The sequence below is a fragment of the Medicago sativa genome, chromosome 2 (genome assembly GCF_051527215.1).
Source record: "Medicago sativa cultivar Bolivia chromosome 2, Bolivia_mono, whole genome shotgun sequence".
In the NCBI taxonomy this organism is placed as follows: Eukaryota; Viridiplantae; Streptophyta; class Magnoliopsida; order Fabales; family Fabaceae; genus Medicago; species Medicago sativa.
This window is the reverse complement of record NC_140750.1, coordinates 1,721,933-1,824,414: the sequence shown is the minus strand read 5'-3', so window position 1 is coordinate 1,824,414 and position 102,482 is coordinate 1,721,933. Positions and strand designations below refer to the sequence as shown.

The 102,482-nt window shown below is 34.0% G+C and overlaps 7 protein-coding genes and 1 non-coding gene across 9 annotated transcripts; 7 read left to right on the top strand and 1 right to left on the bottom strand.

The window, feature by feature from the left end:
• Positions 1–12,180: 12,180 nt before the first annotated feature.
• On the top strand, positions 12,181–14,985 carry LOC146943491 (actin-101-like). The gene is made up of 5 exons (XM_085741780.1): positions 12,181–12,256; positions 12,742–12,811; positions 12,924–13,317; positions 13,807–14,420; positions 14,540–14,985. Exons 2-5 carry the CDS (start codon positions 12,752–12,754, stop codon positions 14,603–14,605), a joined length of 1,134 nt encoding a protein of 377 aa, XP_085597906.1. The 5' UTR covers positions 12,181–12,256; positions 12,742–12,751; the 3' UTR covers positions 14,606–14,985.
• An 8,300-nt stretch (positions 14,986–23,285) lies between these two features.
• Positions 23,286–26,952, top strand: LOC146943490 (fructose-1,6-bisphosphatase, cytosolic-like). Its single transcript, XM_085741778.1, has 12 exons — positions 23,286–23,551; positions 23,661–23,708; positions 24,505–24,579; positions 24,715–24,776; positions 24,868–24,934; positions 25,039–25,152; positions 25,315–25,401; positions 25,514–25,584; positions 25,694–25,759; positions 25,848–25,934; positions 26,279–26,354; positions 26,617–26,952. The coding sequence occupies exons 1-12, from the start codon at positions 23,393–23,395 to the stop codon at positions 26,731–26,733; spliced, it is 1,029 nt and encodes a 342-aa protein (XP_085597904.1). The 5' UTR covers positions 23,286–23,392; the 3' UTR covers positions 26,734–26,952.
• A 201-nt stretch (positions 26,953–27,153) lies between these two features.
• LOC146943489 (uncharacterized) lies at positions 27,154–29,538 on the top strand. Its single transcript, XM_085741779.1, has 2 exons — positions 27,154–28,965; positions 29,240–29,538. The coding sequence occupies exons 1-2, from the start codon at positions 28,783–28,785 to the stop codon at positions 29,423–29,425; spliced, it is 369 nt and encodes a 122-aa protein (XP_085597905.1). The 5' UTR covers positions 27,154–28,782; the 3' UTR covers positions 29,426–29,538.
• Positions 29,539–34,579: 5,041 nt separating this feature from the next.
• Positions 34,580–36,482, top strand: LOC146943488 (uncharacterized). Of its 2 annotated transcripts, none has more exons than XM_085741748.1 (2): positions 34,580–35,965; positions 36,211–36,482. In XM_085741748.1, the coding sequence occupies exons 1-2, from the start codon at positions 35,038–35,040 to the stop codon at positions 36,234–36,236; spliced, it is 954 nt and encodes a 317-aa protein (XP_085597874.1). In that variant the 5' UTR covers positions 34,580–35,037; the 3' UTR covers positions 36,237–36,482. The 2 variants fall into 2 exon arrangements, with proteins under 2 accessions (XP_085597874.1, XP_085597873.1); XM_085741747.1 differs by having other exon boundaries at positions 36,202–36,482.
• A 2,540-nt stretch (positions 36,483–39,022) lies between these two features.
• On the bottom strand, positions 39,023–39,930 carry LOC146943487 (uncharacterized). Its single transcript, XM_085747711.1, has one exon. The coding sequence runs from the start codon at positions 39,860–39,862 to the stop codon at positions 39,023–39,025; it is 840 nt and encodes a 279-aa protein (XP_085603837.1). The 5' UTR covers positions 39,863–39,930.
• An 8,818-nt stretch (positions 39,931–48,748) lies between these two features.
• Positions 48,749–52,455, top strand: LOC146943486 (WAT1-related protein At1g68170-like). Its single transcript, XM_085741777.1, has 7 exons — positions 48,749–49,074; positions 49,384–49,446; positions 50,003–50,119; positions 50,544–50,793; positions 50,892–51,050; positions 51,467–51,618; positions 51,772–52,455. The coding sequence occupies exons 1-7, from the start codon at positions 48,872–48,874 to the stop codon at positions 52,073–52,075; spliced, it is 1,248 nt and encodes a 415-aa protein (XP_085597903.1). The 5' UTR covers positions 48,749–48,871; the 3' UTR covers positions 52,076–52,455.
• A 9,771-nt stretch (positions 52,456–62,226) lies between these two features.
• On the top strand, positions 62,227–74,300 carry LOC146943485 (WAT1-related protein At1g68170-like). The gene is made up of 7 exons (XM_085741776.1): positions 62,227–62,555; positions 62,894–62,956; positions 65,253–65,369; positions 65,794–66,043; positions 66,142–66,300; positions 66,742–66,893; positions 73,579–74,300. The coding sequence occupies exons 1-7, from the start codon at positions 62,353–62,355 to the stop codon at positions 73,880–73,882; spliced, it is 1,248 nt and encodes a 415-aa protein (XP_085597902.1). The 5' UTR covers positions 62,227–62,352; the 3' UTR covers positions 73,883–74,300.
• A 21,131-nt stretch (positions 74,301–95,431) lies between these two features.
• LOC146943484 (small nucleolar RNA R71) lies at positions 95,432–95,538 on the top strand. The gene has a single exon (XR_015029400.1). It is a non-coding gene; the product is annotated as a small nucleolar RNA R71 (small nucleolar RNA).
• Positions 95,539–102,482: the final 6,944 nt, after the last annotated feature.

Here is a 102,482-nt window from a genome sequence, read left to right as displayed (position 1 = left end):
AACACATATTAAAATTTGGATTGAATCTTATTTCTACAAAATTTGCATGTAAGGCGATGATTGACCACTACGTATAAACACATCTCATTCAATGAGGTACTTTCAATAGAAATTATAAGCATGTCTGTATAATTTTAAGAATTTTTTAATGTTGCTTCTACTCATATTCCTTCTTAGGCTCCCTTTTTTCTTTTACTCATTCTAAGGCTCACTTGAAAATATAAAATATTACTCTTCTATATAACTATATGAACCCTTTTTTGAAGTATATGAACTGAAAATTAATTTCAGTAGTATTATGTAATTTAGTAATAAAATGTTGCAAATGAAGTTTTGCATTTGTATTTTGGTTTTTCTTACCATAAAGTTTAAATAATTTTATTCCATGTGGACTTTCACTTATCACTTGATCATATGAATTGACATATACTAGCATCACACACAAACTAGGAGGAATAATGAAGGGATTATTGGAAAGATCATGAAGGTTGAGTGGCTCAAAATATGAAAGTGAACCATGAATAGAAGAATTCAGCTTTCTCCCTTGAAACATGAGCAAATTAGGCTCTCTGATGTTACCAAATTCTGAAGGGATTGAACCTTACAAAAAGTTTTGTCCTAAAACTTTCAACCTTTAACGGAAAAGTTTAGATAAGTTTCTCGAATTTCAACTAAAAATTAATTTTTTTAGTTTTCCGTAATTTGCACATTTCTCATGAACAAAATATATGCTCTTTTCATGAATTAAGGCTTTGTAATGCTTTGATAAATATTTTAGAAAGATGCATATTTCTAATGTTTGTGCAATATGCTTGCTTCATTTTCACATTTATAAAGGACAAAAATCTCTTAAAAAAATGCGGTTATCTCCCTTTACTCATTTTTCCTTTAGAACAATTTTTTTTACAAAATAAGTTATTGAACCCCATGCCTTAGACCATGCATCACAAATATTTGGATTATGCGACCTTCATTCTCAAATTTACTAAGAATGGTAATATTCCGTAATTTGAACATCTCTCCTTTAAAACAAGTTTTTTAAAAGTACGTATAATTCACATGAAAGGACTCGATACTAAAGTGCAATTAATATCTGCCTTTGCTGTAGATCACGTGAAATGATTTATATACGTTGAAACTGAAAGACAAAATGATATAAATCAAGTAGAGAGGCATTCAACTATCTGTCTGATTCAGAAGTTTGTTTACCTGAAAGGACTGGATACTAAATTGCAGTTAATATCTACCTTTGCTGTAGATCATGTGAAATGATTTATATACGTGGTACTAAATTGCAGTTAATATCTGCCTTTGCTAGGGGTGGCAAAAATACCCATGCCCGCGGGTACCCGTGGGTAAAATCAGTCACGGGCATGGAGCGGGTAGCTAAACGGGTACCCACAGGTATAATAAACGGGTATTTGACTACCCATTATTATATGGACACAGACACGGATTGGATTGTATCCATACCCACGGGTACCCATACCTGATAATAATTTAAGTAAATTACTAATATATCTTTATATATCATATCTTATTACTTAAAGTTGGCACCTTATTGAAGAAAATTTTACCGCCCACCTAAAAACCCTCAATAATAACCTATTTTTATTTTAAATTTTTTTAATTCATCTTATTAAGTTCACCGTTTCCACTTCATTCACATCATAAAACATATAGATTATATAAGAATCATGAATTTTCTATGAATTATGTATGATTTATGAAATTTTGAGTGGATTATGTATGGATGTTTAAAAGTTGAAGTTTTTTGGTAATTAAAAAATGTTATTATTTGTACCAAAAAAGTAAATAAATTCAAAACTCTATGGGTACCCATGGATACCCATGGATACCTCAATACCCACGGGTACCCGTATAGTGGGTACCCACGAGGATTCGGGGAGGGCACAAGTATCATATTTATCCAACGGGGCGGGGACCAGTATCATATTATCCGTACCCATGGGTATCCATTGACATCCCTAGCCTTTGTTGTAGATCATGTGAAAAGATTTATATACGTCTAGCCTTTGTTGTAGATCATGTGAAAAGATTTATATACGTTGAAGCTAAAACACAAAATGATATAAATCAGGTAGAGAGGCTTTCAGCTATCTGTCTGATGCAGAAGTTTGTTCACTTGAAAGAACTGGATACTAAATTGCAGTTAATATCTGCCTTTGCTGTAGATCATGTGAAAGGATTTATATACGTTGAAACTGAAAGTCAAAATGATATAAATCAGGTAGCTTTAGTAATAGGATTTTCATTGGTTTATAGATAGATATCAATTATTACTGGAAAAGTGTTTCTACCGCTGACTAAATATGTTTTCATTTGTTACTCGTGATCAAGCCATTTTGAAGATTTAATTTTGTAATCCGTAATGCAAGAGTACTCTAAATACTGTATTATGGTTTATAATTATCTGTCATTTCGCAATCTATCCTTCCAATATAATATTTTGTCAAATACGTTACTGAACCCCCGTGCGAAGCACGGGTTTGTAACTAGTTTTTAAAAAAAAAAAAAACACAAAATCTATTTTAATTTTTTAAATGAATCAAACGCACCACCCTAGTCTCACAATTTTTTAAGTGGCTCGATTCATTTTCGACAAAAAATAAATAAAATATTAAACAAGTTTTTCATCCATAAAAAATCATCAAATTTTATTTTTTATTCTCGTAAAATTATTATGAATAATCCATCGACGATATCTCTAGCCTTACACCTTGCTCTCACAATCTTTGTCTTATTAAGACCAACATTCCATTTTTTTAGCATTTTAATTTATGTCCCTAATCACGAGCTTTGGTTTTCTTTTTAAGATGTTTGTATCTTCTTACTTAGCCATTGTGTGCTTAGACTTTTCACCTTAAAATCTCTATTGCTTACGAATATCCACCACCTTTCTGAGTTGTCATGTGTCTTCATTTGGTAATTTGCCACAATATATTTGTCATTGGCATCCATCTATGCATATCATCCTCAATTTTTCTTTGTAGTTTTTAACTTCAAATTTCTTCTAGGATGCACCGCAAATGTTGTTATTGTTTCCTTGAAGTCATGTTTTGCAACAAAACAAGTATCTAATTCTCACTTGTAATCTGTAATATTCTTTGACATCTTAAAAATTGGAAAGTCCTTATTCTTTAGTCTAGGTTCTTCATCACTTTCACAAGAGCTCTCAAACTTTTAACGTTCACCTTCACTTTCACCTTGTCCATTGTTGTCCCTCCACAATAGCGTATCCATTGAAAGTAAGACCAAAATACTAGTTACAGTCTATCTTCCAAGTAATGATGATATTGATGATGATTTTTCTAAGTTGATCAACCATATGATTTGGAGGTTGACCATGGAAAACAAAAAAGGAAGGCAAGTAGACTGAGGAAAAGAGCCAAGTGCACAACAAAGTTACTTGAAACATAGGACGGCATATTTAATGAAAGGGAAGATACTGAATATGAAATATTTGCTACGGGATCAAGAAAAGACTGAGGTTTTATATGAATTCTTCAAATTTAATCTATGTTGTTATATTATTTTTAAAATTAAAATATAGTAATCATATGCATTAATTTATCACTCTCTAAAAAACTACTCTTTTAAATTTTTTGAAACATTTCACAATTTTCCCTCATATTTTCCACCCTTCAAAGCATTCCCTTCCCAGACAAAGTCTAAGGCTTTGTTTGGGAGTTTGGAGGGGAGGGGAGGGGAGGGTTTTGGAAAAAAGGAAGGAGCAAGTGGAAGAAATAGAAGACATTAGGAGGGGAGGGCTTTGGAGGTTAATTTTTTACTCAAAATAAAAAATCCCCCTCATCTGGGGGAACTCAACAATTGCATTGGGGGAGGGTTTTGGGGGGTTATGGTCTTATGGAGGGTTTATATGAATTTTTTAAATTCAATCTATGTTGTTATAATATTCTTAAGATTAAAAGTATATTAATCATAAGTATTAATTTATCATTCTCTAAAAAACTGTTCATTCAAAAAATGTGAATTTTTTGTCCATTTCTCTATATATTTCCAACCCACCAAAGTCTTCCCATCCCTTTCCCTCCAAACTCCCAAACAAAGCCTAAGTGTCCCTTTCAACAACAAAAAAAGGTGATATTTATTTTTGACGGAAAAAGAAGTGATACTGTACCCGCACAAGAAAAAAAATAAGGATCATTTCATCATAAAGAAAAAATAATAAAACGGAAGGGTTGGTATTAAAAAAAAAGAAAAAATAAAGATTGCAAAAAAGGAATCCACAGCCGGGAATCGAACCCGGCGGAGAATTCATAATTCATATCATGAGAATTAGCCTAGTGTGCTACTGTGGAAGATGTGATATTCTTTCGCTAATAACTAGTAGTATATACTATGTCTAATTAAGGAAGTTACATTATTTATTTATAGGGTCTTGTTTTTTTTTTTTTTTTGAATCGGCAAATATTATTAAATGTCATCCTGCAAGACGCAAGGAATGAACGAAACAAGATACAAATGGTGCCGCATATAGACGGAACACCATAACCACCTAAAAAAACTCCCCTGGAGATAAACCCTCCTAAACCATCACCACCTAAAACAAACCTTGTAAACACAGTATACACCACCGCTCATTGTCACTATTCACCCACAAAGAACACCCTCAGCAAAAACTCCCTGATCCCTACTCCCAAGCCGAGCCACATTTCGAAGAGCACCTAACCGAAGGATCATGCAGCTATCTCAAACCTCGCGACCTCCGAACCAACGAAAGAGCACAACACAAAGCCCAAAAACCAACAAAATAGCAGGGCACCCCTCGCCCTCGTTGCACCAGAGAAAAACCAAACCAAGTCAAGCAAAGATTGCAGCTAGACCCCGATTCCCGATCTCGAATCCAAATGAACCGGCCCACCGAAAACCAGCACACAATATGAAGACGAAAGATATGGCATGCGAGGCTGAAACAACAAAAAAATCAAAAGGAAAAAATGCTAAACAAAATGGGACAAGCCCCCCTTCAAACACCCTAGACACCTAACCCACCCAAATAAAACAAAAAGAGCTAGCGACGACGAACATCGACCCGTGTAACAAAGGCTGCCTCCAATAAAAACTCCCCAAAAACATAAACACCCTCCTCTAAACCAAGCAACTCCAACCTCCCCCTGAAAAAGCATCCGTCCGCCCAGTGACACGACAACAGATCCGCTACCACCCATCCTAATCACACCAAGGATCACCAACGCAACCTCACATCATTGCTGCCCCCCCCCCCCCCCCCCCCACCACCACCACCAAAACTACCCCGTCAAACCACCTCACCAAGACACAAACGACCGCACGAACATAAATTTAGAGCAAGACGAAACCGGACAACAAAACACGGGCAGGGACGCCGGTTTGAAGCGGAAACACAACCCAAATCGAATTACGGCGACCGTCGGAGGCAAGGAGAGGTACCACCACCACCACACACCACCACAACCACACCACACCGCGGAAAAACAACACACACAACTGAATCACCACCACCACCTTCACGAAGTCCAACAAAACTCGCCCTTGCTTAAAACATCAACTAAACGATGCAAAAAGAAGAGAAGACAAGCTGCATAACAAATCTGACTCGCAACAATCACAAGATAAACATTGCTAAGTTGAACACCGTTAACATAAACAACCGAATCTTGAGATTGTTCATCAGCCTGTTGATCGATGAGTTTTTGAAGAAAAACGTACGACTTCACGCCAGACGAGGATGCGGCCTTTGATGACGAGGAGGAACAGAGCAGAAGCTGCCCAGTCACGGACCAGAACCCAAAAACACCTTCAAAGGTACACTACACCAGCAGATGTTAAAACCTCCACCATCACCTCACAAAAACCTACCAACGGATCCGTGACCAAAACCGCCACCACGAAGCCTCACACCACCAACAAAGAAGGACCGCAAGAGGTGAAGATCTCTTGGTTAACAGGCCAAAAAGGGACAAGAGAGGTGCTTGGATGAAACCGATGTGACAAGATGATGAAACAGTCACAGAGAGGTAGACTTGATGCCAACAGACCCTCACCATCTAGATCTAAAGCAGATCTAAACAGCAGCCAGGAAATACGACGAAACAAGCACAAACCAGCGGTGACAGAACAGAGAAAAAACGGACACAAACAGATTCCAAACAGGGTCTTGTTAATCAGTGCCCGGGGCACTGGTTAAGGAATCCAAAAGTAGAAAAATTGTCTTAAAAATATAAACTGTTACTTTTGACTAAGTAATTATTACACCACTTTTTAATAAAAGGGTTAAATATGTTTTTGGTCCCTATAAATATACCAACTTTTCGTTTTAGTCCCTCTAAAATTTTCCTTCAACGTTTAGTCTCTATAAAATTTTCAATCACTACTTTCGGTCCCTATTTTTAAGTTTATTTCAGTATTTTTTAATGAAATTGTGCAGATATGTGTAGAATAATGTAAAAATATTTTCCAAAAAAAATTAGAATTTTTTAACAAAACATATATTTAATATGAATTTTTAACCATAAAATATATAAAAATTCATATTAAATTCATGTTTTGTTAAAAAATTCTAAATTTTTTTGGGAGAGATTCTTATAATATTATGAATTTTTCCGCAAAATTTTATTCAAAAATATGAATTCTACATATGAGTTTACTTTAAAGGAGGGACCAAAAATGAAGATGAAAAATTTTGGAGGGACTAAAAGTTGAAGAAAAATTTTAGAGGGACTAAAACGAAAAGTTGATATATTTATAGGGACCAAAAACATATTTAACCCTTAATAAAATTTTACCTCTTTTAGCCGGTTAACCAATGCCCCGGGAGCACTGGTTAACATTCTCCTTATTTATTTGAGTAGTGTTAATTTGTGCCCTAAGAGCATCCACAATGGAGACTCTCATCTTTGAGGTCTTAAATGAGTCATACATTGTTGACACATCACTTTTTAACAATTTTTAAATAATAATACCTAATAGGTACTCAACCACTCCAATGGAGACCCTCTAACAAAATGTCTAATTAGGTCCCACCAATATTATTTATTTAATACACTATTTATTTTATACTATTAAAAAAACCATGAAAATTATTATTTTAATAAAAAGGTGATGTGGGCCAATTTAAGAATGAGGTCTTAATTTAGACCTTGCATCTTTTAAGACCCTTAATTTTTTTTTTCCACAATGGGAGTACCTATTAGGTACCAGGTCTTAAATGTTTATGACTCTCCTATTGTGGATGCTCCAAGGGCACAACTTAAGAATCTAAGAATGGAATTAAATAATAAATTTTGTCTTGAAAAGATAAGATTTTAAATTTCTAGAACATTGAATGCACAATTTCCAACAAAATGTTAGTATATCTTTGATTTCTTAACTTGTGCCTTGAGGGCACATGATAACATTTCCCTATTTATACATAACCACTAGTTTTTTATATCTAAAGTAAACCACTTACTTTTTTTATAAGAAACGAAAAGGAAGAACTAAGAACCACAAGGTAGTTTAGGAGTTTGAATCTACTCAATTTATCTATCTTTAATTTATTGTCTATTTACGAGAAATGTACGCAGAAATGAAAGGTTAGTGAGTGTTCTAGACCGGTCACAAGACCATTTACACGGCCGCACATGTACAATAATACGCCGCCTCAAAACTACACACTCAAGAGAGCACGCCAACTTGTCTGCGCCATACCACACAGGAGCACACCTCCTCGCAGGGATCACGCTAAACATGATAGTATGATACCATTTAATCAATTTAAAGGACTAATATGCACATTTTTTTTGTGTTAAGGAACTAATATTAACCTTGAAATAGTAATAAGGGGTCAAATTGGTGTAACATTTGAATTCTGGTGCAACTTTTTTTTTTACTGTATTTTTAATTCATGTTGTTTCATTTGCTTCCATTAAATATTTTGCTCTTAATTTATTTTGATACATGTTTACATCAATTCTAATTCTTTAATTTTTCAAAAACAAAGGTATTAACTAATTCACACAAGTTGTATTTCTAGACTAAAACAGTTCATATTATATTATATAATCTGAATAGTATATTATAACAAAATAGGAGGGTGAAAAAGAAATAGCGTAGAAAATAAATTAGCAAAATGAGGAAAAAAAATAGAAGGAAAAAAATAAAATAAAGGCCCAGGTTGTAGCAACAGTGTGTATATATAGACACTGATCATACACTTTTGTTTCAAACTTGAAACCAGGGTTGCCGTCATAATTCTTTAATATCAATCTCTAAACCTGCAGATGATGATGTTTTTGTATCAGATTCACTGTGATGTGATAAATCCGAGAATATAATATTATAAACTAGAGAATAATATATTATCGAGTTTATCATATTACAGTTAATCTGATATCATGACAGTAAACCTTCCTCGGATACAACATCGTTTTTATTCTTTGCTGATCTAGATGGTACTGGCCACCTCAGTGATGGCTATAAGTCGGACAATGTATGCAACTTTTCAACAGTTTCAAACACGTTCAATGGTCATTTGTTATTTGCAAATCTTCAGAAAATTGCTCGGTTTCTCTTTACCTTCTCTGATCTGAATCACGCATCATTAGTGATTTGCAATTTATGGTTTTAATTGAATATACTCATTTGCGATCTGCGATTCTCAATTTCAGATTCACGTTTCACCATAACATAAGCTAGGATCTCATATTTGCAGATTTGAGGTTGCGATGATTATTTTGGTTACGAATTAGAAATTGTATACTTTCGTGTTCGTTATGGTATAAACTTGCTTTTGAATGTGTTCTCATGTTAACTTGTTTGTTCTGTCTGATGCAATGCAGTAGATTAATTGATTACCAATTTGATTGACCTGGTTGGTGCAATTTCAACTATATTTTCCCATGAATATCTTGTTGTTGGTGCAATTTGAACTGGAAGACTTCATTCAAAATTTGAACTGGTGCAATTTTATTTTGGTACATTCTCCTTCTGTGTTTTCTATGTGCAAGACTTATCATTCTTAATCGCATCATTTGCATTGTGGCAGAGATTAGGATCGGACGTTCGTTCCAGATCAGGTAAAGTGGTCCTACACTGGAAGAATATCAAAATTTCAAGCCTAAGATGGAATAATAATATGAAAGATACAAGCCGAGGCAGGAATAAGCTACTTCCTTATGATTAGTTATTTGTTAGAATTATTAGAAATGAGATTTGAATTAGATGGTGCTGCAATAAATGCATTATGATACTAAGTACTCCTATTCTATATTGGCTCAACTTTGATAGAGCTATATAGAGATTCATTAAAAGAGAAGTCCAGCTTACTAATAAGGATGTATTTTGGTTATCAGAAGTAATTCCTAGCTGCTTATCTGATGTAAGGCAATGCCAAATTGTTGATATGCATTATGAAAGTGATTTTGAGTATGGTTTGAGACTTAATTTGATTCATACTAAATATATATAAATATACTTGATTCATGTTAGGAGAAGATCACACAGTCCAACACCTGGAAGCCTTTCAAAATGAAATGGGAGCCATCAAAACAATACGAGCCTCATGTATAGCTATGCGTTGTACTTGTGCATGAGTTTTGTGTCTCAATTCAAAATTTTCTCTTAGAATAAAGATGAAGAAAATTGATTTTTTTTTTCTTTAATTGGAGTACATTACTTTCAATTCATCAAAGAATAATGCAAAATAAAACTTAAACCTAAATGCCATGTTTTTTTTCTACAATATCCCTCCGTATTTTTTTCCCTGAGTTTATTTTTTTTTTGTCAAATAGCTTGGTGGCTAGATATTCATTTTTAAGAGAATAAGCAGGGTGTCTGGATTTAAACCCCGACCTCTATAAATATTATACAATATTTCTATTAATTGAGCTAAGTTTAGTGGCTAGACTTTCTCTAAGTTTATTTATCTTAAAAATTGTAATAATTTACCCCATTCTTTGTTTTTGCTTTTGAGTGGAACTTGGAAACACATTTTTTTCATTCAACGCTTTTGTTATTCCTTCCACTTTTCACTTTCCTTATTATTTTTCTTTTCGTGCGGTCTTTTTCCACCCCCATTTGTTGAATTTCTTAACACATTAATCCAAATTTTCCAGCTAACATGTGTATGTTTAGTTTCATTTATAAATTGATCAGAATTGATTTTGTAGATGTAAAATTGATTTAGAGAGTTCGATCGTTTGTCGCGTATAATTGATTCTACTTTTAAAATTAGTTTTATTTAAAGTTAGGATTTATAACTTTTGATTTTGATATTTTTTTAGAAACTTTTGATTTTAATATTAATTTTTTACTCGTAAATTTACAACTCAACTCACTTACAAATTATCTTCGATCAAAATTATTTTTATCCAAATCATTTACACATTATCAATTCTATTAAAATCGATTATTTCTTTTGCACCACCAAACACACTTTTAAACTATATTTCAATATTAATATTATATTTTTTGACAAAATTTCAATATTAATATTGAATAATTCCATGGGAGCATTGATTGTTTGTTAGATCAGTTGATAGAGAGGAGGTGGATCCAATAGGGACAGCAACACTTTTGAGAATTGGTCGGCACTAGTAGGGCCCACAAGAACATCATAGCCGTCTATGGTGATGTGGCAACAGATGGAAAGCACCCTCCAAAAGGAATGGACGGCTGAGAATTTCCGTGGATCTCTTAATCGGTCCAAATATTCGGTTTGCTCAGAAGAAAAAAATGTCACAGGTGTTTTCTATCTGCTGTTTGGTTTCATAAAATGAAAACACTTTTTTTAGGGAAAATAAAAACTCTTTTTTTTTTTTTTGACAAAAAAACTCTTTTGAATAGTCACAATAAATACATTCACATATTTTAAAAAGGTAGAAAAAAATAAAATATATGGAAAATGCTAACACTATGGACACTAGTTAAAAAGATTAATATATAAACTTTGCATTGAAAATGAGTGAAAAGTGGAATGTTTAACTTTATAAATGTAAAAAATTTGCTGTTTTTAACTAGTGCTCTCAGGGAATTAGTTAACATGACCCTAATTATATATATTTAAATAATTAAATATATTTTGATGTGTGCCTCAACATAGTGTTTACATTATTATAATCAAACAAATATTTTCTTCGAAAAATAGACATATTTCTAATAAATCTCCATGAAAATTATGATGGTCTATTCAACTAGATGACACAAATCAATATAAATTACTAGTATTATTTTTATCTGAATCTGTTCAAATTAATATACAACCTGAATCAATTCATTCAAATATGTAGTAGTTTTTCCAATATTGAGTTTATGATTCCAAATGTATAAATCCATGAACTCAAAAGTATTTTTAAATTTTTTTGTTAATATCATTTAATAGTTTTATTTGTTGATTTAAAATTTTTTCAATTCAGTTTAGGTGTAGAAAAATTTAAATTGTTGAATTTACTGTAATTGTTAAAATTTTCATGTAAAACAATATCATTTAATTGATTAACCTCTAAAAAAATCATTTAATTATATTTTTTAAAGTGGTGGAGTTAAAAATCCAGAGTTTAAATTCTGACAAAGCAGAAAATACTAATATAACAACTACCATATGTCATTAAAAAAAATACTTAAAGATGTCCCAGTGAGCTTAGCTCAATTGGCAGGGACGTTGCATATTATATGCAGGGGCCAAGGTTCGAATCCCGGACACCCCACTTATTCACCTTTATGAGGTGAATTTCTAGCCACTAGACTACTAGACCAAAAGATATATTTTTTAAAAATTACTATTTCTAAGGGACTCAATCATTCGATCCAAACCAACAAATTCATTATCATATTTAAGTTTGTTCAATTTGACTTGAAAAATATGAGTTTTTAATCAAACTCAAATTAATAAAATTTGATTGGATCAAATAATATTAATATAACAAGCAACTACTTTGTAAAAAAAAAATAAAAGTAACTACTAACATTTTCAGTAATTTTTTTTACCACTCCAATGGTATTTTCCACACTGGTAGTAGGGTGTAATTTTCTTTCCCTTTGTTTTCGGGATAGGGGGTTTATCCGAAAACCAAACGCAATATTCGGCATTGTCCAAATTCATTTGCATTTGAGTTTCATTTGACTCTCATTTACCTCACTCTTCATATATAAACCTTGTTCTCTCTGACACACTTTCCTGTAACACTTCCCACTCCTCGCTCGCTTCTCCACCGTTCTCCGCTGCAAAATCCTAACGCTTTTTCCTTCTAACAAGGTGCGTTTCAATAATCGATTCTTCGATTCGCTTTTTTAATCGTTTACTTGGTCTTTTTTGTTTCTGGATCGGTAAATTCTAGATCGAGATTTTTCTGATTTTAGATGCTGTTACTGATCTAGATCTACTCTGTAGCTGTTAATTTCGAGTGTGTAGATTTGAATATTTTGCTTAATTTTGTTGTAAGCTGCTTTTTGATGCACCTGGATTTGATTTTTTGATTCTTTTTCATTTCGATTTGTAAGCTGCTTAATTTTGTGATTTTGCGATCTGTTGATTTTGTTAATTATGCAGATGATGTTCTTAGTTAACACCTTCATATGCATGTTTCCGATCTGTTAATTTTGTTGAAATTATTTACATTGCATATGCATGAAAATTATGATTTTTTTTTTATATATAATTTCGTGTTTGAAGGAATTATGAAATCACGGTGCGTGCGTAGTAATTGATCTGTTTTTTTGTTCTTTCTGTTGTATGCATAGGTTTTGAAAGATGGCTGATGCTGAAGACATTCAACCTCTTGTCGTTGACAATGGAACTGGAATGGTCAAGGTCAGTAGTGAATATGATCTGCAGAGTTGATTGATTTCTTGCTGTGTGCATGATTGTTGTTGTATACGTTGTTTAATCTGTATTGTTTGTCTTGTACTATGTTTGCTTGCAGGCTGGTTTTGCAGGTGATGATGCTCCTAGGGCCGTGTTCCCCAGTATCATTGGGCGACCTCGTCATACCGGTGTAATGGTTGGGATGGGTCAGAAGGATGCTTATGTAGGTGATGAAGCTCAGTCAAAAAGGGGTATCCTCACATTGAAGTATCCTATAGAGCATGGTATAGTTAGTAACTGGGACGATATGGAAAAGATTTGGCATCACACGTTTTACAATGAGCTTCGTGTTGCTCCAGAAGAACACCCTGTGCTTCTTACCGAGGCTCCACTCAATCCTAAAGCCAATAGAGAAAAGATGACCCAGATTATGTTTGAGACTTTCAATGTGCCTGCAATGTATGTTGCAATCCAGGCCGTCTTATCTCTGTATGCCAGTGGACGTACCACAGGTTTGTTTTTGTTGATGATTTTAGTTTTACTATTTTGTGATCATGTATCTTCAATTGGATTAGTTCACTTAATTTATTGTGTAATAATGCTGTGAGTTGGCTAAGTTCAAATCTGAATGAAATGTTGCAATCTTCAACTTTAGATGTACATGTCTTTAAACTTCGGTTAACTGGTTATAACCTGAAATTTTATATGCAGTTTGATTAAAATGTTGCTATCTTCAACTTGTACATGTCTTGAAACTTTGGTTAGCTGGTTGCAACTTGAAATTCTATATGCGGATCTGATAAAATGTTGCAATCTTCAATTAAGCATGCACAAACAATTCTATATGTATTGGTTTTGTTTCTGCATGCTTAATTGAATTATATTCACCTTGCATAATAACAAATGTACAAGGATGATAATACATGGAATTTTATAATGATTTCTTAGGACTAGCTTGTAACGCTATTTCCTTCATGGTTTGAATTGTTTGTTCTACGTAGGTATTGTGCTTGATTCTGGTGATGGTGTGAGTCACACAGTGCCCATATATGAAGGGTATGCTCTTCCCCATGCAATTCTTCGTTTGGATCTTGCTGGGCGTGATTTAACAGAGTACTTGGTGAAAATTCTCACTGAGAGAGGATACTCCTTCAGTACCTCAGCTGAGAAGGAAATTGTCCGTGATGTCAAAGAGAAACTAGCATATGTGGCCCTTGATTTTGAACAAGAAATGGAGACTACCAAGAGCAGCTCTGCCGTGGAGAAGAGCTACGAGTTGCCTGATGGACAGGTCATAACAATAGGTTCCGAGAGATTCCGTTGCCCCGAAGTACTCTTCCAGCCTTCTCTAATTGGTATGGAAGCTACTGGAATTCATGAAACTACATACAACTCCATCATGAAGTGTGATGTTGATATTAGGAAGGATCTATATGGAAATATTGTGCTTAGTGGAGGTTCTACTATGTTTCCTGGAATTGCTGACCGTATGAGCAAGGAAATCAGTGCTCTTGCTCCAAGTAGCATGAAAATCAAGGTGGTTGCACCTCCTGAGAGGAAGTACAGTGTCTGGATTGGTGGGTCTATCTTGGCATCACTCAGTACCTTTCAACAGGTATGAACTCACGCTTTCTCAATTGTTTTTCCAATTTTTTTTTTCTTTTCCAATTGTCATAATGGAATGGACCATTTTATGGGATTCATGGGGTGATTTCTTTGTTTAATTCTATGCAGATGTGGATCTCCAAGGGTGAATATGATGAATCTGGGCCAGCTATTGTTCACCGAAAGTGCTTCTGAGTTGGGTCAAGTTCCAATGAGTTGTGATCAAATTCTCAGTCTTGTGCCATATTTCAGTCAAGTTTGGTTGACTTATTATTTGATGCTGTGGGTTTTTAATAGAAATATATCTAGTTTAACGAATGGATTTGTAAGTTGAATATGCTATATGTTTCTTCTTTAGGTCCTTGGAAGCCAGACTATTTTTATGCAATTGGCGGGATGGTATTGAACTTTGTAGGTTCTGTTTGGTTTGATTTTCTTTTATTTGTTTTTCATGCTGGTCATGAATTTAGGTGCCTCTAGTTAGGAGGAGGGTGAGTTTCAGCATATCTATTTCTCCCAGACAGGGAATTTTGAGTCATTTTGTTTATATTTATTTTATGCTTAGTTGGTTTTCAGGTTTGCTGTGCAATTTCAGTTTTTTTGTATGATTAATCCTTAATCTATATTTGTATGAGGTGATGGGCCTATAGGGTTTGTTTGATTTGCTAAAATGTAAAATCAAGATTTGAACAAAATTTTAGTTGCATCATGTTATTATGAAATTATTAATAGTATTCTCTATGTTATTTTTCAATTGTGTTTAAAACATAAAATAGGATAACAATATATATTATAGTAGTAAATTAATTAGTAAAGGCCAAAAAAACTTATTGCCTTATATCTTCACTGTTTTGGCCTTTTAACTTTCAAAATGTTACTAGGTTTTTCAATTTTTTACAAAAAGCAGACGTGTTTTTTTTTTCTTTCATAAATATCACCCTCTTCCTATTTATTTTTTTAAAAGATAGTTTTGAATTAAACAAAATCTAAAATATATTAAGAATCTTTAGAATATTCATCATAATTGTAACCAAAAAAAGAAAAGAATATTCATCAATAACTTATTGAAATTTATGATGTGAATTGGATATTATTAGGGGCAACTCTAAAGACTAATCACACAAGGTGCAATGAACCGCGATCATGAGCAAAACTCTTTCTCTAAAGATTTAACTATTTAGTGTAAAACGTTAAAAGTATTTACAATTTAACTATTCTTTATTCAATTTATATAAGGGAGATAGACACTTTTGACCAAACTTTATTTTGTTTTTGATTAGATGTCAAAACCGTTAGGAAAATGTGAATATTGGTTGCATTTTTTTTTTTTTTTGGAACTTTCAGAGGTTGTTATGTGAGTGAATTGTTTCACACTGAGGTATGAATCATTTCACTTTGATGTAAGGTGTGAATTATCACACTGAAGTGAATCGTTTCACTCTTCTATTTTATAAAAAATATGTTAAAAAATAAGTTTGAATCATTTCACTCGTTGGTGTGAATTGTTACACTACTTATTTCTCTCCTTTTTAACAACTTTATTCACTTTTTTCCTTCCAAAAACTATATTTGGAGCATAAAACTATGTTTCTAAACACACGATTTTCACATTCTCTTCTCACATAAACTCATCTTTTACATTTTAAAGACTCTTAGCATTGGTTGTGAACTTCAAAATTCTGAGAGTTACTTAGATAGAGAAATATGTACGTTAGAATCTGATTTTTTAGGGTAAAAAAACTCAAAACCACCTGCTTAATGAAAAAAAATGGAAGAAATATGTTAGATGAAAAAAATATATCCAGGAATATCCTATGACTTATATTTTGTGGCATTATTTAAGGAGTTTTAAATTATAACTAGGAAGTGATAGATACTCCATCCGTTTCAAAATACATGTCCAATTTTTGCAATGTGCACTATTCACTTGACTTACTTTGACCATACTTTTTAACTAATGTATAAATACAAATAGGATAATGTTAACCAGTGCCCCCGGGGCATTGGTTAAGCAACCAAAATTGGTAAGCTTTTATAAAAAGGTAGTGTATTTATTACTTCATTAAAAGTAAAAAGTTACATTTCCAAGACAAAATTTCTATTTAAAGTTTGCTTAACTAGTGCCCGGGGAACTGGTTAACAAGACCCATACAAATATTAGCATGTAAGATGTTGTTTCATTTGTCTCGACAAATATTTTCAAAATATTAAATTTTTATAATTTTTTACTTTAGATAATTAAAGATATTAACGGTCAAAATTGTGCATTGGCATATGTGAAGTGGTTGACTTGAACATGTATTTTGAAACGGATGGAGTATTAACTAACTAAAACTTATCTAAGAAATTATGCACGACAAAGTGTATTTATTTTATGTGTACGGTTGTAATGATTTTGAGGTGGCATTTAGGGTGGGTGAGGGAAAGAATTTAAATTATTTGGTGTGTTTGTTTCATGGATTGTAAATGTATTAGACTATACACATTTCACACTATACTTATTTCACATAGTTCTAAGTTACACTTTAGGGGTTCGCTCAATGATTTTTTTTCTTTTGAAGAAGGGGGTTAGCTCAATGATAAAAACTTAACTTTTAGGGGTTCGCTCAATGATTTTTTTTCTTTTGAAGAAGGGGGTTAGCTCAATGATAAAAACTTAACTTTGTAACATAAATGTTCATCATTTCAAATACTCTAAAAGATTGTTGGTGCAATTTGAATTCATTAAATATTTTTCTTCAACAAATATTATTGTTATTATTATCTTTATAAAAACAGAAAAACATGGATTTACGTTGCCTACTAAAAAGATAAAAATATTACATGCGATCTAAGCTCCCAAGCAAATTAGTTTCATAATCAATCAAAAGGATTGCTTTCATGTTTAATATTTTCATTTTCACTTGAACTAATAAAAATAAGTGCATCTAAAAAAAACTAATAAATACAAGAGAATATTTACCGTCTTCTTGTAAAATATTTGAAAACAAATCTAACATTTTGAAAAAAATTTAAAAATGCCAAAATTTTGTTTTGATTATTTTTTAAAATGCATTCTTCCTAACTTGCTTTCCACCTTCTCATTATCACATGTATTCGGTCCATAAGACTTCCATCTCCTTCATATAACCTTTTAAAATTCACAATATTTTTTATGCAAAAATTGTCTTTCATGCGGCAGAATGAAAGTGAACTAATCATAAATTTTAGAGAGTTGTACGACTTTTTGTACGGTTCCAAGCCAATAACACACACTCTTGAAAGAAAAATAAAATCCTATCTTGTTTTTTTTTGACGTTCTATATATATATATATATATATATATATATATATATATATATATATATATATATATATATATATATATATATATATATATATATATGAGCAATCTATGTAATAAACTCAAATAAAACCAAGCACTTATTGGTGAAATATCTACTAATCCACCTACATTAGTTAACACCCGATACTCAAGTATACTATTATGATGATTATTATAATATTCACAACATGTTCACGGAAGTTTATTAATAGGGTAAAGGAGCCAGCCTAAGTATATTAGTTTTTTTTACCAAATAAATTATAAAAGAAAGATGACAATGAGTGTTAGCAATATACTCTCTGTCACACATATTTCGGCACACTATTTTTTTATTGATTAAAATTTATATAGATTTTACCAAAATTTATGTTATGATTCAAATATAAGCAAAGTCAAGTCATTAAAGTGGAATCAGCAATTGGTTAGAGAAAAGGGACATGTGTCACTTGATCCAACAATTAAGCGATAATATTCTCTTAACCTTCTATAAAATGGAGCAATGGTTAACAAGAAGGGCATGAAGAAAATTGATGAAAGTCTCTACTTCCTTCCTTTAGCATTCTTCGGAATGATTTCTTCTTCTTAGGCTTGTTCTTATATCTATGTTACTTCAAGAATTTTCCTTTTAACAAATTGTTCTCATTATCCATACTTGTATTCTCAATCAATTGTTCTTTGTACTCATCATTTCTGCTAATGAAAATGGTTTGAGATTCATTATTTTACTTGTGCTAAGTTCTGATGATTACAATTTATTCGTATGAATTTCAATCAATGAAAAAAAAAGTTTGATTGTGTGTGTTAAAGATTGTGTTATAAGACAAAACTTTTTATCATGAAAAGTTCACTAAAAAACCTAAATCATGTAAAATCTTGTTTAGAGAATAATCTATCGATATATACCACTGAACTTTTTGTAAGTTGTAAAAGATATTGGTTGAATACCACTAGATATATCATAAATATATTGTTTGTTCTATTACCATAAGACCTATTCAGATTTAATAATTTTTTTTTATAGAATACCACAAGACTTTACTCTCATAAAAATATCCTTTGAAATCTTTTACTATTCTAATCCAATACACCTCTAAGACATTAATATTAACAAACTTCCATGAACACATTGAGAATATTATAGTTTATGTGTTTGAATATGAAGATGAATATTTTTTTTCAACTAGTTTAATAGTTAAAATTTTACGTGAATTGAAGTGTGAATAATCTAGGTTGATTAGTAGACATTTCACCGATAAATACTATCTTATTATATAATGTAATTTATATTACTGAGTTTATATAACTCTGATATTGAAGATAGGATTATTCTCTTTCAAAAGTGTGTCATTGGCTTGGAACCGTACGAAAAGTCGTACTAATCTATGATTACTTCACTTTCATTGTGATAGCACGAAAGACAAACTTTATAATTTTTTTCAGGGACAGATTTTATAATTAAAAAAGCCGTGTGTATTGGATTTTAAAATTTACGTAAGATTGTGATAGATTATAATATTTTTCGAGAAAAGTCTGTAATTTGAGTTTCAGTAGAACTTTTTTTTCTTCTTCTAAGGTAACAGTATTAACATCACAAAAAGGCTCCCGCAGTATAATCTCTTCCCTTGAATCTATTTTTAAAAGATTTTTTTTGGGGGGTGGTGAGGATCATAGGAAAATAGCTTGGATTAATTGGGACTTTGTTTGTGTCTCGAAGGAGGATGGAGGGTTGGGGGTTAGGAGATTAGGAGAGTTTAATATGGCGTTGTTGGGGAAATGGTGTTGGAGGATGCTGACTGATAAGGAGGGTTTGTGGTACCGTGTTTTGAAGGCCCATTATGGGGAGGTAGGGGGCCGTGATTATATGTGGTGGAGGTCTCTATGTCGAGTCAGAGGGGGAGTAGGTGAGGGACTGGGCAGTTGGTTTGACAACAATGTCCGTCGGGTGGTGGGTGATGGTAAGACAACCTTGTTTTGGTTTGATCATTGGGTTAGGGAAACACCTTTGCGATTTAAATTTCCTAGGCTCTTTGATTTAGCCATTAATAAGGAATGTACGGTGGAGGAGATGGAGGGGTTAGGTTGGGAGGCGGGTGGTAGGGCGTGGTCGTGGAGACGACGTTTGTTAGCCTGGGAGGAGGAAAGTGTGAGGGAGTGCTCCGAAGTGTTACATAACATTGTTTTGCAGGTTGATGTTACTGATTCTTGGAGATGGTATCTAGATCCAGTTCATGGGTATTCGGTGCGGGATTCCTACCGCTTTCTCACAAATTCAGGTGGACAGATGGATAGGAGTCTTGTTGATGATGTCTGACATCGGAATATACCTGTGAAAGTGTCAGTGTTCGTGTGGCGTCTCTTGCGTAACCGGCTACCTTCAAAAGACAATCTGATGCGGCGGAATATTATTCAAGCAACTGATATGGCTTGCGTCAATGGGTGTGGAGTCGCCGAATCAGCTACACATATATTTATAGATTGCGATTTGGCCTCCTCTTTGTGGTCTCTTGTCTGGAATTGGTTTGGGATCACGGTGGTTGCTCCTTGTCAGTTACGTGATCATTGCATTCAGGTTTCTTTCATGGCAAGGATGCCGCGTGGTACGCACTTGTTCTTTAAGGTCATATGGTTTGCTGTTGTTTGAGTAATTTGGAAGGAACGTAATAATCGTATCTTCAAAAATAGGATGGTTACTTCTTTGGTCCTTGTTGAGAAAGTAAAGCTTCTCTCTTTTTTGTGGTTGAAAGCTAAACATACATGCTTTTGTTATTGTTATCATGATTGGTGGAGACATCCGCTTCCTTGTATGGGTGTCCACTAATTCTTGTCTGTTTTGCTTGTACTTTTGTTGGCTCTTTGTGTCTGTAAACTTTGATCGGTGGTGCTTTGTGCACTCCTTGTGCATGGAGCTTCCCCGTTGTTGATTTTATATATATAGCATTTTGATTTCTCCAAAAAAAACATCACAAAAAATGTTTAATAGACATCCTAATTAAATCGACACATCTATATAACAATAATCAGTTGCATGCATACTCATTACAATATATTAAAAACCTTTTTAGATTCATCAAGTGGTGTTGTCTTGAACTTTGGAGTGTGCTTTTCTCAATGTTTTAGATTCGTTTATTTTTAATGTCAATTTCGATGAGTTAGTTAATCTTCTTCAAAAAATAATAATAATTCTTACATGAACCCTTACCTAAGAGATCATTCTTACACCAACCAATTAAAATCAAACTTCTCATTAAAATAATAAAAATAATTAATATCATAATTTTTTCTCATTATTTTTAATATTTCTCTCTCCTTTTTCCACTTTCTTTAACCAACAAAAACCACCCACCACCACTTATGTTTCCATTTCCTTAATTAATATCACTTTTTTTTTAAAGTTAATAACATGTGTCATATTTTTATTGGTTGCGTGTAAGAATAATCTCTTAGGTAAGAGTTCATGGAATAATATCTCAAATCATAAAAGTACAAAAGAACATAAATTGAATCTAAACAATAAGTCAATAGAAGTGTCAACACAAGTAGATCCTAAAATGAACACTAATCAAAGGTTTACAAACGATGATTGGAGCGACCGTCAACACGAAGAATGGAAAACAACTCTTTCAAACCAAACAATCCAACGTCAAACAAATGGAAGAATGACGAGGATATCAAACCACTTTTCAATAAATGCACATGAAAAAGACAATTTTAGTATTATAATAATTTTTTAATAGATTTGAGTGTAATCGGTCATTTTAAGGTGTTATTCAGAAAAATCTATAAATAATTGTTCGTAATAAATAAAGGGTTAATTATGTTTTTGGTCCCTACAAAATTGCAACCTTGTAAGTTTAGTCCTTACTTAATTTTAATAGCATTTTTAATCCCTACGAAAAAAAATTTACTTATAATTTTAGTCCCTGCTAAAATAAATTTTGTTTAATTATCCTTAAACTCTTAAATTTTTTAACGATTCTTTTTATACAAGTTTAGAACACTATGAACGGTTCATTTACTAAAATCTAGAATTTTTTAACATGAAATAAATTAAATATGAATTTTTTAAAACGACAAAAGTTTAAGATATAAGTAACAAAAATATGGACGTAGAAATCAAATTTTTGCGATATTTTTTTCCGAGGACCTTTTAATAACGTTCTTAACACGCCTGTAAAAAATTGTTGAAAAACTTACGAGTTTAAGCATAAATTAAACAAATTTGGATTGAGTAAGGACTAATATTGAGTACAGAAATTTTTTGTAGGGATTAAAAATGCTATTAAAATTAAGTAAGGACTAAACTTACAAGGTCGCCATTTTGTAGGGACCAAAAACATAATTAACCCATAAATAAAAGACTGCATAAAAAAATAGGCTTAATTAAACTTTTGGCCCCCTAAGTTTCCCAAAGTTGTCATTTTGGTCCCCTAAAAAAAAAAACTCTTTCCAAGCCCCTAAGTTTACTTTCTGTTGCAATTTTAGCCCATCATGACAATTTTAGCCCCCTAAGTTTACTTTCCAGGCCCCCTAATTTCGAGTCAAAAAGTAAACTTAGGGGGCTAAAATTGCCATGAGGGGTTAAAATTGCAACAGAAAGTAAACTTAGGAGGCTTTGAAAGAGTTGTTTTTTTTATGGGGCCAAAATCACAACTTTGGGAAACTTAGGGGGCCAAAAGTGTAATTAAGCCAAAAAAATAATAAAAAGATAGAAAAACCATTTAATAATTTCAATACATAGTTAATGTAAAAAATACTCATATCTTTTATATTTAGTATGTATTCATTTATTTAGACATTAAAAAAAGTATTTATTTAGAAGTTACTCTTACGATTTGATAACGATATACTTTTTTTAATTATATGTTTAGTAACAATTTTATAGTCAAGACTTTTTCTTCTTGTTCTTCAAAAAAGGCTTTTTCTTCTTGTATATATACATATTATCAAATTATAACAATCATCTCTCAATCAATGAAAGTGATTTCTAAACAAATACGAACACATGCTAAATAATCTTAAACATATTTTTGGTCCCTTATCTTTAATTTGAGGTTCATATTGCTCCTCTAACAAAAAAAGTGCTTATTGATCTTATAATTTTGATTAAATGGTAGTAAGTTAGTCATTTACATTTTATTTTGTTAGTTAAAATCAACATTTGTGATACATGACACTGTGATTGAGTGCCCACATCAGAGTATGTGTAAACTTACTAAATATAAAATAAAAGATATTTACAAACTCTAATAATAATGTATTGCAATATCTTTTAATGAATTTAAAACTGAGTTCCGAAAAAAATTAATAAACAATTGAAAGATTAACAATCCAAAGATTTAATTATACAAAATAAATAGTGCAATCACATAAAAAAAAAAAAAGAAAAGGTGTAAATAGTGTAGGATAGACGTAATGAGATGAATTGATCCATAATAACAGGTCATGATCTATGTGGTGTTCCTATCTCAGTCGTTGACAATGCTTTTTTATATTGATCCATTAGGAAACGCACAAGCTTATAAATATTCATCTTTATACTCATTCATATTCATATTCTCAACCCAATTCACTATCTCTATTCTTATAAAATACATTTCTTTGAATTAATTTGTACACTTTGTTGATAATCCCAGAAGAACTAAATCACAAGAAAAAATATGGATCACCAAGCAGATGCTAACAGAACTGATTTGATGACAATAACTAGGTTTGTTCTGAATGAGCAATCAAAGTATGCTGAATCACGTGGAGATTTCACCATTCTCATCAATCACATTGTTCTTGGCTGCAAATTTGTTTGTTCTTCTGTTAACAAGGTACACACACACACTCTCATGTCATTCATTTTGATTAGTGAAAATTCACAATTACTTTTGTTTTTTATTTTTACCATTGATTGAATGTTTCAGTTTTTTTTACTGACAGGCTGGATTGGCAAAAATCCTAGGACTTGCTGGAGACACCAATGTTCAAGTGAGTTTTGTTTTTTATAATATTTTCCTTTAATTTATAATGTTACGTGTTCATGTTAATATGTGACTTTGTCACACCATCTAAATCTTTTTTGTGTGATAGCGACACCATCTAAATCTGAAATAATACTATGACAAAAAAAACATTATTTATTTAATATGAGTTTAATGGACATACAATAAACCATTTTTACATCAACATCCAACGAGATACCACACTACTTCCATATCATAGTAGTAATTTCTAACTATCCTTATAAAAATGAATTAGAGTGGATGTTAGTGTAAAATAGTTTTACACTAACATTGCATATCCTTTAAATCCATTTAATATTGTATTTTCAACTGTAAATTTTTTGTTTATGATAATTGAGCAAATACTTCCAAAACATGTGCGGACACACCAATTAGCTTTAAATTCGATTTGCCTCCACCGGTTTATGCAAACTTGATGTAATAGAGATAAGGAAAAGAGTGAATTCCCTTTAAAATACTTGAATTCCTTGAATTTAATTACACACTCACTTAGATGAGAGTTTAGTGATTAAAGTTTCATCAATTACACCTGTGCATTAGAGAAAGAAAAAAAAAATTTTGAAATGGTTTTCGCATAACTTTGGATCATGAAAGTATGAATTTCATATTGTTTTTCATCCCTTTAAGTGTCTCTATTTCCATAGAAACTTATAATACTTGGTGAAATTGAGAAATACTCATCAAATAACATTTCACAAAGTTTCAAGAGGTTGATATAAGTATATGTAACATCCCTATTTTTCTATTCACCACTATTTAAGGGGGAGGAGCAAAAGAAATTGGATGTGATTTCTAATGAAGTATTTGTGAAGGCCTTAATCAGCAGCGGACGCACAGTAAGTCTATACACTCGAGTTTGCTTTATTTTGTTCTTTTTGTTGGTATACGTTTAAGTTTGATTAATTCATATGCATTTTATTTGGCATTGTTTTGTTCCTGATTTAGTAAAATGCAATTTTTTGCTTTGGCAGTGCCTTCTTGTTTCAGAAGAGGTTGACGATGCTATCATTGTGCCCCCAGCACAGCGTGGCAAGTCAGTTCCAAAATATTCTATATTTATCAAATCACACATGATCATATTAATATTCATGTGACATTAACAAATTTTCTTTTTGATTTTGAAGATACATAGTTGTGTTTGATCCTTTGGATGGTTCCTCAAACATTGATTGTGGAGTTTCAATAGGAACTGTAAGAATTTTTCTTTTTTATTTTATCCCAAGCTTGATTGCTATATTTTAAATCATCAAAACAGAAATCATACTAAAATCTAGCATTTTCACTATTGCATATAGATCTTTGGTATTTACACAGTGAAAGATACAACTGAAGTTAGCGTTGAAGATGCATTGCAACCTGGGAGCAGTTTGGTAGCAGCTGGTTACTGCATGTATGGAAGCTCTTGCACGGTAAAACTAGCACCGATTATGCTAATAGAATGTTATGAAGTTTTTCTTTTAACTATTTGATATTTACATTTCACAATTTGCTTTCATTTTTATTATGAAATTGAAATATTTTTCATGTCATAAATACCTGATTCTGATCGAATAAATTGCACGGATTTGCAGTTTGTGCTTAGCACAGGAAATGGAGTGAATGGTTTTACACTTGATCCTTCCCTTGGAGAGTTCATATTGACTCACCCAAACATCAAGGTACATGCATTATGTTGCAGCTAAATTGGTAAATAAATTAACATATAGTTATTAGGTTTTTACTTAGGCAATTCTGAATTTTATTTTCTGTAACGTGCGTGTTACTTCATAGATACCAAAGAAAGGAAAGATTTATTCTGTGAATGAGGGAAACGCCAAAAACTGGGATGAACCAACGGCCAAGTAAGTTTTGGAAATTCTGTTCTCGAGTACTATTTGAAACCTGATTCTTGAGTTAACATGAAACAATTGAGCTAATTTTCAAATGAATCTTTCGAACTTTGTTTCGTAGATACGTAGAAAATTGCAAGTTTCCACAAGACAGTTCACCACCAAAGTCTCTTAGGTATATTGGCAGGTATATGATTCTGAACTTTATGTAGTTTGATCTTGGTTTTCCTTCAAGTTTCTTCATTTTATTTGCTAACGAAAAATGCACAATACAGTATGGTAGCTGATGTCCATAGAACATTGCTATATGGTGGTATATTCATGTACCCTGCTGATAAGAAAAGCCCAAATGGAAAGCTAAGGTAAGACTGTGATATACTTTGGTGTGTCTATTTGTAATTAACATTTGATCTAGCATCCTTAGGTCTTAGGAGAGTTAGTAAAATGATTCTCCGATAGAAAAGGAATCTGAATTCTCCCAAGACCTAAGGACATTTTAAAATCGGACATTTCCTTGCCGACTCAGGAGTTAGGCCCATAGCAGGTTCGAGAACCTAAATTATTGGGATATGTAGTCCCGTTTGCAATACTCCATACATAGATGAGAACTTGGCGAATTCTTATCTGTTTTAATTGACCGAGTTGTGTTATATGATATGTTTAAACTAATAACTTATGGATATGAAATTTGACTGTAAATTATCAGGGTTCTGTATGAAGTTTTTCCAATGTCATATTTGATGGAGCAAGCAGGAGGTCAAGCTTTCACAGGAAAACAAAGGGTATTACACTTTTTCTTTGCACTATTAGTTTATATTGCTACAAAACTCTTTAGTTGCAACAATTCAATTTGTTACTCTCTCATGCATCTCTGCATCTTCAATATGGTATACTGTATCTAAGTTTAAATAAACACGAATCATACATTTTTTTTATACTATCATGAATCATACTTTATACCTTATATCAGTTATTTAATCGTTGAATTGGTCATTTGATACTACATCTGATGGATCTCATGTTCATACGATAATTTTTTTGCAGGCACTTGACTTGGTTCCTAAGAAAATACATGATCGATCGCCAATATTCCTTGGAAGCTACGATGAAATTGAGCATATAAAAGAGCTTTATGCAGAATCCAAAGAAAATGGTGCATGAAAATCAACTCAATTTCTGTTTCTTTTAATTGCTTAGGTTCCAATTCTTGGCGTTTCTATCTTTTGACAATTAGTAGGGGAGGAATGCTATATGGTACGAAGTGTCACGAATTTAGAATCATCATCATCTCAGGGTGGATGAAGATTCATAGCCTTTTGTATAAATAACATTTGTACTATCAATCATTTCAAAAATATCAATCGTTTCTCTTGTTTTAAATGACAAGCTTGGGTTACTCACTACATCAAAAAATACTTTTAGCCACAACTATTATACATTTGAGCAAAAATATAAATAGATATTGAAGTAATTGTGAAGCTAAGTATCATTGCATACAATAAACACATCAAACTTCATGTTTAATATTAAAAGCATCGACGAGCCATTGGGAAGCGACGAATTGAGGTTGTTCCAGTAGTGAGGTTTCTCGACGCCGATGAGTTTGCCCCCGGGCAGAAGAATCGTCTTGTAGAGACAAAACTTGACAATGTGTCAACTTCCCCGCAGTGCAAAGTAGTAAGTTATCTCAGTGTTTGAGTTTATTGCATAAATCAGATGAGCTTGTTGCTGATGGTGAATATATAACTTACAACAAGGAAAACTAATAACATAGATAAGCTAGCTAAAGTGCGGTAAATTTAGTGGTTGAATTAAACGATAAATATAAATTGATACAAAAAGTATAAATTATTAAACTCGTTGTTATATATAGGGTTTTCTTGAGTACATACGATCTTTATCAAATAACTTTACTTTTACTTGGGTCGTATGAACTTATACGCCGTAAGCTAAGTTAGTGGTTTAATCTTATCAAACATATCCTTAATATATTGGGCACATCCACACACACATATGTTGATGGTTGAAAAATTTGAAAATAAAAGACAAAAATTAAAACGGAAAAGGTTAAACAGTCAGTAGTGTTAACCAATTGTTGACGACAATGGAGCAACCTGTTCAGTTAGCTTTTTAGGATCTTATTTGACACAAAGCGGTTCCTTTGAAGGTCCCTCTCTTTGCTTGACGTCTTCTTCGTAACCGGCTTCCAACTAAGGATAATTTGGTAAGGCATAACATCCTTCAACCTCGACTCTCAGCTTTGCGTGAGCGGTTGTGGGATGGTGGAAATGGTTGATAATTTGTTCTTGGATTGTAATTACTCTGGAGTATTTGGTATATTATTCGGCATTGGATTGACATTACCATGGTTGATCCATCTCAACTATTGGACCACTTTCAATTTGGTCAGATTGGTGGATCTTGCAACAGTTTATGCTCATTTTCATATGTCATTTGGTTTTCGTAAGTTTGAGTGATTTGAAAAGAAAGAAATATTAAAATCTTCAAAAATAAGGATTAATGTTTGGTGCTACTCTTGTTTTTTATAATCATATGTGGCGGCTTAATCCACCGTGTTTCGGTTTCGGCATTGTGACTTCTGTAAATTGTAAGTGTGCAGTCCTGTCACTCTTCGTGTTGGGTCAAAAAAAGGTATAGTGAAAAGTATACATAATGATTTGTTTTTGGTTCAAACATATTATTTTTTGATAGAGCATATACATGATGATTTACAGAGCAACACAAACCATAGAAGCCGTTATCTATTTATCCAAATGCGACGTATTATTATTTTCATTTATATGTGTCATGAATATATTTTTTTTGAAAGGGTATATGCCATGAATATTGAAACCAAAGGAATTGTTGGATTGACAGGAGCCCAGGCTGTGATCGTGAATGACACAGCTGTTAGGTACCAAAGTCTCTCAACTTTGTTTAAAAAATGAACAATTAATAGCATTTACTAAATATAAACTAGAAATTAAACTAAAAACAACCGTTAAACTCCTTAAAACTTTCCACGCCACATATTGAACTTCACAGCCCCAAAAAAAAACAAATGCACCCCTATATAAAACTCATGTAGAGAATTAACCATTCTTTTATCCTTCTTTGCTCAGATTCAAAGGGAGAACAATCAAGAACAAGACCAATTACTTGGCTTGTTCTCCCACATTGTACATTAATTACTACTAATAATCATTGAAAATGGGTAACTGTGCTGGCAACCCTAGGACCGACGAAAGTGACGCTCCAGTCCCAGTTCCTGAGCCTGTCACCGAGGAGGTTAAGGTTGAACGACCAGCTGAGGAAACCAAAGCCGAGGCGACCAAAGTTGAGGAGACCGCTAAGGCCTCCGACGATAAGTCTCTAGGCACCTTGCTCAATGAGGTACGCATTCTTATATAAGCAATGATATTCATGCACATAAATATGATATTGAATATCCAACGCCATATAAAATACACTGAAAATATACCAAGTATAAAATATCCTTTCGTGAAATTTTCGCTATGTTATCTTTCGCGATAACTAGCAATTTCCTTTGATGATACAAATCTATTAGTAGTGCAACCTTATTTATTTCATTTTTCATTATCTTATTAATTTGGAAGGATCATATGTATATTCATTCATGTCATGATTGATTAATTTCTATTGATAGAATAAAGAAAAGGCTGAAGTGAAGGGTGAAGCCAAGGAGGAAGCAGCCACCGTGGAGGTGAAGGCTGAAGCCAAGGGAGAAGAGAAAGCCCCCGAAATTAAGGAAGAGGCAAAGCCTGATGCCACTGAAGAGAAGCCCAAGCCTGAGGAAGAGAAGCCCAAAGCCGAGGCTGAGCTAAAAGCCTAAATGGACTGTCAATGATGCTTCAAATATACAAAATTATTAGAATGTGATTATTTTCCATTTTGTGCTTCAAGACAATTCATTCAATTATTCTGGAAATAGACTGATTATTTGAATTTTTTCTTGGAATTTATTTTTACTATGCACTTTAATCAGGGTAAACCAAACTTACATTTACTTTAAATCATTAAGTCATTTGATTAGAGCATCCACAATGGGAGAGTCTTAAACATTTAAGACCTGGTACCTAATAGGTACTTCCATTGTGGAAAAAAAAAATTAAGGGTTTTAAAAGATGCAAGGTCTAAATTAAGATCTCATTTTTAAATGGGCCCACATCACCTTTTATTAAAATAATAATTTTCATGGTTATTTTTAATAGTATAAAATAGATAGTGTATTAAATAAATAGTATTGGTGGGACCCAATTAGACATTTTGTTAAAGAGTCTCCATTGGAGTGGTTGAGTACCTATTAGGTACTATTATTAAAAAATTATTAAAAAGTGATGTGTCAATGTGGAACCCATTTAAAACCTCAAAGATGAGAGTCTCCATTGTGGATGCTCTTAGTGTGTGTTTGGGAAAGCGTTTGAAAGCTAGAAACCGCTTCCCAATGCACTATTCACGATTCCCAATGCTTAAAAAACGTGAAAAAGTAGAAGCTTCAACTTGAAGCGTTAGCCAAAACGTGGTTTCAATTGCTTGCAGCGCATAAACAAACAAACAATTAATATAACATACAACAACAGTATACTACCATTTTTTTTACTAGGTTTGAATCACTCCATTAATCAAATTTGGGGGGACATGACATTTAATTACTCTCTCCATTTCAAACCTATAACTTTTTTTGTTTGTTTTGGTTTGGTTAAAAAATAGGGAAATCCCGAATATTTGATTGTTTAGCGTTTTAGTTTTATTTAAAAACTTTGGTTGTTTTAGAATTTGAAGTCATATTTAATCAAAGAATTGAGCTCAAGTGGTTAACAAGGAATTGTTAAGGAGAATCTGAGTTCCACCTGCATGAAACAATTTTTAGTCAAAAATTACTTACCTCCCAACCAAATTTTGAATTACTACGACCCCTTTCCCAAGGAATAGGAGCGTTAAGACAAAAAAAATCAAGTCATATAATAAATGCTCTTATTCTTGCAAACCTATAATTATCTTAATTTTAAAGAGTTTTTATGAGATTTATAAATAATTTATTTATTACAATAATAGTACTTCAAACTTTATCATGTGGTCTATCACAAATAGTTGATGCGCAATGCATGTAACTTTTTAAAACTTTGGAATCTTGATTTCAATTCAACCGATAAAAAATTTCAAACCGATAAAAATTCAATTAACTAATTTGTTAAATATGCATATAAATCTTATCTTATCTTATACAACTAAAGGTTAAAATGAGGAGTAACAATGTAGAATTATATTTTTACTACTCATAGACTTAAATAGAGACAAAAAAGTATTGTCTCAACCTCTTGACCGATGCGACCTTTTTCATACATGCTAATGTCAGAATTTTGACAACTCCAACATCCATTTGGTCATTTTTCTAGCAATATACATACAACATGAATAACACTTGCTTGATAGGTTGGCCTGTTCGGACCGCGATGTGATGAGCCCAAAAATAGTTTTTCAACCTCTTGACTGATGCCACCTTTTCCGGCCTATAAAACTGTCCTAACAAAATACTAACTAGTATACAAACAATGGTTTACCTTTCTACGGTCTGGTGAGTAACATAGGTTCAAAGATTATTTGTTTTAGTCAAGAAATGTGGCCTCATACTCCCAAGTCCAAATCAAATTGTGTCCCCTCTTATAGAATGGTAGAGTGTGTTGGGATGACTTTGTAATGATCCAAGATAAAGCTGTTAAGATTGTGTTAAACCCATGGATTTCGTTCTTGAACCTTAGGGTGGACATTTCTAATACGGCCCCACACTTGTATGGATTGACTTCGATCTCGCTTTCAATTGGATAAAAATATCATAATTTTTCATGTTCGAACTCCAAATGTACTTTCTCGGGGTTCAACCATACGTATCTTTGGACCTCTCGAAATAAATCGTGTGGCTAGAGGGTTCACCCATCCATGTATGACGACTCATTATTCCACTCACTTATTTGCTATCTACTTACACACCGCCATAATTTGACATCAAAGTATCATTGCAAATACATCTTTTTCACTTAGAGAAGAAGCATACAACCCGATATATGAAATCTAAATCTAAGCATCAGACGTGAAGACCACATCTCCAAGTTCCGGTCCGGTGATCAACTTCGTGTATTCACACATGAACAATACAAATGCATAAAAAATAAACATCAAATATATGTACTTTTACTAGACATGCACTAAATAACTTTACGCACGAAAACAAATCGTTCCCAAATACAGCTATGCATTAATATTTCGATGAAATGGTTAATTGTTGTTATTGTCGAAAGTTTTTATATTCAATATGTTCAAATTTATTTATGGTCTGTTGGATCAATAAATGTAAACAAGACGAAATGGAACTCAAATCAACTAAAGTGAATACTCTTGTACTCTGAAGCTTTGTCAAATACTTATCCATTATTCAATAATAATTTTTTTGTCAAATAATTTTTATTCAATACTAGACATTCATCTCTTATGTGATAAGTGGAGTATCTGAAGTTTAAACTCAGCTCCTATATATAATATGCACGGTCATTCCTATCTGAGTTAAGTTCAGAGTGACAATCCTTTCAAAAAAAAAAAGTTCACAACGACAATTTATTTTTTGAAATCCATTATTCAATATTAAATGTATGTTATTCATTTATAATTACTAGAGTTTTTTATTTGATGATTGTATTTGAAAGTTTTAATTTTAACGGAGGGGAGGGGAGATATTTTAATTAAAAAAGTGTTTGGTTCACAAGGGGAGGGGAGAAATTTTAAAATTATTTTACTGTTTTACCCTCAAACTTAATTAAATAAGGATAATAAAGTAACGAAACAATAACAATATAAACGATAACAACACGATTTAGACGATAAAATAATGGATTAATAATAGGGTTGTTACAAGGAAAAATTGTTAATAATATGAAATAAAAGTTGTTACAAAAATAATATAACCTAATAATAATAAAAGTTGTTACAAGATAATATAAATAACCTAATAATAATAATAATAATAATAATAATAATAATAATAATAATAATAATAATAATAATAATAATAATAATAATAATAGTAAAAGTTGTAATAAGGATAATATAACCTAATAATAATACATGTTGTTAGGCGACAACGTCGATTTTGAAACGGATTCCAAGCTTACTTGTGATGCCTTCCATGCTAATCGAGATGACACTTCTGAATTTGGGTGCATTATCTCATTATGTCGTATCTGTTTAGTTCTTTCTTTACCCACTCTAGGGTGGAGTTTGTTAGGCGACAAACACACGAGGTTGCTCATGTTCTTGCAGGAGAAGCCACGTTACTAGCTCGTCCCGTTGTTTATTTTCACATACCCGATTGTATTGAACCTCTTATTATTAATGAAATGCTATAAGCATATTTCTTTAAAAAAAATAAAATAATACATGTTGTTATAAGGATAATTTTGGCGGTGCAGTAAAATTTGCTCCTTTCCTCTTCTAAAAATTAAACCAAACACGTTAAATTAAAAATCTTCCTTCCCCTCCTCTCCCACCCTCTCCAAAACCCTCGAACCAAACGGACCCTAAAATATTGGTATCCGGCTAGGTCAGTTTTTCAATGAATGCATTAATGTTTTTTCTGCTGTCTTGTTTTTTTTAGTTATGTCTCCTCACCAGTGTTTTTTTTGTTCTCCTTCTTTCTATTGTTTTTTCTTTGTTAGCTAGTTGGTTTTGGTTTGGGTGTTTATTTCTTTCTTAGCTAGCCAAGGACAAGGTAGCCATGATCTGATAGTCGTGTCAGCAAGTTTAATGCTTAAAATTGAATAAATCGAATACATCGAATAAATCAGGTAGCCAAGGACAAAGTTTTTGCATTAATTTTATATTTTAGCCTGATAGTGAGTAGTTGACCTACATGGTGTATTTAACTATTTGAATAAATGGAATATCTATTCTTTAAAGAAAAAACAAAGAAAAATCAAAATCACTATAAAAAATTATGTCAATTAAAAATTACTCATAAAAAACTTTCATAATGTATTGGAATATCTAAAATTCACAATAGAGTTCTCAACTCTTATTTATATATATTTTTTTATGTGAATAAAGTATCACTTGCATAAACTAATCATTCGAGGTCAGGACTACAATAGATGACAAACTCTCCTTCAAGAGATTTAGTTTTTTAGGTTGGATTGGAATACAAGACTTTTGATTAAAGTGTAACATATCTCTTATCATGTGATCTAAATCCTACTGTGCTTTAGTACACATACTTGAAGTTGAAACTATGTGTGATGTACAGACCACATTATTTATTTTTTTATTAAAGCGACACGCATGCAGCACTTTGTTTCATCAAGGATGACTGCTGGCTATGTTAAAAGCTTAGACGGAATTTTGCAAATTTGAAGATCGATGCGCACTAAGATAGATATGACCAAGAATTAAATAATCACCTTTTATGCCTTCAGTACCTTGTTTCCATATGCTACTAATCTACTAGTAGTGGCATTTGAAAGCATATGCAAAGCAGACACTTATATATCACCACCAATCAACAAAATTCCAATTGGAAGCATGTTAGAAACTGCGCGAAAAGATGGCTCTAAAGTCACGTCATTTTGTTTTTTAATAGGGTCACGGCGTCATGCTATGATGCTAGGGTAGGGTACTATAACGTTCATTCCATACTCGTACTCCCTCCGGTCTCAAATATAAGAAAAGATTCCTTTTTTAGATTCATTGAATAATTTGACAGAATGACATAACAACACTAATGGCTTGACAGCACATAAAGGCATAACAGCATCAATGGCATGACAAAACATAATGAGTATAAGAGCACTCACCTTGACAGCACATAACAACACTCGTGGCATAACATAACAGAGTGGCATGACAGCACCAATTCTCTTTGATGAAATATATAATTAGTTTTCCCATGATGCAAATTGTAATTCATGTGTATATATATTAGCTTTCAGTGATCAATAAAAGCATCGAAACATATTTTATTATATGGCATCAGAGCAATTTTCGATCTAGGAAAGGGTGTTGAAACTGCCCTTATTTCCTCTTGTTCATTGTACTGCTATTGCAGTTTGTACTTCTGACCTCCCTGAAGTTTCATCACATCCATTTATTCCTCTAATTCTTCCGCACCACTCAAACTATCCCAGCCATGGCAGCAGCAACAACAGAGACAGAAACTCAACAACCCAAATTCCACTCTGCTTTTGGAATACCAACGTGAAATCCATCATTCCAATCACGTTGGACAACGATTCAAGCCTCTATATATCATGGTCTGCCTTATTTCAAGTTCAAGCTTGTGTTCATAACGTGCTTGATCATATCATCACTCCCACTGATGAAAAAGAAAGACAAACAGCAGAAGCAACAAAGAAAAATGACCCCGGTCTCTGGAAACGTCTCGATGCGGTCATTTTACAGTGGATGTATGCCACCGTAACCCAGGATATTCTCAGTTCCATTCTGGTAATCAATGATACTGCTGAAAATTGTTGGAAAAGAATTGCTGCTATGTTTCAAGATAACAAGCATTCGAGAGCAGTCCACCTCGAACATCAATTCACCAACACGAATTTGGAAGATTTTCCGTCTACCAAAGCCTATTGCAATCGTCTCAAATTACTCGCCGATCAACTTGCAAATGTTGATTCTCCAGTGAACAACACTCGCCTTGTGTTGAAAATGATTTCTGGACTCACCGACTCATACGCAGGATTCGTCACATACATTCAGCAACACGATCCCTTGCCGACATTTGAAACGGCGAAATCTCGGTTGGAACTAGAAGAATCAACCATGGCTCAACGTGTTGCACGCGAATCCAGCCACTCCTCATCTCAGGAAGCCTTGCTAATGAAATCACAAGATGAAAATTCATTTTCTTCCATCTCTCCTACTACCAATCATGTGCGTGCTGCCAACAACAACAACAACAACAGCAGCAATACTCACGGTAACCACAATAATCGAGGACGGAACCGCGGTAAGGGGAGATACTCCGGCAGAGGCAGCCGCAACTACAACGGCGGAAATGGATGGCAGCAATCAGGCGGTGGTGGACGCGGTCAAAATTCCTACTGGCAACAGCAACAACAGGCCCCTTGGCAGTGGCCACCGTATCCTACTAGGACCCCTCCACCATGCCCTTATCCAACTTTTTGGAATAGGCCTAATGCGAACCCAAAAACTCAACAAAATGGTATTCTTGGACCTAAGCCACCAGCTGCATTTACTGCAACTGGACCAAGTCCAACAGATATTGAAGCTGCTCTCCACACTCTCCATCTCGCTCAGTCTGACCCATCTTGGTACATGGACACCGGAGCAACATCTCACATGACATTCACACATGGTAATCTCTCATCTTATTTTAATTTGAGCAAAAATAATAGTATTATCGTAGGAAATGGTCATTCAGTTCCTATTCATGGTTTTGGAAATGCTAACTTAACCCCGCCTCACCCTCCATTAGCTTTATCAAATGTCCTCCATGCACCAAAATTAATTAAAAATTTAATCTATGTTCGTAAATTCACTACCGATAACCAAGTGTCTGTTGAATTTGATCCATTTGGTTTTTCTGTGAAGGATTTTCAGACGGGGATGGTTCTAATGAGATGTGAGAGTCAAGGCCAACTATATCCCATCACCAACACAACCACAAATAAAAACAAATTTCCTTCCGAGTTTGCAGCTCTATCTACTTCTGTTTGGCACGACCGTCTAGGTCACCCAGGAGCATCTATTTTAGAATCTCTTCGGAAAAATAAAATGATTGATTGTATTGCTACTTCAAAGTCAAATTCAAGTTTTTGTCATTCATGTCCTCTTGGTAAACATATTAAAATGCCATTTGTTAATTCAGATAACTCTACTCTTATGCCATTCGATATTTTACACAGTGATGTGTGGACTTCTCCCGTATTGAGCACTTCCGGTCATAAATATTATGTGCTTTATTTAGACAACCATTCGAATTTTTTGTGGACTTTTCCAATTTCACACAAATCTCAAGTGTTTTCAACTTTTGAAAAATTAAGAGCATATATTAAAACTCATTTTCACAGGGAAGTTAAAAATATTCAGTGTGATAATGGTAGAGAATATGTCAATGGCAATTTTCAAAAACTCTGTCAAGCAAATGGAATTTCATTTCGTTTCTCGTGTCCTTATACTTCATCTCAAAATGGCAAAGCTGAACGAAAAATCCGATCCATTAATAATATAATTCGGACTTTACTAGTTCATGCTTCTCTACCTCCAAAATTTTGGCACCATGCCTTACAAATGGCAACTTATCTATTGAATATTTTACCAAACAAAAACTTGAATTATCAATCACCTCTCAAAATTCTGTTTCAAAAAGACCCGTCCTATTCTCATCTACGAGTATTTGGGTGTTTATGTTACCCACTTTTTCCATCACCTACTATAAACAAACTCCAACCTCGTTCCACCCCATGTGCCTTTTTAGGATATCCTTCCAATCATCGCGGATACAAATGTTATGATTTATCACAAAATAAAATCATTCTTTGCCGCCATGTGATATTCAATGAATTAGAATTCCCCTTCTCTAAGCTGCACACTCTCAATCAAACCAATTATCAATTTCTTGATGATGAAGTATCACCTTACATAAACCACTTCATCACACAAACTAGCCCAGGTCCAAGGACACCAAACATCACACAACAGAACTCTCAACCACCTACTCAACTAGGACCGACCTCAACCCCCCAATCAGACCAATCTACCTCTCAACCGGACCAAATTTTGCCTTCCACATCTACTCCACAAAATATACCACTTCCTGCTATTTACCAACCTACCATTAGTGAAGAAAACAAACCAGTTACGAGGAGCCAACATGGCATTTTTAAACCCAACCAAAAATACATCAATCTCCACACCAAAGTCACAAAATCTCCTCTCCCTCGTAACCCTGTGTTAGCACTAAAAGACCCGAATTGGAAAATGGCTATGGATGATGAATACAATGCTCTAATTCAAAATAAGACGTGGGATTTAGTACCCCGTCCACCTAATGCAAATGTTATTCGTTCTATGTGGATTTTTAGGCATAAAGAAAAATCTGATGGTTCTTTTGAGAGGCATAAAGCCCGACTTGTAGGTAACGGTGCAGGTCAACAGGTTGGCATAGATTGTGGAGAGACCTTTAGTCCAGTTGTCAAACCAGCCACCATCCGAACAGTACTCAGTATTTCCTTATCTAAAGCATGGAAAATTCATCAGTTAGACGTCAAGAATGCTTTCCTACATGGTGAACTCAAAGAAACAGTGTATATGCATCAACCTTTGGGCTTTAAGGATCCAAATCTTCCTCATCATGTCTGCCGTCTGCGAAAATCTTTGTATGGGCTCAAGCAAGCTCCAAGAGCATGGTACAAACGGTTTGCAGATTATGTATATTCTATCGGATTCTCTCAAAGCAAGTCAGACAACTCTCTTTTCATCTACCGAAAAGATACACACATGGCCTATCTTCTTCTTTATGTGGACGACATCATTCTCGCTACTTCTTCTAATAATCTTCACAAGTCTATAATATCACGACTTAGCTCTGAATTTGCTATGAAAGACTTGGGACCACTGAGTTATTTTTTGGGTATTGCAGTTACTCGACATAATGGTGGTTTGTTCCTATCTCAGAAAAAGTATGCAGATGAAATTCTTGAGCGAGCAGGTATGTCATCATGCAAATCATGTCCCACTCCGGTTGACACTAAACCAAAGCTTAGTGTCAAGACTAGCACTCCCTATGAAGACCCATCATTATACCGTAGCCTTGCTGGTGCTCTCCAATACCTCACCTTCACGAGACCCGACATCACATATGCGGTACAACAGATATGTCTTTTTATGCATGACCCCATGGACGATCACATGCACTCTCTTCGACGCATTTTGCGTTATATTCAGGGAACTAGTCACTATGGTTTACATCTTTATCCATCATCCACTACATCGTTGATCTCTTACACAGATGCTGATTGGGGAGGATGTCCCGACACTAGACGATCTACCTCTGGTTATTGTGTTTTTCTTGGAGACAACTTACTATCATGGTCGTCCAAACGTCAACCCACATTGTCTCGATCCAGTGCTGAAGCTGAATATCGTGGAGTTGCCAATGTCGTCTCTGAGTCATGCTGGTTACGTAACCTACTTCTTGAACTTCACTGTCCGATACACAAAGCTACTATGGTGTACTGTGATAACGTTAGTGCCATATATCTTTCCGGTAATCCTGTTCAACATCAACGTACAAAACATGTCGAGATGGACATTCACTTTGTACGTGAAAAGGTAGCTCGTGGACAGATACGTGTCTTGCATGTTCCCTCGCGCTATCAAATTACGGATATATTCACCAAGGGTCTTCTCCTTACCGCGAGTTCCGTCCTCGATTATTGTGGTTACCGTGAGTATTGCTGCTGCAGTTGTTGTTGTTGTTGGCAGCACGCACATGATTGGTAGTAGGAGAGATGGAAGAAAATGAATTTTCATCTTGTGATTTCATTAGCAAGGCTTCCTGAGATGAGGAGTGGCTGGATTCGCGTGAAACACGTTGAGCCATGGTTGATTCTTCTAGTTCCAACCGAGATTTCGCCGTTTCAAATGTCGGCAAGGGATCGTGTTGCTGAATGTATGTGACGAATCCTGCGTATGAGTCGGTGAGTCCAGAAATCATTTTCAACACAAGGCGAGTGTTGTTCACTGGAGAATCAACATTTGCAAGTTGATCGGCGAGCAATTTGAGACGATTGCAATAGGCTTTGGTAGACGGAAAATCTTCCAAATTCGTGTTGGTGAATTGATGTTCGAGGTGGACTGCTCTCGAATGCTTGTTATCTTGAAACATAGCAGCAATTCTTTTCCAACAATTTTCAGCAGTATCATTGATTACCAGAATGGAACTGAGAATATCCTGGGTTACGGTGGCATACATCCACTGTAAAATGACCGCATCGAGACGTTTCCAGAGACCGGGGTCATTTTTCTTTGTTGCTTCTGCTGTTTGTCTTTCTTTTTCATCAGTGGGAGTGATGATATGATCAAGCACGTTATGAACACAAGTTTGAACTTGAAATAAGGCAGACCATGATATATAGAGGCTTGAATCGTTGTCCAACGTGATTGGAATGATGGATTTCACGTTGGTGATTCCAAAAGCAGAGTGGAATTTGGGTTGTTGAGTTTCTGTCTCTGTTGTTGCTGCTGCCATGGCTGGGATAGTTTGAGTGGTGCGGAAGAATTAGAGGAATAAATGGATGTGATGAAACTTCAGGGAGGTCAGAAGTGACAGAATGACATAACAACACTAATGGCTTGACAGCACATAAAGGCATAACAGCACCAATGGCATGACAAAACATAATGAGTATAAGAGCACTCACCTTGACAGCACATAACAACACTCGTGGCATAACATAACAGAGTGGCATGACAGCACCAATTCTCTTTGATGAAATATATAATTAGTTTTCCCATGATGCAAATTGTAATTCATGTGTATATATATTAGCTTTCAGTGATCAATAAAAGCATCGAAACATATTTTATTATATGGCATCAGAGCAATTTTCGATCTAGGAAAGGGTGTTGAAACTGCCCTTATTTCCTCTTGTTCATTGTACTGCTATTGCAGTTTGTACTTCTTATAATAAAATATGTTTCGATGCTTTTATTGATCACTGAAAGCTAATATATATACACATGAATTACAATTTGCATCATGGGAAAACTAATTATATATTTCATCAAAGAGAATTGGTGCTGTCATGCCACTCTGTTATGTTATGCCACGAGTGTTGTTATGTGCTGTCAAGGTGAGTGCTCTTATACTCATTATGTTTTGTCATGCCATTGGTGCTGTTATGCCTTTATGTGCTGTCAAGCCATTAGTGTTGTTATGTCATTCTGTCACACCCCCGCCGTTGAAGCGGGAGGTTGGCGTACGCTTAAACTGTCTCGAAAGTCTTGAAAGAGTATTAGGGGAAGACCCTTGGTGAATATATCCGCAATTTGATAGCACGAGGGAACATGCAAGACACGTATCTGTCCACGAGCTACCTTTTCACGTACAAAGTGAATGTCCATCTCGACATGTTTTGTACGTTGATGTTGAACAGGATTACCGGAAAGATATATGGCACTAACGTTATCACAGTACACCATAGTAGCTTTGTGTATCGGACAGTGAAGTTCAAGAAGTAGGTTACGTAACCAGCATGACTCAGAGACGACATTGGCAACTCCACGATATTCAGCTTCAGCACTGGATCGAGACAATGTGGGTTGACGTTTGGACGACCATGATAGTAAGTTGTCTCCAAGAAAAACACAATAACCAGAGGTAGATCGTCTAGTGTCGGGACATCCTCCCCAATCAGCATCTGTGTAAGAGATCAATGATGTAGTGGATGATGGATAAAGATGTAAACCACAGTGACTAGTTCCCTGAATATAACGCAAAATGAGTCGAAGAGAGTGCATGTGATCGTCCATGGGGTCATGCATAAAAAGACATATCTGCTGTACCGCATATGTGATGTCGGGTCTCGTGAAGGTGAGGTATTGGAGAGCACCAGCAAGGCTACGGTATAATGATGGGTCTTCATAGGGAGTGCTAGTCTTGACACTAAGCTTTGGTTTAATGTCAACCGGAGTGGGACATGATTTGCATGATGACATACCTGCTCGCTCAAGAATTTCATCTGCATACTTTTTCTGAGATAGGAACAAACCACCATTATGTCGAGTAACTGCAATACCCAAAAAATAACTCAGTGGTCCCAAGTCTTTCATAGCAAATTCAGAGCTAAGTCGTGATATTATAGACTTGCGAAGATTATTAGAAGAAGTAGCGAGAATGATGTCGTCCACATAAAGAAGAAGATAGGCCATGTGTGTATCTTTTCGGTAGATGAAAAGAGAGTTGTCTGACTTGCTTTGAGAGAATCCGATAGAATATACATAATCTGCAAACCGTTTGTACCATGCTCTTGGAGCTTGCTTGAGCCCATACAAAGATTTTCGCAGACGGCAGACATGATGAGGAAGATTTGGATCCTTAAAGCCCAAAGGTTGATGCATATACACTGTTTCTTTGAGTTCACCATGTAGGAAAGCATTCTTGACGTCTAACTGATGAATTTTCCATGCTTTAGATAAGGAAATACTGAGTACTGTTCGGATGGTGGCTGGTTTGACAACTGGACTAAAGGCCTCTCCACAATCTATGCCAACCTGTTGACCTGCACCGTTACCTACAAGTCGGGCTTAATTATGCCTCTCAAAAGAACCATCAGATTTTTCTTTATGCCTAAAAATCCACATAGAACGAATAACATTTGCATTAGGTGGACGGGGCACTAAATCCCACGTCTTATTTTGAATTAGAGCATTGTATTCATCATCCATAGCCATTTTCCAATTCGGGTCTTTTAGTGCTAACACAGGGTTACGTGGGAGAAGAGATTTTGTGACTTCGGTGTGGAGATTGATGTATTTTTGGTTGGGTTTAAAAATGCCATGTTGGCTCCTCGTAACTGGTTTGTTTTCTTCACTAATGGTAGGTTGGTAAATAGCAGGAAGTGGTATATTTTGTGGAGTAGATGTGGAAGGCAAAATTTGGTCCGGTTGAGAGGTAGGCATAACAGCAGAAGCAACAAAGAAAAATGACCCCGGTCTCTGGAAACGTCTCGATGCGGTCATTTTACAGTGGATGTATGCCACCGTAACCCAGGATATTCTCAGTTCCATTCTGGTAATCAATGATACTGCTGAAAATTGTTGGAAAAGAATTGCTGCTATGTTTCAAGATAACAAGCATTCGAGAGCAGTCCACCTCGAACATCAATTCACCAACACGAATTTGGAAGATTTTCGAGACAGTTTAAGCGTACGCCAACCTCCCGCTTCAACTGCGGGGGTGTGACAGAATGACATAACAAAACTAATGGCTTGACAGCACATAAAGGCATAACAGCACCAATGGCATGACAAAACATAATGAGTATAAGAGTACTCACCTTGACAGCACATAACAACACTCGTGGCATAACATAACAGAGTGGCATGACAGCACCAATTCTCTTTGATGAAATATATAATTAGTTTTCCCATGATGCAAATTGTAATTCATGTGTATATATATTAGCTTTCAGTGATCAATAAAAGCATCGAAACATATTTTATTATATAATTAATGTATTTGCTTTACAATGTAGACTAGATACATTAACTACTCAATGAACCTAAAAAAGGAATTTTTTCTTATATCTGAGACCGGAGAGAGTATTTGTAAAGATATCTCTACCTCAGTTTATTCTCCTGTGAGCAACAACTTTATTGTCCATCTTTATGTCCTATGAACATTTAAGTGTATGTTGATGTACTCATTACCCACATTTAACACTGAAAAGACAATAAAAAACAAATAAAAAAATATATTAACAAATGAGTAAATAGTCAATTACCCTCTGAAATTGTAAGTTTCGTCAATTACCCTCCTGAAATTAACAAAACTTCAATTACCCTCATGAAATTGCACAACGTTAATCAATTTACCCCCTCCGTCAAATTTTTCTGTTAGTCAACATGACGTTATGCAAATACCCCCCATGAAGTTTTGCACTTATGTGCAAAATGTCCCCTGAACTTGAAAATTTATATTTTTTTCTTATCCTTAAAAGTGACTGCATTATCACTGAATTGTGGAGCATATTAGCTAAGTTTTGACGGTATACAACCATATATGGTCCTTTAAACGATCAAACATTAACTATGTATTAGAGTCTAATGATATTAAAGTCAGCATAGTAAAGTACAACCACACTTGTCAGATGGAAAACTAATACATGTCATACATAATGAAGCACATAAATAATATATGATTGACATAACCAAGAATTACCAAGATGTCAAAATATATGACTATGCTATTGCTAATTTTAACCACACCAAAAATTTCCACTTCCTTTATATTGTGAGCGGTGCACACCAACAACACACTTCTCTCACTTTCAAGAAAAAAAGACATAAACTTGTTACTTCTCTCACTTTATAAAGGATCTTGAAGGAAGTAACAAAAAAAAAAGGATCTTAAAGGAATCATAGTCTTCTTACCCCGTTAGGATTCAAAGGAATGGTAATGATATTATATTATGTATATTTCATTATGTTTTTTTAAGAGAATAAAAAAAACATGATAGCCACCATCCTTTTGATCTCTAATGAGGTGAAGGACAACTTGAAAAAGAAAAAACAACATCTGATGTTGGAACAAAGAAATACGTTTATGTTTGTTTTGTAAATATTCTTGAGTTTTGAACATTATTGTAAGGTTTACCAAACACTGCCAATTTGTTCTACCATACTGCCAATATATGGTTGTATACCTTCAAAGCTTAGCTAATATGCTCCACAATTCAGTGATAATGAAATCACTTTTAAGGATAAGAAAAAAAAATTCAAGTTTAGGGGGCATTTTGCACATAAGTGCAAAACTTCAGGGGGGTATTTGCTAAACGTTATGTTGACTAACAGGAAAATTTGACAGAGGGGGTAAATTGATTGACGTTGTGCAATTTCAAGGGGGTAATTGAAGTTTTGTTAATTTCAGGGGGTAATTGACGAAACTTACAATTTCAGGGGGGTAATTGACTATTTACTCATTAACAAATAATTTAGAGATAATTCAACAAATCGTATTTGAAACTATAAGTATCCATAGATGACCAGCAATAAAAACAAAAAAAGTATGCACAAAAGAGGAAGAGATGTCGATCCGTAGTTTATGAGAAAGATGTAGTATAAACGATATACTCCCTCCGTCTCACAATAATTGTCACTTTAGCATTTTTTCTTTTTCTCAAAATAATTGTCACTTTACAATATCGATGCAGCATTTATTTCTTTTTTCCACTATTATACCCTTATTTATTGAATTTCATCCAACTTAACTACTCCACTAACTACAATTAATAAGGATATTTTAGTAAATGCTACTAATTTTACCATTGAAATCAACACAATTAATCATTTCCTTAATAATCGTGCACAAACCTTAAACGACTAATATTATGAGACGGAGGGAGTATTTAGGTTTAGGTTTAAACACTTATAAAATAACTATAGGTTTAAATAACTGTAAAAAAGTTTACAATTAATTTACTTTCATGATATATAAATTTAAATTGTATATAGTATTATATATGTGCATGTTGGGGGCGGGCTAGACATTAGAGTGTCTGTACCCGCACCCTCCTGATTCAAATTTGCGGGTAATTATCCAAAGCCAAACCCGGATCCATGAATACGAGTATTTATCTTGTCTATTGTAGATATTTTTGCGGGTGTCCAATAAGGCACTAGTTAGGAAAAACAAAATAAAAAAGTAAATTTTATATTATTATAAAAGTTTTTTTTACACTTTTCAGAGTTTGACTATACAAGTACCGAGATACTTTTATTATATTTATTTCCACCCTGAAATCGAACTCAAGTTTTCCTGAATAATTTATCTTTGGTGAAACTCATTAACCACTTGAGCCTAATTGTTTGGTTATTATCATTTTTCTTTTTAATAAAAGTTAAATATGTAAATTGTACCCAAAAAAAAAGTTAAATATGTAAATGGTCAGAGTTTTGGTGTTAGTTGTTGTAAAAATATTTTGTTTTTTTATTAATTCTTGCAATATATGACTATTTGTTTTTATTGTTGTTACTTTATTTTAATCATTGTAAAATTTGTTGATATTGAAATTGATCATTGTAATATATAGAATATGAAATATGCTAGCAACACAATCTTTTTAATACGCTATGATTAATCGGCTTAAATTTAAAAATTTGTTCATATTGAAATTGATCATTGTAATATGTAGAATATGAATTATGCTAGCAACACACTCTTTTCAATATACTCTAATTAATCGATTTAAATTTAAATGAGTTCCATTAAATATATGTGGAGCTATACATATTTCGTGTGTCCCATTTTAATTTGAACCAATAAAAAGAATGTGTTAGAAAATGTGTTGCTACTTTGCTAACATTCCTCATAGAATATTCGATGATAATCCATCAAAATAAAAACAAAATATGAACTTATTTTATTGTGACAAACAAAACACCACTGATCAAAACCAAGAAATTGAATATTTGCAAACACTACTACAAAAAGTATTTCTACAATGGCTTGGCTAAAGTATATTTAAACCTTGTACCAAAAAAAAAGTATACTTAAACCTTTAATAAATTAATTGATTTTGAGACCCACTAAGCCATTACATGTGCCTTTCTGCAACTTTTCTTGTTGATCATTCGGTGTGGTGTGCGTTCTTGCATAAATTTCTATGCCAGTATAAACATCCAAAATGACATTTGCTTCTTACGTTAGATAGATGTTGAGCTTTGATGACAGACTCTAACAATTTCCAACAACCGAAAACACTTTGACAACTACTCCCTCCGGTCCTTATTATAAGAAAAAAAACCAAAAAACATCAAAACCAATGTTATCATTAATTGTTGTAGCTTTTTAAACATTTTTACAAATATACCCTTATAGATTGCTGTGAAACATTAAATACATCAACTAATATTAAAAAGATAGAAATTAAATGAGGGTTAAAAAAGTCTTTTAAGCAATAACTACACCTTAAAAGTTGTGACATTTTCTTATAAATAAGACCAAAACTTTTTTTGAAAATTTTCTTATATTAAGGACCGGAGGGAGTACCAAAAAAAAAGTATACTTAAACCTTTAATAAATTAATTGATTTTGAGACACTATAAAGCAATAAATAGAAAATAGACATGATGTTAATTCGAAACTTACAAGAATTGATTTTTCATAACTTCCTTTATGAGCAGTGGAGGCTATCTAAAATGAGATGTCAATTTCAGAACACTTGTTTCACTTATATTGGATGAGACTCCCCCATACATGCAAGAAGAGATCAAATAACATCATTGTAGGGGTCTTAAAACTTAACTGGTTTGAACTGAGAGATAATGTGTTGGAGATCCTCAATTTAAACTTAATCAAGTAAGAAAAAAATAATATTCTGATGACTAACACTTTCAATTAAAAAAATAACACCAATTTAAATATACATACAAATTAGTACTTACAAAACTTGCCGTTCTCCCTTTTAAAAAAAGACTTGCAGTTCCATTAAAAATTTACTATATCATATGAATCATTCATGTAAATTTTTACATAAAAGATTTTTTTAAAGGATTTTTACATAAAATGATATTAATCTTGATAATGCTAAAAAAAACATGTCAAATGATTGCAAATGTACTTAAAAGTACCCCAAAGACACAATTTAAGAAAACTTATATGATATTATTATCTTAGAAAATATGTATTAAACTTTTTTAAAATTTAAAAATTCTTATTTCAAATAAAAGTTTTTTAGATTATAAAATTTAAAAATTCTTATTTCAAATAAAAGTTTTTTAGAATATTTGTTAGCGGTAAAGAAAAATATAGACCATACTACAGTAGAAACTCTTTGAATTAATACTCGGTAAATTAATAAACTCTCTAAAATAATAAATTTGTCTGGTCCTGACTTGAGCCAATGTAAAAAATTGAAAAACTCGATAAAATAATAAGACAATAATTTTTCGGGAGATCCCTTTATAATTTTCGGTCCCAAGAAAATCATAAATTAATAATTCATAGAAACTGAAAAAAAATATATTAAGAATACATTGAACACATTTGTTCCTCTTGTTTACATTTACTGTACTTCAAAAGTCATTATTGATTTCCAATGCATATGAACACAATAGTTACTAGTTTACGTTGAGTCCCAAGGTTCGCTGCAACGTAATTCTAAGAGGCATAGACTAATTTGCCTTTTTGTTTGGTGTGTACAGTATAATTACTTAAAAACTCTTTAAATTAATAATTATTAATTTATCGATAAATTAATAACTATCTAAATTAATAAATTTCTTCGGTCCTGACATTATTAATTTATAGAGTTTTAACTGTATAAGAAATTTAAATCACGCTTCTTTAGATTATAAAATGAAACTCTTATCATTGAAGTGATATCTCATAGATTTGTCAAAATTAAATAAAGAAATGAAATAGATGTTTGAATTTGGTAAATTTCTAAACGTAACAACGCAATTAGATTCCTAAAAAAAGAAAAATATACAACTAGATGGGATCAATCGATTCTATATATATAAGAGAAAACAAAGATCACATCAATTTTTTTTTTATCCGTCATATATATGTCAATATTTTTTTCCCGCACCAATCTAACAATATGTTATAGGCTCTGTTTGACGTAACCATTTTCAGTTTATAGTACATAACTTGTATATTATAAGCTTATGTGATCAAAATAGATATGTTTTATAAGCTCATATGTTCAAAATAGTCCGGGCATTGCGATCAATAACATATTAATGCTTTAAAACTACAAGAGAGATATGCACATCTTTACCTAAAATCTTATGATATAATGTATTATATGGGTCGGCTCTTTTTCTTTTTGAGAGGTCACATCTCTTATAGTCGACATAAAGTTAAACTACCCACACTTGAAGAGTTTGCCAAACAGTTCATCCCACTTCGCTTTTTCAGCATGTTAAACTGGACGGACCAACTAAAGGGATGAACTCAAAACTTAGCATAACCTATCAAAATAACGGGTTATACAGGCCGGCCTGACTGGTTGAGCTCGTTTTGCCACCCTTATCTATCTAATTATTGATTGTTTTTCGAACATGTTACTACTGAGTAGTTGATTAACATGGAAAAAGAAATCTCTAGAGCATGAATTAATCTGGTGGAGTTATTGAAGAGGTGGAAATGGAGAAGTTACAAATGGAGTAAGTTCATCTCATTGAATTTCATGCATAGCAGCATGCACTAGAGGCAAAAACCCTTATTATTGAGGCCCACAAAGACAAATTTCGCACGTGTCAAATAAGAAGCTAAAACGTGTAAGTTTTTCTATAGTAACAACGTAGATGATGACGTGTATGTAACCAAACAAACACTGCCGCTTTAATTCCCCTTTGGAATCTTCATTCACTATAAATACACACACACCCTTCTTTGTTTCATTTCATTTATGTGTCACTTAATATTCACTCTCTTAATTAAGTGAAATTAAGTGAAATTTCAACATAAATAGTTTCTAGTTAATTTGTTACAAGACTGATCAATATACACACACACACACTCGTGGTGATGATGATGAAGAACAATTTGTGTAATGTAGTGCAAGGTTTGAAGCCAACGTTGTTAATGGTTATGGTGCAAATAGCATTTGCTGGTGTTAATGTTCTATACAAGTTAGCTGTAAACGATGGCATGAGTTTAAGGATTGTTGTTGCCTACCGTTTTGTATTTGCAACTGCTTTCATAGCTCCAATTGCTTTCATTGTTGAAAGGTGATTTCATTCATTCACTCTTCTTATTTATGATCAATGGAGAATAAATAATTCATGGAATTAAATTAAATTAAATCAAATCAATTTGTGAGAATATATGTTTTTTATTCTAAGCTAAAAATATTTGAGAACGTTCTTTTGAAGATTCGATCATTTCTTTTCATACATATAGCTTAGGAAAGTGGAGAAGCTAGTAATAGCCAATAATGACAGTAAATCACATTAACCTAATTAATTGATTAATTAATTAATTACCCCACTTGAAGTTAGAACAGAATGATAAATATGCTTTTGTTAATTTTGCTGCAGGAAGAAGAGGGCAAAGATGACTTGGACAATACTGTTTCAGTCATTTTTATGCGGTTTGTTTGGGTAAGTTACACATTTTTTTTATAACATAAATATCGTATGCATGAAGATTTTCTTATGGTTATGTTTTGATTCAATTAACAACTTTTGATTCAAGTACGAATGTAGCAGTGGAGAAAATTTCGAATTGTGCTGTCCAAGTACTATAAAGCAAGCGTGACTCTTTCTCGACCATTGATTTGTATTTCTAGTGCCTATATTTACGTCCACTTTTCAAGACTTCAACAAACAAGCATATACTCTAACTATTTTAAGTGGACATAGTCGATGTTTCAAACTCGGTATAAAATGTTGGGAAATGCTAACATGCTCTGAGCTCTTCAGAGCACATATTAAAAAACTGAATGTTAAAATATAATAATATTGGGAATTATATTTGTTTAAGGAATATTGAGAATTATATATTTACTACGATTAAAGTTTAAATATTTATATTTTTATTAAATTTTTTTAATTTCCATTTTTAACTCATTAACTAAATGCTTAAATATGTTGTGTCAATCTCCATTCATATTTCACAGTTTACATATGTATGTTTTTTATTATTTTTTTCATGTAGGGGATCATTAGCTCAAAACTTTTACTTACAAGCCCTGACTTTAACTTCAGCAACATTTGCATCCGCAATGGCCAACCTTATACCAGCTGTAACCTTTATCATGGCCGTTTCCTTAGGGTAAGTATTAAGTGTCATTTTGTCATCCAATTATAATTTACGAGTTACTATTTATTATATGTGTTTTTTAAATGTAGAGTTAGCATCAAAGATTAAACTATAAAATTTGGACCTATTATGTTTTTTTTTGAAGGAAATTTGTTCCTATATATTAACTCTCTTTCTTTCTGTAAAAATAAAATAAACTCCCTTTGCAAATTATTACGTAATATATATGTACATAAATAGAAAATAGTCTTTATAGAATTAAAATGATAAATTTTCATATACTTTAGATACTAAAATGAAATATTTTATATAGTATTTTTAAATAATTTCTTAATTATTTATTTACATATTTTACAAAACAATTAAGTTTTACGAAAGTTTGAATCACAAAGCTAATATATAATTTGCTGATCCAATGTAACTTTTAATTTTTCAGTATGGAAAAATTAAATTTGAGAACAAAAGCAGGGAAGGCAAAGATATTAGGTACACTAACAGGAATTGGTGGGGCAATGGTATTGACATTCGTTAAAGGTGTTGAAATTAAGATGGGTTCATTCCATTTAAATCTTTTGCATCATCAAAATGGTGTTGGATCACACACTATCTCCACTGCTAATACCATTTCGGGTTCTCTGTGTGCCTTGGCTAGTGCCATCTCTTATGCACTGTGGCTTATTATTCAGGTTTGATGTTTTTTTGTTAATAAATTACACCAATATCAATCAATGAAAATTATTTTAATCCAACTGATTTTTTATTTATTTATTGATTTTGGGTACAGACAAAGATGAGTGAAAGATACCCTACTCATTACTCAAGTACAGCGTTGATATCTTTTTGGGCGTCACTTGTTTCCATTGTGCTTGCTCTATGCTTTGAAAGGGATTTGAGTCAGTGGAAATTGGGTTGGAATATTAGACTACTAACCGTTGCTTATGCGGTATGTTAGCTTAATGCACTTCATGTTTATTATTAATTATATCCAATGATTAATTAAGGATTTAATATGTATATGTCAAAAGTGTAAATTTGCATGCACGTGCATCCAATCAAATCACTCGATGATGTTATTTTCTTAAGTTGGTCTGAAAATATCTCTAAAATGATATTTGTCATGATTTGATTGGATGCATATATAAACACATTTTACATCATCAGTGCATTGAAATTAATCTCATCAATTAATACTTCCTATATTTTTTTTTGTGGTGGCCGTGGTTTAAACCCCGAACGTTGCATATATTATGCATTGTCCATTATAAAAATAGTGTAATAAGAAAATCATGTTTAGCTATTGGTATTTGATTATTAATTCCACATGAGGCTAAGATATACCATGTAAATTGAATTGTGCAGGGTATAGTGGTTTCAGGAGCAATGGTAGCTGTAATTTCATGGTGTGTACACATGAGAGGTCCATTGTTTGCCTCAGTTTTTACCCCTTTAATGCTTCTCATGGTGGCTTTGGCTGGTTGTACCATTTTGAATGAGAAACTACACCTTGGAAGGTATATTTGCTTGCCTTTTATAAATTTATTAATCATTCTAAGAATGTTTTTGAAATACTAAGTTGTTTAATTGGACCCTAATTTTTTGAGGTCAAATATAATATTTACTTTATTGGCTCACTTAAAATTTATTACCTTTGTTAAAAATTTCAGCATTATTGGAGCGGTGTTGATTGTATGTGGCTTATATGCGGTTGTATGGGGAAAAAGTAAAGAAATGAAGAAAAAGAATCAATTAGTGCCATCAAAAAACCCACATGAATTTGACCCAGTTGAAATAGTTGTGAGGTCCATAGAAGAAGATAAAAGCAACCACAACAACAATAATCAAGGTAATACTTTACAGGTGGTTAAGGATAATGAAGATTCACAAGCAGATGAACATGAAAAGCAAAGTCAACATGTAGAAAGTCAAGAAAAACGAGGAGGGGTAAAAGAAGTTGCATGTAATGCCTAAAATATGGAGTATCAAATTATTATATATCAAACTCCTACATGTTGGTCCAAAATGAACGTGACATCCTTCTAGATTGGCCAAAAATGCTACCAGCGGACTCTATTTTGATTCTCCAACTAAAATACATTATAGCATAACAAAATTTGAAGAACAAAATGAAGAAAAAGGGAAAGATTTTAAAGAACAAAAAGTGTTTAATTGAGTGACCACTTAGCTGGAGTTGACTCTGTTATACACGATTAGAATTTTATTGAACTGCTTAGATTTATATCTTTCATGGTTGTTAACGATGTTATGTTTTGTTCTGATACTCATAAGCTTATGTTACCTACAATATATGCAAAGTACATCTTCAGGTTATTTAAGATGTTTATTTATCAGATTAATTCTTAGTTTAAATATATGCAAAGTACATCTTCAGGTTATTTAAGATGTTTATTTATCAGATTAATTCTTGGTTTAAGATTGTTATCACAAAACGAAACCTATATTTTATAACAATAAAGACTATCAACTAAAATCTACAAGAAATTGAATCCTATGTTGAAATTTTAAATCAAGATGTTTGCAATTCGTTATATAACTAATAAAAAACAATTAAATCAAGAATGTTGTTTTTTTTTAAGAGGCAAATTCAAGAATGTTGTTAAAATTGATTTTTTTTCTTCATGATCAATCAAAATAAGAAGTGCTAAAATCTAATACATGCATATTTAACTTATTTCAATTCATTTAGAAAAAAATGTAAAGAGAGTAAGAGATAAAAGTTCAAAAGTGCTTAACTGAAAAGAATGATCAATATTCACATGGGCGGACCTGGACTTACAATGTTGGTGAGGCACAATTTTTTGTCAAATAATTAAATAAAACTAAATTTAATAAGAAATTATATTAAAAATAGTTGTAGCAACCAAAATTAAAAAAAAAACTCCATTTTTCATTTCTTAAAAATGAGCTAAAATGACATCATTACTAATTGTTCTAGAACATTTCTTTCTATATACGTTACAAGACGATCAGTTAATCATTGATCACTCATCTTGTTACTTAGTTGACTCTGTACATATTCTGCATGGGCTTTGTAATACATAGATAGATACTAAGTCCCACATCAGCTACATTGCAAGCTTACAAAGCCAAATTATATTATAAATAAGGGAACAACATGAGGCAAAGGTAGAACAATTCTCTGTGTTGCATCAATGCACTGCACTAGTTTAAAGTTTTTGACTATACTTGTGTTTTAGAAAAAGAAAAAAAAATGGATTTGTTTGGTGTGACACTTGCCACACCAGGACCTTAACAGGTCCGCCCCTAAATATTCAGTCAGAAGTGTTTACCGTCTATGTGTTGAGAATATATTTGTCGATAACTATCATCTCATAAGATCATGGGTATTGGAGTGGCATTTGGAAACCTAAGTCACAGAGGAATTAATTGTCCATTAAATTGTGTTGTATGCAATGATACGTATGACATGAGGACAACAAGCATATTTTATTCGAATGTCAATTGTCAATATAAGCCTGGCATGCTTGTGGATTTTGGCTTGACATTGAATTGTTAGTGCAGCAAAATAACAATGTGGAAACTATTATCTTCATCCTCCTGCAACAAGTGACTACTAACCAAGCGGAGTCTGGAAAAGCAGAAATCCAAGACTTTGGCAACAAGTGGTGGAAAATAACAACAACATTGTGGAATGCGTAAAGCACTTCCTTGAGTACTAGAGACTTGCGAATCAGAAGCAATAACTCTGGGCGCAAGAACAATAATAGTGTTGGAGCGTCCGGCCATGGAAGCGACGTCACATGCCAAATGGGATGCGTAGATGTAAGAAACTGGTTGTTGGGATACTCGAGTGCAATAAAGATGGGTCGTTCTCATCCACCCAACACAAAGATGAACATTGGGATGCGTATATGGGATGATACATGATGTTATGTGCTTGCCAAAACTATGTGGTTTTCACGGGAGTGCTCTATGGAAATCGGGGAAGCGTTGGGACTTGATCATGCCATTATGTTGATCAATAAATTGCAAGTAGGCAATGTCGATTTTGAAGTTAATTCGAATAAAGTCGTTCATTATTGAGAGAGGTAGCAGTGAACACAACTTTTTTTTTATGATTAATGTGATAAATAACTAATCGATGATTACAAAAAGTTATTAATGTGATAATAAGTCAAAACTTTTTTTTATATAAAAAGAAGTTTTAACTAAACATAATCAATTTCCCTCAAGCATATGAAAAGTTTCAAATAGAATTACACCATTCGATCCTTATTATAAGAAACAATAGATTTTTTAGATTTATCTAGTACTCCCTCCATTCCTTTTCTTTTGATGTTTTAGCTCTTGACACAAGTTTTAAGGATTAATTAAAGTATATAAACATTTCCCTCAAGCATATGAAAAGTTTCAAATAGAATTACACCATTCGATCCTTATTATAAGAAACAATAGATTTTTTAGATTTATCTAGTACTCCCTCCATTCCTTTTCTTTTGATGTTTTAGCTCTTGACACAAGTTTTAAGGATTAATTAAAGTATATAAACATTTGTGTGTTTTACTTAAATGTCATTATTTATCATTAAATTTACATGTGATAAACCAAAGGTCACAACTACTTTAATAGTTTATTGTGTTTTCCAACAAGGGTAAACTTGAGAAAACAATAATAAATTCACTAAAACATCAAAAGTTTTGGAATATAGCTGAAGTTCTAAAACATCAAAAGAAAAGGAATGGAGGGAGTACGACATATGAAAACTTGGAATCTTTTTATTTTTTTTTATTATCGACGATGCAAATTTGTTCCAAAATTACATTGTGAATAGGGTAAATGAGATACTAAAGGCATGCACCAATTGTATCAAATTGAGCTTTGTGTGATGGTGAAGAAGAGACGGCTAATCATCTCTTTTTGTTATGTGAAGTCACAAGAGGAGATTGGTTTTTTTGGTGATGAGATAGTTGAAATTTTCCTTTATTACCAAATTTGTTTGTGCATTTGGAGTGTTGGAGTAGAGAAGCGATGAATGCCAACTCCAAGATGTGGAAGGGTTTTTAACTTATTTGGCAGATTGATTTGGTTGATTTAGAATACGAGAAATAATAGAATATTAAATAATGAGGGTAAAGATAATGAAAGATACGCTTAAATAGGCATTTCGTCCCTGCAAATATGAGTCATTTGAAATTTCGTCCCTGAAGTTACTAATCCTTCCAAACAGCCACTGCAAAATTTAATCATTTGAAATTTGATCCTAATTAGATTTTTTTGATGAGGTGGAGGGTAATTAACAATGTGGCGCATACATGGCCAATGGTGACTGGGTTTCTGTCAGGACACGTAAGCAGAAGGTGTAACGTCCTGGATTTTTAATCCAAAACATTACTTATATTTCTTTCTTTTACAAAAATAGTTAAACTAATTTAAATTACAATTCAGAAAAACCCAAATTTGTTTCCCCGCGAACACGCTTCAAGAAAAATAATAAAACACAATAAATATTTTCACTCATCCATTAAATCAAGAAGCATATCAAATTCAACATCATAATCTATCATTTTCAGTTAAATCATGGTCAAGACTAGAGCCCTTACCTTGGATACTCTCTTTCCTAGCCGACTATAACCCCTTAATCCACGTTTCATTCTTCGCTCCGTTAAGTCTCTCAGTTTCAATTGACCAGGACAACAGTAAGAACACATGCTCGAACGTGCTGATGGCTAAAGAGGGATTCAGGACAATATGGATGAAATGAAATATAAGTTGTGAACACAATAAAACTCGATGAGGTTGGATATAGATATCGGCTGTGGTGTTTGAGGGGAAGATTATAATAATTGGAAAATCAACTCTTAGGTGACCAGTATGGAGGGATATAATTGAAAGGGTTTGAATATTCTTTTTCTAAACCGTGATACTTGGAGTGCGAGAGACTAAAGGCTAATACTAAGGAAAATATTGGTGAGGATATAGTTAAATTTATGAGTATATCAGTCTTAGTGGATGGCGGTTACTACCTAAAGGAGTTAGGAGATATCTATTCATTTATTTTTAAAACAAAAGTTAAGAGAGAAGAGGAGATGGATGTACGTGTACCATAACATAACTATAGGGAATGGGAGAGAGTATACTTAGTTATGAGTACCAAGGTAGGAACTTAATATGACGGCAACCATGTGATAGAAATGGTCATCATGGTAACCGATATGACCATGTGAGTGGTTTGGACCATTGGAAAATTTGTTTGAATAATACTACAAAATAGGAGTAATTGGTTTCACGGTACTTGAGGCTTGCTAAAAAAACCATTGACGTGTGATGCGCTTGCAATCCACAAAGAATGATACAATTTATCCAAAATTGACTTGGCTACTCTCATCTAAGACTAATAAAATTAATTCCAAAAAAGTTATAAATAAATTAAGGATCATAATAAGGAAACTATTAATAACATATATAATGTATAAAAATATCGGGGATGTTACAGAAGGCAAATGCAATGGCATTTTTACCCTTAATGAACCAGGACATGCGCAAAAAGACCAAATTACCCCTGTCTTCATCTTTTCATCTTTCCTCCTCTTTAACAATCAGAAACCAGATACTGTATCTCTCTTCTTCTCATTAGAACCCTAACCCATATCTTCTTCTTCAACCTTGCTTCAGCAACTTTCCTTCTTTTAATTCTTCAAATTTATTGCTTTTTATCTCCTTGTCCGTTGCTATATTGATTTCTACTCTGGATCTGCATCAAAACCTTGTACTATTAACTCCATCAATCTCATGCCATGGAGATCCCAATCAGCCAAAACACCTACTCCAAAAAACTCATTGAAGCACTCCGTTGTATAAATTTCCCACCTAGAGCCGCCGGTCAAGTCCGCGAAACCGCCGATCGTCCTCGCATGTGTTCAATGAGTTAGGCTTCCATTCCTGGTGGTTTCGATTTCTATGTCGATTTCGTTTCTGGCATGTGTTCTTTGGTTTCGTGGTTTGCATTTCTTGAGCTTTGACACAATTCAGATGTTGTTCTTGGTGGAAGGGATTTCGGTGACATGAGTTTGGGAAGAGATTGATCGACGACGGCGACGGGAAAGAAGGTGAAGAAGAGGAAGTGGTGTGAACATGAATCTGGATGAGTAAGAAGAAGAGAAATTTGCGATGATGAAGAACTCCGCTGGCGTTTTCCGTTGAGGTTTTGATTTTCCCGGCGAACTGAGACCAGTGTGATTTCCAGATTGCATTTTAGATAATTATATGGATTAGGCTTGCTATTACAATACTGTATGTTTGTATTTTATGTTCATTTTGTTATAAATCCCCTGAACTGATGCGGTTGTATTGTTTGAGAGAATGGGAAGAAGAAGAAGAAGAAGGAACTGGGTTTGGGTTTGTGTGGTTGAAGAAGAAGAAGGGGGTAGAAGGGATTTTTCTCATGTGCCTAGAAGCATTGAGGGTAAAATGGTAATTTTGGGTGAATTTTTTTGATTCAGCAATGTCCTTATCCAATCAGCTTGCGCCACGTCATTGCCACACCACTAATCACATGCCACCTCAGTAATAAAATGTGATTATGACCAAAACTCAAATGATTAAATTTTGCGGTGGCTGTTTGGAAGGATTAGTAACTTCGGGGACGGAATTTCAAATGACCTATATTTGCAGGGACGAAATATCTATTTAAGCCTGAAAGATATAAAAAGGTTTTTTCTTGGCTATGCACGTTGGGAGATTGAGGGTACCAACTTGTTTATATTATGAGTGGTGTTGAAATCTTATTATTTTCCACCTTTTAGTAGACTTAGTTTGCCTTCTCTTAATTCCATATGGTTTGCCAAACCCATCAACAGTACCAAGGCCATCATGCTTGAATTGAATGATATGGAATACAAGTGCGCTGAATAAGTGGCTAATTTTGGAAGAGAGGTATTAAAAAGTGGTAAAATAAGTGGCGCGAGTAAAAAGCCTATAAGAAGGAACCATGGAATTAGAGAGTACGTATAGAAGAACAAAGTTACTTTCACTATCATTGATTTGACGCTAGTCCTGCAAATGCATAAAAGCAGAGTGGCTCCATTCAAAATTTCCATTCCACCATCATATTTAGGTGGCAATTATACAAGCCTGAATTCAACGTGAGTTGGTGTTTCATAAATAGTGGATCAAAGTTTATTAGAATGTGACTCTTTTCCATTTTGTGCTTCAAGACAATTCATTCAATTATTCTGAAAATAGACTGATTATTTGAATTTTTTCTTGGAATTTATTTTTACTTAATGAACTTTAATCAGGGTAAACCAAATTTACATTTACTTTAAATCATTAAGTCATTTGATTCGTTTGTGTTTGGGAAAGCGTTTGGGAGTTAGAAACCGCTTCCCAATGCACTATTCACGATTCCCAATGCTTAAAAAATGTGAAAAAGTAGAAGCTCCAATTTGAAGCGTTAGCCAAAACGTGGTTTCAGTTGCTTGCATCGCAGAAACAAACAAACAATTAGTTTAACATACAACAGAATAATACCATTTTTTTACTAGGTTTGAATAACTCCATTAATCAAATTTTGGGGGGACATGACATTTAATTACCCTCTCCATTTCAAACCTTTAACTTTTTTTTTTTGGTTTGGTTAAAAAATAGGGAAATCTCGAATATTTGATTGTTTAGCGTTTTAGTTTTATTTAAAAACTTTGGTTGTTTTAGAATTTGAAGTCATATTTAACCAAAGAATTGAGCTCAAGTGGGTAATAAGGAATTGTTAAGGAGAATCTGAGTTCCACCTGCATGAAACAATTTTTAGTCAAAATTTACTTAGCTCCCAACTGAATTTCGAATTACTACGACCCCTTTCCCAAGGAATAGGAGCGTTAAGAAAAAAAATCAAGTCATATAATAAATGCTCTTATTCTTGCAAACCTATAATTATCGTAATTTTAAAGAGTTTTTATGAGATTTATAAATAATTTATTTATTACAATAGTAGTACTTCAAAATTTATCATGTGGTCTATCACAAATAGTTGATGCACAATGCATGTAACTTTTTAAAACTTTGGAATCTTGAGTTCAATTCAAACCGATAAAAAATCAATTAACTAATTTGTTAAATATGCATATAAATCTTATCTTATACAACCAAAGGTTAAAATGAGGAGTAACAATGTAGAATTATATTTTTACTAGTCATTGACTTAAATAGAGACAAAAAAGTATTGTCTCAACCTCTTGACCGATGCGACCTTTTTCATATACGCGAATGTCGAATTTTGACAACTCCAACATCCATTTGGTCATTTTTCTAGCAATATACAACATGAATAACACCTGTTTGATAGGCTGGCCTATTCAGACCGCGATGTGATGAGCCCAAAAATAGTTTTTCAACCTCTTGGCCGATGCCACCTTTTCCGGCCTATAAAACTTTCCTAACAAAATACTAACAAGTATACAAACAATGGTTCATCTTCCTATGGTCTGGTGAGTAACATAGGTTCAAAGATTATTTGTTTTAGTCGAGAAATGTGGCCTCATACTCCGAAGTCCAAATCAAATTGTGTCCCCTCTTATAGAATGGTAGTGTGTTGGGATGACTTTGTAATGATCCAAGATAAAGCTGTTAAGATTGTGTTAAACCTAAGGATTTCCTTCTTGAACCTTAGGGTGGACATTTCTAATACGACCCCACGCTTGTATGGATTGACTTCGATCTCGCTTTCAATTAGATAAAATATCATAATTTTTTATGTTCGAACTCCAAGTGTACACTTTCTCAGAGTTCAACCTTATGTATCTTTGGACCTCTCGAAATAAATCGTGTGGCTAGAGGGTTCACCCCTCCATGTATGACGACTCATTATTCCACTCACTTATTTGCTATCTACTTACACACCGCTATAATTTGACATCAAAGTATCATTGCAAATACATCTTTTTCACTTAGAGAAGAAGCATACAACCCGATATATGAAATCTAAATCGAAGCATCAGACGTGAAGACCACATCTCCAAGTTCCGGTGATCAACTTCGTGTATTCACACATGAACAATACAAATGCATAAAAAATAAACATCAAATATATGTACTTTTACTAGACATGCACTAAAAATGCATAAAAAATAAACATCAAATATATGTACTCTTACTAGACATGCACTAAAAATGCATAAAAAATAAACATCAAATATATGTACTTTTACTAGACATGCACTAAATAACTTTACGCACGAAAACAAATCGTTCCCAACCACAACTATGCATTAATATTTCGATGAAATGGTTAATTGTTGTTATTGTCGAAAGTTTTTATATTCAATATGTTCAAATTTATTTATGGTCTGTTGGATCAATAAATGTAAACAAGACGAAATGGAACTCAAATCAACTAAAGTGACTACTCTTGTACTCTGAAGCTTTGTCAAATACTTATCCATTATTCAATAATAATTTTTTTGTCAAATAATTTTTATTCAATACTAGACATTCATCTCTTAAGTGATAAGTGAAGTATTTGGAGTTTAAACTCAGCTCCTATATATAATATGCGTTGTCACTCCTAACTGAGTTAAGTTCACATAGATAATTTATTTTTTGAAATCCATTATTCAATATTAAATGTATGTTATTCAGTTATAATTACTAGAGTTTTTTATTTGATGATTGTATTTGAACGTTTTAATATTAAATTAATTTTTCTAAAGGTCATGTTAACTTGTGCCCTTAGGGCACATGTTAAGCAACCTAAAAGTAGAAATTGTTTCTTAAATTTTGTGCATTCAATTAGTTAAAAGTCAAAAAGTTAAATTCAAATACATTAATTACAACAAAACATTTCTATTTTTACTTCTTAACTTGTGCCTTGAGAGCACAAGTTAACATTAGCCTTTTTCTAAAGGTATCGGTATCCAGCATGATACTACTTAGTGCCGCTCCAACCGACTAGGTCAGTTTTTCAATGAATGCATTAATGTTTTTTCTGCTGTCTTGTTTTTTTTAGTTATGTCTCCTCACCTGTGTTTTTTGTGTTTTTCTTCTTTCTATTGTTTTTTCTTTGTTAGCTACTTGGTTTTGGTTTGGGAGTTTATTTCTTTCTTAGCTAGCCAAGGACAAGGTAGCCATGATCTGATAGTCGTGTCAATCAGTAGCAAGTTTAATGCTTAAAATTGAATAAATCGAAAATAGACATGATGTTAATTCGAAACTTACAAGAATTTATTTTTCATAACTTCCTTTATGAGCAGTGGAGGCTATCTAAAATGAGATGTCAATTTCAGAACACTTGTTTCACTTATATTGGATGAGACTCCCCCATACATGCAAGAAGAGATCAAATAACATCATTGTAGGGGTCTTAAAACTTAACTGGTTTGAACTGAGAGATAATGTGTTGGAGATCCTCAATTTAAACTTAATCAAGTAAGAAAAAAATAATATAATGTGTTGGAGATCAATAACATATTAATGCTTTAAAACTACAAGAGAGATATGCACATCTTTACCTAAAATCTTATGATATATGGGTCGGCTCTTTTTCTTTTTGAGAGGTCACATCTCTTATAGTCGACATAAGGTTAAACTACCCACACTTGAAGAGTTTGCCAAACAGTTCATCCCACTTCGCTTTTTCAGCATGTTAAACTGGACGGACCAACTAAAGGGATGAACTCAAAACTTAGCATAACCTATCAAAATAACGGGTTATACATGCCGGCCTGACTGGTCGAGCTCGTTTTGCCACCCTTATCTATCTAATTATTGATTGTTTTTCGAACATGTTACTACTAGTTGATTAACATGGAAAAAGTCCCCTCAAAAAAAAACATGGAAAAAGAAATCTCTAGAGCATGAATTAATCTGGTGGAGTTATTGAAGAGGTGGAAATGGAGAAGTTACAAATGGAGTAAGTTCATCTCATTGAATTTCATGCATAGCAGCATGCACTAGAGGCAAAAACCCTTATTATTGAGGCCCACAAAGACCAATTTCGCACGTGTCAAATAAGAAGCTAAAACGTGTAAGTTTTTCTATAGTAACAACGTAGATGATGACGTGTATGTAACCAAACAAACACTGCCGCTTTAATTCCCCTTTGGAATCTTCATTCACTATAAATACACACACACCCTTCTTTGTTTCATTTCATTTATGTGTCACTTAATATTCACTCTCTTAATTAAGTGAAATTAAGTGAAATTTCAACATAAATAGTTTCTAGTTAATTTGTTACAAGACTGATCAATATACACACACACACACTCGTGGTGATGATGATGAAGAACAATTTGTGTAATGTAGTGCAAGGTTTGAAGCCAACGTTGTTAATGGTTATGGTGCAAATAGCATTTGCTGGTGTTAATGTTCTATACAAGTTAGCTGTAAACGATGGCATGAGTTTAAGGATTGTTGTTGCCTACCGTTTTGTAATTGCAACTGCTTTCATAGCTCCAATTGCTTTCATTCTTGAAAGGTGTTTCTGCTTTAATTTCATTCATTCACTCTTCTTATGATCAATGGAGTATAAATAATTGATGGAATTAAATTAAATTAAATCAAATCAATTTGTGAGAATATGTTTTTTATTCTAAGCTAAAAATATTTTTTTTGACACAAGCTAAAAATATTTGAGAACGTTCTTTTGAAGATTCGATCATTTCTTTTCATACATAATATAGCTTAGGAAAGTGGAGAAGCTAGTAATAGCCAATAATGACAGTAAATCACATTAACCTAATTAATTGATTAATTAATTACCCCACTTGAAGTTAGAACAGAATGATAAATATGCTTTTGTTAATTTTGCTGCAGGAAGAAGAGGGCAAAGATGACTTGGACAATACTGTTTCAGTCATTTTTATGCGGTTTGTTTGGGTAAGTGGCACATTTTTTTTTATAGCATATGCTTGCTCCTTAAATATCGTTTGCATGAAGATTTTCTTATGGTTATGTTTTGATTCAATTAACAACTTTAGATTCAAGTACAAATGTAGTAGTGGAGAAAATTCCGAATTGTGCTGTCCAAGTACTATAAAGCATGTGTGACTCTTTCTCGACCATTGATTTGTATTTCTAGTGCCTATATTTACGTCCACTTTTCAAGACTTCAACAAACAAGCATATATATTTTAAGTGGACAAAATCGATGTTTCAAACTCCGTATAAAATGTTGGGAAATGCTAACTTGCTCTGAGCTCTTCAGAGCACATATTTTTTTTTGAACAAGCCAAAATGGAAATATATACCAAAGAAAGTAGTATCTCCCAAGCACAAGAAGTGCCTAGAATATCACTCAAACTATACAACAAGAGTCAATACAGCCCAGCAAAAACTGAAAAAACAAAACCTAGATTCCTAGACAATCCAACGGGCTTGACCACCACCTCTGAGTACCACAGACAAAAATAGCCATTTTAGCCAAAAGCCACGCTAGGGACAAAGATTTAATCTTATCAAGCAACCTAGATACATCAGAAATAACATTGTTGAAAAGGTGGTTATTGCGTTCGTTCCACAAAACCCAAACAGAAAGAAGCCAAATTAATTGTAGAAACGAACGCTTAGTTTTACCACCACCTGACATATGCATAAACTGAACCAAATGATGAGGTACATTATTAAAATCCACTCCCACAAAACCAATCCAATGCCGTAGTTGCTGCCACAACGAAACAGAAGTAGGGCACATAATGAACAAGTGGTTAGCAGATTCGACCTGGCCACACCCTGTTACGCAAAGATGAGCATCCGACTGAAGAACACCTCTAAATGCTAGATTTACTTTCGTAGGTAACCTATTCCGTAAAAGGCGCCAAGCAAAGATAGACACCTTTAGCGGAACCTGATGATGCCACACAAGATCTAGAGAGCTATCCAAAGGAGCAGATTGAGTAGAGGTTAAGAAATCATAAGCACCTCGAACCGAGTAACCCCCCCACGTGATCAGGGAGCCACACCCAAACATCTGAAACATTAGGAACAATAGAAACATCAAACAGTAAAGCCCTACACTCATCTAGTAGATTCTCCTCCCAAACCCACAGCCGCCTCCTCCACCGCCAACCCCCACCACCCTGATCAAGGTCACGAGAGAACATACTAGAAACAGTTTCCAATTTGTTCTCAGCCAACTCAAATAAACGGGGAAAACGATCAGAAAGAGCTATGCCACCCAACCATCTATGAGACCAAAACAGTGTCTCATTCCCATCACCCACCTTTCTCACTACATTGTCACAAAACCACCTACCCCCAACATCACCACCACCCTCTCGAATCCTCCCGATCTCCTTCCACCAAGAAGAACAACTCTGGCCCCCTACCTCCAACCTCCCACCAACAGCCCCGTAACGGGCAGCTAACACATGAAACCACAACCCTTCTTTATCCACCAACAACCTCCAACACCATTTACCTAGCAAAGCTACATTAAACTCCTTCAACTTCCTAACCCCCAGACCTCCATACTCCTTTGGGGAACAAATAGTTTTCCAACCTATCCAAGATATTTTCCTATTTTCCTCACCCCCTCACCCCCCCCCCCCCCCCCCAAAAAAAAATTATTCAACAAAGATTCAATGGAATAGATTATACCTGATGGAGCTTTGAAGAAAGAAAGTGCATAGACAGGCAGAGAAGTCAGGACTGATTTTAGGAGAATCAAACGACCGCCAAAAGAGAGGAACCTACTATTCCAACCCATCAGTCTAGATTTAATCCGATTCATAACCGGGTCCCAAAACGAAAGCCTCCGAGGATTTCCCCCTATAGGTAAACCAAGATACAAGAAAGATACAAGAAACGAAAGCCTCCGCCTCTCCCAGCCAGGAGCTCGAAATATTAACACCCACCAACGAGCTTTTGTTAAAATTAACCTTCAAACCAGACATCAACTCAAAAATAACAAGGGACGCTCGAAGAGCACGAACATTCGCCCAACTTTTCAGAGCACATATTAAAAAACTGAATGTTAAAATATAATATTGGGAATTATATTTGTTTAAGGAATATTGAGAATTATATATTTACTATGATTAAAGTTTAAATATTTATATTTTTATTATATTTTTTTAATTTCCATTTTTAACTCATTAACTAAATGCATGCTTAAAAATCTCCATTCATATTTCATAGTTTACATATGTATGTTTTTTATTATTTTTTCATGTAGGGGATCATTAGCTCAAAACTTTAACTTACAAGCCCTGACTTTAACTTCAGCAACATTTGCATCCGCAATGGCCAACCTTATACCAGCTGTAACCTTTATCATGGCCGTTTCCTTAGGGTAAGTATTAAGTGTCATTTTGTCATCCAATTATAATTTACGAGTTACTATTTATTATACGTGTTTTTTAAATGTAGAGTTAGCATCAAAGATTAAACTATAAAATTTGGACCTATTATTTTTTTTTTGAAGGAAAATTTGTTCCTATATATTAACTCTCTTTCTTTCTGTAAAAATAAAATAAACTCCCTTTGCAAATTATTATGTAATATATATGTACATAAATAGAAAATAGTCTTTATAGAATTAAAATGATAAATTTTCATATACTTTAGATACTAAAATGAAATATTTTATATAGTATTTTTAAATAATTTCTTAATTATTTATTTACATATTTTACAAAACAATTAAGTTCTACGAAAGTTTGAATCACAAAGCTAATATATAATTTGCTGATCCAATGTAACTTTTAATTTTTCAGTATGGAAAAATTAAATTTGAGAACAAAAGCAGGGAAGGCAAAGATATTAGGTACACTAACAGGAATTGGTGGGGCAATGGTATTGACATTCGTTAAAGGTGTTGAAATTAAGATGGGTTCATTCCATTTAAATCTTTTGCATCATCAAAATGGTGTTGGATCACACACTATCTCCACTGCTAATACCATTTCGGGTTCTCTGTGTGCCTTGGCTAGTGCCATCTCTTATGCACTGTGGCTTATTATTCAGGTTTGATGTTTTTTTGTTAATAAATTACACCAATATCAATCAATCAAAATTATTTTAATCCAACTGATTTTTTATTTATTTATTGATTTTGGGTACAGACAAAGATGAGTGAAAGATACCCTACTCATTACTCAAGTACAGCGTTGATATCTTTTTGGGCGTCACTTGTTTCCATTGTGCTTGCTCTATGCTTTGAAAGGGATTTGAGTCAGTGGAAATTGGGTTGGAATATTAGACTACTAACCGTTGCTTATGCGGTATGTTAGCTTAATGCACTTCTCATGTATCTATCTTTTTGGGTACAATGTTTATTATTAATTATATCCAATGATTAATTAAGGATTTAATATGTATATGTCAAAAGTGTAAATTTGTATGCACATGCATCCAATCAAATCACTCGATGATGTTATTTTCTTAAGTTGGTCTGAAAATATCTCTAAAATGATATTTGTCATGATTTGATTGGATGCATATATAAACACATTTTACATCATCAATGCAATAAAATTAATCTCATCAATTAATACTTCCTATATTTTTTTTTGTGGTGGCCGTGGTTTAAACCCCGAACGTTGCATATATTATGCATTGTCCATTATAAAAATAGTGTAATAAGAAAATCATGTTTAGCTATTGGTATTTGATTATTAATTCCACATGAGGCTAAGATATACCATGTAAATTGAATTGTGCAGGGTATAGTGGTTTCAGGAGCAATGGTAGCTGTAATTTCATGGTGTGTACACATGAGAGGTCCATTGTTTGCCTCAGTTTTTACCCCTTTAATGCTTCTCATGGTGGCTTTGGCTGGTTGTACCATTTTGAATGAGAAACTACACCTTGGAAGGTATATTTGCTTGCCTTTTATAAATTTATTAATCATTCTAAGTGTTATAAATATAATAGTGGATGTCCAAATAGCAAATGGGTTAATGGACTATACTATTAGATCATTGGGCTTAGTCCATAAGCTATTTTATTTCCCTATAAATAGAGCTCATTTGTAACATTCTCAACACATCAGAGAATAATAATACTTCTCTCTATTCTCTCTTCTTCTCCTTCTCTCTATTATTGTTTCTATTTACTTAGTTTCATAACACGTTATCAGCACGCTCTAATCAACTAAGAAGGTGAATAGTTCTTCTTAATCTATTATAATAAGTTGTAATTTTGTATCGATGATTATAGGCTATTGTTGCAATTCCATAAATTTGGAATCAATGCCTTATAGATACATATTATTGTTATTATACAAATTATATAGTGTTTGTTTGTTTTTAATTAAACATTCATGCATCCCTGAAGGATTGCATAGAAACACAATTTTTACGGTGCATCCTTGAAGGATTGCACAAATGAATTGATTAGATTTATATTTATTTTTTTTATCAAGATTTGATTTAGTATATAGTTCTTAAAGAACTTAAAAGAAACTATTTTTTTCCACCATGAATTCCTGCAGAATTCAACGTCCATGCATCCTTGAAGGATTGCACAAGGATTAATTTTTTCAGAAGGCATAAGAATTTATCGCATATTGAGATATATTATAAAGTTCATGAAGAACTCAATATTATTCTGAGTGAATTCTGGAAGAATTCAATTCAATAGTGAAGCATCTCTAAAAGATTGTCAAAAGAATTGATATGATTGTGTAGAACTTGAACTCAATTTGTTTTTACAATAAGTAACAAGAAAAATTGATTTATGTATTTGCCCAGAGCAAATATATACATTACAGTTTATTACTATCATGTTTCAAATTGTGATGATAAACTCCACCCAGATTTAATTTCCCTCTTTCACTTATTGGTTCTTTAGGAGAGAAATTGGTTTCTTGATTACATGCCTTGCAATTTTAAAATAGAAATATGTGACAAGTTTTCTTTGTTTTGCTTTTATTTGCATAACAATCATTATTCGAAAGAAAAATGCCATATTAATTTGTTTTAATGTAATTAATTGACATTACAAGATAAATTAATTTGTCTTAATGTGATTAATTGCCTTGTTAATTTGTTAAGAGATAATATTCCTGTTTTTGAAATATTAATTTGTGTGCTTGTAATGAGAAGCAAATTTTAAAAGCATATAAGCAAATTTTAAAATAGAAATATATGTGGTTTTTTTTTAATCAATGTGACAAGAAGTAAATAATTGATATGTTTTGTCGTGATTTTGATTGTAATAATTCTCTTGATATGCTTCTAAAACATTTGAATTTGTAATAAGACTTGTCTTTAAATATGAGATCACATCATTAATTAGGTCTTCATTTTCATAATTAAGATTTTATTATTGTAATTATTATTATTACTATTGCTTGGTCTTGATCCTTGTGGACATATTTTTGAAGAAATAATTTTTTTTTAATATTAAACCATATATGAAAGATTTCTCAAAGAATTATAATTGTTTATTAATATCATTTATGATTTAATCCCAAAGAAGTACAATTGTTTATTATTAGCACATCCTTAAAGGATTACTTAAAGAATGATTTTTCAAAGATCATTGGTTATGAACATTTGTGATATAGTTCTTGAAGAACTAAAATAAACATATCATTGGAAGCATCCCTGAAGGACTACTTAAGGAATGAATCATCTCAATCATTGTTCATGAAGATTTGTGGCATAGTTCTTGAAGAACTAATACCATAGTATCAAACACCCTTGTGGGCCATAAAAAGTGATTTTTCTTGGTCACCGTTTATGTAAATTTGATGTTGAGTTCTTGAAGAACTACACATTTAAATCATAACAGAACATAAATTTATAAGATCTATTTGATCATAAAAAAAAAGGAGGAAAATGTGAGACAATACATGTTTTTATACCACTCGAATATGCTCCTGAAGTAGCAAAATGAGTGAATATCTTCAAAAATATTTTTGAAAAATTACTCGCATTTGTAATTGAATAATGAGTGATTTTTGATCAAAATGGTGAAAGGTCACATTGAACGTCATTCCCAGAAGTGAATGGTTCATACTATTTGTGTTATATAACTAATATCATAGTTATGGTAATTGATTTAGTAAAGATTACTATTGATATGATACATGTCAAGGTCATACGATTTCTTTAGTATGAACTTAGATCAGTTGAGAAATTACTACGTGATCAAAGATTTTATTGATATGATCATATTTCTATTATATGGATTGAAATTTGCAAGATTGTCTCCGTATTGATCAAAGTTTGGTTATGATTTTCTTCTATATGGCTTGGATTACAAGGTAAGCACAAATTCTTCAAGATTATTATCTCATAAATATTACATGTTATATATATATATATATATATATATTTTCTCGTGATCTCACATGTAATTTACATTGTGAAGATATCAAACTTTTGAAATATATCTTATGGACAAATTTTTGTTGGGTAATTATTCACCTGAAAAATACATATGATTTATAAAGTTTTTTTCTTGGATAAATTTTGAGTTTACATCTTTTTATATCTATAGTAATACAAGAGATAAATCAAGACTTTATCATATTTATTATATAGTTTTATTTGGAAACATTATGGATAAGAACAAATGAAACACATTATTGTAAACCAGAAGTTTACAAATCATGTTTCAAACCTCAAATGGATAAAAACAAATGAATCACATATTATTGTAAACCAGAAGTTTACAAATCATCTTCCAAATGGTAATTCTTAAAAATATATAACAATCCCTGAAGGATTGCTCAAAATGATTTTTCTTGATCATTTATGATATAGTTCCTGAATAACTATAAAGATTACTCAAAGCTCCTGAAGAGCTAATGTATTGTTACATAGAGTAACAAAATTACACATTGAGGTTACATTTAATATAATTTTATTGAGTTTTAAGATATCCATCTAAATGGATATCATATTGAAAAATATATGTTAAACATCTCTATTACGAGATATACTATGGTGAAAATAAGCATAATGGAAAAATGATGTTGTCTACGATTTTTAGTACACTTATATTAGTGCAATGAAAGCACATATTATGTAAACCAGAATTTTACATATTATATTAAGTTTTTCGTTGGCAAGACCGGTTGGGTTATCCCGGATCTATTATGATGCTAAATAGATAAAGTTTACATACTATATTTTTTAATAGATTTGTATTGAAGATCCAGTAGATTCTTCAATCAAATAACTTTTGTGTCTTAATACTTTTCAAGGAAGTAGAAAATTTGAGAATTTGAGTCTCTCAAAAAAAGGTGATATTTGTGAATAAATACACCGAAAATATGGATCAACTAAATGACATGTGTGGTTATTGTTAACTCACAAACCAGAAGTTTGTGAGATTATTCGGCCAACAATGTATGATTATTGTTAACACATAACCCAGAAGTTTGTGATATTATTTTGTCAACAAATGACAGAGGGTTTATTTTCTGAATTTTTCAGAAAGAATTTGATAAGTATCATTTGTCAATTGAAATTGATATTCAACAACTGCTAGCATATGCTCATAAAAAAAATGGACTTGAAGATCCATTCTTTAGACGTCTAAAGTTAATTGTATATTTAATACTTATGAAACCATACATTATAAACTCTATTTTGAGAATCAACAATCTTTTATGTTGATATATTGATTTGCATCAAGCCAACTTATTACTATATGTAAGTCCTCCCTCTAATTCATCATTGGTTTTAGGTTAACAATCTAATATTTCTCATCTTAGTAAATTTTTGGATGTGTTGTGTATATCACAATTGCTCCAATATGATACACTAGGATAAATCTTGAAAGAATATTGGAAAAACATTTTTGGTATGAATCTCCATCTATCATAAGTTTTATTAAGTCAACTTGTTTACAACCCAGTAGGTTGTTTATCGATTGATGGATTAGTTTTTCCAATATTAGGGGGAGATGATAAGCAGCTAAAAAATGTGAACCTGAAGTTCAAATAATTATTTGAAAGGAGATATTATTGTCTCATCATGATCCTCAAGATATAACTCATTTGCAAAGTTAAACAAATTGAATATCAGCTGCTAATGCTCCAAACAAAATAGATATCCCTGTCGGATATTCTAATATTGCAAATGAGTCTCAACTGCGCTTGAAGCGTGGTAGACCAGTCGGTTCCAAAGATAGAAATCCTCGAGCAAGAAAAGGAGCTAAAAAGAAAGATGGCCCAAAAGAGGATATAGAAACTCTAAAAGAGTCTTCTGACATAATTGATATTTCAGTTCCAGAAGAAACTGATCAGGTACCTGAAATTCATGAAAATAAAGAGATCTTAATAAATTATGTCACAAATGGAATCCAATGGAACCGATATAAAATCAACGTTGATGATTTTTTTGCATATAACATAGCGCTAAATGTGATAAATGATAACGAGGATCAAGAACCAAGGTCTATTAAAGAATGTAGACAAAGCGAAAATTGGCCAAAATGGAAAGATGCAATTGAAGCAGAATTAAACTCTCTTAATAAGAGAAAGGTATTGGACCTGTCGTCCGAACACCTAAAGGCCTGAAGCCAGTTGGATATAAATGGGTTTTTGTGCGAAAACACAATGAGAATGGTGAAGTTGCAAGATACAAAGCAAGACTTGTTGCTCAAGGGTTTTTCCCAAAGACCCGAAATTAACTTTGATGAGACATACTCACCTGTAGTTGATGTAAGTTGATGCAACTACTTTTAGATACCTAATTAGTCTTATAGCTCATGAAGGGCTCAATTTGCACATGTTGGATGTCGTTACAGCCTACTTGTATGGCTCACTTGATAGTGACATTTACCTGAAACTCCCTGAAGGATTTAATTTGCCTGAAGCAAATAGTTCAGGAACTCAGGAAGACTACTCCATAAAATTAAATAAGTCTCTATATGGACTAAAACAATCAGGACACATGTGGTACAATCGGCTCAGTGAATATTTGTTGAGGAAAGGATATAAAAATGACTCCATTTGTCCATGTATTTTTATGAAAAGATCTGGAAATGAATTTGCTATAATTGCTGTCTATGTTGATGACATAAACATTATCGGAACTCCTGAAGAGCTTCCAAAAGCCATAGATTGCTTAAAGAAAGAGTTCGAGATGAAAGTCTTAGGAAAGACAAAGTTTTGTCTTGGATTGCAAATTGAGCACCTAAATGGTGGGATTCTTGTGCATCAAGAAGTTTACATAACAAGAGTGTTAAAGCATTTTTACATGGACAAATCTCATCCATTATCTACTCCAATGGTTGTTAGATCCCCGGATGTGGAGAAAGATCCTTTCAGACCTCGAGAAGAAGGTGAAGAACTTCTTGGTCCTGAAGTACCATATCTCAGTGCAATAGAAGCGTTGATGTATCTTGCTAATAATACATGTCCCGGTATATCATTTTATGTCAATCTATTATCAAGATATAGTTCTTCACCCGTACGAAGACATTGGAACGAGGTTAAGCATGTACTTCATTACCTTCGAGGTACAATGGATATGGGATTGTTTTATCCCTAAGTATTTAAATTAGAATTAATTGGTTATGCAGATGCAGGTTATTTGTCAGATTCCCATCATGGTAGATCACAAACAGGTTACTTGTTTACAAGTGGAGAAACAACCATTTCAGGGAGATCTGTAAAGCAGACCATAACAACAACATCATCAAATCATGCAGAACTTTTAGCACTCCACGAGGCAAGTAGAGAATGTGTTTGGTTAAGGTCATTGATTCAACATATACAAAATAATTGTAGTTTATCTTCTGGAAGAATGGACGCAACAACCATTTATGAAGATAATACAGCATGCATTTCTCAGTTGAAAGAAGGATACATTAAAGGAGACCGAACAAAACATATTTCTCCAAAATTCTTTTTCACTCATGATCTTCAGAAGAATGGTGATGTCAACATTCAACAAATTCGTTCGTGTGATAATCTTGCAGATGATTTTACAAAGTCACTCCCAAGTAAAGTTTTTGAGAAACTTGTATTAAGAATTGGTTTTCTCCGTATATTTGTCTTCATGAGGGGGAGAAATAAATGTGTCCTGCACTCTTTTTTCCTTCACCAAGGTTTTGTCCCATTGGGTTTTCCTGGTAAGGTTTTTAACGAGGCAGTTCGCACTCAAAAGGATATTGTACTCTTTTTCCTTCACTATAATTTTTTCCCACTGGGTTTTATTTTAGTAAGGTTTTAATGAGGCATATCCTCGATGGACATCCAAGGGGGAGTGTTATAAATATAATAGTGGATGTCCAAATAGCAAATGGGTTAATGGACTATACTATTAGATCATTGGGCTTAGTCCATAAGCTATTTTATTTCCCTATAAATAGAGCTCATTTGTAACATTCTCAACACATCAGAGAATAATAATACTTCTCTCTATTCTCTCTTCTTCTCCTTCTCTCTATTATTGTTTCTATTTACTTAGTTTCATAACACTAAGAATGTTTTTGAAATACTAAGTTGTTTAATTGGACCCTAATTTTTTGAGGTCAAATATAATATTTACTTTATTGGCTCACTTAAAATTTATTACCTTTGTTAAAAATTTCAGCATTATTGGAGCGGTGTTGATTGTATGTGGCTTATATGCGGTTGTATGGGGAAAAAGTAAAGAAATGAAGAAAAAGAATCAATTAGTGCCATCAAAAAACCCACATGAATTTGACCCAGTTGAAATAGTTGTGAGGTCCATAGAAGAAGATAAAAGCAACCACAACAACAATAATCAAGGTAATACTTTACAGGAGGTTAAGTATAATGAAGATTCACAAGCAGATGAACATGAAAAGCAAAGTCAACATGTAGAAAGTCAAGAAAAACGAGGAGGGGTAAAAGAAGTTGCATGTAATGCCTAAAATATGGAGTATCAAATTATTATATATCAAACTCCTACATGTTGGTCCAAAATGAACGTGACATCCTTCTAGATTGGCCAAAAATGCTACCAGCGGACCCTATTTTGATTCTCCAACTAAAATATATTAGAGCTTAACAAAAATTTGAAGTGCAAAATGAAGAAAAAGGGAAACATTTTAAAAAACAAAAAGTGTTTAATTGAGTGAACTCTTAGCTGGACTTGACTCTGTTATATACAATTAGAATTTTATTAAACTGCTTAGCTTTATATATGTCATGGTTGTTAACGATGTTATGTTTTGTTCTGCTACTCATAAGCTTATGTTACATACAATACATGCAAAGTACATCTTCATGTTCTTCAAGATGTTTGATTATCATATTAATTTAGTTAAAATATGATTTTAGTCCCCACAATTATAGTTTTTTTTTTCTTATGGTTTTATTCCTATAAGTTTTTTTTTGTTGTTTAGATTCAGTCTTTGCAAATTGAAAAATTGTTTAGTTTATGAAGTCAGTTTATTGGGTCACATGGGACGCAAGGGACTTAAAGCAACAACTTTTAAATTTTCAAGGACAGAATCTAAAAAGAAAAATGATATTATGGTCAAGAGACTAATATCATATCTAAACTTAAAAGATCTATTAAGCATTTCGTCCCACTCATGACCTCCATGTCATTTTACGTTGTTGTTGTTATGTTATCGAAGGGGCAAGGATTGAATTCACCATTTATTTTAGGTTAAATTGCATTTTTGGTCCCTTAACTATTTAAGTAGTATCGCTTTGGTCCCTTAATTAAAATTCGATTTATTTTGGTCATTTAACTTATCTCTGTTACACATTTTGGTCCTTTCCGTTAGATTTAATTCAAAAACGTTAGATTTTCGTCATCTTCTTCTCCTCTTTTTCATCTTCATATCATCTCCATCAACCTTCAACAACAAGAATCCTACAAAAATTCCAGAAGAAAATGAAGAAAACCTTACGTTTTTAGAGTGATATACTTCTTCTCATTATCTTTATTTTTCTTCTTATTCTTGGAGCTTTCTTCACTTACATTGACCCTAACTTTTTCCTACTCATGCTTATTGAGCTTTACCAAAAGTGAAGCTCAATTTATAAGAATCTAGTATATCACTCTAGGCATGATATTACTACAAGGAAAGTTAGCATGATATTACATTGCCAAAAGTAAAAGCAATCATTTTCGACGGTGTTCCATATTTTTATATCAATAGGCATGATGATGACACTCGTATGTTCACTCCGATAGTCATGATTTTGGTCGTTTAGCACTAGCTCTCTATTATACGTTCCCTTTGGATCGTACTAGTCATATTTTCTTTTAGGTGGTTAGACCTTTGATCAAAAGATCGAACTCTGATGCCACTTGTTGGTCAATATAACTAGGTAAACATCTAGAAGGTAGGTTGAATAGATTCCGAGCGTGTGCTTTGGAAAAGTGATGGTTTTTAAAAAAATTTAAGAGAATTAATTGTATTGGAACTTTGGAGGGTAAATAGCTAAAATTTGAATACAAAACTTGAAAGCTGAAATCAAATTACACAACAATGTTGATTAATTTTCAGTTTCAATGTTGGATGAGATACTACAAATTGAACAAGAAAATAATCTCTAACAATATGATTAATATTCCCAAGTTGTACAAAACTTAACAATTACAAATCGAAAACTAGATTTTATTACAATAAACACCATCAACTAAAATATACAACAAATTGAATCCCATGTTGAAATTTGCAATCAAGATGTCTGAAATTCATTATATGACCAATCAAAATAATTAAATCAAGAATGTTGTTAAAATTGAATTTTTTTCATGATCAATCAAAATAAAAAGTGCTAAAATCTAATACATGCATATTTAACATATTTCAATTCATTTAGAAAAAAATGTAAAGATAGTAAGGGATAAAAGTTCAAAAGTGCTTACCAGAAAAGAATGGTCAATATTCCGTCAAAAGTGTTTACCGTCTATGTGTTGAGATTATTATTGATAATTCTCATCTCATAAGACCTGGGTATTTGAGTGGCATTTGGAAACCTAAGTTACCTCCAAAGGTGAAAAACCTTGTATGTAGGATTTTTAGGGGATGTTTTCCAATTCGGAAAAAACTAAGTCACAAAGGAATTAATTGTCCGTTAGATTGTGTTGTATGCAAGATACATATGAGGAGAACAAGCATATTTTATTTGAATGTCCTTTGTCAATATGCGGAATAACAATGCGGAAACTATTATCTTCACCCTAATTCTGCAACAAGTGACTCCTAACCAAGCGGGGTTGATTGTCAATATTTCAAGTAGCATTTGGCAAAGTAGAAATTTAAGACTTTGGTAACAAGTGCTGGAAAATAGCAGCAACATTGTGGAATGCGGAAAGCACTTCATTGAGTACCGGATACTTGCGAATCAGAAGCAAGAAAGGAAAAACTCTGGGCACACGAACAACAATAGCGCTGGAATGCCAAATGGGGTGCCTAGATGGAAGAAACCGATAGTTGGGAGACTCGAGTGCAATATGGATGTGTCGTTCTCGTCCACCCTCCACAAGATGGACATTGGGATGCGTATATAGGATGATACACGATGTTATGTGCTTGCCAAAACTATGCGGTTTTCACGCGAATGCTCTATGGAAATAGGGGAAGCGTTGGACCTTGATCATGCTATTATGTTGATCAATGAATTGCAAGTAGCGAATGTTGATTTTGAAGTTGATTCGAATAAAGTTGTTCATTATTGAGAGAGGTAGCGGTGAACACAATTTTTTTTTTATGATTAATGTGATAATAATTAATCGCTGATTACAAGAAGTTATTAATGTGATAATAAGTCAAAACTTTTTTTTTATATAAAAAGAAGTTTTAACTAAACTTAATCAATTTCCCTCAACCATATGAAAAGTTTCAAATAGAATTACTCCATTCGATCATTATTATAAGAAACAATTGATTTTTTAGATTTATTGTGTAAATGACGGATTAGTCTATATTTATAAATGATGTATCTAGTACATATGAAAACTTAGAATCTTTTTATTTTTTATTTTTATTATCGCCGATGCAAATTTGTTCCAAAATTACATTGTGAATAGGGTAAATGGGATACTAAAGGCATGCACCAATTGTATCAAATTGAGCTTTGTGTGATGGTGAAGAAGAGACAGCTAATCATCTCTTTTTGTTATGTGAAGTTACAAGAGGAGATTGGTTTTTGGTGATGAGCTAGTTGAAATTTTCCTTTATTACCCCCACCAAATTTGTTTGTGCATTTGGAGTGTTGGAGTAGAGAAGCGATGGATGCCAAGATGTGGAAGGGTTTTTTGACTTATTTGGCAGACTGATTTGGTTGATTTAAAATACGAGAAATAATAGAATTTTAAATAATGAGGGTAAAGATAATGAAAGATATAAAGGTTTTTTCTTGACAATGGGCGTTGGGGAGATATAATTAAAGGTGTTGGAATCTTATTATTTTCCACCTTTTAGTAAACTTAGTTTCCCTTATCTTAATTCCATAAGGGTTGCCAAACCCATCAACAGTACCAAGACCATCATGCTTGAATTGAATGATTAATGATTAATGGAATACAAAGTGCGCTGAATAAGTTGCTAATTTTGGAAAATGAGATATTAAAAAGTGGTAAAATTAAGTGGCGCGAGTAAAAAGCCTATGAGAAGGAACAATGGAATTAGAGAGTACGTAGAAGAACAAAGTTACTCTCACTATCATTGATTTGATGCTAGTCCTGCAAATGCATAAAAGCAGAGTGACTTCATCCATAATTTCCATTCCACCATCATATTTAGGTGGCAATTATACAAGCCTGAATTCAACGTGAGTTAGTGTTTAATTTAATATATAGTGGATCAAATTGGCCAATTTTCTTTTGTTGCTTTTAATATGAGCTATCATCCGTATATGGAAGTCCATGTTAATGGTAAGTTACTAGCAATGTATATTAGGACAATGGTTAGTTCACATTTCAAGAAAGCTTAAAAGTTCAAGAAAGCTTAAAAGCATTATACTTAAAATAAGCTTAAAAGCATTATACTTAAAATCAATGGTTAATTCATAAGGTAATTGTTAGATAAGGTGGTAATTGTTAGATAAGGTAATTGTTAGTTCATAAGGTAATTTATTTGGCGAAGTTCATAAGGTAATTTATTTGGCGAGTATGAGTATTTTTTTTTTTTGTGGTGGCCGGGGTTTGAACCCCAGACCTTGCATATTACCATGCGTTGTCCCTACCATCTGAACTAAGCTCACGAGGACAATTTATTTGGCGAGTATATTAACATTAGACAGATTTTTACCTCGTGTTCTAATATGTGTGCAGATTATTATTTTTTGGTCAGTCTATGCGTAGGATTTTTTTTTTTTTGGTGGAGTCTTGGGTTCGAACCCCGGACCTTGCATATATTATGCGTAGGATTTAATTACATTTGTACTATTTCGTAGCCTATAATCAACATATAGTTGGAAGCACCAACAAACTCATGGATGCAAAAGATAGCAAAATGCGAAGTTATTAATTTATGCAAAAACGATTTGAATTATTTCAAAAACAAAATTAATTTATGAAACAAAAAAAAAGTTTAAATATGATTTTAGTTTATGTAATAATAGTAATTTTTTGATTTAGCCTCGTAAGTTTTTTTTTTAGGTGCAGTATATGCAGATTTAAGAACAGTTGTTTTTAGTTTTAATGTCAAATATGGTCCAATATAATCATGTCACGTGACTCAATAAGCTTAGAAACTAAAAACAATCGGTCTGTGAATTTGCAGAAATTGAACTCAAACAAAAAACTTATAGGGCTAAAACAAAAAACAAAAATCTTATAATTGTACTAGGAATAAAATCAATTTTTTAAGAGGTAAAAAAAGAAGTCAATATATTAAATAAAGAGCGAAAATCAACTTAAGCACAAGATGTGCCTAAATATGGCTTACAATATAGTCTTAGCAAACAAAAAACAAATATCAAGAAGAGAAAGAGCCTATAACGACATTACAAAGTGACAACTCCTAAATCGTTGGATGGATTCGTCCACCAAACATAAAGATCGAAACAAAAATTAGGTGAGACTAAAATCATATTTAAACAATTAGTATTTTACTAAAAAAAAGCCTTTAATGTATATTGTTAGTTTTTTTTTTTATATCCCATCTCAGTTCTAATTTGTCCTTAGAATTTATTGATGTCTTTGTTGGTGTCATTAACTACTATGCATTCACATGTTTACATCACAATCCACTTCACTCCAATAGTACTAATAAATTGAAAAGTTTTGGCTCTCAAGTTTACTCATAACAAGACAAAAGAAATCTAAATCCCCCGGTAACTAACATTAACCTTTTCAATGCATTAAGAAAATAGGAGGACCGAAATTGAGTGAAATAGAGAATCAAGAAATTAATCATTTTGAATAGCTCAGAAATTCTACACATACTCTAGCACCCAATTAATAATGGTTTTCCTCGTCAAGTTGAGATGAATAGGTTACTTATGCATGAAGTTAGACAATTTTCTAACTAGAGTTAGTTGTTACTTTAACTAGAGAATTGTGTATTGCAGATGCTATAAATATGTACATAAACCCTATGAGTAATCTAAGATTTGTGATTTTATCAATAATAACATTGCTTAGTTTCTCACTCTGAGAAGTTTCTCTTCACCATCGATGGAGTTCCATATTCAGCTTTTACAAAGCCTAAATATGAGTTAAGATTAGAGAATGCCAAGGGGCGGAGGAGCTCATGGGCTGAGGTGGGCCATGGCTCACCCCAAAAAAACATTATTTATAGGTATATACTCATATTTTAGCAAACAATTTTATTATATATACTAATTTGTGCAAGCCATTACCAATAGTTGTGTTCAGTTCAGTTGTTGGTGAGGCCTTTGTAGTACTAGTGCGTTATTGTAGTACTAGTGCGTTATGTTGTAGAACTATGACATGTGTGGTTATTGTTAACTCACAAACCAGAAGTTTGTGAGATTATTCGGCCAACAATGTATGATTATTGTTAACACATAACCCAGAAGTTTGTGATATTATTTTGTCAACAAATGACAGAGGGTTTATTTTCTGAATTTTTCAGAAAGAATTTGATAAGTATCATTTGTCAATTGAAATTGATATTCAACAACTGCTAGCATATGCTCATAAAAAAAATGGACTTGAAGATCCATTCTTTAGACGTCTAAAGTTAATTGTATATTTAATACTTATGAAACCATACATTATAAACTCTATTTTGAGAATCAACAATCTTTTATGTTGATATATTGATTTGCATCAAGCCAACTTATTACTATATGTAAGTCCTCCCTCTAATTCATCATTGGTTTTAGGTTAACAATCTAATATTTCTCATCTTAGTAAATTTTTGGATGTGTTGTGTATATCACAATTGCTCCAATATGATACACTAGGATAAATCTTGAAAGAATATTGGAAAAACATTTTTGGTATGAATCTCCATCTATCATAAGTTTTATTAAGTCAACTTGTTTACAACCCAGTAGGTTGTTTATCGATTGATGGATTAGTTTTTCCAATATTAGGGGGAGATGATAAGCAGCTAAAAAATGTGAACCTGAAGTTCAAATAATTATTTGAAAGGAGATATTATTGTCTCATCATGATCCTCAAGATATAACTCATTTGCAAAGTTAAACAAATTGAATATCAGCTGCTAATGCTCCAAACAAAATAGATATCCCTGTCGGATATTCTAATATTGCAAATGAGTCTCAACTGCGCTTGAAGCGTGGTAGACCAGTCGGTTCCAAAGATAGAAATCCTCGAGCAAGAAAAGGAGCTAAAAAGAAAGATGGCCCAAAAGAGGATATAGAAACTCTAAAAGAGTCTTCTGACATAATTGATATTTCAGTTCCAGAAGAAACTGATCAGGTACCTGAAATTCATGAAAATAAAGAGATCTTAATAAATTATGTCACAAATGGAATCCAATGGAACCGATATAAAATCAACGTTGATGATTTTTTTGCATATAACATAGCGCTAAATGTGATAAATGATAACGAGGATCAAGAACCAAGGTCTATTAAAGAATGTAGACAAAGCGAAAATTGGCCAAAATGGAAAGATGCAATTGAAGCAGAATTAAACTCTCTTAATAAGAGAAAGGTATTGGACCTGTCGTCCGAACACCTAAAGGCCTGAAGCCAGTTGGATATAAATGGGTTTTTGTGCGAAAACACAATGAGAATGGTGAAGTTGCAAGATACAAAGCAAGACTTGTTGCTCAAGGGTTTTCCCAAAGACCCGAAATTAACTTTGATGAGACATACTCACCTGTAGTTGATGTAAGTTGATGCAACTACTTTTAGATACCTAATTAGTCTTATAGCTCATGAAGGGCTCAATTTGCACATGTTGGATGTCGTTACAGCCTACTTGTATGGCTCACTTGATAGTGACATTTACCTGAAACTCCCTGAAGGATTTAATTTGCCTGAAGCAAATAGTTCAGGAACTCAGGAAGACTACTCCATAAAATTAAATAAGTCTCTATATGGACTAAAACAATCAGGACGCATGTGGTACAATCGGCTCAGTGAATATTTGTTGAGGAAAGGATATAAAAATGACTCCATTTGTCCATGTATTTTTATGAAAAGATCTGGAAATGAATTTGCTATAATTGCTGTCTATGTTGATGACATAAACATTATCGGAACTCCTGAAGAGCTTCCAAAAGCCATAGATTGCTTAAAGAAAGAGTTCGAGATGAAAGTCTTAGGAAAGACAAAGTTTTGTCTTGGATTGCAAATTGAGCACCTAAATGGTGGGATTCTTGTGCATCAAGAAGTTTACATAACAAGAGTGTTAAAGCATTTTTACATGGACAAATCTCATCCATTATCTACTCCAATGGTTGTTAGATCCCTGGATGTGGAGAAAGATCCTTTCAGACCTCGAGAAGAAGGTGAAGAACTTCTTGGTCCTGAAGTACCATATCTCAGTGCAATAGAAGCGTTGATGTATCTTGCTAATAATACATGTCCCGGTATATCATTTTATGTCAATCTATTATCAAGATATAGTTCTTCACCCGTACGAAGACATTGGAACGAGGTTAAGCATGTACTTCATTACCTTCGAGGTACAATGGATATGGGATTGTTTTATCCCTAAGTATTTAAATTAGAATTAATTGGTTATGCAGATGCAGGTTATTTGTCAGATTCCCATCATGGTAGATCACAAACAGGTTACTTGTTTACAAGTGGAGAAACAACCATTTCAGGGAGATCTGTAAAGCAGACCATAACAACAACATCATCAAATCATGCAGAACTTTTAGCACTCCACGAGGCAAGTAGAGAATGTGTTTGGTTAAGGTCATTGATTCAACATATACAAAATAATTGTAGTTTATCTTCTGGAAGAATGGACGCAACAACCATTTATGAAGATAATACAGCATGCATTTCTCAGTTGAAAGAAGGATACATTAAAGGAGACCGAACAAAACATATTTCTCCAAAATTCTTTTTCACTCATGATCTTCAGAAGAATGGTGATGTCAACATTCAACAAATTCGTTCGTGTGATAATCTTGCAGATGATTTTACAAAGTCACTCCCAAGTAAAGTTTTTGAGAAACTTGTATTAAGAATTGGTTTTCTCCGTATATTTGTCTTCATGAGGGGGAGAAATAAATGTGTCCTGCACTCTTTTTTCCTTCACCAAGGTTTTGTCCCATTGGGTTTTCCTGGTAAGGTTTTTAACGAGGCAGTTCGCACTCAAAAGGATATTGTACTCTTTTTCCTTCACTATAATTTTTTCCCACTGGGTTTTATTTTAGTAAGGTTTTAATGAGGCATATCCTCGATGGACATCCAAGGGGGAGTGTTATAAATATAATAGTGGATGTCCAAATAGCAAATGGGTTAATGGACTATACTATTAGATCATTGGGCTTAGTCCATAAGCTATTTTAATTCCCTATAAATACTAGTGCGTTATTGTAGTACTAGTGCGTTATGTTGTAGAACTATGTTGTAGGATCGAATAGAACTATGTTGTAGGATAAAATCTTGCTGAAGTTGCTGAAGATATTTCTGAAGTTGCTGAAGATATTTTTTCATTTTTGTTGTAGGAATCTTGCTGAAGATATTTTTTCATTTTTGATTCCTGCCAAAGGTCTTTTTGATTCTTCCTTCTTTTTTTTTATTAAAAAATGTTAGGCTAAAACGCACTTTTTGCCCCCTAAGTTTGCAAAAGTTGCAATTTTGGCCCCCTATTAAAAAAAATGGCAAAAGTGACCCCCCAAGTTTACCCCCTTTTGCAAAACCTCAATTTTGACTTGGTCAACCATACTTGGCATGCCACATGTGTATTTTTTTAATTTTTTTAATTTTTTTTATTCCACGTGTATAATTAGCTAATAAAAAAAAATAGTTTGGCATGTGAGAGCTTCAAAGAACAAATTTTCTGAAGTTGCTGAAGATATTTTTTCATTTTTGTTGTAGGATCGAATCTTGCTGAAGATATTTTTTCATTTTTAATTTGAAGATATTTTTTCATTTTTGATTCTTGCCAAAGGTCTTTTTGATTCTTCCTTCTTTTTTTTTATTAAAAAATGTTAGGCTAAAACGCACTTTTTGCCCCCTAAGTTTGCAAAAGTTGCAATTTTGGCCCCCTATTAAAAAAAATGGCAAAAGTGACCCCCCAAGTTTACCCCCTTTTGCAAAACCTCAATTTTGACTTGGTCAACCATACTTGGCATGCCACATGTGTATTTTTTTAATTTTTTTAATTTTTTTTATTCCACGTGTATAATTAGCTAATAAAAAAAAAATAGTTTGGCACGTGAGAGCTTCAAAGAACAAATGGCCATCATCATCATCAGCTTCTATCTTTCATTTTTTTCCTTTGTTCTTGCTCTTTCCTAAACCCAAATCAAACCAAAACTCACTTCTTCTTCCACCTCCTACTCACATCAATTCTTTTATATTCCATAATAAAAAAACCCCAAATTCCCTCTTCATCTTCTCAATCATCATCACACATAACATCTAGCATTCCTTCACTCTTCTTCTCTCAACAAAACACAAAAATACCATTTTTTTTGTGAAAAGAGAGAATGTGACAAATAATAGGATCTGGTAACGTGCTTATTATATCTTCAGCCATTGAAATTGAAAGTTTTCACAATTTCACACGAGAAGGAGAGGCACCCAATAACCACACGCAAACCCCTTCCTGACACCCAAAAACCACGATGCAGTAGCCAAAGAAAACCACCAAAAACATTAAAAACTGGTAAGCACCTAGCGCAACACATACTGCAACAAACTGGCAGCAGAACAAATACTACAATAGCAGAGTAAATCTGCAACTCTTAAGCTTAAAAAAACAGACGCCAAACAACATGCCAGCCCAAAGAAACCATCTATAAACCAAAGCCACAAACCGCAAATACCTCCTCCACACAAAACCAGCCAGCAACCACCAATCACGGACAAGTAATTACTAATCTCACTTGTCTCCTCTTCCTCCGATCAATTTTTTTTAATGATGAGATAGAGAAGGAAGAGATGATGAATATTATGTATTTTGTTTGATAAATGGTGGGTAGAGGCATCACGGTGGGTGACGGAAAAAGGGGGCGGTGGGTTAGGAAAGAAGGAAGAGGAAGGAAGAATGGGGAGGAAGAGAAAGAATCACGTGCCTCCCTTTTTTCTTTTTTTTTTCTTTTTTAAAATCTGGAAATACACGCGTGGCTTTTTCTTTTGTTTTTTAATTCAAAAAATACACAGCTGGCAGGACACGTAGGATTGACCAAGTCAAAATTGAGGTTTTGCAAAAGGGGGTAAACTTGGGGGGTCACTTTTGCCATTTTTTTTAATAGGGGGCCAAAATTGCAACTTTTGCAAACTTAGAGGGCAAAAAGTGCGTTTTAGCCAAATTGTTATTAATTGGCAACGATGAATTAATGAAGTCACTTTTTTTTTGAGGGAATTAATGAAGTCACTTTTATAGAGGATTTGACAAAACAGTACATTTTATAGAGGAATTTATAAAACACAGCTATTTTCAATTTAAAACAACTTTTTTTTAAAGAGTTTAAAACAACTTTATATGTGTAATATAATATAAATGTTAAAATATCCTTATTATATACTTAATTTTGTTCTTTAAAAAAATAGTTAATTTTGTAAATACTTTATTCTTTTTCTTTTTTGACAAAGTGAATGCTATATTCTTTGTTAAATTAAAATATATTTCACTATTTTACTTTTTTTGGACAAATTTTACTATCTTACTTGATTATTAATATAATTTATCATGCAATGATTTTACTGATTTTAGTGCCTGTCATGAGTTTTTTCTTCGATAAAAAATTAGACTTGGTCATCCAGTTCAATCCGATTTAATATATATATATATATATATATATATATATATATATATATATATTTTTTTTTTTTTTATAAAAGTTGAGTTTTTTTTTTGAGCAATATAAAAGTTGAGTTACAGAGATGAGTTATTCAGTTAAATCATGTGGTTTAATTGATAACTTAATTGTTCGATCAATGACCTAGTACATTGATCAAGTTGAAAACTAATCTCATTTTTAACGTACTAAACAAATTGGCCACAAACAAATTGCCTTCCCAAAAAATAAAATCTAGCTCCACCACTCTTAGCGGCCCATCAATGCTATTACTGAAGATACTGCTGAAGGTGGTTACGTGCCTGCATTTGTTATACCAGGAGGCACTGTGAGAAATTGGGAAGCCATTGATGTTCCTTTAGTCATGCATGCTTCCATGTAATGTGTCTTGTTGCTCATGTTTTTTGTTTTCAAAATAACAATCCTTTCGCTCTGCCCAAGGCGAAGGTGATATCATTGTAAGGGCGTGTTTGTTTCGGCATTGCCGTTATCAATAAAAGTTGTCGTCTTTCTCACGACTCTTTGTTTTTTACTTTTTAGTGCCTTTTTCTTGGAAATAATGGTAATGCCAGAAAAAACCAAAACATCTGTATTTTCTTATTAATTTCAAAAATCTGCATAGAAAAACTTTTTCTAAAATCATCCCAATCATATTATGCAGATTGAACCATAATAAACCCGTTGAACACAGTGACCCTATGGTTCCTCCAAACTTTGAATTCCCTGTATATGAAGCTGAAGATGAGGATGATGATGAAGAGATACCGTATGAGATCACTCGACTGCTTGAGCAAGAAAGAAGAGCCATTCAGCCTCACCAGGAAGAGATTGAACTCATCAACCTGGGTACTGAAGAGAACAAGCGAGAGATCAAGATTGGTGCAGCACTTGAGCCAGAAGTGAAAAAGAAGATCATTCAGCTTCTCCATGATTATCCAGATGTCTTTGCATGGTCCTATGAAGATATGCCGGGTCTAGATCCCAAAATTGTGGAACATCGGATACCGACAAGACCTGAATGTCCTCCTGTCAAACAGAAATTGAGAAGGTCTCGTCCAGACATGGCTCTCAAGATCAAAGCTGAGGTGCAAAAGAAGATTGATGCGGGATACCTCATGACAGCTGAATATCCTGAGTGGATTGCCAACATCGTACCAGTACCAAAGAAGGATGGGAAAGTTCGAATGTGTGTTGATTACAGAGATCTGAACAAAGCCAGCCCAAAAGATAACTTCCCATTGCCTCATATTGATGTGCTTGTTGACAGTACTGCTCAATCCAAAGTCTTCTCCTTCATGGATGGTTTCTCTGGCTATAATCAGATACGAATGTCTCCTGAAGATAGAGAAAAGACGTCCTTCATCACTCCGTGGGGAACGTTCTGTTATAAAGTGATGCCGTTCGGCTTGATAAATGCTGGTGCTACCTATCAAAGGGGTATGACCACTCTGTTTCATGATATGATTCACAAGGAGATTGAAGTATATGTTGATGATATGATTGTGAAGTCAAGTGATGAAGAGCAGCATGTTGTGTATTTGAAAAAGATGTTTGAAAGACTGAGAAAGTACAAGCTGCGGTTGAATCCTAACAAGTGCACATTCGGTGTACGATCTGGAAAGTTGCTAGGCTTCATTGTCAGCCAAAGAGGCATTGAAGTTGATCCTGACAAAGTTCGAGCTATCAGAGAGATGCCAGCCCCTCAAACTGAGAAGCAAGTCAGAGGTTTCCTCGGACGTCTGAATTATATTTCAAGATTCATATCTCACATGACTACTACCTGTGGACCAATTTTCAAATTGCTCAGGAAAAATCAGCCTGTTGTATGGAATGATGAATGTCAGGAAGCTTTTGATAGCATCAAAGAATACCTGTTGGAGCCACCTATCCTTGTCCCGCCAGTGGAAGGAAGGCCTTTGATTATGTATCTGTCAGTATTAGATGATTCAGTGGGTTGTGTTCTCGGTCAACAAGACGAGACTGGTAAGAAAGAGCATGCTATCTACTATCTGAGCAAGAAGTTCACCGACTGTGAGACTCGGTATACGATGCTTGAAAAGACTTGTTGTGCTTTAGCCTGGGCTGCCAAACGCCTGCGTCATTATATGGTGAATCATACAACTTGGTTGATATCCCGAATGGATCCAATCAAGTACATCTTTGAAAAGCCTGCTGTTACTGGAAAGATCGCACGTTGGCAAATGTTGTTGTCTGAATATGATATTGTGTATAAAGCTCAGAAAGCAATCAAAGGAAGCATCCTCGCTGAGCATCTTGCTTGTCAACCTCTTGATGATTACCAGCCAATTAAGTTTGATTTCCCTGATGAAGAAGTTATGTATCTGAAGGCAAAAGACTGTGAAGAACCACTGATCAATGAAGGGCCGGACCCCAATAGCAAGTGGGGATTGGTGTTTGATGGTGCTGTTAATGCTTATGGTAAAGGAATTGGAGCCATCATTGTAACTCCACAGGGGCACCACATTCCTTTCACCGCTCGAATAAATTTTGAATGCACGAACAATATAGCTGAATATGAAGCATGCATCTTGGGCATTGAAGAAGCCTTTGACCTGAGGATTAAGCACCTTGACATCTATGGAGATTCTGCACTTGTTATTAATCAGATAAAGGGTGAATGGGAGACTCATCATGAGAAGCTGATCCCTTATCGTGACTATGCAAGACGTCTGTTGACATACTTTACAAAGGTTGAGCTGCACCATATCCCTCGGGATGAAAATCAGATGGCTGACGCTCTTGCTACTCTGTCTTCCATGTTTCGTGTGAACCACTGGAATGATGTGCCTGTGATCAAGGTGCAGCGTCTTGATAGACCCGCTCATGTGTTTACTATTGAAAATATGCCAGATCAAGCTGATAAAGATGTGAATGATAAAAAGCCTTGGTACTACAACATCAAACAATTCTTGCAAAATCGTGAATATCCACCTGGTGCTTCCAACAGGGATAAGAAGACTTTAAGAAGATGGGCTAGCAAATTCCTTCTGGACGAAGAAATCCTATACAAGAGGAACTATGACATGGTCTTGTTGAGATGTGTTGACAAACAAGAAGCTGAGAAGTTGATGCATGATGTACATGACGGTACCTTTGGGACCCATGCTTCGGGCCACCACTATGTCAAGGAAGCTGTTAAGAGTTGGCTATTACTGGATAACCATGGAGCGTGACTGCCACAAACATGCTAAGAGATGCCACAAGTGTCAAATTTATGCTGACAAGATTCATGTGCCTCCACATGCCCTCAATGTTATATCTTCCCCATGGCCTTTCTCTATGTGGGGCATTGACATGATCGGAAGAATTGAACCAAAAGCTTCCAATGGACACCGTTTCATCCTAGTGGCAATTGACTATTTCACCAAGTGGGTTGAAGCTGCCTCCTATGCAAATGTGACCAAGAAAGTGGTTGTCAAATTTATCAAGAATAACATGATCTGTCGATATGGTGTTCCCAACAAGATCATCACTGACAATGGTTCCAATCTGAACAATAGCATGATGTAAGCTTTATGTGAAGAATTCAAGATTGAACATCACAACTCTTCTCCTTATAGACCTCAGATGAATGGTGCAGTTGAGGCCGCTAACAAGAACATCAAGAAGATTGTTCAGAAGATGGTCACTACTTATAAAGACTGGCATGAAATGCTACCTTTTGCCTTGCATGGTTACCGTACTACGGTGCGCAGTTCAACCGGGGCAACTCCTTTCTCTTTGGTATATGGTATGGAAGCAGTTCTCCCTCTGGAAGTGGAGATTCCATCTCTTCGAGTGATCATGGAAGCAAAGTTAACTGAGGCTGAATGGTGCCAAAGTCGGTATGATCAATTGAATTTGATTGAAGAGAAACGTATGGATGCTATGGCTCATGGACAGTTGTATCAAGCGCGAATGAAGAATGCTTTTGACAAGAAAGTCCGACCTCGAGAATTCAAGGAAGGCGAACTTGTATTGAAAAGAAGGATAAGCCAGCAACCCGACCCAAGGGGCAAGTGGACTGATAGAGCCAAACCGCAAGCGCACGGCCTATCGAAGTAATAGTAGTAAGTAGAGTATCGTTCCGCTAGGGAGTTGGTCAATTTAATTAACTTTTAATGAATGATTAGAGGAGAGAAAGTTGATTAGAAAGGGTTTGATTGCTGAAGGTAAAAACAATAATAATAAAGGGGCCTTAGGATCATTGGTTCATCTTAATAACTAATCCTTCACTAGACAAAACCTAAACTTCTAATTTCATGGTTTACACACTAATTTCTAAAGACCGGTTTCCCTTAGCCCCTCACCTTTCCGATGAAAGTCCGGTGAGAGTTTACTTCTAGCAACCAAGCCTATTTCACTGACATGATTACTAGAAGATGCATAGAGGATTGAAACTACTCTTTGTCTCAATAGTTGCAAAGACTATTTCACTGTTTTGCAACTATTGTCTAGATTCACTTGTTCCAACATCAAGACTCCGCTCTCGCTTTATGAATTGATGTTTGGGATGATGGATTAACGATTATCAAACCCTCCGCTTTCGCTTCCACAGTTTGATAATTGTTAATCCACGTTAAGACGGTGAATCTAGATTAGAAATTAGGGTTACATAGAAATTAGGGTTTAGACATGTTTTGTTTAGGATTGAGTCATTAGACTCCCCAATAATCCTAAGACTAAGAAGTCTACTCACTCATGTTCATCGTAGACATGGAGGAAGAAGAGAGAAATACGGTAAAATAAATTGCAAGGAAAGTAAAAGGAAAATAAAGACTTTTATTAAAATAATACTTGAAATAAACAAAGTAAAGGATGATTGTTTATGGTGGAGAGCTACTCTATTTATAGCTTTACATTCGACTTAGAAACTAAGCAACTAAAAGGATAAAACGGTAAAGCTGCAACAGGGTAACTTGGCCTTGAAGAAAAAGCAGCAAAAGTGGTTCTGGGGACGGGCACGGCCGTGCCACATGTTGGCACGGGCCGTGCCAAGCTTCTGGTAAGGGGGATTGTATTTTTGCCCCGTATCTTCGTATTCTTGCGCTGTATTTTGCTCCAGTCCTCTTTCTTTTGCTCCAAGACACCTTCCACCATATATTTATTCCTAAAATAAAATAAAACACAATTTGAAGTAAAATATTCTAAACTAAAATAAAATGCAATAAAATAAAATCAAATCTAAAATAAAACTAAACTAAATAAGGCAATAAATAATACTATCTATGACTCATCAAACTCCCCCACACTTGAATCTTTGCTTGTCCTCAAGCAAAAGGCAGCAAACATAGCAGCAACGAAGATTGATTTATGGCAATATTAAGAACATAAGTCTCAAAGAAAGGTTTTGCCTCAAGTACACTAATTTCAATTTCAAACACTTCTCATGAACCTATTCTACCCAACATCAAGTCTCAAGTGAGTGTGTGTGTGCAGTCCAACCCTTTTCTTGCTCCTGTATAAGACAGATATTATGAGGAAAAGGTTCTATCCTTAGTGCTAAAGTAACCGAGAAAAGTCCTTTCTTCATTTCATATAAGAGTGATGGGAATTTGAGTTAAAATTAAATTAGATATAACAATTAAGCACAAAGGGGCTGCAGATGCTTAGGGGCTATCTATCCTCGTAGGAAGTCTTCTCGGATGTAATTGTCCTTTCCCCCTAGATTCAAAATCACCCTAAGCAGTGCTGCAAGATTATTTATTTGTTTCATCTCCGCGTAGGAAGTCTTTTTGGATGTAATTGTCCTTTCCCCCTAGCATTGATGAATTTGTTTCACTTTAAGTTCAAATTAAGGAGTCACCACCACAATTAGGAAGTCAGGATGTAATTGTCCTTTCCCCCATATGTTGGTGCCATTCTCCCGCCCCATTTAACATTAACAAATTAATAAGAATATAACAATTAAGAACAATTTGATTAATTTTCCCACACAAACTTATACTACTTTTACTCTTAAGACTTTAAAGGGTCTAAGTTAACACTAAAGATAGAACGTGTTCCTTAAAATACCTATTCATACATTTACTCAAGGATTGCAACCGGGTGCTTTTCTCATTGGAGATTTTCACAATAAAACATGATATGGGTATAGCAAGAACATAAGAAACACAAGAAACTATTTTCATGTACCAGAGACAACCTTTAGAGAAGAGACAAAACAAAAATTTTATGCCATATTTACATTAAAAACAAGCTACTTAGTCATGCCTCTTGCTATAAAAACAAAACAAAAGAATAAAGTTCAAGGGAGTTTGGGAACACTACGACTCTAGACACTTTATTAGCCCCCCCCCCCCACACTTAGGGGAAGCATTGTCCTCAATGATTCAAAAGAAAAAGAAATTAAAAGAAGAAGAAGAAGGAGGAGTAGAAGAAGATGAAAGAAGGAGATGAGTAGAAGAATGAGTGATATAGGGAGAAGAAGAAGGGAAGAGAGGAAGAGGAAAGCTCACATTTGTTTATTGAGGTCCGTAAGGAGGACCTTGAAGTTGGAGGTGTTGCATCATCCGACGGAGCATCTCATTATTTTCATCATTGACACGGTTGCCCCTTTGAACTTCATTGCGAAGGCCGGAGATCTCAACACCTTGCCTTTGTTGCTCGGTGCTCATCCTCTCGATTTCATTGTGAATCCATGTCCATCTTTGATTTTCATTAAGCTCATCGGCTTCATGGCCATGGTGCCCCTCTTGGTGCAAGTTAGCACCTTCTCCTTCATCATGGTGCAAGCTAGCACCCTCTCCTTCATCATCTTGTTGTTCTAGAACCTGCACATCATCAACATACAACCAATTTTCTTCCACCTCGGTGGTAGTCCGAGATGGGTTAGGCAATAAAAACACGATTGGCACATTTAGCTTAAGTTGGTAATGGAGTGGTGGACGATGTTTAATGAAATTCATAGCAATGAGGGTTTCCCGGTTAAGCTTATTGTTTCCCTCAATTGGTTTGATCCCCTCATCCTCACTCACACCAAAACATCGAGCTATGTATGTAATGATGCCACCCACCACTATGTCTCCCCTACCGGCTGGTCTAGTAGCTACAAAGTCTAGGTAATCAATCAAATAAAAGCCAGTGTTGACGGGGTGGTTATAGAGCATTGCCCATAACATGAACAACTCATCGGTTCTAGTGTTTCCTAGCTCGGTTCTACCCCAAATAGTGCAAGCCATGACCCTCTGAAGGTACCTAAGTACGGGGTTGTGAATGTTGCTAGCTTTGTTGGCTCTAGGGACATAGTTATCAAGGCCGGTGATACGGTTCCAAAAGGCAGCTGGGTCATAGTTATCCGGTTTCAGACTATCATCCCAATGATCATGAATATACCCCTCATTGACAAAACCTAAGGCTTCACAAAAGTGCTGAAGAGACATATTATAATCAATGTTCATTAACCGGAAAACAACTCTATGGTTAGGGTTATCAAAATTCAACTTATCTTTAGTGAAAACAAGTGAGCTTAAAAATTCATAAGTAAAATTCTCATAACCCCTCAAAGGTGTTAGCATATCAGTCCAACCTAGCCTACCTATCAACCTAAAAACATCATCTCTAAGCCCTAGCACTTGCAAATCATCGGAATCAGGATATCTAGAGGGATGTAAGGTTTTAGAAGTAAGAATTTTGTACCTGTCCCTTTGTTTGTTGTCTTTGAACTGAATTCCATGATTCTTGACTTGTGTTTGCTTCTTTGGGGGAGGACCGGAAGAACTTGCTGGTTCCTTTCCACTTCTTCTTCTTGAAGCCATTTGACCTTGGTTATGGTTGGTATGAAAGTTTGGGGTTTGGGAAGATTTTTGGTGGAAAGGATTGGTTTAGGGTTGGGGTGGATGTTTAAGTAAGGTTTATGGGTTTAGTTATGGAGATTGGTTGAGGTTTTGTGGTGATTGGGTTAGGTTTTGAAGGATTAGGGTTTTGGTGAATTATGGGTTTGGGTGGATGAAAGTTGTTTTTGATTGGTGATTTTTGTTTTGGATGAAGTTTGTGATTGATTGGTGAAAGAATGGAGTAGATTGATGAAGATTTGAGTGAGATATGGAGGTTTGAAGGTTTGAAGGTTATGGAGGTTTAGAGAGAAGTTTGAAGGTAGAGAGAGGTTTGTGGTTTGAGAATGAATGGAGAAGAAGAAGAAAAATTTGGTTTAAAAAGGCCAGAACACGGGCACGGCCGTGCCAACCTTGGCACGGGCCGTGCCAACTTTCTGTGGCTCCCAACCTTCTTTTCTTCAAAAACACTGGCACGGCCGTGCCAGATCCAGCACGGGCCGTGCCAACACTCTGGTCAGAGGGACTTCAAAATTTTTCATTTTCTTGATTTTTCTCGAATCATACTTGGACAATTACCTACAAAACAAATTAAAACAAAGAAAAACAAAACAAAAACGATTAAATGCGTGGGTTGCCTCCCACGAAGCGCTCTTTTAATGTCATTAGCTTGACGGTTAGAAAGAGTCCTTAGAATGGATCAAAGATATCATGTTGTGTAGATGGCGCTATAAAACGTTCTTTCACAACATGATCGTTAAGCATGCAACAAGAGTAAAGAGCGGGACCTTTCATAACGTTTTCCAACTCAAATCCTACCATCTTATCACTCACTTGAAAGACGATCCTACCAAGTTTAACATCAATGAGGGCTCCTGCAGTTGCGAGGAACGGTCTACCTAGGATTATAGGGACGTCATCGTCCTCTTCAATGTCAACGACTACAAAATCAGTGGGGATGTATATCCCCTCTATCTTAACAGGTATGTCCTCGACAAATCCTACAAGTTTCATGGTAGAACGATCAGCTATTTTTAATTCCATCTCGGTAGGTTTCAACTCTCCTATCCCTATCCTTTTAAGCAGAGACAAAGGCAGCAAACTAACACTAGCTCCTAAGTCACATAAGGCTTTGTTTATGGATTCATTCCCAATTTCACATGGTATGGCAAAGCTACCTGGATCTCTAAGCTTAGGAGGTGCTTCTTGGATGATTGCACTAGTTTCCTTAGCCAAGGCTATTGTCTCATTATGCTCTATAGCCCTTTTCTTTGAAAAAATTTCCTTTAAAAACTTGGCATAAAGAGGCATCCTAGACAAAGCTTTAGCAAAGGGAAGTTTAATGCAAATCTTCCTAAGTATGTTAACAAATTTTTCAAATTTACCCTCTAATTTAAGCTTTTCGGGATTTAAGGGGGATGGAGTTTTGTTTTCTTCAAGTGGTTTAGCTTCTTCTATCACAACTTTATCACCTAAGGGCTTGACATTTTCTTTCCCAATGTTTTTAACCTTAGCAAAAGTTTCGCCTAATTTACTACCCCTAAAAGATATGACATTAACTTGGGCTTTGGGGTTGGCTTCGGTTTGACCAGGAAAGACTCCCGGTGTTTGGGACGATGTAGCCACTTGTTGGGCTATTTGGGCGATTTGTGTTTCAAGCATTTTAGAGTGAGTAGCGATAGAATCAACCTTGGTATTGAGCTTGGAAAGAGAATCATTCAGAAATCCAGTTTGGTTTTTGAGTTCTTGAAGTTGTTTGTTTTGGTTGGCAATAGAGTTTTCCAACAAAATTTCCAAATTGGATTTTTGAGTGAATCTTTGGTTGTTTGCATAACCGGGTGGTGCTACTTGTCCATAGAGATTTTGGTTTTTATAAAAATTTTGATTTTGTCGCATCCCTTGGTTGTATTGAGCATAATTCATTTGCTCAACACCATTAGTAGCACTACCTAGTTGGCAATCAACACCAGCATGACCAGCTATACCACATATTTCACAAGAAGGAGTAGATGCAGAATTGATAGCACTAACATTGAATTTTTCAAGTTTTTCAGTTAGTGTATCAATTTTAGAAGCAAGGTGATCATAGTTAGAGACTTCGTGTATACCTGCCTCCTTTTTGGAGGATGAAGAACTAGAGATGGCTCTCTCGTCGGTCCATTTGTAATGATTTTGAGCCATGTCTTCAATTAGGGCATACGCCTCCGTGTAGTTTTTGTTCATAAGTGCTCCACCTGCAGCTGCATCAACAGACATCTTAGTGGTATAAGACAAGCCATTATAAAAAGTGTGGACTATAAGCCACTTCTCTAGGCCATGGTGGGGACAAAGTCTTAGCATTTCTTTGAAACGCTCCCACGCCTCATAGAGAGATTCCCCATCTTTTTGATTGAACCGTGTGATTTGGTCTCTAAGTTTAGCGGTTTTAGATGGTGGAAAGAAACGGGCAAGGAATGCTTGCCTCATCTGATCCCATGAAGTAATGGAACCGACTTCGAGGGAATGGAACCAAGCGCTAGCTCTATCCCTTAAGGAAAAGGGAAAGAGATGAAGTCTTACGGCCTCTTGGTTCTCCTTCATGGTTCCACTAATTCGTAGGAAAACAGAGATGTGAAGATTGGGATCCTCTGTGGGGGATCCCGAGAATTGGTTTTGCTGCACCAAGTTAAGTAGGGCAGGCTTGATTTCAAAGTTGTCATCCTCAACCGTTGGGTACACAATAACAGCTTGTGGCTCAGCCGTAGACGGCGTTGCATACTCTTTGAGAGTGCGATTGGCCATGGCGGTGTTATTTTGTGCTGCTCTCCTCCTTCTATGTAAGAACCTTTCGATCTCGGGTATGAATACCGCTTGATTTCTAGTTCTTCGCATACAAGGTTGAGAACCCAAGAAGTTAACGATAACAGAAAAATAAAAAGGTAAAAATAAAAATAAAAAGAAAAGAGAAAGAAGAAGAGAGAATTCTAATCACTAAGAAAAAGCTAATCAAATTAGTTAACTCCCCGGCAGCGGCGCCAAAAACTTGATAGAGCCAAACCGCAAGCGCACGGCCTATCGAAGTAATAGTAGTAAGTAGAGTATCGTTCCGCTAGGGAGTTGGTCAATTTAATTAACTTTTAATGAATGATTAGAGGAGAGAAAGTTGATTAGAAAGGGTTTGATTGCTGAAGGTAAAAACAATAATAATAAAGGGGCCTTAGGATCATTGGTTCATCTTAATAACTAATCCTTCACTAGACAAAACCTAAACTTCTAATTTCATGGTTTACACACTAATTTCTAAAGACCGGTTTCCCTTAGCCCCTCACCTTTCCGATGAAAGTCCGGTGAGAGTTTACTTCTAGCAACCAAGCCTATTTCACTGACATGATTACTAGAAGATGCATAGAGGATTGAAACTACTCTTTGTCTCAATAGTTGCAAAGACTATTTCACTGTTTTGCAACTATTGTCTAGATTCACTTGTTCCAACATCAAGACTCCGCTCTCGCTTTATGAATTGATGTTTGGGATGATGGATTAACGATTATCAAACCCTCCGCTTTCGCTTCCACAGTTTGATAATTGTTAATCCACGTTAAGACGGTGAATCTAGATTAGAAATTAGGGTTACATAGAAATTAGGGTTTAGACATGTTTTGTTTAGGATTGAGTCATTAGACTCCCCAATAATCCTAAGACTAAGAAGTCTACTCACTCATGTTCATCGTAGACATGGAGGAAGAAGAGAGAAATACGGTAAAATAAATTGCAAGGAAAGTAAAAGGAAAATAAAGACTTTTATTAAAATAATACTTGAAATAAACAAAGTAAAGGATGATTGTTTATGGTGGAGAGCTACTCTATTTATAGCTTTACATTCGACTTAGAAACTAAGCAACTAAAAGGATAAAACGGTAAAGCTGCAACAGGGTAACTTGGCCTTGAAGAAAAAGCAGCAAAAGTGGTTCTGGGGACGGGCACGGCCGTGCCACATGTTGGCACGGGCCGTGCCAAGCTTCTGGTAAGGGGGATTGTATTTTTGCCCCGTATCTTCGTATTCTTGCGCTGTATTTTGCTCCAGTCCTCTTTCTTTTGCTCCAAGACACCTTCCACCATATATTTATTCCTAAAATAAAATAAAACACAATTTGAAGTAAAATATTCTAAACTAAAATAAAATGCAATAAAATAAAATCAAATCTAAAATAAAACTAAACTAAATTAGGCAATAAATAATACTATCTATGACTCATCATGGACACCTAACTATGAAGGTCCTTATGTTGTCAAGAGGGCTTTCTCTGGTGGTGCTTTGATTCTTACACACATGGATGGTGTTGAACTCCCAAATCCTGTTAATGCCGATATAGTCAAGAAATACTTTGTCTAAAAAGAAAAGAACAGCGTGGTAGGTCGAAAACCCGAAAGGGCGGCCTAGGCAAAAATGCGCTTCCCGGTGGATCGAAAACCCGAAAGGGTGATCCAGGCAAAAGTTAGGGACAAAAAATGAATATGAAAGAGCTCGCTGAGATTGTACGCAACTCAGGCAAGAATGAGCGCCTCGATGAGCCGAAAACCCGAAAGGGCGGTTCATGCAAAAATGAGGTTGACAATAAAAGACAAGTAACTATATCTGGCAAATCACCATCACCCCTTGGGGCATCTGCAACTGTCAATGATCGTCTTCATCAGAGGCTTCTGTACTTGTGAATTCAAAATTTCTATGAAATGTAGTGGTCATCGTGTTCAATGTATCATCAACCAATAAAATTACCATTTTCCAAGCTTTGTAAATCCGTGAAGTCATGCCTTTGGCTGACTTTCACTCTTCTACATCAATTTGAGCCTTTCTACTGTTTGAAATTCTGTTTTCTTTCTACTTTCAATGCTTTATACCAAATATTCCTTTTCCATTTGATAATGTCAATATCTGAAACAAACATCTTTGAAAATTGAAAAATCTTTTTCTGTCTATTTTGAAGGCAAACCTGAGCAATAAGGTGCATTTCAATGAAACATGCATGAATAAATGAATGTCAATGTCTATTTCAATACATGTTACAAGCAGGTTACTCCCCAGGATGATCTGTGGTCAATGGCAAGAATGAAAAAACAGAATGGAAATGAAAAAATGAAAAAATACAAATGAAAAGCTCGCTAAGTTGAAAACCCGAAAGGGCGGCTTAGGCAAAAATGAGCACCCCGCTGATTGACGACCTATGAAGGCAATTCAGGCAAAAATGGGGCAATGAAAAGAATCTATTCCCCGGTGAATCGAAAACCCGAAAGGGCGGTTCAGGCAAAAATGGGGTTTGAAAATGAAAAAATGAAAGAATGAAAATTGAAAAGCATTGACCACAGATGCGAACATCCAATGATTACCCAGCACTGACACGCCTAGCAACGGCGACCTGTATCCAAGAACTCTCCAAGGGTCCCTCCTTTACAAGTTTTATTGCCCTCAGCCATGGTCTTGATACGTCTCAACGACGGTCTCTCCAGAGAGGTTTTCCCCTGTGAATATGTTGCAGCACGAGCCACTACGTGCCCAATCTTCCAATGTTTTGTCTGCCTTTGTGAAACTCTTCTGTCAAGTTGCAAATCAATCATGCATTTTAAGCATTCATACATGCATAATCATGCATTTTATGTACCCATACATCCAACAATCTTGCTATACCATGCATACATGTTGCATATCCAACTCTCAACTGTCAAATCCAATCCAAATTTCAACTGTCAAATTCAAAGTCAATTCCAATTTCAATTCCAACTGTCAAATCCAATTCAATGTCAAACTGTCAAATTCGAAGCAATTTCCAATCTCAATTTCAATCTCAAACTGTCAAATTCGAAGCAATTTCCAATCTCAATTTCAATCTCAAACTGTCAAATTCGAAGCAATCTCAATTTCAATTCAATGTCAAATTCGAAGCAATCTCAATTTCAATTTCAAACTGTCAAATTCAAAGCAATTTCCAATCTCCAATTTCAATGTCAATGTCAATATCCAATGTCAATGTCAATGTCAATTTCAATGTCAATGTCAACTTTCAATGTCAAATGTCAATATCAATATCCAATGTCAATGTCAATTGCAACTCTCCAATTCAATGTCAATGTCTATGTCTAAATTCAATTCCAATTTCCAATGTCTCTTCCAATTTCAACTCTCAATCCAATGTCTATGACTATATCTCTGCTCAATCTCAACTTTCAATCTCTATTTCAATGTCAACTTTCAATTCAAATCAATGTCAATTTACTCTCAATTTACTCTTGGGCCAACAAAAATGGTCATGTCTATTTGCAAATCAGGTCAATGACAATTTACCCTCAATTGGTATCTTGTTAAACCAGACTCTCAATTTGTATCTTGTTACTGGTCAAGTGCCAGGTTCGATCCAAAAAAGAACCACTTGTACCTGCTTATATACCTATGCTTCCGGACAAACGACAAGTTCGATTTGAAGAACAGTTTGTACCCAGCTTATGCTTTGTTATCGGTCAAACGACAAGTTTGATCTAAAAAGAACAGTTTGTACCCAGCTCATGCTTTGTTATCGGTCAAACGGCAAGTTCGATCTAAAAGAACAGTTTGCACCCTCCCCACATGACGTGGTGATAATCTGACAAGCAAGTTCGATCCAAAGAACAGCTTGTATCAACCCTTTTGTCTATGTCTCCAGCCAAACGGCCAGTTCAATCCCAAGAACAGTTTGTGTCTGCCTATCTGTTTGTGTTTTCAATCAAGTGTCAAGTTCGATCCGAAGAACAGCTTGTATCTGCCTATACGTCTATGTTTCCGGTCAGGCGCCAAGTTCGATCCCAAGAATAGCTTGAACCTATCTCTTATTTGTATTCCTCGGTCAAGTGGCTAGTTCGACCCAAAGAACAACTTGTACCCTTTTTTTCTATCCCTAGTTTGTCTACCCTGTCAGTGTCTATCTGAATCCCCAGTGACATGACAGGTTCCATAGACTCCAGTTGTTTGTCTTGCATTCATAGTCAAAGCATTGCATGGCATTTACATTTTTGAAAATCTGAAAACGTATTTTTATGTCCAAAAGCAGTGCAAATGTTAATATTTAAGTATCTTCGTCCCGTCAACTCAAAGACTTCGTCTCTTGACTCTCCGGACAAAGAAACTTAAATAGGGGCAGCTGTTATACCCTAATTTTGGACCTAAAAATACTAATCAATCTTTCCTTTCTTGCATTTCAAGCCATTTGAACTGCCTCTGATCAACTGCATCTTTCTCTGCATTCTATTTCAATGTTATTTGCAAAATTTACATGCAAGGGTATTTTAGTCATTTCCTATGTCAAGTTTCCCTTCAGTCTTTTAAAATTTGCTTGAGTCCTTTCAAGTAGTTTGAATAAGTCTCTGTTTCATTCTATGTCAAAATCCAGTTCCAAGATTGCATCTGAAGTCATTTTGAGTCAGTTTTGCCCCTAGGGGCATTTTAGTCATTTCCTGTGTTAAAACCCTGTTTAAGTTCTAAATTTGTCTCTGAGTCTTTTAATTTTACCTGTATGAGTCTTAGCTTCAAATCCCTGTTAAAAATCCATTTTTAAATTTGCATCTGAGTCATTTTCAGTCGTTTTAGCCCCAGGGGCATTTTGGTCATTTCACACGAAATTTCGGCAGAGAGAGGTTACTTTAAAGTACCTCATTTAAGCCATTGGTTCGTTTTAGTCCGTTTTGTGTTTTTTATGGGTTTCACTTTACGTTTATTTCAAATTACGTTTTTTACTCAATTTTATTAATTTTTCTTGCTTTAGTCCTAAGGTTCCAAAAATTACATGTTAGTCCCTTGAGTCATTTTATTTTAAGTCCTTTGCTTCTTTTTGTTTTTTTTTTTTGATTCGTTTTTAGTCAAAATTTTTAAGTCTTTTTTTTTTGACCAAAGTACATTTCAGTCCACTTTAAGTCTTAAAATTGCATATTAGTCCAGTCCTTTTTTATTGCAGATTGGTCCCCAAGGTCTTAAAATTTGCAAGAAGGTCCTCAGGCCCAAACTGGCCCAAGGCCGAGCCATTTTTCAGTCCAGCACAGGTGTCAAACGCTCATTGGATCAGAAGTCACAAGCTGGCCTATAAAGCATTGCCAACTCAGAAATTTTCAGAAGGAGAATCAATCACTCAGTGACACATCACCAAAAAGTCTAACAGAATTTTTTCTCTCTCCCAAGTCACCACCGTAACAAACTCGGTCACCACCGCAACAAACTCAGAAACCACCGCAACAAACTCAGAAACCACCACACAAACTCAAATTCGTACCAGTTTTCGCAAAATTCATCATCAAACACTCAAAATCAACATGAATTTCGAGAGAATCAAAACCGAAGCATTCAATTCAATAAAATCCTTTTGAATTAGGATTGTTCTCAGAGATTTTCCACGAAAATCATCATCATCGAACTATTTTCCTTTGTATTCTTGCAATTCAAGTCTAAGGACGATCACAAGAAGATTTGAGAGAGAGAAGAAGAGAAATTGAAGCCAGTTCAAACCAGTTCGAAGAAGAAGAAGATTGAATACCGATTTATTTTCGGTTTTGAAGCTTACCAGAAAGGTCCAAAGCTCGCAAGGATCCATTTGTTCGAATCTCCAAGCACATTCAGGTAAAAATACGAAAAATCTCCTCATAGTCATCATTGAAGCTTCGTATTAAAAATAAATGGTGAATCCGATTGAAAAACTTGAAAGATTCGAACGAATTGAAAAACTGAAACCCTAGAACACAAAAATCATGAAGATTCACCGTTTACTTTTTAATTCAGAGTGTAAACTCATCATTAGCATAAGAAACGAATCAGATTAGGGTTTCAATTCCAAGAAAGCCTCAAAATCCAAAACGTTTTGAACTTGTGAAGGATTAGGCTAGAATCCGTTCGATTCGGTGTGGTTTGAAACATTTCGATTCGATTTTCCTCAAAAAATATCAAGTTTAAAGGGATTCAAACGACTTTCTTCGAAAAAATCTGGATTGAAACGTTTTAAACGGTGTTCTTCAGAAAACATCAAGTTTGAAACACTTCGAATAATTTTCTTCAGAAAAATATCCAAATCGAAGCGTTTCGAACAAAAAGTATCCAGATCGAATCATTTCAAACAACCTTCGTCAAAAAGTAGTAAAATCGAAACGTTTCGACTGATTCCATGGAGGAATGCTTAGATCGAATCATCTCAAACGGTTTCCTTCAAAAAGCCACAATATCGAAACATTTCGAACGGATTCTCTTCGAAAAAGTACCAAGATCCAAAACGTTTTGCCCAAACTGTGTTGAAGTGTGGTTTATTTGTGATATGTGGTTTGAATCCATGAGTGTGGTAGGAAGAAAATGGATGGAGGATGAGAGAACGAGGGAGGAG

Bases quoted from the DNA above. Each gene is read 5' to 3' on its own strand.
- LOC146943486 (XM_085741777.1), top strand. From the start codon at position 48,872: ATGATGATGAAGAACAATTTGTGTAATGTAGTGCAAGGTTTGAAGCCA. The intron at 50,120-50,543 runs GTAAGTATTAAG...TTAATTTTTCAG, and splicing joins ATCATGGCCGTTTCCTTAGG to TATGGAAAAATTAAATTTGA. The intron at 51,619-51,771 runs GTATATTTGCTT...TAAAAATTTCAG, and splicing joins GAGAAACTACACCTTGGAAG to CATTATTGGAGCGGTGTTGA.
- LOC146943487 (XM_085747711.1), bottom strand. From the start codon at position 39,862: ATGGCAGCAGCAACAACAGAGACAGAAACTCAACAACCCAAATTCCAC.
- LOC146943488 (XM_085741747.1), top strand. From the start codon at position 35,038: ATGTATGCCACCGTAACCCAGGATATTCTCAGTTCCATTCTGGTAATC. The intron at 35,966-36,201 runs GTAATCTCTCAT...TTTTCTGTGAAG, and splicing joins TCACATGACATTCACACATG to GATTTTCAGACGGGGATGGT.
- LOC146943491 (XM_085741780.1), top strand. From the start codon at position 12,752: ATGGCTGATGCTGAAGACATTCAACCTCTTGTCGTTGACAATGGAACT. The intron at 13,318-13,806 runs GTTTGTTTTTGT...TGTTCTACGTAG, and splicing joins TGCCAGTGGACGTACCACAG to GTATTGTGCTTGATTCTGGT. The intron at 14,421-14,539 runs GTATGAACTCAC...AATTCTATGCAG, and splicing joins CACTCAGTACCTTTCAACAG to ATGTGGATCTCCAAGGGTGA.
- LOC146943485 (XM_085741776.1), top strand. From the start codon at position 62,353: ATGATGATGAAGAACAATTTGTGTAATGTAGTGCAAGGTTTGAAGCCA. The intron at 62,957-65,252 runs GTAAGTGGCACA...TTTTTCATGTAG, and splicing joins TTTTTATGCGGTTTGTTTGG to GGGATCATTAGCTCAAAACT. The intron at 66,301-66,741 runs GTATGTTAGCTT...TGAATTGTGCAG, and splicing joins TACTAACCGTTGCTTATGCG to GGTATAGTGGTTTCAGGAGC.
- LOC146943490 (XM_085741778.1), top strand. From the start codon at position 23,393: ATGGATCACCAAGCAGATGCTAACAGAACTGATTTGATGACAATAACT. The intron at 25,402-25,513 runs GTACATGCATTA...GTTACTTCATAG, and splicing joins TGACTCACCCAAACATCAAG to ATACCAAAGAAAGGAAAGAT. The intron at 25,760-25,847 runs GTATATGATTCT...TGCACAATACAG, and splicing joins TCTCTTAGGTATATTGGCAG to TATGGTAGCTGATGTCCATA.
- LOC146943489 (XM_085741779.1), top strand. From the start codon at position 28,783: ATGGGTAACTGTGCTGGCAACCCTAGGACCGACGAAAGTGACGCTCCA. The intron at 28,966-29,239 runs GTACGCATTCTT...TTCTATTGATAG, and splicing joins TAGGCACCTTGCTCAATGAG to AATAAAGAAAAGGCTGAAGT.